The following is a 143,243-nucleotide window of genomic DNA, read 5'->3' as shown; positions in this document are numbered from 1 at the left end:
AAAATGGCATGACAATAAAATCATTTGGGAGAGTCATGAGTGAGCTAGTTGCTTTTTTAGACCGAAAGATTCTCTTTTGACATCGTTGCAAAGTTCATATTTATTTTTGTCCCCTTGGCTGATGAAATGACCTCCCTTTAGAATCTGCAAATATAAATAGAATTGTCGTTTTAATGATACTTTTCACAAGCAAGTATAATCCAGCATCTCAGGCATTAATATTGTTCCAAATCTAGATGCAAGGAGCAGTTTTACAGCTGCTGTGTTTCTGTAACATCCAGGTTCCCAGGGAGGCTGCCTGAAAATAGGAAGCATCCGATAGAAATTACTGAAGTGTTATCTCTCTGAAATGCCATAAGGTGGCAGTGAATTGGAAAATTGGTACTATTTCTGGGTAGAACAAAGCTTTAAGGCGCTCAGCAGAAGAGGCGGGGAGGCCTTTTTTGTTTGTTATGGGGTTTTCATTCGTCTGTTTACATTTCATATAACACCAAAATACTCAAATCCAATCATCTTAATCAGGCGCTGGATAGGTCTGCTCCAACATGCACCAGTAGACATGTTCCGGCACAGGGAACTCCAGCTTTTTCTTTCTTCATTGCTTCCTTTTTGGGTGATCAGCAGGAAGATTTTCTGCCTGCTTACCTTGCAGCTCTTACTGGGTTGTGCCACCAGAAGCCACAGTGAGAGGGCCACCTCCACTAGCCTGATAAAGATGCACTCATTCAAGGCTGTTTTGAACTTTGTTACACTAGTGACCCAAAACGATATTATTGGATCTACCAATCTTGTGCTTAATTCCTTAATATTGCCAAGGGAATTATCCACAGAACAATTTACTGAGATATTGTAATGGCTTGTCTCTTGTTTGATTGGCATGGGCAAACTCAATGGTTGTAGTTGAACTTTAACTTTCCTATTTTTTTCCAGTGGAAAATCGGAGATTGTAACAGTAACAAATTTACTGACTGCCCAGGCGTTAATGATTAGACAATAAATCCTGAAAAGTGTTTTTGATTTTTGTCCCAGAACAAAATCCGAAGGAATCTATGTGTAGAACGTACTAGTTGAATTTATTTTTCTGATCAGGACAGAAGTTTTTAATCCTGAGAACCTGACATTTTGCAACGATTTCCTGTCACAAAATATATCATCACCAACAATTGCTTCAGAGAACAGCTGATGTTTTGGTGATCTGGATGTGTGTGGGTGCACTGAGGCCTCGCAGGACTCCAGGTAAGTTTGCCAAAACCAATAGAGCTGAGTGGTCCGAACAGTTTAATGTAACAGGAGCTATGGAGAACTTCCGTTTCCCAATTTTGCAGCACAGTCAAACAAGCAGAGACACCGAATATAGGTTCATGGCAACATTGCAACACACGGAAAACAACAGTGACTCACTAAGCAGGCAAACACGTCCTTCTGTGAGAGTCCTCCCCCCTCATGGTCTGCACAGGTTTAAGGTTGGTCTTATCCACTGGCTCTTGAAAGAGGCATCAGGTTTCCCACTGTGCCAGAAGAACATCTTGTTCAGTTGGACAGTTTCCCTTGCTCCAGCATTTGTCTGACCTAACCTTCCTCATAAATAACCCTGGAAAACCAATGTCTGGAGCCAGAGAAGCTCTGTCAGTCTAATGAGCCTTTGACATGTCTTCCAGACATTTGTTTTCTGGAAAGCAAAAATTATGCCCGTTTTCTCAGGAGTTTGAAAAGGTTCAAATCTAGAAAATTATTTGGCTCTTCTGTGTGCATCATCTCCCTCACATTAGATTCAGTCAAGCAGCCCAAGAACGACGTCCATTTGCTTTCTATTTGTATTTTCCCATGCTGTCAGCAGGTCAGTCTGTTTCTGTAAAGGGGATACCAAGGAGCAGGTGGGTCATTCTCACAGCAGGAAATTAAAACGGCCCTGTTCCCCAGAGTTTACTGGGGCTCTCTCTATACTACAGTATTGGTGGAAGGGTCCATGAATGTCCCATGCTTACTATTTCCCTGCCTCCCCAATCAACTTCCAGACTGGCTGTTGAAGAGACTTTCAAAATAAAGAGTTAAAGCCAGCCTGATCCCTGAGGCCTTGTGTCCATTCAAGAAAATCTTCTAGGGCTAGGAAGCCTTAACTTGAGACAGGGGATTCGGACTACTCTTTAATGGGGTCTTGGTAGACATATGGGAGAGGCATGGGAGAAGACCCGGGCTTGGTTTCCAAGCCATCACAGTGACCTAGAAGTTGTATAGGGACGCAAGAAAAATGGTCAACAAAGGAGATTTTTTCTCAGCTTCCTTCTTCAGACAGCTGCGGGATGTTGCACCAGGGTGATGAGCTTTTACTGTGCCTTCTCACAAATGCAGGAAGAGGATTTGCTAGTTCCTATTGAAATAGTTTTCGGAAAGAAAGCATTGCATACGGTGCAAGAAAGGGCCATTGGGAATAGACGTCTGCATCACCAGAGAAGCAAAGAAAGCAGCGGCATGCCTGGTGGAGCCTGCCTGGGATGCTGTCCTCACTTGCAAGGGCTCCCTGCAGACCAAAATTACCGTCCTTAGCTGCAATGAAATGCTCATCCAGCTCTTGCTGTCGCAGCTGCTTTTATCCTGGCTGAAAATAACTGCATGGGTACAGGTCTCCCCAGGACAGCCGGTTCCCCTGGGGGAGAAAGGGGACGATGGTGCTTGGTGGGTTAGAGCCACTCCTGATATCCACAAGGCAAACCATGGGAAGTATAATACACTCATGTCTGCAGGGAGGAACGATTGCTCTGCGATATACAGCAACGTATAGCAAAATGGTTGAATAGCGCTATGAAACTTTGGTCATTCTACATGCACCAGCCACAGCAGTGAACTTGCACTGGTGTTGTATGTCTTACCTATGAACTGAGTGTCTTTAGTTTGCAGCCCAGACTTAAAGATGGCGATTCCCCTCAGAACCTGGGAGAAAATGCGCAGTTAATTATGAAGTGGCCCAAAATTTTCATTTTGCTGATTGAGTTTTTGCCAAGCACGCTAATTGATTTAATGAACCCCGTCCCTGGCTGCTCACTAATCACCATCGCACACCACTTCCTTCATCTTTGGCTTGCAAATGGTTACTAATTGTTGCTGCATCTTGCATTGTACATCTGGTGTTCACAGCTGTCGTTGCCCTGAGATGGAGAGACAGCTGTTTTTAAAAGGAGGGCTCTCTCCCAAATCTCTACATCTGGGAAAATGTGGCATTGAAACTGAGTTATCAAATATAAAAATTTAGCAAATACGTGGACAGGCTAGAGGGTCTGCAAACACAAAGCTTTGCACAAAGCTGTAGGCACAGGAATCAGAACAGAAAAGATTGTGTCTTTAAAACATGAGATTGTGTCTTTAAAACATGAGTCCTGGGTGTTTCCTATTAAAAATTCCTATTTGCCCTAATTCCCTGTTGACTGCTTGACATGGCAAACTCTTTTACACTCTGCAGAACAGAGCATACCTCCTAATTTGATCAGACTAACAACCCATGTTGCTTTTGCTTCAGCCTATTAGATGTAATTCAAAAGCCTTTCTACAAGACAGGGTTCAGGATCTGGCAGCAAGATCTAACTGGCTGGTGACAAGAAACCAGTAGCATGAAAGCACCAAAAAGCCCTAGAAATCAAGGGAAACAATTGCATTCCTTAAAAAAAAAAAAAAAATTCTTTTTCCAGAATCTCATTTCCTCCTGAACATTTTGTGACCGTGATTGTTACAAGCAACCTATTTTTTTTCCTCCCTGTTTATTTTGTGTATTTAACAGCACTGAGCGTACAGTCCATTGTTTTCCTAATGGTCAGCAACGTTTATCTCCTGATCTCGGCCAGCCGCTATCGCTTACATGCTGTTCTGCAAGACTTGGATGAGCACTCGTCTCAGACCCTGCAAGCCAACAGCAAGAGCAAAGCTGAACTCAACAGGCAACAATGAGTAGGCATGTAAGGACACAGAAAGGAAATGGGTGAGCTTAAACAGGGTTAGCGTGATTGGAGCAGCAGTCACTCCAAATGACCCCCAAGAAAAGAGCCTACAAGCAGAAAAAATCTGGTAGGATTAATAACGCCTTTTTCTAAAGGAGTCATTTCAGGACATCTGACTTAAGGGAAGTGCTACATTTATTTATTTTTAATTGGACTGGATTTAAGCCATATCAAGCTGATGATGCCATTCTGAGTTCAAAAGGATATTCTCTTTGCCTCATAGCATGGGAGCAAGGGGACAATGCAATTAACAGGAAAGGTGGCACTTTCAAAAGCAGTAGAAGGAAGCGTTTTTAAATTAAGCAGTTATTGTATATATTGGGTAGTTAAAGTAGGAGTTTTTTCTAGTTACTGGAAGATGAGATACTTCTCCAGGAGTTGATCCCTAGTTCTCAAGTGGAGTTGCTCTTAAACATCACCAAGAGGAGCCTCTCTTTTCTCCACACATATGGAAGGACCCTAGAAAGACTTGGCTAGTAAGTGGGCTCTGGGGTAAGAAGCCTTCCACTAGGTGACAGGAAGACAGTTATATTTCTAACCGGACTCTGAAAGTCACTGGTACAGGACATCGCAGATGGGCAAGTACCTGGATAATACTGACCCCTGAAGCAGGTAGTACTAAAACTCCTTTTTTTGGTAAGGGGTTGTTATGGTTTGAGAAACCGATAACAATTTGTTGTCGTTTAGACAATAATTCTATCACCCAATGACCCCTCCCCACCCAGGAAGGGGAATTAGGAAAAAACACAGAAACCCCGGAGTTGAAATATAAACAGATTAAATGGAATAAGATTAGATAATTAACATTAATAGCACTAAAGAGCCAATATTGATCCCGATACCAATACAGAATATGCAAAGATTATAGTCAGCCAATTCTATCAGTAGGAAACTGTGCACTCCCAGCAGTGGACAGCAAATGTCAAACGCTGCGAGCACGACAGCTTCAGAAAGAAAGGAAGGCACCAGGGCAAGAAGTTCTCAGGATGGGAGCCATCAAGGTAGCGACAAATTCACAGCAAACTTTCTAATTTATATTGAATGTGATGGTATGAAATAATCCTGTTGGCCAGCTTGGGTCAAGTGCTCAGGTCGTGCTCCTCCTCATCCCTGCACCTGGCAAGCTCAAAAACACTGAGACCTTGAAACCCACACACCATAGCTGGCTATAAAGTAATTATTTCCACAAATTCAGACACTGGAGTCTTCTAAAAGTGCAGTCTTCCCAAGCATTAGAAGAGTAATTAGTCCTGTGTCGCTCAAACCAGGACAGGGGTATGAAACGTGCTGTTTGAATTCAAATCACTCTCTAAGTGTGGAAGTATGGGAATGTTTATAAAACACTCTGAAACTTCTTGCCCTGACCACAGTCAGGAACAAGATATTGGATGAGAAAGCAGGGGCTGAGCTGTTTGATAATCGAGGATCATCTCCTCGAAACTCAAGAGTGGTTCATCCTGACAAGAAGAAAATCAAGCAAAGGTGGCAGGAGGCATGGCATCGATGAACAAGGAGTTCCTGACATAAAAAGGAAATGTACAAAAGGTGGAAGCAGGGGTAGGTGACCCAGGAGGAAGCCTTACTGAGTCCTTCAGCAATCCCAGGCCCCTGAGCAAGGGGCCCAAAAGTGCTGTGGGAGCTGGCTAATGTCAATGCGAGGCCACTCTTTGAAAGATCATGGCGATCAGGAGAGATTCCTGAGGCCTGGAAGAAAGCAAATGTCACTCCTATCCTCAAGAAGGGCAAGAAGGAGGATTTCAGAAACTACAGTATGGTCAGCCTCACCTCAATCCCTGAAAAGGCAATGGAGCAAGAAATCATGGAAAACATTTCCAGATACATGAAGAACAAGGAGGTGGCCGAGTGTAGTCACCGTGGCTTTACAAAGGACTTAAATCCGGCTTAACCAACCTGATAGCCTTCCGCCGCAAGATGACTGGCTTGGTGAATGAGAGAAAAGTAGGTGTTGTTTGCCTTGACTTCAGCAAGGCTGTTGACACTGTCTCCCATAGCATCCGCATAGACAAGTTGAGAAGGTATGGGTTAGATAGTGGACAGTGAGATGGACCAAAAAAATGGCTGAATGACCAAACCCGGAGCGTCATGATCAGGGCACAAAGTCCAGCTAGAGACCAGTCACTAGTGCTATATCCTGTTACTAGGTCTTATACTGTTTAACATCTTCATTAATGATCTGGATGATGGGGCAGAGTACACCTTTGGCAAATTCACAGATTATACAAAGCTGTGAGGAGCTCATACACCGGATGGTGTGTTGCCATCCAGAGTGACCTGGACAGGCTGGGGAATTGGACAGAGAGGAATCTCATAAAGTTCAACAAAGGGAAATGCAAAGTCCTGCGCCTGGGGAGGAATAACCCCATGTACCGTTACATGCTGGGGTCTCTACAGAGAAAGACCTGAGGGGTTCTGGTGGACATCAAGCTGACCATGAGCCAGCAGTGTGCCCTCGCAGCAAAGACAGCCAGCAACATCCCAGGTTGCATTAGGAAAAGCATTGCCAGCAGGTTAGGAGAAGTGATCTTTTCCCTCTCCTCACCAGTGGTGAGGCCACACCTGGAGTCCTGTGCCCTGTTCTGGGCTCCTCAGTAAAAGAAAGACTTGGATGTACTGGAGTGAGTCCAGCAAAGGGCCATGAAGATGATTAAGGGACTGGAGCATCTCTCATGTGAGGGAAGAAACAGAGAGCTGGGACTGTTTAGGCTATGGAAGAAAAGGCTCAGGAGGAATCTCATCAATGTGTATAAATACCAGATGGGAGGGAATGAAGAATAGGGAGATGGGTGCCCACTGACAGGACAAGAAGCAGTAGGCACTATTTAAAACACATGAAACTGTACCTGAACACAAGAAAACACTCTTTTAACTGTGAGGGTGGGCAAAGACTAGAGCAGGTTGGCCAGAGAGGCTATGGAGTCTCCATCTCTGGAAACATACACCTGGGTCCTGGGTAACCAGCTTTAGCTGACCCTTCTTGAGCAAGGGAGGTTGGACTAGATGATCTCCAAAGGTCCCTTCCATCCTCCACAGTCTGTGATCCGCTACAACAGTTCCTGGTGTCCTGTGTGCTGTCAGTTCTTACACGTTTGCTGATTTTTCCCTGAAGTAATTACAGACATTACTGGTGTAATTAATGCATATACCTCTGAGGATGAGGTGGTTATGGAGAAAGCTGAACTTAATAAAATAGTCAGAGGAATTGTCAACAAACTAAATACAGGAACTGGGAATCATCGTTCATGACTGTGAGGTTCTGTACACATGCTTTCAGCAGAACAAGCAAGGTGTGGGGAGATGGAGGCTGACAGAGCACACAGGGCAGGGTGAGATGAGAAGTGGGAGATGAGTGACTTATGACAGCCAATGCTGAGCACAGTCCATAAGAATTTCGGTTTTATTTCCCAGTTTATGGCAACCAATGTAACATGGGCTGGGCTGTTTGTGTGGTGGTGGTAAAATTAAAGCCTTAAGACTGCGTCAAAACAGGGCACTAAGCAGGGACAGTTAAGTCAGAGGCAGTATTTTCAAGCTGAGCACCCAGAAAATGGAGAAAACACAATTAATGACCGCTTGGGAGAAGTTTGATTTAAATGACCACCCAGGAACTCTGAAGCAGAGGCAGTTCTCCAGGGCAGCAGTCCACAAGCTGAACCATGAGCCTGTCCTTTCTCCAGCTGTGTTCCCAGTCTCCTCCACAGTATGGTCCTGGTATATTTTATGCACTGAGGCAGGATCCCATTAAGAACAAGTATGTGACGATGTCATTAACATCTGTCTTGCAAGAGAAGATTAGAGAAACATTTTTCAAGAATGGTCTAGGAATAATTGGTCCTGCCTTGGGGGAAAGAGATGGACTGGAGTCCCCAGATGGCTCCTTAAGGGCCCTTCCAGGCCTGCTTTCCACAAAGTCAGACACGCCAAAATTAAGCCAAATTAGATTTGCACAACTTATTTTAATTCTCGTCCTCCCTAACTTCTGAGTGCTTCATTTCAGAGCCTTTTTGGCACAGATTACAACGTGCTGGTTTTTAAGATCCTGGTTGATTTGTTTTAAAGCCAACTCAACCTAGCAACAATGCCATGAAATGCACATTCACGAGGTTCATTAACAACCTTGTAACAGATCCACCACAGGGACCTCTTCCAGGGATTGGCAGAGACAACTCAGGTGATTGTGCCCTCTCCAACCTCTGCTCTTTCCCCTACTCCCTTGCCTTATTTTTTGCCCAACAGCTGCTCTCAGACCCTGAATCCTCAGTGGTTTAATCCTCTTTATCCTCATTCGTATTCTTTGTTGATTCAGAAAACAAAACTCCCTCCTCTGCCCCAGTCACACCATCTTTCCCTCTTCCACCACCTCCTCCCCCAGCTATTCCAGCCCCAGCCACAACAGGTTCTTCAATTAGATTTACCGCTTTCTTTCCGCAACTGGCTTTCACAACCACTTCTTCTGTCATGCTGTTTCATTGCCAGCATGGTGGTCATCACCTTTATGAGAGAAACTCCACTTTTCTCTCAGCTCAGTGCACCATTTCACAGTGGTAAATGCAATGGCTTGCAGGTGGGGTGGGCTTGGCCACCACCTGTGGCCAGCCCAGGTGAAGGGTGCTCTAGCAGCTGCAAGGAGATGGAGCATACTCAGTTAGGGTGGAGTTTCCAGGGATGATTTATGGATGGCTTTTTGTCCACTATATGCTAAGAAGCCTCCACACATCTGTGCGGCTTGTGATTTTTCAAAGTCATAAAGTCTGGTCCAGTTTAGATGGGTTTGTCAAGACTGATAGAAGCTAGAGTTCCAGTCTGTATGATGTGAGGGAGACGAAGTGTCTCAGACAAAAACCTCACAGACATGCTTGAAATGGGGGAAAATGCATTTTTATTAGCCTTGTTCTTGGAAATGACCTGCTGAATCACTTACATTTTAACTTTCCAGAACACTCAGCATGAAAATTTTGGTATAATGCTTAAGCTTTAAGAAAATGATAAGCAAGTGAATCCAAGATCCAAGATATTTTTATTGGAAATGCTGTGCAGCCTTAATATGCGGGGGATATTATGCATCCCTATGCATAGGGATGTTAACTGTTAGGTAATGCAATCGTGAAGTATTTCACTTTCTTTCCCTTTTGGTTTTCTCCTTTCCATTTTCACCAATTATCAAAATCTGCTAATTGCTGCATGCCTTGGGCCTCTAACATTTTACTCTTCATTGGAGATCTTTTTGCTGCAGGACAAACTTCATTAGCTTGAACATCCCCTGAATTAATTGATTCAGTTGGTTACTGCAGAGTCATTAAAATAGTGGTATTAAACTGGGGACTTAAGTCATAGGTGGTGTTAAAAGAGCAATCTGCTTAAGCAGCTGAATTAGTCTGAGCAACATCATTCCCAGCACAGTGTCATGGACTTCTCTTACACTGATGACTTTATTTTGCAAAGATGATATTTAGGTTTATTAAATGAATTGGGCACGCCTGCTGATGTGCTGGAAAATGCCACGAGGTTTATGTTACAGGTGGAAGTCACTGTGCTCTTTCCCATGGACACAGCCATCAGTAGGACAGCTATTGCTGCCTAAATGGCATGAGCAAATCGATGTCTTATATCTGTTTTGGTCAGCCCAGCATTTCCTTTGTACTCTACAGGTAGGTTTCAAACTTGCAAAACCCAATGAGACAGTGGAAATTTCCCTGTAATGAAAGCATGTCTCTCAACACTTCCAGACATGTTGCAGCAGAACAAAGCTGTGACCTGTTCTTTCATCTGCCACCCTAAGGGTAGGAAGATTTTTAAAAGTCAGTGGCTCATTTATGACTGTGCATTAGAACAGCCTAAACTGGTCATGAAGGGAAATGATTTTATAATAATCCTGTAAAGGAGAGACAACGTCTTCATTGCTCAGCTGTTAGCTGCACAGAGCTTGGCACCAATCTTGAAACCCAATGAATAATGTTTGAAATGATATTATTCCTAGATTTCCAGCTGTACCGGAAGGTAGGTGGTCACCACAAAACCTACTTTACCTCCTGCCGCTGCTGTGAGATTGATGCTGTCTGGGTCGGTGGGAGGATAGCCCAGTTCTGCAAAATACATAGGTCCCTGCTGTGTCCAGCATAGAGGCGTCGTCTCTCCTCGTAGGACTGTGCCCCCACCGCAGCCCAGGCTCTGATCACGTAGCAGGGCACTCATTTTTCCCAGGGAAAAGCTGCAAGAGGATTTTTTTATTTATGCGTTTTACCAGACATATCCCACGTGCTTGTGGGGTTGTTTCTAATGCTGTCATTGTCTAGAAAAATCTCCACTTAGTGGTAGAAACCTCATACTTGCTTCAGCAGATGCTTGGATTGCTGATGGGGAGCAGGGCTCTTGGTTCTTTCTGATCTATGCTTGTCAAATTCCAATTATTCTGGATGGTGGGATGATCCTGAGGAAATGGGATGTTTTCCCTTTGTGTAAGGATGCAAATATATGCAGGAACATGTGCAGAAGTATTATTTGACTCACTAAAAGCAGCTGTTGCGAACAAACTATCCACATACAGCAACTACTGATTACTCAACAGCAAAAACATTGCTCTCTACTGTTGATACCCCAGTTTGTTGCCTGATCTCCTTCCCAACCTTCCCTGGCCTCTCACTCACTTTTTCCAGAGAATGTTTGGGATTCTTACTGAGGTCCAAGACTTGCTGGCTGAGGAAGCTAAACAGGGCCCATCTGGGAGCATCAGTTCTTGTTTTCCTGTTCTTTGATGGGTCAACCTGTCTTTCAGGCCTCTCTGGTGAAGCACCCAAAGCCCTTTTTTTTGCAAACATACAATGAAGAAGTCTTGATGCATCTCAGGGAGGTGGCCTTGGGTTCACTTGAATGACAGGTGCCAGCGAGAGTGAAAAGAGACTGTGTTTTTTCTCTCTGAGATGAGCACAATGGTCAGTAGAAGAGACAAGGCTCTCGACGCCCAAGTCTTCTCCTTGAGTACATTAGACCCCATGTCATACTCAGGTACTCTTTGTTGTTGTTGTGTTTGTCGGCTTTAAAGGCTAAATTCAGATGCCCTTAAGCAACTGTTGCTGAAGGCAGTGGGGGCTGAGAGCTTTCTTCCATCAGAGGGTGGAATTTAGCCCAAAGCTGTCATACTGTGGCACAGCAGGTCGTCAGTAATGCTGGGCCTCCAGGAACGGGAGACCCTGCCTCCCCTATTGTCTGCAGCGTACTGATATCCGGTATTAGGAGAACTAGGAAAAAGACCTGGCTGTCAGAGAGTTGTGAAGAATGGATTGCAGAAGCAGGAGAGCACTAAATGTGTTTTTGTTACTGGTATGAAAAAGGCTGTAAGAGCGAGAAAATGAGCTGATATTTGCAAAAGCATAATCCACCATCACATGAAAGATTCACCTGTTAGAGGAAAGGAAGTCTTTATCCAGCACCTGTATTTAAGGGACTGTTAAAAAAAAAAAAAAAAAAACAAAAAAAAAAACATAACCAAAACCCATCTGCTTTCAAACAAGGGCTTGAATTTGCTGTAATCATGTACAGAGTATCCCACTGTTCATGGATCTGCCTAGCACTGCTGTAAATTCAAGGTGCGATTGCATCAGCCAATGTTATTCCTGCAGTTCTCTTTGGTTTGAAATATCGCCCAACTCATTTGGGTTAGATACGAGATGTAATTGCCTGGAAACCAGCACACAACTCCAGAAGGGTGCCCTGCTGGTTATATTCACCTTGTCCAAAAAAATGTCCATGCCGTTCCTGTGTTGAATCATGTCATCAGGACACTGTGCAGGATGTGCCTTCATTTTCCTTTCCTCTGGGCCCCTTGTGAGGTACCAGGGGCTTCCTAATCAACCCGGATCCCTATGGCTGTCCTAAGCCATGGGAAGCTCTAAGAAGCAAAAGCTCTTCAGGGTTTCTGCACCTGCCAGGCACAGATGCACCTCTCAGCACTTGCAGGAGGTGTGTTGGGAGGAACCATGGATGGATAGGTCTTACTCTGTGAGTACATTAAAATACTGCTGGTAAACCTAGCACCCGATGGTGCTGGGAATCCCACGTTCATTGCAGACTTGCAGAGAAAATGTCAGGTTCCTGCTGACCCACAGGAAATTTGCCTGCTTCTGAGCTGCCTGTCTGATGTCCTAACTACCAATGAGTATTCTTCTCGTGCGCTTTTCAAAAGGTGAGCGTGACGCTGGTCTAGCATCTTGCCAAACTCTACAGACTACGCTGCAGCTGGAGGCAGGGAGCAGTGTGTACAGCTGTCCTCACATTGCTGCAATGGGAAGAGTATGACCTGGTAGCGATAAAACCGGGGCTCGCCCTCAATGCCTCCCTGCAGACAGAAAGAGGGGCAGGTAATGAGCTGCTAGAGGGAACTAAAAATAGACAGTCTTTTCTCCAAGTAGACCAGGGATCCTGGGAAGAAAAGACCACATTCTTCATCGACATGTAAGAGAACGAGAAGGAAGAACAGCTACTAACTAGAAGACAGCATTGGCATGAGAACAAGTAGATAAAAATAGGCTATGAAAAAATGTGGGCTGCAAATCAGAAACAAGTTTCCTTCTGTCAGAGTGAGGTTCTGGAATAACCTGCCAAGAAAATTCCCGATGACTCTTAAGACGGACTGTGATAAATTAACAAGAGGGACTTTATGACTCAGTGCCTGTCATAGCTGGGGAATATAATGATGACTAGGAGATCCCTTCTAGCCCTGCATTCCTGTTGGTATGATAACAGAGGAATCGGTGTAGGGTGCAGTAATGCTGAATCACTGAGTGCTTTATATAGCTGCCTGGCAGGATAAAGTCCCTCGCACCCATCCTGTCTGCAAGAACCTTCAGGACAAAAAAATATAAATAAATCCTTATGTAAATTATTGTACTCTGGCAGCGCAAAGCATAAAGCTACGGATGCCTGAGTTAGAAGAAAACCAGCTCAGCTACAGGCTCCTCTACACAGGGGAGAGGTGGTGGCGTGGGCAGGAAAGCAAGAGACCTCACTGTAAACACTGCGAGGTACATGCTCTGAGGTGAACACGCTCCAGCAGCTTCAATACACCATTTTAATGTGGGAAAGAAACTCAGTGCTTGGGACTGTGTGGAGGTATCCCATGCACTTGCTCCACCAGGTGCGTGCAGGGATCGTTTCCACAGGGTATAATCATATAATGTAGTGGAAAGTCCCTGCAATTAACATCAACTGCTAAAACATCCACAATTCTCCCACCACCCCAAGATCCACAACTCTTTTGATGGTATTTTTTCCTGTCTCCTAGGAGTCCCCCAAGGATGACATTACTTTCTGTGGCACAAGGCCAGCAATCAGGATGCAGCTTACACTGATGCATTTGATGCCTCACAACTGGACGTCTACAGCTCTGCTGCCCTGGCTCTAAGAGTAGACCTTGGGGTCAAGTAGAAGGCACCCGTGAAAAACTGGATATGAGGCAGGGCTGGTTTCTAGGCTCAGGAGGAGAGCGCTTCTCCACAGCCCTCGTGGCTGTTGGACTTGAGGTAGACTTTTCTGGAGCTTCTTCTGGACCTGTGGAGGTCATGTACAGATGTGCGTGCTCCCTAACCTCCTCAAAACTTGCAGCCCAGGCTACTTGGAGACCTAGGGCCTCCCACTGCTGCTCCCCACTTTGCCACAGGAATGTTCCCGCACAGATGGGGCACCACTGTACAGCCACCGCCTCCCCGGATTACATGGTCTGGTTACTCTAGGCCGAGGACACCTGTGGGTTTTCCCTCTTGCAATACTTTCTAATACCCATTATTCCTAATAACTGCCCCTGGTATCAAAGCTCAGGGTGAGAGGTTCCCTGCAGAGCCCAGCTGCTAACGCCAACAAAAGGCAGTGGGAAACTTTCATGCCAACAGTCAGCCCTCTTCTGCCAGAGAGCCTCACTTAATTCCCCTCTGCCATGGCTAACAAAGCTCTTTTTTTTTTTTTTTTTTTTTTTTTTTAAACCAGGCAGCTGAATCACAGTGGAGATCAATTTTGTTATTTCCTAGACAGTGGTGAGCTGACAGGGTAACAGAGGCAGACTGAGAAATGGCAGGCGGTTGCGGCACAGGAGCCTCAAGGCTTCCTGCCTTCCTGGCTCTTGCCAAGGCCCAGCAAGCAGGCGTACAGAGATGTCTCATACTGGCTGTGACGGGACCCTTCCTAAACAGCTGTCAGCAAGGAAAGGGCACAGAGGTGTTGGTGCATCGCTGGGGTCAGGGGGGGCAGGCAGAGGCCGCAGAGCTTTTAAACAGAAGAGCAGCATCTGCAAATGGGCTCATGGGCAGGGAAAGGCTCCACTCTGTGGAGCATCTTCTGTCACACTGTGCATAGGAGGGCTCAGGGATGCTGGCTGAGGTCTCTTCATATGGTTTGCAGACAGCACCCCGAGTCTCAGAGCTGGAGCCTGCAGAGGTGCAGTGCTAGCAGGGGAAGGATGGCTGAGAAACACAGCTCAGGAGGCGAAAAACATTCAAAGGACCTCACCAGCATTAACTGCTTTGGCTGCCCTATGTGTCATAGGAAGAGGCAGCCTCTCTGCTGGCAGATACAGCTTGGATGGGGACAGGGTGCTGGGGTAAGGTGTACAGGATGGACTGCCAAGGGCTGCTCAGCAGCTTCTGGGTAGCAGCAGTTTCTCACATACCGTGAGGACATTCGTAGGGATGGTGAGTGTAGCACCTAGCACCCACCTGGGAGCAGGCGGGGAACCTCCTTCCAGTCACTCACCTTTCATTTCTGTTCCTGTAAGGTGAAAGTTTCTGCTTTGAAATGCAAAGAGGCACAGCCTTTCCTAAGGGGAACAGATTTAGACAGCAGATACATTGGAGAAGGAATTGCTCACGTGGGATATTGATACTACGGGCCCCCTGGGTGAGAGATGGCTCTCTTTAGGCTATATCCATCATCAGTAGCAAGAAAAATAGTTATAAATCAGGGTACTCCCAGTCCTGCTGCCACAAGCTGCCTTCTCAGCTCTCCTGGTCTACTTCTCTGCCTTCACAGAATGTGCACCACTGCCTCTACAGCTGCTCAAAACCTTGGATTCAGGGCAAAGCTCTAATTAAGATGCTTTGAATGGCTTAATGGGGAGAGACAAGCTGCTCCAAAGACTGAATGAAGAGCTGTGAGGGAACCAAATGCCAAATTTAGTGCCTAAGCCATGTGCCTGAAGTTAAGCAGCATGAAGGCTCCTCTGTGTGCCTGTGTAATGACTGATGCAAAGATCCCATAATAGTAATGACAATGAAAGGCAGCCCACCATCTCACTCTGTCCTTTCTTCTCATGTGCAGGCAGCGCAAACCATCACATGGTGCTTTGACTCTTCCCCACCTGAATCAAATGTGTATTTCCTGCTAGATACAGGGGGAGGCCAGATTTGGAAGTCATCAAAGGCACCAGTAAGTTTTTATGTGTGCACATGCACATATGAACTGTGTCAGCCTTCTCTGTGTGTGTAGAAAGCAGAATCATAGAATCATTAGGTTGGAAAAGACCCTTAAGATCAGAGTCCAACCATAAACCTAGTGCTTCCAAGTCCACCACTAAACCATGTCCCCAGGTGCCACTTCTACACCTCTTTTAATACCTCCAGGGATGGTGACTCCACCACTTCCCTGGGCAGCCTGTTCCAGTGCTTGATAACCGTTTCTGTGATGAAATTTTTCCTAATACCCAATCTAAACCTCTCCTGGCACAATGTGAGGCTGTTTCCTCTTGTCCTATCACTTGTTACTTGGGAGAAGAGATTGACCCCTACCTTGTTACAACCTCCTTTCAAGTAGTTGTAGAGAGTGATAAGGTCTCCCTTCAGCCTCCTTTTCTCCAGGCTGTACAACCCCAGTTCCCTCAGCCACTCCTCATAAGACTTGTGCTCCAGACCCCTCACCAGCTCCGTTGCCCTTCTCTGCACACGCTCCAGAGCCTCAATGTCTTTCTTGTAGTGAGGGGCCCAAAACTGAACACAGTATTCAAGCTGCAACCTCACCAGTGTCTCGTACAGCGGGATGATCATTTCCCTAGTCCTCCTGGCCACACTATGTCTGATCCAAGCCAGGATGCTGTTGGCCACCTTAGTAGGTGCATCCACATGACATGCAGCTTTCAGTTGGTGGCTACTGGCCACCATACAGAAAAGCAACTGCCCCAAATTCCAGTGATGAGTTTCCAAACAAACCATAGGTTCAAAGTCCTCTGGAGGATTTTTCTGCATTCCCTAGTGGATTTTAAGTTAATTTTTATATCAGCTGCTTCCAGGTGGTTTCGTGGTTGATCATTTCCTTTGACTGTTCTGCAATATTTCATAGCCCCAGAGCAAAGTGCCACTCTAAACGTGCTTAGAGGTGGGAGAAACCATCCCCAATTTGGAAAAGTGCCTTTGCCCCATATTTAACAGGGTTCCTAAGAGCGTCCCAACCACCTCCCTGTCCCACCCGTTGTCCCAGCGTGGGGATGCCGTGGGATGCGCTGCGTGGGGCACTTGAGGTTTGCTACGCGCACCCGATGTGGCAGCAGCAGCCCCTGCTGAGAGCGCCGCAAAACTGCAGCCGGCTTTTCCCCAGCCCCGGGGTTGGGGAGGCGGTGGGGAAAGAGCCACCCGAGACCCACCGGCACGAATCCACCCACCCACCCCCCAGGACAGGGTGGCCGGAGGCCCCCCCTCCGGGGCTGCGCATCCCGGGGGTCTCCCCGCCGGCATCCCGGCTCCGCGGACACGCTGCGGCCCCTCGAATAAAAGGATGGTTATAAATAAAACACAGAGTGGTCCCGCTCCCCCAGGGTACGGCACTTTCCGGCTCTCCGTGAGCTCCCCGCGGCTTTGGCGTGGCACGGGGTGGATTCAGATGATAAAAGCTGCTTTTTTGGGGGTGACCAAGGGAGTGCTGCGGAGGGGCACGCTGCGGCATGCCTTTCTAACCCCCCTCCCCAACTCTGCTCCGACCCACCTCTGGCTTGTTCAGCATCCTTCCTAACGCCCCTCCCTGGCCCTGCTCTGACCCACCTCTGGCTTGTTCAGCATCCTTCCACACCAGCAAGGGCTGTGCTGGCAGCCTTCCCCTCTGCTGGGACCGCAGGAGACTTTCCACACTCCCACCCTGCCTGGGCTTCTCTGCCTCCAGCCCGCTGCTGCGGATTTTCCCCACAGAGGTAGGAGACCTCCAGTCAACGCATTTCACCCAGGCCACAGCTGTACGTGCTCAGACAGCTGTGGAAGAAAAACTGAAGGAAACTGGGTTTTGTTAGCAAAAGGTGACCAAACAACAACAACAAAAAGGGATTATCCTCTGGGGTGTTTCCATTTCAGAAGCAAAGAGGGACTATGGGAGCCTTGTTCCCCATATGATTATTGGTTTTGGTGATTTGGCCAAGAAATTCAGCAAGCTAGGAAAACCACAGAGATGATGGGGAAAAAAATGTTTGACACTGGTAAAAGGACACAGCAGTGAGGGATTTCACTGTCATAAAGGATAACAGAGAGGGCAGTGCTAATGCACATCATTCAAAACCAGGTTTGGGGTTCCTCTGCCACCTGCACTTTTAACAAAGCCTTTCTCCAGAGGGTTTTTTGATGCACTGGGCATCAGGTCTCAACATCCTGAACTTCTCCTGTGGAGGCAACGATGCACTGAAATGCCTTCACGATTATCCCCATAAAAGCAGGCACACTGAATTTACTGTTCTTGATATTTCTAAGATAAAAATTAAACAGACCATATTAATTTAAACAAACCTTATTCCAGACTACGTCATCCATACAAAGACATACAGAAGGGCACAAGCCCCAGAAAAAACAAGGCAAAAAGAAAGAAAAGAAAAACCTTCTCAGATCCTCTTTTATGATTGCTAGTGGGTCTTTCCCTTCAGCTCTGACCTGAGTCTCATCTGTGACCGTGCAACTGAACTACACAAAACGCAATGACACCTCCAGGGACATCACCTTTGGACTCCATTTTCTCACTCAGAGGCTACCCCAAAAAATAAACCACCCAGAAAATCTCCCCTGCACACCCCACTCCAAGGTCTTCGCTATGCCAGGGAGCAGCACACCCCAGGTGAGCAGCAACCTGCAACTGCTTCTGGTGTCCAGCTCTCTCCCATCTCCAACTGGGTTTGACGCTGGTGGGAGGCTCGGGATCAGCAGGATTGGGGGAAGAAGTCCTCTGTCTGTCTGTCTGCTGCACACAAGAAGCCACACGTGTTTCTGAGACACAGTGCTGCTCCCCACTGGTGCAAATCACCCAGCTCTCGCAGGGAAAGCCCTCTGAGATGATGAAGTTTGGGCTCTTGCAGGCCACCCAGCCCCAGTCTTCCCGCTATCTGTGGGGTGCAGGCAGCTGACCAGGGCAGATGGGACAAAACCACCGCCACCCCCCTGAATGCTGCCAACCACCTCCCAGCCAAACACGGTGTGCAGTCACCGCTGACCAGGCTGGGGCTGACACTGCGACCCGGAGCAGGGAAAGGTTTATTCCCAACCCCCCAGATGCCAGAACAAGACGCATCCCTCAGAGGGATGCGTGGCTTTAGCATCGCTGAAAACACACAGCATTTTGGGGACGGGGCGCACTTGCCTTTAGGGCAGGGGTGCTTGCAGTCACACAAAGGTGGGCTTCAGATCTTCTTTGAAATTCACCATGGGCTGGAGCCCGCTGTGGTGCTCTGTCCAGTGGCCCACACCTCCACTGGTCTCTGTGTCCGTGTCCGTGCTACTGCTGCCCAGGGAGCCCCGCGGGCTCTGGAAGCAGACCTCGCAGCAGGGCCGGTGGCAGCCGTGAAACATCTCCTCGGAGCTGCTGCTGCCGCTGCTGCTGGAGTCAGAGTCTGGGTAATAGTAGAGTGAGCGCAGGGAGGGCTCGGCAGGTCCCCTCGGGGCACCCCGCTGCCGCTGCTGCTGCTCCCGCGGGAGGCACGGTGAAGCAGCCTGTGACTCTGGCCATCCCGGCCACCCCTCTGGCTGGAGGCAGACCTCACCAGGGAGAGCTGGAGGGGACGGTGCTGGTGGGTGAAGGAGCCCTCCACCAGCCGTCTCCCCTTCCCTTCCCAGGGAGATATGTGCTGACTGCCCATGGCCCCAGCCGCCCAGCTCCTTCACCCCACGCCCGGCACGAGGGGACACATGCCCGGGGAAGCGGGTGGAGGCAGGGGACAGCGGGATCCTCCGCCGACGCCTTGCCAGGTAGGGGCTGAGGGGTGTCCGGATGCCCAGGTAGCCCTCCTGGGCCCCCCATGTTCCTCCTTGCTCGCCATGGGGGCCCTGGCTGCCACGTGGGGGTCCCCCAGGTAAGGCCGGGCTGTAGGTTTTGCCATCCAGGCTCAGCTCTTGCAAGATTTCCCGCAGCTTCTCACTGCTCACGTAGCTGACTTTGGGGGATGACTCCCAGGCCAGGCCGGCTGAGATGTCATGGTCCAGTGGCTGCTCCGGAGGCTGCCCCTGTCCCACAGGCATCCCGTGCTCCTGGGCATCTTTCGGGCCACATTCAAGGCCGTCCCCCATATCAAAAAGCAGTGCCCGAGAGCAAACAGGCTCTCCTGGCCGCACGTGCTGGTGGGTCTCATGTTTCCGGAGCTCCTGAGCATCGCTGCAAAGAGGCGGTGGTGTACCCAGCAAGTGGGGAGGCTGCCACCCATCCCGTTCCGGATCTGGGGGGCAGCTGTCCCCCGGCACATCCCCGTGCCACCCTGTGCTCCGGGTGCAGGGAGCCGCCGATGGCGCCTGGGGGTCACAGCCGTTCTCCGCGGACATCAGCCTCATCAGCTTCTCCTTGGCGCTGCTCACTTGCTCCTGCAGGCTTGCGATCACGGCATTTTTCTGCGTCAAACAGATAAGCTTGTCAAGCGTGGGGTGGGTGGAGGGTACAAAAAACCACCGCCAATTTGGAAGCAGGCGCTGCCAGAGAGCGAGCCTCCCCTCCCTGTGCAGAGAGGTGCTCTGAGGCAGCGCAGCAGCAGGGCTGCCAAGAGCCACACCACCACCACCTGTGGACCTCCTCCTCCCCTGGAGCCCCCCACATGCCAGTTAGGGATGGGGGGCACTGGGACAGGCCGGGGTGCTCCCCCCCCACGCAGTGAGGGCGAGGGAGCAGGAGGGTGGGGGCTTTCCCGAGATGGGGCATCTCCCCTCTAAATTAACCATATTTGAGTGGGCAGTGGAAACCAGGCTCTCCTGCTCTCCTCCCTCCATGTTTTTTTGAAACCCTCTGGATCATGCCTAAATTTTATCACTTTGGGGCATAGGGTGATGTGATGAAACAAAGAGGCTCTTCTCCTCCAGAGGGAAGAGGCTGGCGGGTGAGCATCAGTGTGGACCGGGGATGTAAGGAAGGGCTTCTCGCCCTGCAAAGCCTTCAGCCCACAAATGGGAAGGGGAGAAGCCGGCACGGCCGAGGGGGGCCGGCAGAGCCCCCTACCTCGGTGAGCAGCCGCTTCATGGAGTTTTTCTCCCCTATCAGCTGGTAGAGCTGCTCCTCGCTGTACCCCGAGCGGCAGCTCCTGCTCGGGCTGGTGAAATATTTTGCCATGTGGCTCACGGTTTGGCTTTCCTCTTCAAAGGCTTTCCACTGCTTGAGCTGGGGAGTAGAGGAGGGCGTTATCGGCGCGGCAGGCGCAGCCCCTGCCCAGGCGGCGGGAGGCAGGCACAGCTCCAGCACGAAGGAGACAAAGGGATGGAGAGGGGGGAGACAAAGGCAGGGTGTGACGGAGGAGCGGAGATGGGAGGCGAGAGGCGGTGGGGGCGAGGGGCTGCAGTGTCGCTTGGAGCTTCCCACCCATCTGAACCCTACCCTGCCCCTGCCTCCAGCTTGTAACGCAGAGGTCGGTGCCTGCCTGCGCTGCAACCTCCAAGCGTGCCGTAAAAGCCCCTTCCCCCCGCTCCTCGACTCTGTGACAGACAAAAGGCAGTGTCACGCGCGCCTCCTTATCCCCGAATCACCAGTGACAAGCTGAAAACCAGCCACGCTTAGTATCCGTTTCCTCGTCTCGTGGCTGTGTGGAAGCCTTGCGCAGCCCAGCTCCAGCTGCTCCTCGATCTCGGATGAGCCATAGAAGAGCAAGCCCATTAGGAAAAACAAGTTGATGAATTAAAAGATCCGAGTTAAATAAAATGTTTGAGGCCCTCAAGCTACAGCAGAAAAAATGGTACAGGCAGAGCGCAAGTACAGTTCATCAGCTCCTCCGCCCTCACTCCAAGAGACCTTGCGCTTGGCAGAGCATCGCCAGCAGGCTTGGTGCCTGTCAAGAGGAGGTTTGGATCCTGATCCCATGGGCTCGTCATCTAGCGAGGTGGGACTCTGCAGCTATACCGCATTGACTGAGATAGGAAGGGACCTCTGGAGATCACTTAGTCCAACTGCCCTGCTCAAGCAGGGTTAGCTGGAGCAGGCTGCCCAGGACCATGTCCAGCTCGGTCTTGAATACCTCCAAGCACGGAGACTCCACAACCTCTCTGGGCAACCTGCCCCAGTGCTTTACAACTTTCACAGAACTCCCCCACCCCCCTTTTTTCTGATGTTTAAACAGAATTTCCTGTGTTTCAGGTTGTGCCCATTGTCCCCCGTCCTGTCAGTGGACACCACTGAGAAGAGCCTGGTTCCCCTTTCCCTCCTCCACCCCCACAGGTATTTATGCACATTAGTGAGATCCCCCGAGCCCTTTCTTGCACAGATCTGCTCTTTCTTCAGCTTCACCTCTTCCTCCCTTTCTCACCTCATTTCCTTGAGCCCAAACATCCCTCCAAACATAACACCGAGTAAATAACTGTTTCCTCTCCCTGTAACAATGGGAGCATTTTTCCCACTAACGTTGTGGCCAGACACACCAGGCTGCTCCTCGAGGACACAGGAAGCAGAAGAGCCTTGACTTGCCACAAAAGGCTTCCTCAAAATATCCCCACGTCCTCCCCCTTGCCTGCGGCAAAGCCCAGCTTCCTCCTCCAAGAGTGCAGAGCCTCCCCTGGGGACTACCGGTAGATGTGAAGCTGCTGAGCCTGGAGAGGCCTTCTGGATTGCCAGAGCACGCCTCCATCCCTGACGCGGGCAGAAACCCTCGGCAGGAGCGGGCATGTGGGGTATGAGGAGAGGATAACTGCATGAAGGACTGATCCCACCACTCACATGGAGGTGAAGGAGAACAGCAGCCACCTTGCCTCCACGCATGCCCCGTGTGGCTGCCACCCGCAGCATGCCCTCGCAGTAGGGTTTCTGAGCAGCAGGTCTGCAACACACCTACACTCCTTGGAGACTCAGGGGACTTGCTTGGGGAAGCAGAGCCATTGGGGCTTGGAGGACGAGTTATGTAGGTAAGCCCAAACATTTGGGGAAAGAAACAGGAAAATAAGTGCTTTGGCCCATATGGCGGCTGCTGTTAAACTCTGAAAACGTGCCTGTTTCCAGCCAGGTGGTGGGACAGAGGTGGCAGCATACCTGTGGGACAAAGATGAAGCAGTTGATCGTGGTTGTACACACAAAGATGCCTCCAGAGGTAAAACCAAACAGCAAGTTGTGCCAGGCGCGGAAGAAACGGTGAACTAAGCAGACTGTGCCAGCAGCCAGGAAAACAAGGTTGACCCCAACGATGAGTGTCAAGGACTGGTTGACTGGCGGGGAGCTGACATTGTCAGTCAGACCGGCCAAGTAGGTCCCATACAGCAGGAGGATACTCTGGAAGCAGAAAAAAGAGGTTTCCAGAGTGTGGAAAATTACAGCTTGACGGTGTCAACCCCCACCTCGTACCAAGCCCGGTGAGCTCAGATACACTTAGCACAATCCTAATTAATGCTCTTTGATCTATAATGCAGACCTTCAGCGTGCGGTGGTGACACCGCAGCAAACGCCCCGGCACGCTGCTGCAGGTCAGAAACAGGGCTGGGGAGGGAGGGCAGGAGCGAAGGTGCCTGGGGGTCCTGACTGAGGGGCACGAGGAGCTGAGGGTCAGGTCGGCAGGCGATGCCACAGAGCAGGGCATGGCCAGGAGAGGCAAGATGTGAAAACCTCCCCTTGGGCACCCTGGAGCAGCAGCAAAGACAGACAAGAGATGGAGGTCCCTGTGGGGAGGCAGTGGCGGGGTGCCATCAGGGAGCAACAACATACCTCTGAAGGAGCAGGAAGGAGATTCAAAAGGACATTCAGAAGGAAAAAGCAAGGCAGAAGAAGTGGAGGTTTAGACTGGAGGGAAGAGGATGTTCTTGGTGCCTCTTTAAATAGAAATCCAGGAAGCTACCGGGTGCAATTCTTTTCCCTTCCCTTTGCTGTTTCCTGCCCGACTCTAGCATCGGTGAAAGGGGCGAAAGATGTGCTCTGTACACAGAGGCCCTCCCTCCCCCAGCAGGTTTGTTGTTTCGGAGCAGCCTTCCTCACCGTGCTGCCCCTCAAGTGTCCCACACGTGCATCTTTCCAGTGTGCTCAGGAATGAACTACCCGTCAGGCTGAATCCCTCCTTCTCCAGGGCACACCCACAGGAAACACCGAGTATTTTTTGCCCACCTCTGTGGCGCCATTTGGAAATACCATCTAATAAAATCCCTGCTCCTGCAAGGACCCAGAATACAGGGAATACAACTCCTACGTTATTCCTGTGCTATCCAGCGAGTGCAACTGTTGGCCTTTTATTAAGACATTAAATTGACTTTTGGGCATCAATAAGTGCTTTTTAACCTGTGGTGCCAATGTTGAGTAGATTCTTCTGGACCCCTCTGTGCCGTGGCTGCTTGATGACTGCGATGGCCACTGGTAGGGTTAGGGTCTGGAGGGGCACTCTCACGGGCAAGAGATGTTCACATCCATCGTCTTTGGTGAGACTCCCAACTTCAGGGCACCACAAATTCTCAAGGGGGCGTTGTAATAGTGAGACCTGCCTCGCTAGGAACTAGGCTGACACCAGACCCTGCTTTGTACGATCCCACTGGATCATAACCACGTTCACCGTGGAGCACCTCCAAATACACGGCCCAAAGACAAGCCAACTCCTAATCCCCGAGCAAGAAAAAGAACAGCACCAAAGTCCCATTTAAATTCATATAGTCTATCTGGGACACAGCCAACAGCACTGCTGTCTAGTAAACTAAGGCTTTCAGTAAGCACAGGGCTAAGTGTTTTTGTTTGTTTGTTTGTTTTAATCTCGAGCAGAGGACTTTGCTCCTAATTCCAGGCATGTCCTTGGCAAGTCATTTCTCTTCATTGCTCTGTGCCAGTAAAACCAGGATAATACACTGAGCGGCTTCACAAAAGGCTGAGCACATTAATGCTGTGGAAGATAAGAAGTGCTACGTACACGCAGAGATACAGCCTTCTCTCACATTAGTGTAAATCCAGATTAACTCCAGAGAAACCACTAAAGAAAGAACTCCGTGACCCTCAGTGGGCAGATAGGATCAGGGTCGGGTTCAACACAACACTAATGAAGAGTACCTGGGACTGGTAATGGGGATGTTTAATTCCAAAAAGCAGTTTGTAGGAGCAGCAGGCAAAATCATTACCTGTCTAAACCCAGACAAACTGCGGACAAAATCAGAGGTAGAGGCACAGCACCGAAAGCCCAGGGCACGCCTGCAATCCCTAGCACCAAAGGACTTCTGAGGACAAGCTAGACTAATGTCTTTAAAATAAAGCGTAGGAGGGAGAAGGACTTGGCCGTGTCGTGAGCTCTCTTTCTGCTCTTTCTCCTACGATTTTGGGTAGATGGTCAATGAGTATTATATTACAATGAGTCAGAAAGAAACTGCCTGTACTGCACGCAGAGATGGAGCCTTTCCCAAAGAAAGGCTGTGATCTCACAAGCTTCATCAACATCAGCCTTCTGAAATGCGTCCAGCCTCTGCCAACCCAGAGACACATGAGACCACAGATAATTACAGCGATAATTACACCTACATAGTTACATCAGTATAACTAACTCTTCTGGAATAAGAATGGCCACGTGCAAAGCTACACCAGTGAAAGTGCACCTCAGTGGTATAATTAAGTTGATACATCCTGTAAAGGCGGGCACCAAGCACTTGTCGTCAGCACCTCCTCAATTTGGAGTCAGAGGACTCGGGGGCTGAGCCACATAGTGCATCACTGCGTTGGATGGTCATCTGAGGCTTTATGGAAAAAAAAAGTGTGCTTTAGAAAACAGTAAGACACGAGTTTCAAGAAGGAAGATAGACGAGGCGTGGAGGGTTGCAGGGAGAGAACTAGAGAGAGAGTACACGCACGGTGTATGTAAAAGAGAGAGTGAGGCAGGCAAAGAGTGGCGAACAGGGCTTTTACAAGGGAATGCAAGAAAACATCAAGATGGGAAGGACTGGAGATGGGAGGGCTTTCAAGATGAACAGGAGTAGCTGGAATCTGCAACAGGTATGTAGCTTGGGAGGGCAGCGAAACTACGAATGCTGCTAAACAGTTTAGGCTGTGAGAGCGGGAGGAGGCGAGATACAACGCAAGAATCAATCAAGAGGTTACGTACCTTAAACCCTAAAATGAGAACGAGCCAAAGCTCGGAATAAAGAGATGCGCAGGACTGCACCCGGCTCACTGAGCAGGTCATGCCTTTCTCTGTCGCCTAGGAGGCAAGGGGAAGGCACAAGTGAAGTCTGCTGGCCCGGGAGCAGGCACAGACCGACGGGCAGACAGGTGTACACATTTGAGCAGGTCTCCTCTGTAAATTCCCAAAAGGAAAGGCCAATGCTGGTGCTGCCACGGGCAGAAGGTTAAAGCGAGGAAGACTTTGGCACTCTGCTGCCAACAGGGCTGGTTAAACCTCTCTCTAAAGCATCTGCAGATGCCACGCACCTCTCCTGTGTCACCCAGGTGACCTGCACAGACCTGGAAATTTTGCAGCAGACTGTCATCTCTGTAATAGACCAGACATAAACCCAACCCAGAGCACTCAGAAGGCTTTCTGGCTTGTTTTCCTTTCTTTTTTTTTTTTAAACAGCACCTCCAAACACCTGACCACCCACCAACTTTGTCCACAGAGATCAAACAGGACACGGCGCAACCCTCCACTGCCCCTCCTCATCCCTTTACCCGCAGTGAGATGCTGAGGCTTCGGAAACACTGGACTGGATCAGAGAATACCCACGTCAAGAGCAACACGGCATCCGCCAGCACCAATGCTGCCACCATTGCCAGCAACTGGAGGTCTTTGATAATCTGCAAACACACAAGAAGTAAGCGTTACTGTTGGGGGCAAACGGACACCAATAACCTCCATCCCCTTGGGTCTCTTTCTGGTTGTATCTTCCAAGTGACATGTCCATCCTAATACTTCCCCCAGAGTGGAGTCCAGCGGCACACCTACGTCCGAGTCAGCCACAGGATCTCTGTCTCCAGCTCCCAGAGTCTTGGAGACCTCATCAGACTTGGGGCCAGGTATAAACCCTACCCGATGGCGTGCCTAGCTGGTAAATGCTATGACAGAAAACAGCTCTTCCAAAACAAGAGTATCATCCCTTATGCCTGTATCACAAGCAGAGACAAAAAGGGTGAGGGAGCGGGGGGGGAAAGCTGGCAGGGTTATCATTTTGCAAATTTAACGCAGATCCTGGTTCCTCAGGAATGGGAGTCCTTGCTGGTACCCGGTTCCTCTACAAACCCTCTCATCTCTCACCTTTCCTCTGAGACCTGCTATTCACGCCATTGCAAAGTAGGCACCAAAAGCTGGAAGTGCAGCATTACATGTACACATTTCTATAGCTGGCTCCCATTTTCCTCCCAGCAGCTGTATCCCCTTCCTTCAGTGCTGGAGACGAGTTCCCTCCCTCCTTCAAGATGCATCTGAGGGCAGCCCTACATCAGATGCCCTTGAGGATACCTGGTTTGTTTTCATCCTGCAAAAACAATCAGCCCAGACCTGGACACACACACCAGTACGCAGTGTAATGAAGGCATGAGGCCAGCCAGCGTAAAGTGAGAACAAGATCCCGCTTGGTGGTGGGGCTGGGACTCCACCGGGGAACAGGCAGCCTGGCAGGGCGCCTGCTTGCCTGTAGAGTGGAAAAACTCCTGCATCATTGCACAGGAATAAACCAGGATCCCACGCCTGGCTAGGTGTGAAACTAGACCCGTGATTGTGACACCCATCCCTGTCACGTGCCAGTTTTATCTCCGATCCCGCACCAGTTTGGGACTTGCTGTTGTTCGACCCCTTGGGGATTCCCCCCACCCCCCGCCCCCAGGTGCTGTGTACTCACCACCCGCTTGTCCGGCACCCGCTGGGTGAACACCTTGTAGAGCCGCCAGCTTTTCCCCAGGACGGGGCCAAATACCAGGGAGGTCCCCACGCACAGCAGGCAGAGCCGCACCTGCCGGAGGGGGCAGAGCAATGGGGCTGAAGGGGCAGCCGTGGGGCTCGCAGGGACACCCCACGCCCTCCCACCCAGGGATGCGATAAAGACGGGTGGGGATGTGTCTACGGTCTTCTGGCTTCTTGGGGGTCATATCGGATACGAGAAAGCTGACTGCAGGACAAAATAAATTAAAAGGCGCGTATTCCTCTGCAGGCATGCCTGCTGCCTGCCTCTTCCTCCTCACCCCGAGAGGCTCCCATCGGAGGAGCAGGCAGGGAGAGCCAGGCAGCTTGCGAGCGGCAGGGGCACGGAGGGGCTCGGCACCAATAAATCACTCGCTGGCATCTCCGTTAATTACCCTCAGCCCGGCGGCTGAGCAGGACGGCAGGGTGTGCTGTCTCCCGCATCCCACATCCCCCACCCACGTCTGTGATCAGTCCCCGGTCTGGCAGGGCGACTGCGCTGGGTCAAGACATGGGGGGTTCATCACACAGGACGGCGTGCTGATGACCAAAAAACTCGCCTGCAGCCTCGCAGCACCTGTGCATGCTTATACATGCCCATGAATCATGTGTAGGCACCTGTCCCAGCAACACCTCCCCCCCAACTCACCTGAATAAGCTTTTCTACCGAGTCTGCAGACGGCAGGCTCTGCTCCTGAATCCCAAAGAGGTAAGCACTAGTGTAAGTCAAGCCGCTGCCCAGCAGGGTCACAATGTTCAAATTGGGGCTGGACATCTTCACGATCCTCCAGGAAACAAAGCAGGGAAGGCAGTGACAGTTACTGAGTCATGACCTGGCAGCACAGGGGCAAGGTTCCCTTACAGGGACAATGAGGCTATAAGGGATGCTGAGACACTTGCCCCCACCCCAGCCCCAAGCCCCTGCTGTTCACAGCTCTTAAAAAAGCTCAGCCATTGCTCCACGGTGCATACCTCATCCCCTCCCCTATATTGCTGGAGTGCTTCACTATCCTTAAAGTATTCGTTTTGCCCTACCCCGACACTCCTGTGGGACAGCAAGATCCCTTCTTCCCAAAACAGACAGGTACCAGGCTTGCCCCATTGCACCTTGAAAAGCATCCCTGAGGCAGCTTCAGCCAGTGTCTTTATGGACAAAACTGTGGTGAGCCGTGGGTTTCAGCAGCAAAGCTAACAGGGTCACCACAGCTGGGTCTCTCTGCTACCATGTCCGTGCCAGCCACGCAAAGCTGCTCTGGCGGTGCCAGCACGAGCCGTGGCCGCACGTCCCCGCAGCAGCACAGAGTCGGGGAAAACGATGCCCTGCGGTCACGCAGGTGGAACACAGCTCAGCACCCACCTCAGCCCTCCGGGCTCAAGGCCAACGTCTTCCTCCACGGTCCTCTGTTGTAATGGGGGAAAGTGGAAAACCTCACTAATGCAGCCCCGGGGTGACTTTCCCCAGCAGCAAGCTTTGGGTACAGCAGCTACAAATGCCTCCAGGAAAAGGCTCTTCCCACTCCTTCTTTTGAGGAGATACTTCCATCCTCAGCACAGCCTGGACTTCAGGAACCTTCCAGCAATGCTCGGCTTACAGCTTCCCCTCTGTAATTTCACCCCATCCCTCATAACCCTGTAACCGTATTCAGGGAGGGGAGAATCAACCCACCGATCTCTTCCGACCTATCACCCTTCTCCAGCAAGCCCATCAAGCGATAAGCTATAGCTCCTGCCGTGCCCCCCTGTGTGGCTTCGTCCCTTCGATCTGCTGCGAAGTCATGGCATTTCTCCACCCCTGAGCTCCTTCCTGGGATTCAACCTGGCCCTCTCCCTCCCTGCCTTCCTCACCACGGCTCGGCCCCTGGGGAAAGATATTCATCAGCTCGCCCTCTCAGCCGCAGGCTGAAAAAGGTCTCCTTTGCCCTCCCAGGTTCTGCAGGCACGCCGGTATTTGTGTGCTGCAGTGCAAATAAATAACGCGCATCCATTGCAGCCTGCTCTGAGAATATCTTCAGCGGCCTAAATAATTTGGTAATCAATTAAGATGGCCACCGAACTCAACACCACTCTGCTTCAGTAAAACCAGTGCTTGAGACCAGGATGCCGGTCGTGCAGCTACTGCGCGGCAGCAGGCACAGGGCTCAAGGTAAACCCTCACGAGCAGGACCCTCCTGACCGCAGAGCGGTTATAAGAAGCGTTATGTTCCTTAACACAACCAGAGCGCCGAAACAGCCGCAGCCGGGGCTGCGCACAGACACATGTCTCTGTGCAAAACAACGGCACACGGAGCACAAAGGCTTTGCCAGGTGAAGCTTGGGAGAGGGATGTATCTCTGGGGTCCAATGAAGCTGAGGAGAAGGTGGCAAGGAGGCAGGTGAGACATCCAGAACTGCCGAGGAAGGCTAAGGGCTGGCTGAGACAGTCTGAGCTACGAGGAATCGCTAAGCTTTCTGCTTGATTTATGCTGCATTCAGGGGAGCAGGATTTTTTACGTCCTTTGTGCAGACTGAACAGCACCAAGGAAAGCCTGCGCTTCACCACCAGCTTTTCTCACCAATGGAGATCATGCTTCCCACCAATACGGACAACCACGAAGATCAAAAACAGTTGGCAATATCTTCAAGCTATGAGTGGCCCAACAGCAGGAAGGGTATGTGCGCACTGTGGAGAGCATGATGGCTCTGTTCATGGAGCTGTGCTGCTCAAAGCGATGCTCTCAAGACTGCAGGGTGGAGAAGGCGACCAGCCGTCTTTCTGCTTGCTCCTGTTAATGGTTTTATTGAATACCACCTTTGGGATGAGACCATGCACTGCTGCCTGTGCTACGCCGGAGGGCATCCATGCTCTGTCTTGTTCACAGCTCCCTGACTTGTGGAGGAAGGGAGCAGTCCAAGCAGGACTGTGAGCAGCACCGGGTGTGATGGAGAAAGCTGCCTTATCCCTGGTATTGCCCTCGCTTGCCCTGTGCTGCTCCTTCAGGCTTTATCCTCCTGATCCTTAGCTGGCCATCAACTGAGTCCTGCCCTGAAGGAGCCTGACCCCGCTGCCCCAGCTCCGGGGAACTCTCACAGGCAGAAGAAGGAAGCCCTTACCTGTTTTTCCTGAAGCGAATTGTGAAGACAAGAAAGAAGAGTGCTAACAGGACTCCTCCAGTCAGGAATGACCATACAACTCCCAGGAGCGCAGCAGAGAAGGATTGGGAGCTCTTCCCACTGCGGTCAGAAGATGTCTGGGAGAGGCAAAAGGGATAATAAGAAGAAGACATTGCCGGCATGGTCACTCCCACAGGTGCTCCTGCTCAGCCAGAAAGAACTCAAACCCACATCTCCCAACCCCCTCCTCACAAGCAGACACCCTGGCACTAGACCAAGACCGCTGGTAGGGCTAAGGAGATGTGTGTAGGCAGGACACATGCTCTGCCACTTGTTGAGCCCACTGGAAGAGAGGGCAGTACAGAAGCCCTCTTCTTGTGGCCAACTAGCCAAACACATAATGAAGCCACCACAAGTGACTCATAAACCTCAGGCAGCCCTGGTCGTGGGAGAGGGGAATATGGGTGACAGTTCCCCACTGTCCTTCTCTGGAAAGAAACCTCTGGAGAAAGACCTCATGGTACCCCAGTTTGTAGCACACTTATTTGGAAAGTTTGGTAGGGCATCCCTGGCTAGCCGTTACTGCCCTTACCCCTACACGCAGCAGATATAACCAACCAGCCAGCTGACGTGACTTGGGAGCCAGCAGCAGAGCTGCCAGTTGGCGCAGAAAACACAGAAAAGGGAGTGGGACAGCGTTTTTCAGACGCGCTACGTGGCGACGCATCGAGCTGGGCTCCACCCGTCTCCCTGCTGGCTGGAAACTAGCTTGGTCCTGGGTAGACATCAGCTGAGAACTGGCTTTTGAGGGACACTCCCAAAGAGAGTATGACGGAGGCACCTCTCTCCTTGCACACAAGCAACCTTAAAGGTCCATTTGAAAAAATTCTCTGCTATCCCCCTATTCAACATAGGATGGATAAAATGATCCTGCGTGAAACAAGAAACCTATTTCCACTGCAGATCTAAAACACTCCAGCATTTTTAACAGGGTGTACACGTGTACGTTCATTCACACATACCATGTGTGCACGGTACAGACAAATCTTTTTTTTTTTTTTTTTTTTAAATTCCTTTCTGAGGTATTCCAGTTCACCTGCAAGCAATTTCTACAGGAGAAGACTATTTTCCCAACGGCTGCCGCTGCCCCAAACTCCCAATTCTTCCTTCAAGATCTGAGCTATTTCTGCTTCCAGCGTTGCTACAAATAAATCTACAGGGAGAAGTAAGGTGGTCGTTTCGAGCTGATGCCTCGTCTCCCTCTTCCCCAACCACGCTCCATCTCCTCTGAGCGAGCGAGAACAAGGCCCACCTTGGAGAATTAAAGCCAACACATAATTCTTAAAACAAAAATATGTCACCACCATGCGAGCACAGCTGATCCGCGGGCTCGGGGCAGCTCACATGCTGGTGCCACGCTGGCTGCAGGGCTGCTGGGTAAGGCAAACCCCTGGCTGGGAGAGACAGACAGACAGCCCAGAGCTCATGCTGCCACCGCTGCCACCATCCGCTGAGATACAGCTGCATGCACAGCTCAGCCCCGCTTTGCAGCGGCGTGGAGGGATCCCTGGGGAGATATGCATCTCCCTCCTGTAAACTGCTCCCCACCTCCTCTTGCCTCTCCCCATCCTCTGGCAGGTCTTTTCAGCTCTCTGGGAAATGAAGACCACACCAGATGGTAGAGATGGTCAGCCAGGTCAGTTCCCTACCCCTTACACCAGGACTCGCTGTGCAAAACCCCCATCATTTGGCACAAGTCGGGGCCATCCTCCCACCTGCCTGGAGCTCAGAGGGGCTGACAGGGCTGCTCAGGGCTGGTACGAGGCTGTAATGCCATCCTCTTTCTGCAGCCCACCTGGTCAAGCCCAAGGGTAAGGCCTGGCAAGGGGAGCAGGGTGGACTCAGCATCCCGGGGCTCCCATACTTCACTCCCAGCGGCATCCACCAGCAGTATCTTTCCACCGCTGGCTGCTGCCAACAGTGTTACTGCACTCTCATCCCAGCAACCACCCAGAGATGAGAAACACCCCTGTGGTCTCCACCTTCCCTTTCCCAACACCGGCCCCCTGCCCAACACCTGGACCGTTGTTTCCCTGGATGTTGATGTTACTTGAAGTTGATGGAGCGCTTCATTTGCCACTGAGCAGAGTAAATCCTGGCCCTAGCAGGGGGAATATTAATTGTGAGGCAGCTGCCAGAGCTAGAGGAGCCAAGCAACTTACGGTCTTCTAATTAAAGGCCGGTGGTCGTGGAGAAGGTGGTGGAGAGCCGAGTGAGCCAAGCCTCGCTGGTCCCTCCAGCAGCCTCACATGGAGCCAACTGCAACTAAGTGCATCCCAGTGTCATTTCTACTGGCTTAGAAATGGTGGTGGGGGAGGTACCATTTATTATAGAAGATGACTTTTAATTAAGTCTGCTCTATTCATATTTGAAAAGCACTTTGAAGTTCCCAGGGGATGGGAAAGGTCAAGGGCAGAAGAGGCCATCCCAGGCCACTCCTAAGCGGCTGTCATGCTGGCTGACACACAGGAGGGATGCTTGACACGACTTGGCCGTCGTGGCTGCTTCCTCATCTTCCGCCTAACTGCTGGGTGTCATCTAGGCAGGGCTTGTCTTGGAGGCCATCCCAGGAGGTGACAGCACGCATGCTCTGGCTGGACCGGGATTGCTTGGTGGCCATGCCCCTCTGCTGCCCTCTCCATCCCTCCACCCAAATCCACTCTTGCAGAGCACACCTCATGCCCCAGCATGCTCCCCCACCTCCATACGTACCACTGTGACAGTGCAGAGCTCGTGCAGCGCCCGCTGCTGCTGCTCCTGGCTGCCAAAACTGGAGCTGCCATCACAGAGCTCAGAGCAGTTGAATCCCAGCTCCATAGCACATCCTCAGCCGTCATCCAGCTGTGCCTTCGCCCCTGCCGGAAAGATGAGGGTTGGCTTCCTTCAGCAAGAAGAAGCCTTTGGCATATGCCAGATCTCCCCCCGCTGGCACCAGGGCATAGGGAAGGGGTCGGGCAGCCCAAGGCCGAACTTACCCAAAGCGATGTGGTGCACATCCAGAGACGGGATGGGGAGCGCCCACCTCCCGGTGTCCCCCAGGGTGTCCTCTGTGGCAAGGCAAGTCAGCACAGGGCGCGGGTCCCCGCGGAGCACGGTGGCATCCCAAGCTCTGCTATGCCACTCTGCAAACCAAACCAGCACGCACTGGGGTCAGGGCAGCCCCTGGCCCTTACACCCCAGTTGTTTAGCCCAAATTGGCGCCATGCCGCTCTGAGCTAGAGCGTGGTACCCCGTCACCCTGAACTCGCCGCAGCTTCCCTCCACCAACACGCTTTCCCACACCGGTGCAGTTTCAGGGCATATCTTTGCAGGAACCCCCCCATACACACTGCCCCGGCAGCCACCGCCGCTTTCCTGGCGTGGACCCTTCTTCCAGCAAAGAACCAGCAAGTGAAGACAACAACAAACAGCAACAAGTGTTGACCTAAGCCCCAGCTTGGGCACGCAGGGAAGGAATGCGCTTGAATGACACACGTACCAAAGGGTTTCGGCTGGCTCGGCCCAAGCGGCAACCTGGCTAGCTGAGGAGCAGGCTATTTATTAAGGAGATTTAAAAGCTCGTCACCTCCATGCTCCCCATCCCTCCCGACGCTCCGACTGCCAGGCATTGTCCCTGCCTGCGCCCGCTCCCCTCGCACCACCTTTGCCTCTGTTCCCTCTTTCGTTTCTCTTTTTGGTGGGGATTTTAATAGGCCCTCATTACCATTTTAGACATGAGGTCATACTTATCCTCAAGCATCCTTACCCAATTACCATTGTCACCAGTTTTAATTAGCTTCCAGCGCACGACCATAAGCAAGTCTCCCGTCGTTAGCAGCTGGGGAGGAAGCGCAATAGCTCACTCCCTATTTGCTCCTAACAACAGGTGGGAGGAAAAAAATCATCCATATCACGCTCCGTGGGGATGCTTCCCAGCTGAGCATCCCCCACGCTCACACCCTGCGCCTGGCCAGTGCTCCATCCTTCCCTGCCACTTCTCCCGAGCCCCTCTCCTCCCAAGTCCTTTCTTTGGAAAAACTCCAAAGCAAAGAAAGAGTAAATTTAAAACAAAGCAGGGTCACCAGGACCTGGTGTGAAACTTGCTGTTCTTCACGGAGGAAAATCAGGATTCAAACGCCAGAAAAGCTACAGGTGTCGTTCTCAGTTCATGTAAACTGATTTTCAGCTTTAGGATTTTTTCAGCTTACATGTCCCAGCCCGAAAACATCAGAGTCAGCAGGCCATGTGCCCAAAATTAACAGAGCCACCTCCAAAGCAACAGCCCCAACTCTCCCGCTGGCAGAAGCCCCAACGTACCGTGGGTCTGGACACTGTCCTGCCTGCACCAGGACTGCCCCCAGCACAAGATCAGCTCGCCGCGTCCTACAAACGCAGTATCACACATTACCCAGACTTACGATTTTACAGGCCTGATAGAGGTTTTTTTTTTCCAAGAGCACTGGTGCAAGCCAGCTCCACCAAACCTCCCTCTATCTATGCTGCAGCAAACAGTGGTGGTGTCTCCTCCACAGCAGGACCACTCTCGGTGGGGGGGTTTCCATACCCTTCATCGCTCAGGCCGAGAGGTCGGAGTACAGGAGATACCCAGCTGCTGCTGCAGCAAACCTCAGGTATTGCGACAACAGTAGAAGGGCAGCAGAGAGAAGGAGACAAGCTCCAGGTGAGCAGTTCAGGAATAACACTGGTAAACGAGATAGCACATGGAGGGGCTGCGTGTGTGCCTAGGGATGGGGTAGGAGAGGGGCACTGAACCTTTGGTGCTGAGAAGACCTGTAGGCAAGCTCTGCCCAGCCTCCCAAAGGGCTCGACTCCTCCCCATGCCCCCAGGCGTGTTTAGGGACAAGAGGTCTCCCTATAACTCCCTGTAATCTCCTGCTGTGTCAGATGGGGACCCCATCTGCCAGGTGGACCACTACCAAGGCTGGCAGGGCTGCTTCTTGGCCGAGCATCCCCTGTGCTCACACCCTGCACCCGGCCAGTGCTCCATCCATCCGTGCCAGCAGGCAAGGCCCTCCCGTGGCTCACACATGGAGATGTTTCCACGAGGAGCATCAGTTCAGCCCTCACCCCCCTGGGAAGCCACCCCTCGGTGGAGGACAGGAGCCCCTTAGGGTCTCCCCAGCCCCCACCCCTCTATTCCACAAACAGCTCCCATGCAACATTGATAATAAGCTGAGGCTAATTAGCACTTATTAGTATGCAACAAAGCAAGCACTAGTGTGGTTGTCATGAAAGGCAACAGGCATTTCCAGCCTGGCTCCTGCACCTTGTGAGAGCCAGCAGGAATGGTGCTCCATGGCCTGGAGAGCATCTGAGGGGAACCAGTGCTGCAGGGGGGTCACTGCCCTTCAGGGTGAGACTGGGCGATGGTTGAGGGGACAGACAGCAACATGGCTAAGGCGAGGGTCTCTTGAGGGCAGAGACCTGTGGGATTTGGGGGGGGTTGCTTTTCTTTTAAGGCCAAAATGCCCAACAATTCTGGTGGATCACTTCCAGAGCAGAATCACAGAATGGTTTGGGTTGGAAGGAACATTTGAAGAACATCTAGCCCAACGGTCCTGCTGTGGACCATCTTTCACTAGATCAGGTTGCTCCAAGGCCCCATCCAACTTGACCTTGAACGTTCCCAGGGATGAGGCATCTACTATTTCTCTGGGCAATGTGGTCCATCCAGTGCCTCACCATCCTCATTGTAAGAAACTTCTTCCTCACGTCTAACTCAAATCTACCTTATTTCAGTTTAAAACTGTTGCCTCTTGTCCTGTCACTACAGGCCTTTCGAAAAAGCCCTTCTCTGTCTTATAAGCCCCCTTTAAGTACTGAAAGACCACAATAAGGTCTCCCCAGAACCTTCTCTTCTCCAGGCTGAACACCCCAACTGTCTCAGCCTGTCTTCATAGGAGAGGTGCTCCAGCCCTCGGATCATCTTCATGGCCCTCCTCTGTACCCGCTCCAACAGGTCCACGTCATTCCTATATGGGAGCTCCAGAGCTGGACACAGTACTCCAGGTGGGGTCTCACAAGAGCGGAGTAGAGGGGCAGAATCACCTTCCTTGACCTGCTGGCCATGCTGCTTTTGATGCAGCCCAGGGTGCAGTTGGATTTCTGGGTTGTCAGTGCACATTGCCGGCTCACATCCAATTTTTTGTATCCCCCAGTATCCCCAAGACATTCTGTGCAGGGCTGCTCTCAATCCCTTCATCACCCAAGAGGAGTTAGTTCTCACTTTCTGTGTTTGTGACTCCAGAAACATTAGGGTCCCTTTTGGGTAATTATAGAAGAAAATTTAGCTCCTAGAAAGAGGAAGAAAAAGGCTGAGGGCATTGACACCTCCTTGTGCTCCTGTTAGCCTGAACATCACAGAGGGAAAAGGGAAGCCAGAGTGTGATGCCAACTGTAACTGGAATTTACTGCCATTTGATTTTCAAACAACAGACCTTGCTCTGGCAGGTGGGTTGGACTAGATGATCTCCAGAGGTCCCTTCCAACGCTGACCTTTCTGTGATTCTGTGACATGAGGGAACACCATGAGAGCAGTTTCTGACAGCCTGCACAGCCCATGGAATCAGTCACAGCCTCAGGTGAAGTAAAGCCCTTGCTCAGCCTGCCGGCTCTGCTTGCCTTGCTCTCCTCCCCTTGCCGCTCTCGGTCTCTGTGGTAGTACACCCATTACGTGGTTGGGTCATAGTGGCTAGTATTTGGCCATGGCTGAGCATCAGCGTGCACATGTACGTGATCCAACAAGCCTGAAGTTGATAAGGAAACAAGTGACTGGACCACATGAGAAATATTAGCACCATCATCTTCTAATGTAAAAAGGAAGCACTGACTGTTAAAAACAATATTCGGATAAAAGCAATTTGCAGTCATCTCAATGGTTGATCTTCAGGGCTGGAAAACCTGTTTCTTTAGATCCTTCAAGACCCAGGAGTACCTGTCTACCAATGCTGAGCAACTAGAGACTAATGCATAAATATCCCTCAAAAAAGATGCAATTGATGACATCTAAATGCACATCTGGACTCTCTCAAAGTTTCTTCTTCCCTTCAAAACCTTTCTTTGAAACAGCAGAGGGGAAAAAAAAAAAAACAAACAACTTAAAGAAGCTGAAAAACTGATGCAGCATGTATCGGCCCAGAGCAGGCAGAACGAACATTTCACCCCAACCGGTTCCTTTTGATCTAGTGTTGAAAGAGAGACTTCTTCCCAAAGAATAAAGTGATGTCACAGCTCGGTGAATCAAAAGGCGGAAAGCCGAAGACATCAAATCGCAGACAACAGAACAATTGCATTCAGAAATGTGCCAGTTTTCATGAGCCCTGCAATCCTGCCCGGTCACATCAGCCCCAACAGTGAAATGGCACACGCACACCTCTGCGAGGGAAGAGCAGAGCACATCTGGAGAGGCACATCTGTTGGGAAGAACCTCTTGGGAAGGTAGCTGTGTGGCCAGCGGCAACCTGTGGCTTTGCTGTATGCCAGAGAGACAGAGAAGAGTAACCAGGGTGGAAGGAGCGATGTGTGGAGAGCAGAAATGCTTCTGCTCCTCCCTGGGCGGGGAGCAGGAGGACCTCAGCTCACCCGTGGCAGCTCTGTGCTGCTACTACCGCTGCCGATCGGAGATGGATGTCTGCTGATGGGGACCAGCCCCAGCTAGACAGGACATCGGGCCGTACGCTTAAAAGGCAGGTCATCCAGATAACTGTTCCAGCAAGAGGAACGGATGAATGACACGAGATGGGGTTTTGCAATTCAGAAAACGCTGGCACTTCTGAGACAGGCTCCTGTTTTTTCCTTCTGCTCTTCTTGTCCAACAAGATCCCTTCTTGTTTGACCTGAGAAACCTGCAATATTGCCAACCTCAAGGCGATCAAAAAAAATCACAAGCTAGACTTACTGCAACACACCCCCCCCGTCAATGGAGCTAGTTAAAAATCATGAATTAAAACGCGCAGCGTAGCTGAAGCTTATTTTTAATTTATATTTAAAACTTCAGCATCTGAGTTTTCACACTTTCCCCTGCAAACACAAAAGGAAAAAGAAAGAAAACCAAGAAACTCTGCTCATCACGTAATCCTAAAACCCGGGTTACAAAGCCTCAGTCCCCAGGAAAACAGGGGACCTGCAAAACCATCACCCTACTTCTCAGGTACCACGCTGTGCTCTTGCTCCATCCCGCTCTTGCCCCCGGGATTTCCAGAGGCACCTCCAGGCCTCTTGGATATCTTCATCCCTGGCAGACAGACAACTAGCTCACTGCACAGCCACACGATGGGTCACGTCACAGGGCCCAAATCAGGCCATCTTCCCACCCAGGCAGTATCTTTGGCTCTGCTCCTGCTCTGTGACCCACACCCAGGGTATGGGTGAAAGCCACCAGGAGCTGCAGGACCTTTCCACATGCAGGAGATGCAGGACAAGCTGCTTCTGTCTCCCAGCGCACAGGGAGCTCATTGCGTGACTTTGAGACCTGAAATTCCATGTTGACTGAAGCTAGTTGCAATTTTGAAGCCTCCTATCCATTTCTGATAGCGTCTCCCACGACCATGAAGGCAATCGCTTCTGAACGCTGCTCTTACCGATCACCCCAGGGCTGTGTGTCTGTCCACTGTAGGTCCCTCAGCTTGGGAGGATGGCACCAGGCTGGCACGTTTAGCTCTGCGTCTAATCTTTTTAACTTTTTAAATGCAGTTTAAATACCCGCCCAGCTCTTTTTAGTTCTGTGGTTTATGTTTTGAATTGAAAGAAACCTCCATGCAAAAAAGAGTCATGACTTTTTTGAACCACCATGCGGTCCTACTAGGAGCCAGCTCACCAATCTCCCACCAGGGACCTGATAAGGTTTTTAACTCTCTAATTGCTATACAGTGACAGGCGTGTGAGAAATAGAGACAGACTAGACTGGAAATGCTCAAAGGAAGGAAAACTGTCAGGAAATACCAAGAGCTTGTTGCAGATGGGATCAACATGACCAGAGCTGATGGGGAGGTGAGCCAAATGCCTGGAGCTGCTGCTGAGCAACCCTGTGACACCCAAAGACCTGAGCCCTCCCACGCGCGCAGCAGCAGACAAGCAGCAGGTGGACGAAATGAGCATAAACCTCCAGGTTTCTGCCTCTCTGAAGTGGCTGGAAGCCCAGGCGTTGCGACCCTACCACCCATCGTCCTGAGCTCATCCCCACTTGCGCCAGGCGGATGGACATGGCTCCCCGCACACAGTGCCCAGCTGCAGCGGGAAAGAGCTGGAAACCCCATGGAAAGCTCCTTCCCACCAAATTTAAGTGGCACCGTTGGTACCCCCAGGTGGAAGCCCATCTTTCTGCGCTGAACGAGAGGGGTGGTGGGATGTCTGCTGCAAGAAAGCAGCTTCACTACTCGGGGCTAAGGTGGGCATGGCTCCCCCACCACAAATGGGAAAGGGGACATGCCCCAAGCCCAGCTCTGAGAAGATGCAGTGGTGTTCCTCAGCCCTTTCCCATGCCCAAGCCTCTGCCCCCCCAGTGGAGGCTGCGGTGCATTAACGCCCCAGCAGCCGCGCTGCATGAACAATGAGGCCAAGCAGTGGTTTTTCACCACTTTGGGTGAAATCTTGGGGTTTCGTTATTCCGTAACAACTTCATCAATCATTTCATTTATTAGTGGGAAACCACACTCATAGATGCTGCTCTGCTGCCACAGGGCAACCTCCCCGTTCGTCCCCAAGCCCCAGACCAGGAGGGTCCCCATCCAAAGCGCCAGGCACGTGGTGGATGACCCAAAAGTGGGGCGGCAGGGGCTGCCCCTCCAGAAACACACGGCCATTTCCCTGCTGGACGGCAACGTCATCACAAAGAGGTGGAAACAGCCCCAGCTGGTCACAGGACCAACCTGCGCGGACACCATGCCCTGTGCCCACAGAAACACGGCTCCTGCCCACCAGGCAGCCTGGCGCACCCGAGGAGAAGAAACATTGGAGGTGTGCAAAAATCCCCAGGCATCTGCCTCACATGTTGCCATCCCTTTGTTCTCGGTAGCCACTGTGGGGGAAGTGGCGAGCCCCCGTCTGCAAGGCTGGTCAATCCTGGATCACTGCCAGGGGTCGCTCCTGCACCCCTGTCCCAGGGAGGCCGGCACCTCGTCCCAAGACAAGGGTGCTGCAGGACACTGTTGGCCGTGTGATGCTCGCACTTGCCCAGCGGGATGCTGATTCAAGGCACCATGGCAGTGTTTCGGCGCGGCAGCAACAGGTCTCAGTGCTCAGAAACTGGGGTCGCTGCCCATCCACATTGCCTCTATCGCCTCTACGGTCCTCTCCTGCTTCCCTCTGGCCGTGGACATGACCTCCTTCAAAAACCTGCCTTTTCCCAGGCCATTCCCATCAAATACCACTGCTTACCACTTTGTGTGTGCGCCCCAATACACTGCTTTGAGGCACGGCTCAGCCCAGAGCACCGCTGAAAGCTCCAGCATCCCTCGTACCAGCAGCTCCCTCTGCCTTCGGGGTGTTTGCACCAGCCTGATGAACTCCAACGAGCTAAACAGCTTTATGGGGAGGTGTAGCCTGTATTTTTTTTTCTCTCTGTACCATCTTTAGGGAACTGCCATGATTTAGAGGTTAAAAAGCCTGATGATTTAGTATTTCGATTTACAAGTGAGATCTACCTTGTGGTTGAGGTGTGTATGACTTAATTAAAAAGCAGAGGTTCGCCCCCACTGAAGCTGATGGCTGCTGAGCTATCAGATGCAGAGGCGGAAGAGGCCACAGAGGGGATATTTTCATACAGTTACATTTCAGATGGAGCCTGTGCCCTCAAGAGCTCTCCCTTTCCAGGGCTGGCAGAAAGCTCGAGCTGCTCCTTCATGCAATCAGACACCTGCCCCTCACAGCCTTGGCAGCACCAGCAGACCCGTGTTTTCACAAGCAGGGCAACGATGGCCGGGCTGCAAAGCCGGACAGCCGCGAGCACGGGGACAGCTGCTAATCCCAACAAGACTGGCATCTTCTTTTTTTTCCTTTTTTTCTTTTAAATCAGGCAGGATTTTGGAAATCAAGTGACACATTTTCGTCCCCAAAAGAGAAGGCAGAACAGAGCGTCGCAGCTCTTTCACCTTGCCTTTGTCAACCGAGCAGCAGGGAATATTTCCCCCAAGGAGTCAGATTTAATTCAAGGCTCTGAAAGCTGGAGATGTCCATGGCTCATCTATCTCACCTCCTGGGTACTGCAGGCTGCCAAACTGCACCCAGTGGTCCCCCGCTCAGGCTGCTTGTCCCTTTGCTGGGCAAAGCAAGCGTCCCGTCAAGGGACAGGGCCACATCAAGGTTTCCACGAGGTCTGCCGGCCAGGGCTCCCTGCAGACGGTGGTGAGGCTCGCTCAGGGGTTGAGAAGGTGCAGCTCCAGAATTGGAGGCACGACTGAATCTGGGCAGAAAGTGCGACTCGTAAACTGTGCAAGTACAGGGGTCTGCAACAAGAGAGGGATACGCAATGCCCCGGCACCAGGCGTGTGAGGCGATGCGGCAGATGCATCAAGGATGCATAAGAAATGCCAGCTGCAACTCAACACTGACAGCTCCTGGTTACCAGGGATCCGGTTTCCTTGGCCTCCTCCCTGCCCCTCTCAGGCTGCAGAGCACCTGTGGGGCAGCGGAAAATCCAGGCCTGGGTGAAGTCTCCATGAGACGTGCCCGAGCCCCGGGGTGCTGCGTGATGCTCAACTCTGGCAGCTGAGGAGGGGCAAACACACTGGATCCTGGAGTGCTTCCCCGGGGGGCTCTCACCCCTGGCAAGCTGGGGCAGGACCATGGATCCAGCACCAAAGGGGCACACGGGTCCCTCTCTCCCTCTTCCCCAAGGGGGTAGGTTGCAACCTTTCTTCCCCCCGTCCCAAATTAAACTCCGCAATGCACGCGGTTTGCTCAGGCAGCAGCGGTTTCATTGGAATGAACTAACCAGCGCTGCAACTTCACATCTTTGCATCCTGCAAGGTGGCCCATTTCTATGACAAAGTGCCGGCAGGCTCCCACTCCCACAGCCGGCTCCCACTCCTACTCCCACAGCCGGCTGCCACGGTGCTGCTTAGACTGTTTGGGACTGCGTTTTCTCGAGAGCCACAAAACACCGGCACAAGTCGTACCACCATTTCGACCTCCGGGCTGTACTCCGGGCACCCCCAAACCAGCAAACGGCAAACCAGGGGCGCTCCACCCCCCAACCCCTCAAAACGAGACCCCCCTCCCCCAAAACCCGGTCTGTCCGGCACCACTTGACCCCCCCGCCGGGGAGCGGGGGTGCTCGGGGTGCTGCCAAGCTTTCCCTCCGGCAGCCCCCCTGCCAGCCCGGCTGCTGCGGGGCGGGGGGGCTGTGGGGCTGCCCCCACGCCACCCCACTCCCCGTGGGGAAAGAACCCACGGGGAGCAAAAACTAAGGGAGGTAAAGGGCACCCCCCCGTGTCTCAGCCACCCCCCTCTGTTACCGGCGCGGCACCGCACCCCGGCACCGGCTGGAGCGGGGCAGCCCCATCCACCTCTGCTGACGACCCCCCTCTCCCCAAACCCCCCTCCCCCCGAAGCCCCCCATCCACTCCCCCGCAGCTCCCGACCCACCTGCGGGGACGGCACCCGGGCCCGGGCTGCCAACCTGCGGGGCTGCCTGCAAGCGGGGCGGGCGGCTGCCTGCGCCCTCACCGGTCGGGCCGGGGCCGGGGCCGGGGCCGGGGCTGGGGCTGGGGGCGGGCTGGGGCGGGACGGGACGGGGAGCGGCCCCCCGACGCCGCCGCCGGGGGACGCGGAGCTCCCGCGCCGGCGGCCGCCCCGCAGCGCCCCGACACGGCACAGCCCGGCCCGGCCCGGCGGAGGCGGTCGGCGGGGAGGGGCCGGGGAGGCCGCGCTCCTCCCGCCCGCTCCGCGGCTCCGGGACCCGTTTCCATCAGACCCGGGACAAAACTTTTTTTTTTGGGGGGGGGGGGGGGGGAAGACCGGGGGTGTCCCGGCGGGGTTGGACCCCGCTTCACGCCGGCGCCTTCTCCCCCTAGTTGTCCTCGCAGTGTCATCCCCTTCTCCAAAACACACACCCCCCTCCCCCAGATCTGGGGACCCCACCAGCACAGCCCACCACTCCTCCGGCCCTGTCTGACCTGACTCGGACCACCGCGTCCCGTTAGCCCCACGGTCCGTCCTGCTGGCCCAGGGCAATGCCCATCGCCTGTGCCTGCACCGCTGCTGCAGGTGGGGACGTGGCCCGGCCGGTAATAAGCCGTCTCGCTTGGGCCCTGCCTGCAGCTGAGGCAGCACAAAAACCCCACGTCTGCGGCAAAACCGGCCAGAGGAGGTGAGCAAACACGAGGGCGGCCAGCCTGCGCTCTGCGACCTGCTTGCGCAGCCCCATGGCTAGTGGTAGCCAACGTGACTACTGCAATAGGTATGTCTGCGTGAGCAACACTCAGTGTCATGTGGACAGACCCACCACCCCTCTGAGCATCCCTGTGCCGCTCATTTCCTTCTCCTGCCTCCCACGGCCCCGATGCCCTCATTAACTTCTTGCTCTCTCCTTGCAAGACAACCACTCAGTTTTTACTGGATTTTCTTCCCTGGCTTCTGAAGGCCAAAAGCTCTGCTCCAGCACTGAGGTTTCTCTCCCAGCCCTCAGCAAAGTGCCCGGTGCTACTGGAAAGGGTTGTTTGCAGAGAGGCGTAAGGCCGTGCAGGTTTTCTCTCTTTATATGCTTCTGTTTACCTCATTATCTGACTCTGCCAGGCCTTGGCATGAACAGTGCTAATTTTTCGCTCCTGCCCGTTCCCAAACCTGCAGAGCCATGGACCAGACGCAGCCTGAGCCCGAACGGGAGCAGCGAGGTTTAAGCAGCCCTGTTAGGCACGCTGTGCTACACAGTGCTGTCCGAAACACACGGACCCATTAGTTAGTTCCCCATCCCAGTAAAAGCATCCAGGTTGTGGCCACTGGTTCTGGCAGCAGCTCCAGCACTCTCCCTTTTACTAGATTTGACTGACGACCCAGATGAGAAAGTGGGGAAGCTGCAATAGGACCCTTTTCCCATCCTCTTCTGAGGGAAAAAATGGAGGGATGTGCCCTTCCCCAGGGAGTCCAGCACATCACCCTCTGGAAAGCATTTTCCAGCCTGGACACTAATGGGTGACCAAGGTAGATGTGTTAGTCCTGGACCTTGAGCTGCTGGTGGGGTGGAAGGTCATGTCCGGAGCAGGTGAAGGAGCTTTCTTACTACCACGTTCAAAAAAGAATGAAAAAGCCCCTTGGAAAGCCTTGAGAGACCAAGGTCCACCCCTGGTGGCCAGCAGTCTGCAAGCTGGAAGCCCTCACATGGATTAAATCTGTATTTTGGTGCTGGAAGCAGCACCCTGATTTGCAGAGGCACAGAGGATCTGCACCTCACAGTGGCTGTGATGAAGGTCCCCCATATCTCAATATCTCTGGAAATCTGTTCCCTTTTAAAACATGCAGGCTCTTACCAATGGAGACTTACCAATCTGGTCTCTGCCTGTGTAAAAGCGGGATCATAAACTGAAACGTCTCACAGTGGAGAGGGAGGGGAGAGGAGTGGGAACCTGACTGTTCGCACAGGAACGGGAGCTAGGTGCCTTATTTCTGGTTCCTCCCAACGCTAACAGAAAGCACTCCACTGACTCACACTTAGTAATAAGCTCCTTGTAAACAGTGATAACAAGAAATCCCCGCTTTGTGCGTGCTTTAGTTTTGCTCCTGGGTTTAGCTCTCAAAAAAAAAAAAAAAAATCAAAGCTCTGGGGGGTATTGACATTTCTGTGGCAACAGATACAGATGCGTGCACATGTGTCACCTCTAGTTCCTCACCCATCAGAAGCGGGACCGCGACCTCATCCTGGCGAGCTCTGCAGCCTTCCAAGGGCTGGGGTGTCCCTCCGGTTGTCATTTGGTGTTGTCGAACAACGTGCATGTTGTTAGGGACACCAGGAAAATGCCCGGGTGTTTTGGCTGGAGGCAAGAAAGCACGTGCTGTGCTACAGGTACACACCGAGGAGGGATTTGTGCTGCCGGGCAGGCAGGATCAGGGGTCCAGAGAGGCACGTGTGAGGGCAGAAAGCCCATAGTTAAGGTGAGTTTTGTCATTCTCTCTGCAGGGATGAGGCCCCTTTCATCCCAAAGGATGCCGCTGTGCCTAGAGAGCGGTAAGTAACCCTGTGTTGGGAACACATTGCCTCATGCTGGGGTATAACTGGGGGCCAGCAGCCTCACCGCTCAGCCCAAGGCTGGGTCCTAGGGAAGGGGAAGCAAAAGGTGAACTCGGTTGAAATTGCCGGGGGAGGCAGGATGCAGTTTGCTCCATCTGTCTTCTATAGGTCAGCTTGGCTCATTCTCTGCTCTTTTTAAACACTGTGTTGAAAAGTTAGACCGCAGAGCTACCCGGAGGAGCTTCAGCGTCCATCACAGCACTGCCCAACAGGGAGGATAAACCACCCTCTCACAGCTCTTCACTGGTCCTCTGCCTCTTCATCCCCAGCACCTCGGTCATCCTTTCTCCTTTCACAGAGCTATTTACACATTACACCTGCTTCTTGGGAGCTGGGTCCACCCGAGACACAGCACTTCCTTTTGGAGGTACGGCCCGTGCCATTTGCTCCAAGGTGCTTTCAACAATTTTACATTTACTTCAAGTTTACCGTTGAAAAACACGGGCCTCGAGCTGATTTTTGCGCAATGAGACCCCCTACTTGCTAATCGTTAACAGTAACACCTCTCTTCTGGGGTCTGGCAAGTAGTGGGGTTTCGGCCCATTTAACACCTCTGCGTTGTCCACCCTCAGGAGTTCACATTCAATCAGTGTCACACAGAGGAACATCAAAACCGGCCTCTATTTTAACTGTGGCTTTTGGTCATCTGCTAAACTCTTCTAAAACAACTCACTTTTCAGTCAAATTTCACTAATTTGTACAAGTTTTCTTCAGGATGAACTGCAATTTGTATTTTCTTCAGGTTGGGGAAAATTAGTCTCTTTGAAAATCCCAATTCATATGAGACTACCTACGATTGTCCTGACTTTGCTCACGTTGATTGTAATGAGGCAACTAACTGCTGGTAGCTCAGCTACAAATTCTTCTTTATCCATCCCCGTGAAATCTGAAAGGGAGACATCATGTGCCGGCTGGATGCATCTTCTGCTGGGAAATCGTCACCCAGCACACTCAGAAACTCTCATGAGACTTGGCTGCGGCCCTGCAGGCAATCTCCCCAAATGCATCCTAGAATTAAATTCTCCATGCAAATATAGTTTTCTTTTCACACGTTGCAAATAAGCCTGTAGAGAGACATTCATCCTGGGCCTCGTTTGATGAGGTAGTCAGTTATACACACAGGTGTACACAGAGCACTCCCTCTTGGGCTTTACTAATTAGCACGTTGATCTACATACAGTCTGCTCCGAGTTACTCCTCATTCTAAAACAGGTAATGTTGCCGTTAGCACAAAGCACCACCCTTATCTCTTTTACTTGCTACCTCCTTTCTCAGCAAGGGGTAGCCAACCGTTGCAATATCTCCATTGAAGAAAGCATCTGGCCAGACTTAGGCAATACCAGTTTCATCCGATTCATTCTTAGAAGTGAAACTTTTTCGCTTTTTCCTCTTATTGGCGGTTTCTTATTCTGGAATTTAAACAACTGATTATTTTCTTTTTTTCACATACACACCCTGCTTAGTCCACGGTCCCCCGAGTTTAAACTGTTGAAGCTTTTGCCCATTTGAAGATCTTCTTCACGGGGTTCATTCAAAATACCCTGCTTTCCCAGCCCGTTTCCAGGCCGTGAGGCTGGGCACTGGGCTTTGGACAGGCAGGCCATCCCGTAGCACTGCTCCATGCCCGTGGACCAGGACTGAGTGCCCCACGCAATGTAGCCCCTCAGCAAACACCAGCCACTGCTTCAACCTCCAGGAGCTTCTGTCCTCTCCTCCAGCTCGCAGGAACAGGACCTTGGAGTTGATCATTTGGACTTTCTTCTCCTTTTCTGAGGTTCCTGAAATCTTGAATAATCTCTTGTTAGTCCTACACCATCCTGTTCGCTTTGTGACCCTTCCTAATTGGCCTGTTCTTAACTCCTCTTCATTCTCCTTAACAGAACCTGCCCATTACAATTGCTTGCCTTGTTAAGGCAACTGGGGCCATGTGTGGACCACTCTTGCAAGTTGAGTCAAAGAGCTGCACTTGGGGAGGTTCCTACTGCTTGTTCCATTCCTCCCAATACATCCTGGAAGACTGTCCATTCAGATGGTCAAATCTCTGCCAGGAAAGTTAGGTGCAGCCAAGGACAGAAGTATGGACCTCATCACATTCCCTTTCAAACCTATTTTCTATGCTTCCGTGAACTGCTTTAGGATGACTTTGGTGAGTTACCACTCCTGCCGCAGCAAATCATTAGCCCAGCTGGTGCTGCTCTATCTAGTGCAAGGGAAAAAAATGCACATTCTTTGGAACACACGGCCCTGCATCTTCCCAGAATTGAAATAATCTCTCAGCAAGATGATCTCACAATCTTTGTATGGTTGATGTGGACCCCACTGTTGCTAGGTGGACAAGCCACGATCTTAGGAGTGATCCAGGTGAGGACAGAAATAGGCAACGGTGGGGAGAACCTGAGGGATCCAAGGAAAGACTTTAAGAATATGGTGGAAGAAAAGCACTTACTAGTGGCATGAGACCCACATCCCCTTGTAAGCAAAAGCTGTGGTACTTAGAACACGTCTAGGGCAGGAACATCAACTCCAGCATGGTTTCCACTGGGCTCAGAACTGAAGCTCACTCCCACCGGTGAAAACTGGTTTGCTAGCAACACCCTACTCACCCTGCCTGTCTCTTATGCAAAGTAAGGCTAATCCAAGATTCACCTGACAGGGGGTCAGAAAGTCACAGAAGGCTTGGGCTTGAGACATGACGTCCCTCCAGCCACCATTTGGCTGGTTCCCCATGAGAAATGAGCTGGTGCTAGCTGCTGGTGGGAATGCTGCTGTACTTTAACTCTCCCTGATCCTTTCTGCACCACCCGTTAAGCAGACCCACGGGGTGTTAAAAACTCTCTGCAAAGGCTTTCTGCACCCTGCCGGTGGCAACGCTGGATGGGGATCAGCCCACCTGCAGATGGGGCAGAGGGGCTGGATCTGCTGCGAGAGCAGGGCAGCTGGATGGAGCAAATCCTCTATCCGATGTGGGAGAGAGGCTGCCAACCTTTTGTAAGTTGGTTTCCCACACGCTTTCTAATTATTATTTATTTGGGATGGCATCAAGAGGAAAACATGAGGTTATGAATTAGGTACTGTGTCATGGAAAAGGGAGCCAGGGTAGGGTTTCAGAGAAACCTATGACTCTACGCCGCAATGTGTAGCCAGTGTGTAAGGAAATTGAGGGAGGCTGTGACCAAGCTTTCTGGTGGAGGAGGCACCGAGCACCTAGCTGGCTCCAGCAAACAAGGATGTTTGTACAGATTTGGTCCCAGGACTCTGAGACGAACAATTGCCTCAACTTTGATGAGATCCTCCCCAACCAGTTAGGACCATTCCCATTTTTACGGTGATATCCTAAGGGAACGAGGCTTACTCGGTGCACACGTTTGCCTGTCCGGCATCCCCTCTTCACCAACAATTTTTAAACCACCTGGCAAATTGCAACAAATTTAACAGTGGGTTGGGATCTCCAAGCTATCCAGTTTCTCCAGTGGATTGTCAGAGGAGAGAGAAACCCAGTGACTCGTTCCCTTTCTTACTCAGGGAAGGAGAACGTGCACAGATTTTATTAGACATCAGCAAATCTTTCTCACAGGGATGGTATCAGGCAGAATCACAGCTCATGGCAAACTAGAGGGTCTGCTGGTGGGAAGATGGGGCAGCCTCGACTGAACTGCTCACAGAATGACACGTTTTCTTCACTATAATATAGAAAGCAGGGGAAAAAAAACCTGAAGAACCAAGTGGTTTTCTGCTTGTTGTTTTTCTACTTGTATTTTCCTTTGGAAACTTGGTTTTCATCGATCCCCATTTTTGGTGAATGAATGACTAACGCCCTCCAAGATTAGATGGTGCTTCAGTGAAAGACCATGTCTGGGTGCCGCACTTCAGAAAAGGCTGCAGAGGGCAGAGCTCCGGAGGGATCCAGCCGGGGTTTGCCCCAGCCCAAGCGTATGCTGACACAGGAGAGCAGGAGTTTAGCTAATTTTAGGTAAGGGACTGGTCATGCCAGACGCAGTCAATAAGCCTTGCCTGCTCTTTCCTTTCATACTGAGACTCAGTGGACGATTTTTATTAAAGGCTTAGCATGACCTGGAACCCAGGGAGAAACATTCAGCCTCTTTGATGCTAATCTGAACCACCAAACCTTTTAAGGTTCACTTAGCCCTGCCAGCACCACCCAACCCCAGCAGTGATTAGTGGTCTCCTGGGAGGTATCTCAGCCTCTTAGGATTTGACAGGGAAACAATAAAGTCTGCAGTGGAGCCGAGTTTCAGCTGTGCCCGTCTGCTAAATAACAGGTGGTAAATGATAGTTTCCTTCAATTGTAGCAGTTCGTGACTACTCATGAAGTCATATAATGATCTCACTTCAGTTATTCACCATGTTCTTTCTTCTACCTGGCACAGTGAAGATGTTTTTCTTTCTAACAATAGAGAATAAAAACAAAAACAAAACCCTTTCTATTAATGCAGCTCTAACGCACATCCAACACACAACAGAAGCATCCCTTGTTTCTGGCTCTAGCTGCCACATTTGAAGCATTTTTCCTTATAAGAGTTGGAAAGACAGGCTGCCACCTTCCTTTTAAGGTGGTCCCTAGTCACAGCAGAGACCTGGGACTTGTCTCCCTGGCTGCTAAGCACTCTACTGCCAGGCAAGGACAGCACATCCCTGTTTCCATATCTTCGCAGTCAAGGCAAACCCTTGCTCATGGCAGTCCTTAGAGACAAAGACCAAGACTTCAGTCTGAACCCGAGGCTGACAAGTACATGGAGCAGAGGGAGATGTTCACTGCTCAGGGTCTGCTCCCAAGGCTGGTGGGAGCCTGTTGAATGAGAAGTTTCCCATGTCCATCAGAACTGGCTCTCAGGTGAATGGGCCACCCGGGAGCAGAGACCAGCAGGCTGCTTCCCTACCCGTCCCCATGGGGACATCCATGGTGTGCTGGGGGCCAGTGGTGGAAGGAGGTGTTTCTAGGTTCACTAGGAGGAAGAAGGGGAGGCAAGAAGCAGCAAGGACAGAAGGAAGAAAGGCCACCAACCACTTGCACAAGCGCTGTGGAAAAGCATGTCCATGCAAGTGGGGATCTTTGGCAGTGGATGTATGTGCTGGCTGCCATGGGAGGGACTGCAATATGAGGAATGGAAAGAAAAAGGAGTATGATGGGGTCATGGAAAAATCCTTATGCAAAAGACAGGAAAAATGGGAGAAGAAAGGGGTCCTGTGTGGAGGCAAATGTAGCAGAGGTAGGTCAGTAAGGCTGAAAATCTGAATCAATCTGCTGAATGAACACAAAGACCCGGCTTTCACAAGTGCTGTTGACTTCAGTGACAAAGACAGAACAGGTTATGAGAAACAGGGTCAGGAAATGGAAGTTACCACCATCCGTGTTTTGATATCTGTAATACCAAGAATAATTTAGTAAACTTGAGTTCAGGGAAGGAACTGGGGCAGGTGGGACAGTACAAAGAGGACTAGTATCTCTGAAGGAACTGACACTTGGAGCCAGGTGCCTAGCAGCAAATATCTCAAAGAAATCTAAGTCAGGAGAAAATTAGTATGCCCCAAAAGCAGCAAATGCAGAGATGGTGAGTAGCATGGAGAGTGAAAGACAGCTGAAGGGAAGGTTGGTGTGGAGTTCCTCCATGCCTAGGATATAATATTGAATTATGGCATCCACACAAGATGTTGGACAATGAACTTACACTGTGGGGAGGACAAGCACATCCTGCAAAAAGAATAGGTTGAGCTTTAGGACTTGAGTAACAGTAGCTGAACAACATTAAACACTACCAGTTGTGAGGTGTATACTTTAAGCTAGGCCACAACTTTGCTGTAAGCCAGGAGTTTGTCAGCTGACACCAAGCTGAGCAGTGTGGTTGATGTCCCTGAGGGACAGGATGCCATCCAGAGGGACCTGGACAAGCTCAAGAAGTGGGCCTGTGTGAACTTCATGAGGTTCAACAAGGCCAACTGCTGGTACCAATACAGGCTGGGGGATGAAGGGATTGAGAGGAGCCATACTGAGAAAAACTTGGAGGTACTGGTGGATGAAAAGCTGAACATGAGCTGACAATGTGTGCTCACAGCCCAGAAAGCCAACTGTATCCCGGGCTGCATCAAAAGAAGCGTGGCCAGCAGGTCAGGGGAGGTGATTCTGCCCCTCTACTCCACCCTGGTGAGACCCCACCTGGAGTACTGTGTCCAGTTCTGGAGCCCTCGGCACAGGAAGGACATGGACGTGTTGGAGCGAGTCCAGAGGAAGGCCACAAAAACAATTGGAGGGCAGGAGCACCTCTCCTATGAAGACAGGCTGAGAGAGTTGGGGATGTTCAGCCTGGAGAGGAGAAGGCTCTGGGGAAAACCTTATTGCAGCCTTTCAGTATCTGAATGGGGCCTACTCGAAAGTTGGAGAGGCAATGTTTACAGGGCATGTAGTGATAGGACAAGGAGTAGTGGTTTTAAACTGGAAGAGGGTAGATTTAGATCAGGTATCAGAAAGAAATTTTTCACTATGAGGGTGCTGAGGCACTGGCCCAGGTTGCCCGGAGAGGTGGTAGATACCCCATCCTTAGAAACATTCAAGGTCAGGTTGGACAGGGCTCTGAGCCACCTGATCTAGTTGAAGATGTCCCTGTCCACAGCAGGAGGGTTGGACTATATGACCTTTAAAGGGCCCTTCCAACCCAAACTATTTTATGATTCTATGATTCAGCTGAAGGTAACACAGACAGTAGAGCAGGAACAGGAGGAGTGATGACTGGGACACAACAAGGCAAATGCAAGCCTGGCATGCAAGGAAACAATTGTTTCTTACTCTTTGTAAAAGCCAGAACAAATACATTTTAAAAGAAACAGAACTATTTTTTTCAAATGTGGCTTTACAGCAGCTCTCTGTGGATGCACAGAACCTGATTTAACAACTGCTTAAGTACATCTTATCCTTTATGTGGACGTATTTAGATCAGTGCCCGTATAAAAGTCATATGAGAGATTTTCCATGGTCTTTGAAGTTGAGTCAAGGATGAGTACCTCAAAAATCACACATCTCTAGTACAGAAACTTTAGCTAAGCTTTGATACACTTCGATAAATAAGATTACTGCTTTGTCGCCACTAAGAAACTCAAAGCAACGACTGCAGATTGCTTTACTCGAACTTTAGAAACTGAGATGGGAAAATATTTTACAACTCTCTACAGTTTTTGCTCGTTGTCATTTAAAAGTATTGTAATCACAGACCGCATAGGGCTACATGCACCAGCCCTGACGATGTGAACTCCTCAGTCTCTCTGAAAGTTTTGAAAGCCATTCATGTGGGCTGCTTTAAAAATAAAAGAAACACACCTTTCTTTTCTTAAAAAAAAAAAAAAAGAGAGGGAAAAAAAAGATGCCTTTGAAAAATTTTATGACTAGATGTTTACCAATGAAATTTGCATAGAGAAGACACTTATTACAGGATAAAAAATCATGAAGACATTTGTCAGCTTTTTTCACCCTGGAGAATTATGAAAAAAGTTCATGACAAAAGCAACAGGACTTTCAAGTTTGAAACGTTGCTGTAAAAGGAAAGAGGAGAGGAGAAGAGAAAGTCATTCCTGAAATGGTTGGGCTGCATGTAAAATTCAACAGTCAGGTGGAAATCTCTCAGATCTGGGATGTTCAGGCACGTTACTATAAGGAGAAAACACGGGCAACAGAGGATTTTTTTATCACTCTAACCAGGAGTGCCAACGTTGACATCTTCTCATAAAACACCAACTCGGCTTCTGCAATGGTTAGTTAAACCCAAGGGTGTACCAGGTTTCTGGGAAGGAGGCTTGGGAAAATACATTATCCAGGCACTTGGAGCAGTAGCAAAAGATGACTGGAACAATCTTTTCAAATGCCATTTCAGCCTTCCTGTTTCCAGGCTATTACTCTGGACTTCAGGAATTAATGCACTGCATGAACAAAGTTACCACGGACCCATGCCCACCTCCTCAGGTTGCCTGGACCAGGACTACAACTCTTACAGTTGTCTGGAGAGCCTTTGGAAGGATGAAGAGGTTTTCCAGTGGTGACGAACCAGCCATCATTTTCAGGTTTTGCTGGGTCATGATATTCATGAACCTTCTCATCATCCCAGATATTACTGGAGGATTAATCTGTTGGTGCATTAATATGATCAATGTGAAATAACTATTTGTGAGGCATATTTCCATATTTCTAACTTGCTACATCCCTATCCATGGAAAAAGCAACATCTGTTACCCTTACACGATGAAGTATGTTCTGCCTCTATTCATAAGCCCTGTATCACACCACCATTGCTATTTAAGTAATGTTAGACCAGAGCAGATATGCCTCACTTTGTCATGTCAAAGTATCATTAGGCTTCACCTTTGTCCCCAGAAAGCTGGGGACAACACTATGATGGTTTAAAAAAAGCATCAGGTGATACTTACCCTCACTAGAAGGCATATGCCATACATTCAGAATTCATGAATTCAGAAAAGCTACAACTTATCTGAAGAGGGACTGGAGTTCAGAAAGTCTCGTTAAAGAGGATGTTCCTTCCTTACTCACCTGTTACAGAAGCCACCTTCAGACCCTGTGACAAACAGCACAGATCACCACCTTGTGTTGTACTTTTGCTAGGAGACCACAAAGGATGTTGGAAGGTGTTCTCTGTCGGGACACCCCTGGTTCGCAAGCTCTTGCTGGGTTTGAGGAATTATCACGGGATATACGTTCCTTCAACCATAAGAAGAACCCCCCAAAACTTAGGTAACTGGTAGTGTGACAACAGCAGTGACAATTTTGCCACCCGTTTTCGATATGCTTATCAAAGGCAGTCACCTTGGAGAGGCAGACCTGTGACAGTGGGAGCAGAGCCCCTGTGACAACCCAGAGCAGAAGGATGCAGCCGCTGGGGAACCTCTCTCTTCAAGAGAAATGACCTTTTAGATGCAAAAGCTCAACTGCCTAATGGCAAAGGCACCTGCCATTTCCTAAGCCTAGGAGGAACCTCACATCAGCCCCTCTTGTTTTTGTGTGCACCGCTCACCCAGGGCTGCACCTCCCCTGGACCATGCAGGGATGTGCTCTTTGAAGACCCTTTCTAGCAGCCTGGCCAGTGCTCAGGAGAGCTTGTTTGTTGGGACAGCCACCTACGCCGTCAGCAGTCATTACAGTAACTCCCCCTCCCCTTTGCACATTGCACATGCATTTTTCCATGCTGTTGATGGAAGATAAACCCCGCTAATCCCCTACTGCGCAAACGGCGTTGCAGGGGGGCATTTATGTGCAACTGGCGCAGGTAAACAAGCACAAGCTCAGGCTCCTCCTTGCTGCTGGAACACGCTGGCCCTGGGAGACGCCCTGCCTGCCTTTGCCCTCTTTTCCTGGGGGGGAATTCACTAGCCACAATCCCCTGCTTGAAGTGGGGAATACAGGAGCAGGAATGCACCCCCATCAGGGCTTTGCCAGCCACTATTAATGCAGGCCAAATTTATAGCAGTAAACCAGAGCAGACATGCACTTGTAAACTCCACACGAATAGGGTAAGATGCCTGCAGCCCTTTATCAAGAGATGGAGAAGCAAACGAGATGTTCCTGGAAGTGCTCCACAGCAGCTTGCTTCCTCGTGGCCCACGGTCATAGAGACCTCAGAGTGCAGGGATGAAAACACCTGCTGCCGTGACAAGCCTGGTGTATGCCAGCTGGCGCCATTCGATCAAGGGAAGTTTTTTGCCTCCTGAGGCCATGCTTCTCCCCTCCACATACACACCGAACAAAGTTTGCTTTCCTAGAAGTACTACGAAGTGTTTCGAGGCAGGATGCTCGGAAGGCTGTGCTTGGGACCAGGGACGAGCCGTGGCCAGGTCCCCAGGGTTTTGGGGTGGGCTTTCCCTGCAAACCATGGCAAAGGGTCACCTCTGAACAGGTTTTCAAAGTGCAAGGCAGCCAGATGGGGTTGCAAGTTGTGAAAGACCAACGTAAAGTTTCAGACATTCCTGGACCATTTCAAAACGTGTTTCGACGAGCCCCGTCACATGGGGTTTTTTGCAGGGCCTTTTATGATTACATCTCTCAGTAGAAGACTCGGGACTGCTTTAAAGAAAGAAAGAAAAACAAACAAAAAGATGCAATTTAACTCCAGATATCTGAAGAGAGTAAGTAAGGTACCCAGCTTTGGGAAACACACTGCAGCCTTTATTTGAAGATAAAAACCACTGCTGCAAACCATCGGGGTCTGATTTAGATTAGAAAGGGTGTTTGCTTATATAAATGCAAGGGATGTTTTAAAATCTTCCAGCAAGTCTCTTTCAGCAGCGCTACGCACAACAGAAACAAAGCACCGGGTCAGCCGGTGCTTTCACCAGCACCATCCGCCTGCGGGGAGATTTTAGGAGCAGGGGGTTGGGTTCAGGGAGCCCCCTGGGCCCTCCAACCGAGAGCAGGGCAACACATGGGGAAACAAAGCACTGCCCTGAGCCGCTCAGAGGGATCCTCTGCCATGGGGGTACGAGAGTTGCGGTGACCTGTTTGCCTGATGCAAAGGATGTTCTGCAAAGGCCAGACTTCCCCCATCTCCAAAAAAATACCCGGTGCGTTCGAAGCAGAGGGAAATACAACATCCCTTACTTCTAGTGTCCAGCTCTGCATCCACACTCCTCCCATTCCCATGATCTGCCAGCTTGGTGAAAGCTTGTTCAAGGTTGTCCTGCTCACAAGCAGAATCCATTAAATCATCTACACCAACCATGTGGCTGTCATTCCTGAGAAACAACAGGGCTGCCCTCCCCAGAGTTAATAAAACAGCATTTGCAAAGCAAGGCTTTGGAAAGCAAACACATAAAGTTGCCTGGCACAAAGGACAATGTTTGCTCAATATTACACTTTTTTGTTATAAAGTCACTTTTACTATGGACCCCAGGATGCCCAGGAACCACGGAAAACCATTTTTCCCCAATGGTATTTTCCTTTCCTATCCATTTTCAAAGTCCGAAGGCTGAAATTTACTCTTTCAGAGACAACCCCCCAAACAAAACAATTCTGAGCCTTTCATACAGGTCCCTTCACCAGCAGTAGATGTTTGTGTCCTTGCCGATGTAGAGGCCAACATGCTGCCCTGCTGGGCTCCAGCTTGTGACCCCCTGCCCCCACCCAAACTATCATCCAGGTGAAGGGTTTGTTTGCTTTTCCAACTTACCAGTTCATCAGCGTCCCTCTCACAGCAGAGGCAAGGACCTTGTAATATTCCTGGTCTGTCCTGTTCCCTTACACAAGTATGATTGGTGAAATCGTTCATTTGCCAACACACCAGCAATAATCCTCGATGTGTAAACGGCAGCCAGCCTTGCGGGGCTTTGACACTCTGATCAAAGTGTAGTATTTAGGATAAACATACAACTTGCTAATCAATACTGAATTCAGGTCCTCCTTTTTTCACAGAGTCAAGAGTGAGCTACAGACAGGGCATTTGGACAACACTCCAAAGATGCGTTAATCCTTTCCCGGTCTGATAGCAAGCTTTGAGCTGCCACCAGTAAGTCCCAGGCCAGGACAAAGAGAAGGGTCCTGGGTGACCAGTCCTTGAACTGGCACCAGATGAGCTGCACCCTCACCTCACCACAGAAGACCAGTTGGAAGCAGGACTTGGGCTCTGCTATGGATTACCTTCCCCTCCATCCTAAAAGGACCTCGGCTGCTGTTAAATCGCCTTGTCAAAACTCTCCACTTTGCTGACTGGTGAGAGAGGAGACCACAGCAAACTATAGTACAAAATCACATACTCTCAGCCCTCCTCCAATAAGTCACCATAGAACAGTGGCTACTGGAAAGGGAAGGGACGCTCAGACACAGCATGCCATCTCCAGAGTGTGACTAAGGGTGCAGATGGCCCTGGCCTTCTTCAATGCAGCACTAACTTTCTTCCAATAATTTTTTTTAAATGGTTGGCAACTGCAACTCACAACCTTAGTGCAGAGGAAAAGCTGCACACATTCAGCTCTAGCTGTCTTGATCACCTAAGGCAGCCCATCTGAGTGGGAAACTTAGAGCTCTACTTTATGAAGAGCACTTCCAAAGCACCGACATAATGCTCCCATTTAGAACTGTGCAATTCTGCACGAGCCTAAAATGTCAATTTGACATGCTCAGCATCTGCTGCAGGCATCGGTGTAACTCATGTTTCGCTTACTCTTCTCATTGCATTAGTGCTAAAAGCAGAGAAGGAAGTTTGAAAGCCAAAGATTTGCTCCTCGAGATTAGAAGATGGGCAACTAACGTCACAAAGACATTGGCCATCCGGAGAGACTTCTGCACTTGGAGGAGACTATAGCACCAGAGGCAGAGAGATTGTGGACTCTATCCTTGGAGGTTTCTGAGACTCAGCTAGACAAACCCACAGCGACCTGAACTAGTGCTGGCAAGCCCTGCTTCAATGAAGAGGTTGGACAAGAGACCACCAGACATTCCTTTGAACCAGCACTTCTATGGTTTTGTTTCCAAATGTATGAAAGGCATTAAGAAGGCACAGAAAAGGGTATCGTTATATTAGTTAACAAAATGAGGCAAGAATATTCTCAGCTTGGTTATTATAGGCAAGGTCACTACATTCCTTGGTATTTTACGTTATTTGAAATGGGGCTGCTGCATAATTTGCAAGGTTTTTCATTACATATGAAGTTGAACCATCTTTGAAATAGTTCCTGCTGAAGTTAATATCAAGTAATTCTTGTTTCCCACTGTCCCATTTTCCAATACACAATATTTCTGCACTGACAACTGGTAATTGCACGGCAGGATCTGAAACATTTTGGCAATAGATCACAAAAACTCTTCAGGATGTAGGAGAAAACATGGGATTACACAAGAAATGGGAACACATTAGCCAGTTAACACGATCAGAAAATTAACATTCAAAGAGTCATTTACAGGTTTCAGGGTTAGCATATTAAGAGGGAAACAATTCAAGAAGTTTAGAACTGTTGTTTCATATTGCTGGAAAACTCCACCATGACACTGTCTTCTCTTGTTCATATATTTATCTTGCCTATGAGTTACTTCTACCTTTAAACTGTGGAGCAAATTTCTGCAACACTATACCAGAAGTAAAACAGGGTCTGGTCTGTCACACGTGGGCCCCAAAACTCAAGAGTTTCAGCAGTCCCTCTGGAAGTTGCACCTACTCGTGGTTTTATACAGCACAGGTCAAATCTCATATGTTCCCCCACCACATATAGCCCCATTTTTAATTTTACAATTCTGCAAAGGTTCTGCCTGCAGCAATACCAGAATTGAGATGCCGGCAAATAATGGACAGACAACTGTAGAAATAACATTTTTGGTTTAGTGTTTGCAATTTGTTTTACAGCTCATAATGAAATACTGTTACAGATATTCTACATTCATACATTTCTAGCAAAATACATTTTTAAAAACATAAGGCACTTTAAGACTTCCTAAAACAAATGCTCACGATAAAAATTTAACAAGAGGGCTGGACAAGAACCCTTTCTACCCTTAACGTTCAGGTCAGTAAAAGATCAATCCTCTAGTCAGGCAGGCAAATGAAATAATCAATAGAAAGGTTTCCAAGATAGAGTTACTGCTGTATTAGTGTGCATTCTGAAGTAGTCTATTTGAAGTATCTTCAGTCGGGGAGGGAGGACATGGTGTGAATAAGATGCATTAAAATACTTCTTTGAACTGTGTAACAAAGACACATTGCAGGGATTAAGTTTCATTACTTTCATTGGATTAAATTCCTTCCATTCATTATTGCCAACAAGAGTAAGGAACAAAAAGGAGCTGGTTCTCCCCCCACCCCCCCCTCCATTATAATTCAACACAAGATTTCAAAGACTTAAAATGACCAGGACAGAAGCCCATGAAAAACTGCATCTGGCCACTTCAGAGTATGTTTAAATATTCATTACTGACTTCCTCAAGTCTCACCTCTTATTAAAGAAAGAGAAACATAAAAGAATTGGCAACTGTATAAGTTGCTTCCACTCAAATTGATATTTTGCTTCTTTTTAACACCACCCCACTGTTCATATGAAGTACCTGCATTCAGAAACGCACCAGCGGCTCTGCTTGGCAGAGAGATGGCGGGGCAGAGGATGAATGCAGGCAGGGCCCCGGGCCCCGCAGGGAAGAGGGAATGAACAACTTTGCTTCGCACACTTGTGTCTCGGCTTAAGAACAGTTTCAAAAGCTGGACGTGCTGGGCTGCTGTAGCAACTAGGGGACTGATACCAAAACACTGACTGAAGACTGCACTCGGAGACGCATCTGTAGTAACTGAAATGCACTATTTACAACTGACAAAGACAGCTACAACGCTGGCAAAACCAGTCTACTTCTCAGGGCCCCCAAGAAGGGGGTGGTAGGAATGAGCCCCTACTATCCATCAGCGTCATTTTCAAGTTGTGTCTTAACTATTTTATTGCCCAGTATGTTTTCCAGTCTTTGGGGGCTAACAACTGTTGAAAAACTTGACTCCCGGAGGCTCAGTGCATTAGGCACTAGAGTACAAACCTGCATCCCTAGTCCTCTCAAATCCATCTCCGAGGGGGAAGAAAAAAACCCCAACCAATCAACCAACCATTTGTTTTTCTTACAAGTCCTTGATTGTTTTAAATTTCCACTCACTTGAATTGCACTTTAAAGCCCAGCAGCAAAAAGAAAACTTGGTAGCTATACTCGGGAATATATATCATTTTTTAAGAGACAAGACATTTTATCATGTCTAAAAATGCATAGAGATATCAACTCCATAAGCTGTCAAGCTTTTACCTGGCTACAGTGAAGAAGCTGTGAAAAAAGATTAGCCTATTAGCCCAGCTCTATTAGAATTGGCGCAGAAACAGGATGCCTGTTCAGTTAGGAAAGAAAATGCAGTTAAGGATGGAGCTAAATTAGAACCAGTCACCACTGTCTTAGCTCGCCACACAGAGATGCTCCTGTGCAAACAGGAACCATGGTGAAATCTAACTTTGTGAAGTGAAAAAACATCTTTGAGACAGCTGCTGCTAAAGGGAAGAAAGCAAGGTGGTACCTCATGGCCCTGAGCTCAAAAAACCTTGAGATCTCAACTTGTGTGGCTCACTTTCACTGGCAGAAGAGCCAAGCTCTAGATCACTCAGTTGCTCACTACTGTTATACTAGCAGCCAATTTGAAATTGTGGCTCTGCAATCAGTTTATTGTCCTTCAGCACTGGTGTGACGATATTCACTTGGGACAGGAAGAAGCATCTGAAAGAGGAGATGAAGAACAAAACACAGGCCACTCACTGATCCCAATTTAACTAACAGCATGCAGTTGGTTTCTCTCAAAATCTCTAGGTTCTTCTTCCCAAGCAAACCTCACAGAATTTGCTAAAGTGACATTCAGCTGCTTTGCACACATACCTTATTGTGTCTTAAAAATACACCTTAAAACAGTTATTTGGAAAGGCACAGAGCACATGCAATTCAGTTCCTTGTGGATCTGTGCGTGTGGGGAATCTTCAGACTAAGTTGCAATGATTAATAACGGACGGGCTGTTATTTTACAACCAGATAATTTCTTTCAAATTCCAGTTCTCTCCAAAGGAAACCAGGGGAATGAGCAGTGCTGTCAAGGAAAGGCAAGTTCAACCTGCACACCAAGACAGACTGGAAAGTACAAAGTTTCACAGACCTTGTTCTTCAGGTCTTAAAGGAAAAATTGTAGTCTAAAAAAATAAAATAAAAAAAAATAATCACTAAAGGTAGTTACAAAGAGTAGAATTATCAAAGTGCTTTAATATATAAAGTGTCAAATATAATTAAACAGGACCATTAACACAGAGCTGCCATAAGCTATTCAAATAGGTACATGCGTTTTCTGAATGCAAGAGAGGAGCACAGGTTTTTAATTGCCCCCATAGGGCCAAAGTGGGTTAAGAAAAGTTTTTTTGTTCATTTAGCTTCTTAACACAATGTATTTGCCCTGCTCATGCATTCGAAGGCACAGTTGGATTTGCTCTATCTGAAACTGCATCAAAAGGACTGTCTACCGTGAAACGTTAATAAAGGGGCAGCTCTCACTAAGCAAAACACACAACAGCCCCATAAAGTAGATTTATAGGTACCTGTCAGTTCATAATATTAATTTTTAAGCTATTTCTTGATAATTACAAAATCTGAGCTGTTTTCTGCAGTTTTCCTTTAAGCATAGTTTAAGATACCTGAATGTGTTATTTGAACAATCCAACAGACTGCCAAAGCTATTACAACATGAGCAAATGCAAACAAATAAATAAGGAAGAGGTTCCAAAACCACCTTGTGCAAGATGCTCCAAACGTGCCTTAGCCTCCCTATTGGCTCTTCCTCTCATGTGATGAATAAGAAAAAAAAAAAACCAAACATTCACCACAGCACTTTTCTCAGTACTTCCAATTCATTAAGCTGCTGCCTACTTTAAGCAGATGCCTTAGGGAAAGCGACTCTGTACCCAAGCGTAGCAGAGCTAGCGGCAGCAGGGGGACACGGTTGTTTAGAAAAAAGAAGTGTCAATCAAGACCTTTCCTGCAATTCACAGATATAAAAGCAGATTTGCTCCGGTAAGCTGAGACTCAATGACGCAGTACAGAGCACCACATCTGGTCCCTTGCACAGGCACGTACGGCCACAAGTCTGAAGTAACACCAAGTCTCAATAGAACAACTCCTCTGAAGGCACCATAAAGACAGCAACACCCAGGGTGTAATGGGAAGAGACACAGGGAGGAAAAATAACGAATACAATTAGGAGGAAACACTAAGAGCAGCTTAGTATAACAAGGGAGAAAAAAGGTGGCTCAGTTCTATGATGGCTGTAACATCTGTAACAGCACAGAAACCCTACGCCTCTAGGCAAAGGAAGAGTAAACAGAGTTTGGAAAAATCTACTCCTGAACAAAAAAACCCAACTCCCATTCTAAGTGGATGGGTATAAAATCTGTAACTGGAATCAAAGGAGACAGCAAAGAATTAACATCCTATATAAAACACTGGGGTCCATACATACTCACATGGCATCATTAGCCTGTTTCTGATTTACCACAGTGTTAAAAGATCTGGACGGTCTCCTTTGCTCTGCAGGATGACTGAAGTCCAGTGAAGTGTCATATACTAAAACCCTTCTCAATCAGCCAGTGAGAAGAAATCCCCCTCCCCAGCCCATACGAGGGAGGGGGGGTGTCTCCCAGACAGCAGATGTTTCTAACAACCCCAGGCACCCTACAGGCAGTATGCTACCAAGTTAGTTCTCCTAAGTAGCGCTGCACCAAGCAAGTCTAGGCTTGCTAAGACGTTCTGCCCCTCACATGGACTTAAGGACAGTTTCTTGTGAGCCCTTCAGGCCAGAGGCTCATGCTTTGCTGTTCCATTATTTCTTTCCAAATACGTTTTCCTTCCAGTCTTCCCCTCTTGCTCCCTGTTATCCCAGAAGGACTTTCTGCATCCTGCGCGCAGCGACGCTGGCTTCGTCCTCAGAGTCAGACTCGCTCTGGGAAGTAGAGCTCTGGGAGGCAGAGCTGCAGGGAGAGGAGCACTCTGGGGAACACAGGTAGTGCATCAGCGGGATGCGATACTTCCCGCAGAAGTCAACAAACTTGATCTGTCTGACGCAGCTGTCAAAGTAGACACCTGTAAGGGCAGAGGTGACAGTAACAACATATGAGACCCACGGTGCAAATGCCTCAAATTAGGATTTAATTTACACAGCACTGGACATAGGACAAGGGATACTGGAAGAAAAGAAGGAACTGGGACACTTATGGAAATGTGAAATTTCTTCTCTTAGTAAAAAAAAAAAAAAAAAAAAAAAGTCCTGTAAAACTGTATTTGGTAGGTGATTCAGAACAACACACTTTATGTGAAAGGACACAGGGCAGCTACTTCCAAAGAATTCGGCAATTTCTTCTAACCGTTAGGGAGAAATCTCAGGCTGGGAATTTGCAAGCTTTTTATATGTCAAATTAATTCATACACTCTATTTTCAAACTTGTAAAACCTCTTCTACCAGCTAGCAAAAATGTGTTCACAAATAGACCTTCATAGCTCTACTTTTCTTCTGCTTGAGTGAAGTCACCATGCTGAGTTTGGATGCTATTTTCCATGGCAACAGTATTACTGTAACACACAATTAGGTTCTCTTCCTGTCACAGCAAGTGATTTTAGACACTGACATTTTTCAGAAGTTTCCAGCGGTATTTTAAATCCTAGCTGGTCTGGAGTAAGCTTTTCACCTGCAGTGTTATAGCAACGCTGCAGTACTGTGCTAGTACACATGGAAAAGTGAAAAAGAACAAAACCAATTCACTGTTATCCAAGCTGTGCAAAACTCTTTTTTTTTTTTTTTTTTTTAAAAAAGGAAAATCTCTTTCCCTTTCAACACAAGTTCCAGCCCTTCTGTCTTTGTTTACAGAGCATGCTTTGATATTGTCCTGTAAGGAGATAAGATAACAGACTGCATTATAGAGGGTAGATACTGCAGGGTATATACTAATTAATGATTTTTTTTTTTCCCTTAATCTTCTAAAGGCCGAATGCTCTGATCATTTACTCTGGATAAAGATTAAGTATTAAGCCAAAACAAAAAAAGCCCAAGTACTCCAGCCCTTTATAGAAAGTCCTCTGCTTTCAGGAACCGGTAGTCCCAAGCAAGACCTAAGCAAGTTGCTCTCGGTAACTACCAAGCACTACAGCCTCCCTCCTCTTTTCCATCCAGATATGAACCTTGCTTTTCAGCAAGAGTGCTTGAAGAAGTTCTCCTGTCCATTACTTAGTCTGAGCTATTTCAGGGCAGATGGATCAGTAACTTCAGACCATAAAAGCCTAGTGGAGTGCCGGGATGAGCTGCATAGACTCTGACAGAGACACTGTCTCACATTCCCATGCAAATACAGTAAACCAGCACTACAACTCTGAACATTGTTCCTAAGTGAACAGGGTTCCTTAAAGACAAGTTTGTAGGAGACCTGGAGCTGGTGAAATACAGACAGAATTTGGATGCAACAACACATCTAACCTGACCGAGCTACTAAAGTCATGGCAAGTCAGAGGGAAAGAAAACCCATCAGGTAAAAGAAGGAAGCAGAGCAGTTAAGGAGAACTTACCCCCACATTTAGGATTGGGACAGTTGCTGGCCAAGCTCAGATACCGGACAAGATTCTCTGGGAGATCGCTGGGAGCGTAGGGAACATTACGAGTTTTAATTGTGCGTCCAGCTAGCTCCTGAAGGCTTGGGGGATTGTAGGTCAGGTCACGGACAAACCGAACCACCAGTGGGTTCCCACGCAAGCTCAGCTCTTCCAGGTGAACCAGGTTAAGGATCTCTCGAGGAAGGTAAGTCAGCAGGTTATTGTGCAGGCTAAGGGAACGCAGGGAATGCAGCCTGAGGATGGAGATGGAAACCCAGTCAAGATGTGCAAGCAAAATCCTTCCACAACTGCATTGCACAGATCTGATTACTCTCCCTTCTCCCACTAACTTCTTTTCCTTTGGCTTTTCTTCCTTTTAAAGCATAAATCCATGGTAAAAGAGCTGCTGTTACTCCAGCACACACAATGCCCTACAGAACCTGGCTCACCATCTGAGTGCCTGTTAAAGAAAGACAGCCTTATATATGCTGCTGTCCCTCTCAGTATTCCCCACTACACAGCCCAAAAAAGGGTAGCACAGGAAAAAAGTAATGTATGAACTGAGTGCTTTCAGGGGGAGATAATGTTTCCTTGTACCCAGTGCATGCATCAAGAACGATTCTATGCAATACTTTGAATAAGTCACCTGCTTTCGCTCATGCATTAAAGATGATTGCTGGTAGGCAGCCAACCCTGGAAACCCCCATGTTTTCATTGCTTGCGGCTGCATCACCTTGTGCTGTGATACTACCAGATCTCAAAAGCTAAGCAAGGTCAGGCCAGGCTAGCATCAACATGAGTGACAAGCAGTTTCTTGGCTTTTGGAGGAGGCATTCTCCTCTCAGGAAGCACAAAGCAACGCTCCAGCACAGAGTCCAGGGATGCTCTCAAACCAGTGCAAGTTATGAGACAACTGGAATCGTTAAACATTGTACATCAAGAATAATCCCACTGCACCATCAAATTCCAACTCAGAAAACTCCATGCTATCATCCGATTGCTTTTAGGGTTACAGCTACACACTGAATTCTTCACCTCCAATCTTAGGCTACCCATACAGAGTTTGTAGTGTCCTCTTTTCCACCATTATGAAACACATAAAGCAGTAGCTCATCCTCTAGAGCTGTGCTGTAGGATTTAACAAACACTAAAATATTCTGAGATCCTAGAGTAAGAAACGCCAAGGGAACACATGGGATGGTATAACACAAAGGCACACACAAAAAGGCTTTGGGTGAAAGACAAAACAGACCAAGCATTCATCACAAAGAATATAGCAGTACAGCAGTTTATCTTTTCTGAGTTGCCCGGGTACTTCTCAGGGCTCCCTATTAATTCACCTTAAAGTGTACACTTGGTGACTTTTTTATTCCATAACCCTTTGATTGAGATTTCTGTATTATATATTCATGGTCTGCCTGCAGTGCATCATGCTAAGGATCTTCTTGTTCAAGTCTGGTCACATTAACAAACTGAAGGACAAATAGGTCCTCCCAGGTGCTTTTATCCACATGTGTAGAAGAAAAAGTTCAGAGTTAATTACAGCTGGTGGCTGCTGACAGTAAATACTCACTGTGCCAGCTGAGGTGGAATGCTCTGGATCTTGTTGTCACACAGAACTAGATAGCTTAGAGAAGGCAGGTTTGCTAATTCAGGTGGAATTGAAGTAATGAAATTCCCTCCGAGGTACAGAAACTCTAAACTGAAAAAGAGAAGAGAAGAAAACACTGCATTATTTCATTAAGGTCATTTCCAGTTTCATTTAACACTAGGCCTTCTCATCTCCTGCATTTCTTAAAGAAAACTTACAGATGACTATGTATGAGAGAATTTGCCGAGGGGAAAAAAAAGCTGGGTTGCACATCAAAAATTACAACAGAGCTGCTGTTTCACAACAGATAACATGGAGATTTACCTCCAGCCTCCTGCAGTCACCACTACATCTTTAGGTAGGCACCAGACAACCATATATTCCTACACCAACCCCACACGTAGAGCTCCTGCTCCTATTTCCAAGAAAGAGCAGCCTGTGCACGCAGGGGCTGCAGCACTGACGCAGCTCCTGCTGCAGCCAGTGGGAGCTCTCCGTTTCAACAGGAGCAAAGGAAGAGAGCAGTAGCTCTCCCTGAAAATCCCGTGGGTCTCAGCCCTGTGCAAGCACTAGTTGCTCTTTATGGTATCATTTGGCTCCTCAGTGACTAACTGCAACCTTTCAGCAGAAGTCGGAGGCAGCCAGTTCCACTTTGACACTGACAACATTACAGCTGCAACGGCACAGAGTACATCTACGTCACACAAGTACATGCATGCAATTCTCAGATAGGCTGATTTCAGTGTACTGAAGTCATGGAGCCCAAAGCTACCACAAACATTAGCTGGGCTTAACTGCAGTTTGGGCCTAAATAAAAGAAAATAAAAATAATCACTGGCCATCCTGTGAAAACTCAGTGGATGGGAGACAGGAACGAAGAGAGGCACTAGATCCCTTGGGCCAGGTGGAATAGCCGGTATTTGCTGTGCATCGCCGCCCTTCTAGGAAGAAAAAATGGCAAGCACTTCTCTTCCACATAATAGCTTCAAGTCCCCGTTTCAGAGAGTCAAATAGTTTTCCTCCCCTGTTCTCAGACGTTGTCTGGAAGAGGAGCAAAGGCAGGTTCAGTTTGGGAACTTCTGGCTGGGAAGAGACGCACACCTGCTAATCATGGTCCAGCCAGTACTTTTTCCCATGCCTGAAAAAGATGGATCCCACAGTCCTGTCTGCAAGTGTTGGTTCAAGATCTCTGGTACATACTCATGTTAGCTGCCTAATTACAGTGTACACTGGCCCCCTCTGATGCACCAAGCATTCCCTGCAGGTCAGGGAAAGAGAAGTCATCCAGGTTCCATCAGCCTTTCTTTAAGAACAATTTATAGCCTCCTTGGAATAGGATACACCTTCATCTCACCCCAGCAACTGAGAAAGGCTATGGATACAACTGGCAAAGAAACCAAACCACCCGAGGGATATGGTGGTTGACCCAGAGGTCTGAACCCTGCAACTGTGCCATAGCAGGTGTGGAGCACCAGAGAAGCTCCTCCCTGAGGCTTCCCATGGGATGGAGCAGAAGAACGGCAGAAAGAGACTATTTCGTTCAGTTCTTGCAAGAAACTTGAACCCCAAAGATCCAATGACAGCATCTGCTTAGGCTACAGGGGCCACTAGCACAGCACAAAGGTCCATCTGCCCAACAGCGAAGAACAGGATGACAGACTTCTGCAACAAGCCAAGAGATGCTCACAGAGCTTAACTTCCCCCGGTTTTGCTTACCTTTTTGGAGTATGTCAGAGACAAGCTAAATAACTGAAATTTGACAAAATGGGCACAAAATTAAGCCTTAAACTGAATTTGACTATATGAAAGGAAGTGACTACACTTGCTTCAGCTAAGGGATCAAGTGGAACAGCACATTTGGAGGTTACTTTGAAAACACATAAGAAAGTACACAGGAAACAAAGCACCACCAAAAACCCCACTGCTCAGAAGTGGCCTCTCTTCTACACAGACAACCTGTAGGTGATGAGGGGGGTAGGAGGAAGGCCGCTGTGCAGAGACCATGGAGATTATATTTAATTAAATTTTGATCCCCTAACAAAGCCCTGAGTTTTAACCAAAATTCCTCCTTCAACCTCCATTGTTTCCCAAGGTGGATTTAGGCTGCTTGGCTCTCATTAAGGACTTAACTGCTGACCATACAATTCCTAGGCATATTTGAACTCCATGCCATTGCTGGAGCCCGCACTGAAAACTGTTGGGCAAGGGAATTCTAGTAATGTGGATTTCAATGATTAAACAAGGTTTGGATGTGTACAAGCTTCCACTTCCTTGGAAAAGTGAATAATTAACTCTTCATCCTCTGCGTTTGAAGACAATAATGCCCATAAAGCCACACTGTGTAAAAACACATACTACCAGGAAAGGGGAAGAAGGGTGCAAAATATATAGTAAAAAATGTTTTCGAAATTCATTTCAAGGCATGAAATGCATAAGTTTCAAGACCAGCTTTACTGCACAAGCTAAGTCCGCAGGAACGCTGCCTACAAACTACTTACAGCTTTCAAATCCATTCTTTGTAAAGTATGTGTAATGAGAACACTCAGTTATACTAGCTAGGATATAAAGCCCCAACATTAATCTACAAACCATTTCTAACTAAAAATCCATTAAATAAGGTAACTCCTTCAATGGCAACAAAGGGCTCCTTAAAAATGTTTTTCTTAATATATCTATCTTCTGAATCACCTTTTTGAGGTCAGTAGACTAACAACTCACTAGGCCTGGTCCAGTACAGCAAATCCAGAACTTCCAATATCAACTTAAGATATGAATTAGTTAGTAAATTTATTAAAAAAGCAAAGGGAGGAGGTTTTGAAACTATAAAGAAATTTATTTTAAATACAACAAAAGATATTCTTATAGCTTCCACTGAAACACTGCTCAGGAGGCAAAAGAAATCTGTAACTCCCGTCCCTGAAATTAAATCTGCTAGAAAAAAGGATCTAGACCAGACTTGGCTGAGCAAGATGGACAATTGAACAAGAGTCATTTCTGCATCAAATTAAAGCGTCAAGAATTGTTTGAGCAAAGCTAATCACGATGCAGGCAAGGATTTTCGAGAGATGCAACCCTTTTGTAGTGAGCACTGACCACACCACCCGGGGCCACAGTTAGTTCCTAGCTCAACTACTCCTGGTCTGATTTTCGTGCCGTACTAAGCCTGTACCGAGAGGCCAAGGCAATGCTGGCTCTCAAGCTGTCCCACCTGGGAGCAGGGGGAGCAGTTTGCTGCTCCGTAAGACAAGCAAGAGCACTGCTGAGCTCTGCCCTCCTCACAAAATGAAGCCTCTAATGAAGCAATCCACAACGTTTACCATAGTTTTTCACAGGAGGACCATGGCAGAGACAGGACTGAGCTTAGTGAGTGCTTCTAACTAACCTTTCACACTAAGACCTAGTTTTTCTGACAATCATTAATCTGTAAAGGCATTTGGACCAGGCAGCTAAGGTCTCATGCATTGCTGTGTACACACAGGGAGAGCTGGAATTTTTCTGTACTTTCAAAAGTCAGCCCAGGAACTTAGAAAAGCCAGAGAGCAACCAGCCTCAAACGAACATAAACTCCATTCCTTTTTCTGAAGCTAGAATAAATGATGTACTTCCAACCTGCCACACAGGCTCTGCCTGAACAAGTTTAAAGAAGGGACAAACATTAACAAAATCCATCTCAACAAGAACTGAAAAAAATCCATTTGACAGAATAACTAATGGGGGCTGACATTTTCTCTGCTGCCTTTTAGCAGTATTTACAAATACACTAATAAAAGGCCAGAGTCCCTTTCAGCCTCATATCCAGCAGGCCCCTCGCTCAGCACAGCCGGTGCTAATTGCTGCCAAGCACCAGCCGGCACGCCAAACCCATCGTGTGTCACTCCTCTCCAGCAGGGGATTTCACACCACCGGTCTGTAGGGTGGCTGTGCAAATCCTTTTACATACGGGAAGGGAGTGGGAAAATGCTCAAACAACTACGAATCGATTCAGGTGATGGCAGCACAGTTTAACATGCCAAGAGACTGCACATTCTTGCTTGAGGATCTCCTTGAGTTTTCCAGGTCATCATGTAACACAAAACAAAACGCCCCAAAACACTTGGTAAGAAGAGCCCACTCCGAGCACTAGAGGTATTTTCGATACCCTATCAATTTCCATGATACTCTCATAGTCATGTTTCAAGGGGAGAATGTCTTCTGGCATAGAAGATACTCAAATTTTCAATCCACCCTGTTTCCCCATAGATGCTTCTTTGGATAAAACTTAACAGCTGACATCAAACAGATGCATCTAAATAGGTAATCTAAAAAGAAACAATGAGCCTGAAATAGCTCCAGGTCTTTTTAAGATAAGTTTTTTTTTAAGCAAGAAATTTCCAGGGCAGTTTTGAGGCTCATGCAAGGGAGGAATTTAAAAGCAGCCCACAATATACTCCTGTTAACCCTGTTCTACGATTTGCTAATTCCTGAGAGAACTGCATAGCCTTTGCTGACAGGCAAATTTAAGATCAAACAGTCGTCTGAAAACTATTTGCAAAACGTTTGAAGAGGGGAAGAAAAAGGGAGGCAGCAAGCAGATTTCCTAATGCTGCATCTTTATCAAAGCTTCACTTGCCGTTTTTCCCACACTGTGTAACAGTCGTGCTTAAGCGTATGCTTGTCTAACATGCTTAATACTACCCACGAATAAAAGCCAATACTCTGGTTTTCATCGCGTCTAAGCCTTCACACAAAACTTGGATGAATCCAGTTAGGCGTTTGAGGCCTTTGATCCCAGCCCTTGCACAACTGGGCTTTACTAGAGGAATCCCAAGCAAGAAGAAAAGGAGCACACATGGCAGACGCCTGGGAAGAACCTGGCTCTTTTCCAAACTCTTTCCGCCTGCTCCTGGTGCTCTTCTGAGTGCAAGAGTATTAACCAGAAGAATAAAGCTAAACTCAAAATTCACATCAGGAGATTCAAGGTCTCGACTGCATTTCGCTAAGCCCTTGAGAATTTTTCCCTTTATGGAACACTCACACGACATTTCCCCAAGCGTGCACGCTGATGAGGGCAATTCATGCACCCTTAACCCAAAAGCCACAGCTGGACAGTGAAGATCAGAGCTGCACTTTACCAGTCTTGCCAAACAAATTTTATCCAAAACAGGCACAAATAGATGACCCCATTTCTAGCTCACCAGCTAGAATACACCATCGATGCTCCATAGCACATCCCCAGCTGGATCAGCAGAGGAAGGATTCACACAACCATTGCTGCGGTGGGACGTCTACACAGATCGCAGTTCAGGAGCTGCTGGGGGCTGTGAATGGAATCTTGAGAGAGAGTGACTGACCATAACATCTCACACTGAAAACACAGCAAGGGCAACGTTGGAGGGAGAACTACAGGAAAGACGACACTTATGTCTACCTATACTAAGCTCATCTTTTCTCTGGCAACAAACAGGAAAGCAATGCAAAGAGGACCACTCTCACCCATCTGGTGCATTTTCTACTCTAAATTCACAGACACGGCCAATGCTGCAATTCAGGTCTTGCACTGTACTAACACTGCTCACTGACAGTAACTGGGGGTGGTGAGCACACCGCTGGAGCTGGCACAACCACAACATGATAAAAAAAGTGCTCAGCCAGGCCCACATTTGCCTTTCTCAGAAATATAAGAGGCTGTTGCAGGTCACCATAAACACTTACGGTGGAATTTGGAAAATGCAATGATCTTTCCTCCCAATGAAAAACATGAAGAAAAGGCAATTCATCCTTGGTGTTGGCATGCTATGATCAGCCTCATCCTGCTGCCATCACCAGAGCAATCATGATCATTCACTTATGAAGCCATGTGAAAGAAGCTTCAGGACATCTATAGGTGGTTCTTCTATAATGACCTAGGAGGTAACTAATGATCAGGTGAAAGGCACTCACTTCCATGCAGGATTTTGCACTGCATGGAAAGATCTGCGTGGGCAAGTATGGGGCAGATGGCTGAAGCTGGAAGGAGCAAGACACGACAGCAGCAGGACTGACTGTGATTCTTACTGCTGTTCATTAACTCACCAAACCACCGGGAACATGCTAGGGAAAAGTTTTTGCATAAAGTGCCTGACTCCAGCTTGCTGCAAAGTTGTGGATTTATTATCTTCATGTGAGTAGCAACACATGGCACACACCTCTCATTCGAGGGCCTTTGCATTTGTAGCTGCCAGCATGTTCCTTCTCCTTTGGCAGATCAGACCATCAGCTTTTTATTCTTTCAGTTTCACCATGCTGACTCCTTACCTGCTGTATTCCCAGCCTTCGCTAAAACTGATGCACTATCCCTTCAAAAACCACAGCAGGAAACTGTATGGGGTGCAGAAGAAAGACATGAGGCTTAATTATCAAGACTTTTTTTTTTTTTTAAATCTCATCAGAGCTCAGACATTCCCTGGAAACCTAAGAAGTATTTCTAGATCTCTGCAGCTCTGCTCAACTCTATAATCAGTGACTGGAGCAAATCGGGAGCTGCCAGGGTCACAGGAAGAAGAGAACTGCTGGCCTCAGGAACTCTAGTACCAGCAGGAGGAACGTGTCCGGTCAAAGTGCTGCGTGCCTCAGAGACCACGAGACATGAGAAAAATTTCTTTTTATGGGCAGTTGCATACAGAAAAAGGCTCAAAGTCTTGGCTTGCCAGCAACAGCAAGATGGACACTTGCAGCTTGAGCTGTGAGGTTAACAGAAGCCCCAACACCTACAACAGGTCTCACCTCCTGGCCCAGAGTTCAGAAAGGAACAGATGCATCCATGTTGCCCTGCCACAACAGCTAGCTCTGCTCTGTCCTTGCTCAGGCTCGTTTTACCCACTTCAACACTATGCACGCTCACGCTGAGAACACCTCTCCTGTTGGCAGGTGGGAGGAGGGTCTGGCAGCAGTTTCTCTTCAGTACATATTTACTATCTTTTTGGCAAGGGTGTCAGGTCACTGGCTATCTGGCTTCAATGAGCAGGTCTGAGATCCCCTGTGGAGAAGTATTAAAGTATCGTTTTTTCCCAGTTCTGGAAAGCAAGTGCGCTCCTCCCTTTTCTTACTTAAGCAGTCCCAGATACAGAAGAGTCACTGATGGCATAGCGGTAAAGAGGCTGACACTCCTGCTGGAGCACAGATTCACTATCTTGAGCTAAAGTTCAATTATATTATGGTGACACGTTAACAGAAGTTCAGGGAGTTAGCAGTGATTACACGGGTGGCAGACACAAGCTGAGTCTAGTCTAGTTTTTCTACCTGACACATCACTTTGTAACGATAATCAGACAGTTCAATAGCCTTGTCCGCATTTGCCCTCTCAGAATTGTCTTGCTGGGGTTCGAGCATGACCAGCCCAAGAAAAGCTGCAGGACAGGACAAACAGGAGTCCTGCTTCAGGGCAGGCTAGAGGAACGAAGCAGAGTAACCATGCAGCAGTAGTTTGACAACAGTGCAGCATAGAGCACAGCACACAGCCCACTGGAGCACCACATGCAGTGCTACGCAGCCTGGTACCTTCCTGGGTTCAGCAGCATAACAAAAAGCAGGTCTGAGGTTTGTTTTCTTGGGGGGGAGGGGGAGAATAAAAGAGAGAGAGAAACCACAATCACAGAGGACAGCTTCTAAACAGCAGCAGGGAGCCTCTCCCTCAGTCAGAGGTGGGTGCAACAATCAGATTCCAACTACATCCTGGATGCTACCAGGCATGCTATGGAGGCAACATTGATCATCTCCCACGCACAACTGCCCTCCTCCGTTGACTCCTCTCCCATAAAGTTGGTGCCACTGTCCTCATTCCCTGAAGCAACTGCTCCTGAACAGAGAGAAAGCTGAGGTTCCTCCTCTTCCCCATGACAGCCCCAACCCAGGACACATCCCAACTCTGCCAAGAAGGGCATGGGCATTCTCTCGCACTCAAAATGCCCATAGCGTCTCTCAAACTTAGACTGACCCAGAATTGCTCCAGATCCTCAACAGGTGCATGCTTTACCGTCTGGGCAAAAGCTACATACCCAAGTGTATTATATTGCAGTGGACAAAACCATTTCCCATCAGCACTAAAGCAGTTCTGGTACCTCCAACCCAGGACTGTGGAACACAGCACCCCACATACAACATCCTGTGCCTCCACTGGATACAGCTCTGCCAAGCCATCAAGGTGAATCCAGCCATTCAGGGTCAAGGTTGCAGGAACCTGCGCAAGAGAGGCTGCCTCTGGCAAGTTCCTTGGCAAAGAGCTGGGGTGAAGAAAGTTCAGACCCAAAGTCTTAGCACAGAGCCACACAGGGGCTAGTCTGAGGCTTGAGAAACGAGCAGAACGCACCGAGGTGCCTGCATGTGAGTCAGAACACAGCCTCCAGCTTGCCCAGGACGGCAAGCTTCAGAAGCACCTATCCCAGGTCTGTGTGGGCAGTCAATACCCCGTCCTACCTAAGAGCTGTTCCCACCCCACCAATGTTCCCAACTGCTGTGATTCAGCCATAGGTTTCTATGTCATTGGCTTGCAATTGTTTGATCCTGCCCCAGAGCCAGGTGTACCACCGCACCTGAGCACAGCCTAGGGCTCTATGCTTCAGAATATCAGCTGATCTGTCAGATCTACATGAGCCAGATGGGTGGAGAGAAATACAACAAAGACCCAACCATGCCAGCAAGCACCCTGATGAGACTGGAGCTGTATCAGCAGAAAGACCCTATTGTTTAGATCAGTCACAACCAGATCTTTATTCTCCTGTGCAGTCCATCGTGCAGCCGTGAGCTGCATAAGACCAGGGGTTTTATTTTGCTCTCGCCTAGAGACCTGTATTAAAGCAAAGCCACGGAGTGCCTGCTGCATGTCAACACTCATACCAACCACACTGTCATTAGGAGAGCCTCCCCGGCACCAAGGCAGCCCCAGGACTAGGAAATCTTGAAAGAGTGGCCCATTTTGTGAGCGCAGAAGGCTCATCATCTGCTCGAAGAGCCGCTTTGAGTTTCAGTAACTCAACCTGATGAAGGGGAAGAGACACGTTAGCAGCAGCAGTGCTTAAGAGACACCTGAGGCCGGGCAGAACGTACTCCCCGAGCGGTAACGAGATACGAGGTGCGCTGCCGGCGGCGCCCCGCTTCACGGCCAGAAAATCCGGTCGGGTTTGCCTAGCAGTCGCCGGGGCTTTCCTCGTGTGTCCCCCCCCCGGGGCAAAGGCCCGGCCCCGGAGGCCCCGGGGTTGGGGGGGGCGGGTGGTGGTGGTTGTGATGGGGGGCCCGTCCCGCCCGGCGCCCTGCCCTCACCTGCGGAGCTCCTGGATGTCGGGCGGGATGCCGTGGAGGCGGTTGCCGCCAAGGCTGAGGCTCTGCAGCCCGCGGAGCCCCAGCAGGGCGGGCGGCACCTCGGCGAAGCGGTTCCCGCTGAGGTTGAGGACGCGGAGGGAGCGGCCGAGCGGGGCCTGCCCCAGCCCCTTGGGCAGCGAGCCCGGCCCGCCCAGCCGGTTGTTCTTGGCCAGGAGCGTGTGGAGGCGCGGCAGGGCCAGCAGCTCCGCGCCCAGCTCCGCCAGCCCCGTCCCGCTCACATCCAGCACCTCCAGCGCCGGGAACCACTGCGACAAGCCGGCGGGCAGCCGGCCCGACAGCCGCCGGGGCGACAGTACCAGCCGCCGCGCCTCCGCGCTGCGCCGCGCCGCCAGCTCCGCCGCCAGCTCCGCCTCCGCCAGCTCCTGCTCCTCCTCGCCCTCCGCCGCCACCGCCGGGCCTCGCCGCGGTGGCTCCGGCTCCGTCGCCGGCTCCAGCTCCGGGGCCGCGCCGCCCGCCGCCGCCATCCCGTTCGCACCCGACCGACGTCGCCGCGCGGACGCCGCCGCCCTTGCGTCACCCCGGGGGCTCCCAGGCCTCGCCCCGCCCCCGCCCCGCCCCGGAATCTGAATAGCCCCCGCCGGCCCCCTCACACCCCTCCGCACCTCCGTGGCCCCATGCTCGATCCCGGGCGCGCGCCCGAAGCCAGAACGGCGCCCGCGGGCGCAGAGGGGCGAGCGCTCTTTATGCAGGTTGCGGGGCGCCCGCCGGCTGGCGGAGGGGGAGAGAGGGAGCCCCGCCGCGGCCCCGGAACGAGCATGGGAGGGAGGTGCGGAGGCGGGGCGAGGCCGGGGGATGGTGAGGAGTCTGGCACCCCCCGCAGTCGGTGGAGGAGGTGGCCGTTGCTGCCCCCGTGGGACCGTTACTGCCCCCGTGGGACCGTTACTCACCCCAACCTGTGTCACCGTTACAGCCCCGGGTTACCGTTACAGCCCGTTCCCGGCGGGCCTGGCCAACCGGTCTGCTGGAGAGCCGCTGGAGGCCCGCGGGGGGCCCGCAAATGGCTACTGCCCCCTTCCAAGCTTTTTTACACCGGATTCCCTGGAAACGGGCGGCGCTAAGGCTCTGAGCCCCTCCAACAGACAGATTAAGAAATAACCTCCCTCCTGCCTTTTTCAGTCATCCTCAGACCCCGCAGGAAAGGCGCTGCCTTAGTCCCACTGGTGCCCCGAGGCCTCTCTGTGTTGTGGCCCGTAGCATCCCCGGCCTTGGGGACGGCCGGTGTTTTGTCCAGGGTTTGTCTGCCGCAGTGCTTGCAGACCTGGTGCTGCTGGTGGGGCACCAACATAGAGGCACCTCCCCAGAAGTACTTTGGGGTATCTCCTTGCCTGGGTGTGAGAAGACAGCTTTAATCTTGAGCTAGGGCATTGGCCGGAGTTAGAATCATAGAATGGTTTAGGTTGGAAGGGACCTTAAAGATCATCTAGTTCCAGCCTCCCCTGCCCTGGGCAGGGACACCTCCTGGTGGTCGCTGACAACAGGTTGCTGACCTCCTGACAAAAGGTCGCTCAAAGCCCCATCCAGCCCAGTCTTGTTAATCCACAACACCTAAGTCTGCCAGGCGAATAGGCCTGATGCAGGTTACAGATTGATATGGAGCTGGTTGTACCATATACAAACAGGCAACTCAAGATTCACAATTTCAATTCATCACCCTTTGGACACAGGTTAACAGCGGTGCAATCAGTAATCGCCCATTGGAAGAAGCAGCAGCAATGTGTGATGACAATGAGAAGATCCACAGCCCAAGGGAACTTTTGCCCTGACAAAGTCTGGGCTTAAGAAACAGTCTTGCTTCTTTGTGATGCATACAGGAACCAAAAACAAGGGAGCAGGAATCTACCATACCCTTAAAACATTTCATATACACAAAAGTCTCTGTCATCTTAGTGAGGAAGAAACACAAACAAACCACAGTTGGCTTGTACCAGCCAAGAATTTAAAAACAACACATGAAAAAGTAATGATGCTGAGTTCAAAGCTGTCCAGAATACTGTGGACAAAACCCATGGTCCACTTGTCCTTCCTTTAGCACTTCTATGAAGTCTGGATTATACCACTAGAACTGTTTTGAAGTGACAGCTCCTGTTTCAAGGGCAGGGAGTTGTCAGGGCTGTGCCCAGCCTTCAAGAAAGGGTGTGCCATAGCAGGTGGGAAAGAACAGGTCACCTTCCATTGGACGTGTTTCATTTGTTTTATAAGTCTCTATCTATGGATTCACAGATGCAACCGCTGATATGAACCCAGAAATAGTTGCATAAAAGCAGACACTCTACCAGTATAGTTATTTCTTTTCAATATAATTTTGCCCACTCGATAAAGGTTGTGCTGTTTCAACTGGATTATGATAGTTTGTGGGAGGTTTTATGTAAGCATGAGAGTAAGGTTATCTGGATTTTGCTCTTGCCTCCTGCAGTGCTGTAAGCCTGTGCTCTCCTAAAGTTGTGTCCTGTGAACTGCTTCAATTTTTTCAGGAACTCAGCCTTATGATCGATTAATTTACTCCCATCTTCAGAATTAAAGTTAATAAATGCCTTACAAATGCAGTTCAGAATCACGATCAACCACTTAAATAGTATATTTCTCAGTCTGAAGCTTAACTGTGCTAGAGAATTTTGAAGTGATTAACTGCATGTAGCTACACAATGCGGCAACACATTAATAGTCAGGTGTGCTTAGCTCCATAATCAGACAGGTCAGAGTTTTTGCCAGACCTCTGCCAGAGGTGGACAACAGCCTTCCTGCTCTTCCTCTCTCCCACCGCACACTCATTTCACTTCTGTAAGTATGCATGGTGCACAAGGCAAAGTATTTATAGTGCCATCTAGCTAAGTTCATGGCTGACACTTCCTTCATTCCTTCTTAAAATCCGGGGAAATTCTAGCAGTAGAAATTAAAGTAATAAAGTAGACCCACTTTACAGTTCAGCACTGAATGGGCAGAGAATGCCACAGTTGAGACTGCTTATGCAGAAGCTGGTACATGCTAAAGAGGCCATTTGGTGTGAAAAGTAACATGTAAGAGGCAATGTTAATTTTTTATTTTTTTAACAGCTTTGGAAGGAGCATACCAAGTGACACAAAGTAACCCAGCCTTTTCTTCTGGTGGACTGTCATTTGCGCAGAAGAGCTCACAGTAGTAGAAGCTGCCAAGTCCATTATGGGTATGGGGGAGATGAATGGTAAGACATTATCCTCCTGTTGTAGGACACCATTAAAGGCCATTTCATCATTCAGGTCAGCAAAGGTGACAGCAGAAGGGACCTCGGGAGGGCCACCAGACTGTTCTCCCTTCTTAGGGTAGCATCAGCTATACTTGGTCTATTCCTGATAGCTGTTACTCTAGTCTGTTCTTAAAATCCATACAGGGAAGAAGTCTGTGAAATATCAAGGAAGTGTCTTCCAGTTCTTTCCTAACCTTGACATTCAAAAGCATTCCCTAATGTCTCATCTCGATCTGTCTTGACTGCTGCAACTGAAGCTAGAGTCCCATCTGCCACAGCGAGATGGATATGTTTGTCTTGGTAGCAGTTTCCACCTGAAGACAAATATTTAGAGCTTTCCTTCTTAGCTGTGCCTAAGGTTTCTGACCTGTCCTTGTAAGTCACGTTTCCAAGGCCTTTTGTTGCTATTTTTAGTTGCCTCTGGGTTCTTTCCACCCAATCCGTTTCATGAAAAGCACTGCCCAAAGACGAAGGTACTCCACCCAGCTGAGGCTCCCCTGATACAACACAGGACAGCACGATTGGCCTGTACTTCACTGCCTGTGTCCCTCAGTATTCTTTCCATTCTAGAATGGTCTGCCCTTCTATCAGCAGCACGACCCTAATGCAAGTCCATCTTCTGATCACATCACACACGGAGAGCTGCTAGGTTTCTCTTTCCCAGCAGCACAGGCAAAGCATGTGCTGGGGAAGTGAACGGGGGATATAGGGAAAGGATTGTGGGGCAGTCTCATCATTAAGAGTGCGTGGCTGGGAAGCAGGAGTCATTGCTGCTGGCTGCATCTCTGTTGCTGGCTTGCCACATGATTGCAGCTTTCCACTTCTCTCTGCTGTACCTCAGTTTCCCCAGCTATAAAACAAAGACAGTTGTGTCTCATGTTTGTCAAATGCGTTGAGATCTGTGTATAAACACGCAAAAAGCCAGCTGATTATATTTTGGAAGAGGAAAATCAGGAATGTGGCTTGTGAGAAACAAAACAAAACACATGGTATTTTTTAAATTTTGTTTCATTTATTTGGCAATAATATCCAAACCCCCCTGCTTCAAAAAATTACAAAATCAAGTAAAATAAGTGCACTAAGGAAACCTACAGAATACTGATAAATTTCACACACGTACAGGAGGGAATACAGAGGGAGAAGTGGGACTTTTTTGTTTGTTGCTTAAATTTGGTTTTTGGAAAAAAAAAAAAAAAAAAAAAGCCTTCCCTGCCCCTTGCAGTCTGTACAGCAATTGTCCCAGAGGGCAACGGCTGGAATTCAGCACTTCCTTCCCCAGCAGCCAAGACACCCTGCAGAAGTGAGCGACCAACCAGCCTGCTGTGGGGTGCAGTTTGGGCATTGCTCACCGAATGGTTGCCCTTCCCCTTGGTGTGGGGAGGCAAGATGTTTCGGACCCCTTTGGGTACCGTAACCCTTAGAACCGGCATCGCTCTCCACAGTTGTGTTTCCCTTTGAGGGCAGGATGAAAAAGGCTCCACAGGCGGCAGCCCTTTCTGTGGAAGCATGTTCACTGCACTCCTACCCCACCGCCACAGGCTACCCTAGGACATGTTGTATGGCTTGTCAGAGTTCAGCTTGCCTTGCCTGAGATAGCAGCCCATCCCTCTGCCTTCAGTGCAAGCACCAGCTCTGTAAACCTCAACTGCCAGCAGCCACCTCTCCAGCTGTCCCCAGAAGCCATCCTCATAGACCGCACATCTACAGGAGACAAGAAGGGGAGTAGAGAACGCATCTCATAATGCAACCTACAGAAGCCCTTCAGCTGTGGATTGGCCTCCCCTTCCTGCACATGCTCTGCTTCTCCCAGTTGGAGATCTTCCTGACTGGACATTAAGATGTTATCCCCAACTAGGGAAAGCCTTTAAGGCAAGCTGTTTATTTTCTCTAAGGCACTTTAATGATCCAAGCTGGAAGGAAGTGAGCTGGGAGGCACAAACTACCTTTCAGAGCAGGGTCGGAATAAAGCAAGACATTTACTAACGATGTTCCTGTGACTCCAGATCCAGCACTTGAAGCTGTTCCACTCATACTGTTGGGGAGGAGCGAGGCTATATCATTGGTGCTTCTATTCTAATGGGTGCTCCTCTTCCACCAACCACTTCCTCCAGTGCCACCAGAACACAAATAATGACTCCGTACGAGTGTAGCTTTGTCCTCATTCCCATCACCTTCACAGGTGACAGCTTCTCAAATCCAGACTCTCATGGGAAAAGAACCAGCCTGTATTTATTATGCCAGTACCTCTGAGCATGGCAGAGCAGATTATGATTCTCACTGGAAATGTGGCACTGTGCCAAAGTCAATGGAAGTCCCCTGGGTTCACACCAGGAAAACAGCTCAAAGACCAGACAACCTTTAACAAATCTGGCTCATGGGCGAGGTCCACAGGAGGGACCAAGCTTTTTTCTTTTCCTATACTTGCTAGGTACCAGCTCATTCTTCCTCTCCAAGGAAAGCACTGTGCAAAAAGGGGACGGTTGGGACAAAAGCCCTGCTGATCTTCACTCAAGCAGAACATGCTTTTGCAGATGCAAGTGGAGTTTCATTTGAGTAAGCATTAGGGACTGCAAGACACCTGGAAACAACTGATGAAGTTGCTCACAAACAGGAAGATGGCAATCACAAGCAGTCATCTCAACTCACGGCCTATGCAACTGCTTGGGATGTACAGCAGGGGCATGAAGGGAACGTGGAAACAGGACGCTCAGGTGCGTTGAATATATGAAGCATGTCTGACAACTGCAGGAGAAAATCAGCTGGGCTTCAGGCTACAGAGATGATTGTCAATAAAAGAGCATTTCATGTATACCAAGGACCAATGCTCCGAGAAACAGGTCAGACGAAAACGACCCATGAAGGGATGCAAAGGTGGTCAAAGATGGTCTGATCAAAGACACTGTGAAACGTGTCAGTAATGAGGCTTCCAGCCCTGACTCCAAACTCAGACCTGGAATCAAAGAATAATGCTGCTGCCTCACCCCAGAGGGAGATGGAAAGCCCAAGATGACGGCTAACAGCCCAGACTCCAACTGAACAGTTTTCTGTGGAGTTAAGCCTTTCAAAAATACCCTACTAATGGGATTGCCTGGCCCCTCTGTCTCTAGACTACTCGGCACTTACCTCTGGGCAATTTACAGAGGCATTAGAGACTTTTAGCACATGGTCAATGCTAGGTAAGGGAGTAAGAGCTAGAGAGAGCTGCAGTATCAATCCGTGCCTGGTGAAACTAATTACATCCAGCCCTGTGTCTTCTTCCTATGCGGGACATTGCTATCCCCAGTTGAGAAATACCCTGTAGTGCAGGACTCACAAGTTGCTTGTGGGTTTGCGGTGGCTGAGTGCAGTGCGATACAAACTGTGCATGGGCATTACAGCACTGTCAAAACCAAAAACCCACAGGCTGGGTTTTCTTGAAAGATCTAGAGCTACGAAACATACAAAAGCTGAATTACTACCATAGGAAATAAAGTAATAAAAAAACCCAAACAAAAGGGGGAGTCAGCATGTGAATGTGATAAGAAAAAAATATCATAGCACCTCTAAGGAGGGGGCAGGGAGAGTAAGAGTGAGATGAGGTCAAAAGGAACCATGTTGTGTTGGAGCCCACAATGTACTGGAGGAGCTGCTGGGGACAGTCCGGTGGAAAGCAAGGAGGAATGTGCTGGACTCATGCCAGCAGCATGGCACCATGATTTCCAGGTGTCACACCAGGCTGACCAGCTTTGAGGAGCTCGAACCGAAGGGGAGGGTAAGCAGGGCAAGGTCCTTGGCTAATGATGCCCTGCAGCACATGTGCTCAGCCACAAAACTGCCGGGCCTGTATTTCTGCAGCCAAGGCCGGCGCTGACAATTGTATCGATTGAAGACCCCCTTTTCTATCCAGCACTGACCTCCGTTCTTTCCCCAGATCCAGGGGAACAAGAAATCCCTGTTAACTCTTGGAGGGAGCAGCTGTCTGCTCTGGGAAAGCGTCCCAGAGGCTGCTGTAAGTCCCTCCCAGCCTTCCAAGGCCCCAGCAATGAAGCTCCCTGAACAGGTGGGCTCTGCTCCCCTTTCCTGGCCCCATTCTCTGTGTATTACAAAACAAATAACCCATCGCTATACAATGTAAATATCTGTGACTGGGCAACTGTAGCAGACACTTGTGCATACTGAGATCAGCACTGGAGGACAGGGTGGCCCGTGGTGCCCATCCTCCTGGGCTCCTCCGGTGTGGAGGCCCCTTACATCTCCTTGGTGCTCATTCTCTTGGTCTTCTCAGCCGTCTCCTAGAGAAAGAGAGCACAAAAATGAAGCTCTGTACTAACACAGAAGCTCACAGTGCCCCAAAGCCTGTCCATCCACAAGCAGTGCCAACACTGGCTTATACCTCAAAGCCCCCCAACTGTGTTTGTCCCCACAGGCAACATGGATCCCCCTTCACTGTGCACCCCCTTCTACCAGAAGTTTCCAAGTGACAGAAGCAGAGGGAACTCCTCTAGCCAGGAGAGACTTAGTGCAAGCAGACTTTCCCAGCCTCACGCTAACCTGATGCTTCTGCAGTTCCTGAACGTATCTAGCCAGCTCCTCCTCAGTCAAGTCTTGATCAGGTCGCTGTCTCTGAGCAGGCACCTTCTCATTCTTCCCTGCAAACGGAAACGGAGTTCAGTGTTATCACAAATGGAGGATGCAAATTTCAGAGGCTGAACCACGCGGAACAAAAAAAGGCAGGTTGGCCATGGCATAACTCATGCTTAGGAAAGCTTTGCTGGAGGAAGGTATGGATTGGCTTCTTAGAAAGAGAATGGGCCTTGTGGCTGCCTGGGACTTCAGAACCTGGGCATCCAGTCTGTCCCCATCTCTCCCTCCCATGTGATAAAAAATAAAACCACAAGGAAGAGGCTGCATATTATTTAAAAGAAGCACTTACAATTAGTTTAAACATCTTGGCCTCTTGTAGGGAATAAACGGAAGCTCAGTGCTATCCAAGTATAATAACTGATGCCTAATGAAGAGGTAACTTCATTCAGTGGAGATGCAACTAGCTAATGTATCTGATCTGATTATTTGGTTTCATTATCCCTCTAACAATAGCCTCTAACCCCTCTGCTGCTCTGACATGGGCAGAAAGTCAAGGAATTGTCCCATTGCATGCTTCTGCCATGGATGCAGGGAACAAAATAGGCAGCAAGACCGGACGTTGCATAGCAACTTTGAAATTTGCTTCTGGGGAGGCAGCAAAAAGTCTCTCATTTGGTTGCTTAACCTCTGACACATACCCACAGCTCCTCTGGCAGCTCTATTAGTATTACAGTTGTCTTTTCTGAGTTGAGTTCCTGCTGCCACAGCCAAGTCTGAGCTCAGGTGATCCTGAAGCCTCTGCTGCAGAAGGCCAGATAACTGTGAAAGAAACCCTGTACATAATTGTTGCTCTTCCCCTCTCTCCTACTCTGCCCAAGCTACTGGCTATAGACCTGAACTAACTTACTGCTGACAGCTCCTGCACAGCACTGAAAACAAAGCTCAAGCAAAGGCCTGGTTTCTAGGGAAGAAGGCCAGAAAAATGCAGCGCAGTGCCGGGAGGGTGGACATGGCTCCTTGAAAAGGACCTGTACATTTCCCAAGGCAGGGGAAAGCTGGCATTCCACTGGCCTCAAGACCATCTGTGAGAAGGCAAAATGGAGAGCTGTTGTTCACAACCCCACTACAACTTCTCACAATTGTAACACGACTGTGAAAGTTTGAAAAGGGCCTTCCAGAGGAAGAACAGACAGACCGACAACCCTGCCTTACTATGAACACCACCTTGCTTCATCTCCATCACCATTGTTTTCTTCTGCTTCTACAATTTTTATGGCAAGAAGCTAAAGTGCTTTCTTGGCATTACTGGATGAAGTCTCCTATCTCCCCTCTGGGGCAAGACAGAACCCTAGCTCCTGTTGTACAGATACGGTGAATACAGATACAGTGAGGATACCGATACACATACAGGAAAGATGACTTGCTCACACCTACACGTAAGGTTGCAGACAGTGACCTATTTGGTCTGCACGTGCCCCAAACCAGCTGGATGCAGAGTAGCTCTGGTCTGGAAGGTTTGGTGCTGAATTTTTATGAAACCAAATCCAAACTACAAACCCCAGCAGCATTGCCCCCAACCTCTAGAACAGAACCAGCTTGGGTTTGGTCAACATGGACCATGGGAGGGTGACGCAGAAGCTACCCATAGAGAAGCTGAGGAAAAGCTGGAGAGAGAAGAAATCTGGACAGCTGGTGCCCTCAGAAAGATAGGAAGCAAAATCCTCTTTTGTACAAAACCAAATACAGTAATTGTCTGGAGAGTATACAGACCCTCGCACGTCATTGCAGTGCACACCCAGTTCCCACAGGCACAGACGCAGCGGTTGCACTCCACCTGGGTCTCTGCTCCATCCTCATAGGTTTCGTCTTCCAGGGCACACTCTAGAGAGGTACAGAACATGGGCAGTGGTTGTGAGAGAGCAAGCAGGCTAAAGACAACATACTTTGGAGATGCCTTGAGAGAGAAGAGGTACAAGGTTTTGGAGGAGGCCTTCCTTCCACTAACCACCAAAATTTTCGTAATGCCTAAAATATTCATGCTGAATTTGGTGCATGAAATCAGCCAAAAAATAACTTGGGAAAGTCAAACACTTCATTTTGCTTCCTCAAAATAACACATTTCAATTTCTCAATTCCAAATGAAATCTCACTATTGGATTTGTCTGAATTTCCTAATCTGTTATACATAGAAGAGAACTCCCAAAGTGAAAGTTTTGGTTACTCTGAAACAATTCCTGTTCCATGTGGGGATAAGCTGGGGAAATGATATGTGCATTTGCCGTTTCCCTCAGAAAGGAAGGGGAAAAAAAGATTTCTCATTTCAGCTCACATTTCTTCTCACAGCTTGATTATATGTTTAAGTTGAGGCGCCTAAAGCATTCAAGGGTCCATATGGTGTTAAGTGAAAAACAGCTGATCATGTTTTCAAGGGGAGGTGCAGCACCCCTAGCTTCCCACTAAAATAGGCAACAGAGAGTTCAACTTAATATTCCCTAAGAAGCATAGCCTCTGTCTGCTCCTCTGTGACACCACAGTGGGATGTAAATCCTGTACCTTTGGACTGGTATCCCCTGAGGAGACAATTAGATGAATGGCTAGGCATGCCTGGTCAGCAGAACACTAAGCTGCTTCCACGTGAACTGTAGCATAATCAGGATTTGGAAGGATAGTGAACTTTGAGATGTTCATCAGGGAGAGTCTCTGTGTGAAAGGCAGACCATAGCAGGACTTTGGTCTGGTCTGACCTTCCCAAGTTATCCAGACATGAACTCCTCACATGATTTATCTCCGCACTGTTAAATACATGCCTTGACCCTCCAAGCATACCATATCCATTTAACCTATGCCCTTGCTTCTAAAATCCAAACCTTTTTCATCACAAGAGCTGTGGGAGCTCTGAGGCAGAAAAAGGAGTACTTTTGACAATGCAGGGACAAGGGGGTGCTGAGTCGTCTTGGAGGTAGCTGTATATCAACATTATCTCTGGGAATGGAGTTACAGCATCAGATGTCTGGCCCAAAAGCTTGTTTCTTCTTTCCTCCCTTCCCAGGACCCCTCTGGTTCCCCAACACAAGTGAGGAGCTCCTACTTTTCTCTGGTGGGTTGAAGGATGGGCTAAGGCACTTGAGAAATTCATTGAAGCTGAGCTTCCAGTCAGCATTTTCATCTGACAGCTCGATGAGGGCATCTACGCAGAGTCCCCTGAAAGGAAACACAGAGGCATGTTCTGCACAGGGCTGTACTAGGCTGGTCCCTGCTCTACTGGCTTCAGAGTACAGATGAGTAAAACCAGTAACAGCTAGGAAGGCTCTGAGACACCTGGCAGAAGTGGCTTCTGTAAGGAAACCTCACTGAATACAGACAAAAGAAAAATAGTCACAAAATAATCCCTGTCTGGCAAAGGGCCGGGAAGTGGGGGGATATTCAGAACAGCAGGAATAGGACCCTGTTGACATCTACATGCTGTCACACGAGTCAAGATGCAAGCACAGCCTAACAACAAGCAGCCTGTTCTCCTCATTGTCTCACACACAGTGGCAAACACACAGAAAAAGGGAAACCTCTCAAACTACATTTTCATGTGATGCTCGCACTAGCTCTAACTGCAGGCTGCCCATGAGCTGTGTTTTCCTACCATCTTCCTTGCACTGGCTCTAGCTATCAGGCGAAAGGTGCGTAAGGTCCACTGCAAAGCTAATTTGTTAGGAAATCAAAAAGAAGACAAATTTTCTGTCACCCAACCCACTTTCTGGCTGCACACCTAGTAGATTTAAGGCAAAAGAGGGTTGGAATAAATGCCTAACATGAAGGGTAGGGGTGGCACTGTTCCATTTGGTGGTATTCACCTAATTAAGTGAGAAGCCACTTCATACAGTTATCTTTGTTAGTGCAAGCCCTAACTGATATTTTCTGTGAGTGGATTTTCATGCCCTCTTCTACCACATCTGGCCCTCCTGTTCACTGCCCACCTGAGCAGCTTGTTGGTCTCCTGGTCCATGTAGGTCGTGATGTTGACAGCAGTCTCATTCTGCTCTACAAACTTCAGGAATTCAGTGGAGTCCAAGCGAGCATCACCATTGTCAAAGCTCTGTAGAAAAAGATGGGAAGATGTGAGAGGGTCTGATTTATCACTTCAGGGTACCCCTTCCTTCTCCCTCTTCCATATGTATTTAGCATTTTTGAAGCTTTAGTGAAAGAGGTTGCATCATCCCTGTTTTGCACAAATAACAGAAGCTCAGAGAAAAGCAACAACATATCTAGCATCAGAACTGGGAGACAGGATCCTACCCTTGTTCTCACTGATAAGCTACACTGCCTCTCATTCACCTCCTGCTGCTTGATTTATGGCTCTAACGCCATTTCTTCTCTTTGTTCCAGCCAGCTCTTAGCCTTCTTATATACCTCCTGCCTCAAAGCAAACCAGTCGCATTCAAGGAGGTGTCAGCTTTCCAATATGTGTAAGTCCAAAGCTGTGCCTGGACAGTGACAGTGACAAAAGGGAAAATCACAGGAAGCAATTTTCTGCTGATCCCAAAGAAGGAACAATTTAATGCAACAGTACAATGCCTCACCACCAACTTCTTAAGGTCCTGACAGGACTTCTGGCACTGAAAAGCAGAATTTGTAGCCCTGAAATCCTGGCTGTACTCCCAAAGAAGTAATTGCATTTTGCTTTCCTGTTTGGAGATGTCATATTACAGTGCTGGGAACTCAGCAGGAACTGCTGGGCACCCTCAGAGACAGCTGCATTGTAGTAAGGGGAAAATGAATTCTGCACACAGACTGCTGCCGGCTAATTTTTGCTGTGTGACTTGGGGCAGGTCACTGTGTCTCCTCATGCAGTGCTTCCAGGAATGCTGGAAGAGACACTACCTTTTGTTACCTCTATGTGGTTCAGGAGAAACCTGTAGGGCTAGGAAAATGACTCTGCATGCTTTAGCCTGCGCATAACTGCTCCACTAACAGGTTTCAACTTTTACTAGACTTTGAAGTCTCTCGACCCGCTATTTCTTGTGAAAGTGGCCGCAGTTCCCTTAATGACCCAGACTCAGTTAAGCTAGTTTTCCTGCCGTTCAGTGCTATGGTCTGCATTTATGTGTTCCCCCACAGACCCTCCAAAACAGAGCAGTTTCCCACTACAGGCTTCACTCACTCCTCTTGAAATAAGGTCATGGGCTGCTTGATGAACAACCCACACCCCAGTGATCCACACAAGTCAGGCTTCCAGGAGGTACGAAGCTTATCACCAAGTCTACAAACCTCCCCATCAAGAAGAAAAGGGAAATGCTTCATCTCATCTTTTCCTCCAGAGTTTCTTACCTGCAGGGCAGGAATCAGGCCATTCAAAGGGTGGGCATGTGGAGCCCTGGGGCTGGGCACTGCAGAATTCCTCCACCTACAGCAGACCCTCATTGGTGAAACAAATTTGTGTGTGCCTGAACCCATTTAGTTTGCTTTGCTTGGATTTGTCCCAAGTTGCTCCAAGCTCTGAATCCTGATTTAAAAGTCTTTCAAAGCTTTAAGAGTTGTTGATATGGTGGATTACCACCTGACAGAGAAGGTAATTCCCCCTTTGGACTGAGGAAAGGTACGGCTGTCTCAGGGAAACTTTCACTCACTTGTGCCTAGGATCAGTGCTGCAGAAAAAGAGCAATAATAAAGAGACCATGAGGCTGTCTGCCTCTGAGCTGCAGCCACAAGATCTCACCAGCACTCCGACAGGCATGGGGCTGGCGGGGCTGACCGGGCTGTGCTGTGGCAGTGGAGCAAGCCGGTGGCTGCCTCATGCATTTCAGCAAAGTCCATGACCTGGGGAAACTCTCTGTGAAGGTGGCTGGGGACAGCATGTTTGCAGGGGGAGGGACTGAGCAGCTCTGCTCTGCAGGACGCTGCAGCTTTCACGTGGTGGCAGGTGCCGGCAGGGGTGCCCGAGGCAGTGGGACACAAGTGGTTTTCTCAGAAGGAGCAGCATTAATGGCTACAAAGGCGAAGATGCTCCCTGGAGCCCGAGGACGAGCTCCTCTGTCTCACCAGGGGGTGCCATTGCCATGGCAAATTTGCTTGCAGCGCTAACTTCTGTCAGGCACCATTAATCTCTCGCTGTCAACAGCTTATGATTTAAACACTCTCCCCCTTTCCCCACCTGCTCCTCCAGCTCCATCCTGAATGCTTTGAAGTCTTTATCAGGAGCCGGGCCTGAGGGGGAGGGACACAACAGTGCATGTGGCAGGAGCATGGGAGAAGCTGTGATCTGCTGGTTACAAATGGGGTGCGGGACAGACTGAAAGGGAGGAGGGATGAGGAATGGGATTATTGCAGGGTCCAAGACTCACGGGTGGTTCCTCTCTCTCTGCAGAGCACTAGGGAACTGTCAGCTCTCGGCCACAACTGGGCCATACTCCTTGCAAGCAAATATTCCCCTCAAAGCCCCCAAGCATCCTCTATTGCCGTCTCAACATGGCCTTGGGACTGTCTGGAACAAAGGAACAGCATCCCCTGCCCTGGCTTCCTGCTCCTTTTACCTGCATTTCCAGCACTTTCACCCAGCTTTTCTCCTCTTTTGTCCCCTGAAATAAGTTCTTCTCCCCTTCCCCGCCCCCCCCCCCCCCCCCCCCAACTTGGCCTGCCCTCCTCCTTTTCCTGAGGGCAGATCAGATCCCCAGAGATGCTCCAGGTCTGGGCTGTCATGTAGTGGTGTCAGTGGCTCTGCCATCAGCTGCTGCAGGCAGCCCCTAACACATCATGCTGTAGGACATAGGAGACCTCTCTGGCCCCCAGCTCGACAGGCCCATCACACACTGGAGCCTCTTGGGTGGGGTCATGGCAGCTGCTTTGCAGTGACAGGGCAAGAAATGTTCTCTGGGCTCTGAGGCACGTGCTGCTCTACTTGCCTTGAAATACTTGTCCAGGACTTCGCTGTAGTTGCTGCCCTTGGAAAACCAGCCATCTGGGATAATCTCAGCTTCCAGCCACTGGATGACGCGGCGACGAAGCTCATCTCTGTCTGACTGGTAGCAGACGACTGTCACGGGAGTAGGTATAGCAGGAGAAAAAGCAAGGATGAGAGAAATGAAGTTGGCAGGGAGACCACAGAGAGACGACTGGAAATAAAAACCAGCTAGCCAGCCCTGGTGGCAGTTTGCAGGCCCCTTTGTCCTTGGATATGCACCACCGCCAGATCAAAGCAGAGGTGCCATGTGCTGCACGGCGGATGGGCTGTGGGTGACACCATGTGGCAAGGCAAGAAAACGACACTCCTCCCAAACCCCTTCTTTCTCATCCCTGAAGCTTGTGAAAGAGCATCTGGGGGCTGACTCGTCTTGGTGTGAAGTCTGAGGGACAAAGGCGACTGACAGTGTCCCCAGCCTTCCGGATGCCATGCAGAAGAAGCATTCAGCTATCAGTCCTCAAATACTAAAACCTCCATCCTCTGCAACTGAGCAAGCCTTTCTACCATGCTCTCCCCAGGACCTAATTGGGGCCTAATATCTCAGGAGATTTCATTTCTTCAAAGCCCTGATTTGTCCACCCTGTTTGGAAATGAGAGGAGGTCAAGTTGGGCTTGTCTGCAGTGCTCTCCAGAGTCACAGGTTTCTCTAGGTGGATATCACCTTGTGTGCTAATACTGAACTATGTGTTTCAAAGCAAAACTGCAAGCATAGATCTTCTGGCTTCTGTGAGTTGTCACACCTGCCAAGAGGCCAATGGAGCCAGAAGGGGAATCAGCGTGCATTTGTGTCGCTTACACACACTAGGGATCACCTTCTGAATCCAGTGACTACAATCACAACCGGATGGACAGTTTCTGCATGTTTAATTTTGAACTTCCTTGAAACTGCTTTGAGGTGGTGGCCGTGTCCACAACACAGTCCTTTCCCTTAAGTTTGTACTTGGGTTTCCTCTCACCTGTCCTAGGAAACTGAAGTTGACAATTATACAGCTCCAGCACTTAGAGGCCATGGATGGGAAAAAGGTCTCCTGATGAAGCACAGGCCGTGGCCTCAAAGTCCACAGTCTAAGTACAAAAGCGAATGCACAAGTGTAGAAACCAGACACACAGGGAATCAGAGACTTGCTGGCTGATGGGAGAGGTGGTTGAGCTACACCTCCTGATTCCCCAGACAGTGCCCCATTCATTACGTAGTGCTATGCCTGCGCCCATCAGTTAATCACTCCTGAAGCAAAGTCTTGCAGAGTCTCTTTTCAAAAGAGTGCTCTTGGAGTTGGGGACAACAGCTCCACAGTAATTGTGTCTTAGATTCTCAATGAACTACGCGAAAGAGTGTCTCTTCTCTCAGTCTGAGTGATGAACACAGCTTGTGTCCCTAGGAGCAAACTGGGTTTCATTGTACCTTGTACACGCTTAGAGTCCCTGAGACATCCCAGCATCCCCAGACAGGAGATGTATGAGTTTTGAAAGGTTACTCAGGAGTAAAGAGCTGGGCAATCACATTTCAGGTGATTTACCAACTCAGACTGCAACAGCCAGTGCAGAGCTATCACTTTTACACAGAGCTATTCAACTCTCCCAGCAGACCTTCCTCCCCACCTCGCTTCCCAAATACATACAGAGGCCCCAGCCATGCAAGGAGATGGCTTCTCACCTGGACTTGCAGCTGGATTCTCAGACTTCTTCTCTGTTAATGGAAAGACAGAAGAGGATATTTCTGACACAACATGAAGCAATACAAATCTCTTCCCACCCTGGGTGCCACTTGGGCAAGAGAAGAGGAAGCTGGGAGCCTTTGGAAACATGAGGGCCACATGTACAATTAAGGGACTGGAACATGTGTCACCCAAGGGGAGGCTGAGCACTGTTTAACCTGAAGAAGAGAAGGCTCAGGGGTGGTATCATCAATGTTTATGATCTGATGGGAGGGAATGAAGAAGATTGAGCCAGACTCTTCTCCGTAGTGTCCACTGACAGGGAAAGAGGCAATGGGCACATATTTAAACAGAAGAAATTACATATGAACATAAGGAAACACTTTTTTACTGTGAGGCTGATTGAACACTGGAACAGGTTAGCAAAAGAGGTTGTAGAGTCTCCATCCTTGGAGATACTCAGAACCCTGGACTGGATACAGTTCTAGGTGACCCTGCTTGAGCAAGGGGGTTGGACTAGATGATCTCAGGAGAGGAGGTCCTTTCCTACCTCAATGATCTTGTGGTTCTGAGTTACTTCTTAGCAACAGGCTACATGTAGTTCTGGCAGAGGTTTCACTCAAGCAGCAAAGGAGGTCAGGCAGTTTGTGCCTGTGCTATTTTTCCCTTGTCACCTGTTCACTCTTGGAACAGCTCTTTTCACAGAGGTTCCTCTCATTCAGGAGAGATGGGCATGTGCAAGGCTGTGACCCAAGGTGTGGGGCTGAGTTAAATGGCCCCACCATTGAGATGAAATCCTTGCTCCTAAAGTTCTTGAGGTTCCTCATGAACTGGGATGGTAGTATGGGCTTTGGGTGTTTATCCTGAGAGTCTGACCTTTCCTCAGCAGGTAGGCTGAGAGACCTGGCTGGCTCAATCCACGAGCTCAGAGAGAGGCAGGCAGGAGCAAGAAGTTGCCCTGCTCTAAGTGCTCCCCTTCTGCCAATCCAGGGAGACAATAGTTCAAAGATCCCACCACAGCCAAGGTGTCAGGGCCCCGAGTACACTAATGAGGGCCTTAATTGGCCCGGTCAGCCTCACCTAGGGCCTCCATCCATACTCTCTACCCATCAGCTCATTTCAGCTGATGCCTCAGCCCCTAGTCCTTACCTGGGATTATGTTGTAGGTATGCCTGTCTCCAGCTCTTTTGCAACCATTCCTGTACTTGCCATAGATCCTGTCGATCTAGGCCCTGACCTGGTGACTGTCTTCCCACCTGTATATCAGGCTGCTATAGACTGCATCACTATGGACTTGTCTGGCAATTGCAGGCCTGTGCTTGATCCTGGTTACCATCACTGGACCTGATCCTGACTTGGTATCACAGCTCAGCTTCAGGCCTTCTTCATCACCACAAACTTGCCTCATGATCTGGACGCTTGATTGAACCTGGCTGCTGTTCGTTCCCAGGTTTGCCCTGTTAGCCCGCTCAGCAACTGCGGGACAGGGTCCTGGCTGGCGAGACCTCTGCCTTGCCTTGTTATCATGCTTGGCTCCCAGCTCTCCTTCCCTTAGAGGGTAGCCGGCCTTCACCGCTCCCTGACAGAGTTACCTTTACAGTGGCCATCGTAATCCACCTGAATCTTGGAGCCAGTAAGGCAGGCATCACGGTGCAGCTCACAGTGGTTCAGGTACGTCTTGCCGTTGCTACCACACACAGGCCTCTTATGAGGTTTGCATTGCTGTGAGAAAGCCAGAGAAGACAGCATTTTACCTGCCTCTTTGGGACAGCTAGAGGGAAGCAGACGGGTCCCAGCATCAGCCTGGCTCAACAGAAGCTCTTGGAACAGACCCCTTGGCCCAAAAGGTGTTTGGAGCAGGCTGAACCCACCCATCACCACCCCAGAAAAACCTGTACAGAGAAGTCTGTGGGTACGCATTCAAAGGCTTCCCACGACAGCAGCTTTCCTGAAAGCAGAGCCCAGCAGAGAAATCAGTGCCCAGAACAAATACTGAGTGTAATCCTGCAACTGCTGCTCTGTATGCCATGGACGTGCCTGCCTGGAGGTGTTTGTATGAATCTCTTCTGTGCACCTCTGCTTGCTCAGCTCCATTACATCTCTTTGTAGACTCTGCTCCACCTTTCTGCAACTGAATGTAGAACAAGCCATCACCCACAAGCAAACAGCAGAGCCTACAGCAGAGGGAGAGTACACCAATGCTACTGTTCAGGCTGCAGGCTTCTTTCTCGTGTCCCTTTCAGTCTGGCCAAGCCTACCCAGAGTGACAGACTCTCTTCCTGCTAACGGGGCATTTCAACTCTCCAGTGCCCAGGCTGGCGCGTGACAGCTACAGGCTCTGACAGGAGTGGAAACAAAGAGCCACATGCCCATTCCCAGGAGCCAGGCAGGAATGGATTGAAAGCACAGGACAGAGAGGAGTAGGGAGACACTGTGTCTCTACAGCTGGGAAAGGCTCTTCTAATCATCTCCGGCTCCCTGCTGGATGGAGCTATTCATCCTCACAGCACTCTACCACAATTATTTCCATTTTACAAAAGCTGATTTTTAGTAGGTGCTTGTAACCTCCTCAAACAAGATGCCAGTGAGGGCAGGCTGTCTTGGAGCTTTCAGACCACTCCCTATAGTGCCCTCCAAAGCCAGCTGCCTATCAATACCCTACTGGGCTTTCCCAACAAAAGACCTCCAGCCACGTCTCCTGTGCATGTAAAGACCCTAGGCAGCTGTGAGTAGCACAGCTGCAAGCCCCAGACAATATCTGCCCTACAGGGCTCTTCCCCCACACCACACTGGGAAAGGCCCTGCTGTTTGAAGAGCCACTGTGAATTTGCAGCTGCTCCAAAACAGCTGTAGCCTCATCCTATCATGGGGTCCTTCCAGCAACCAAAACTCAGTCAGGATGGGGGGGAGCTTGTGTGATGCCCATCCCAGATGCAGAAGCTGTGCCACCCTCCTACCTCAATGCAGAGGCAAGTTGGATCTCCCTTCTCTGTCACTGCACACTCCCGCCCAGCTCCGCAGAAAACATTGGCACAGATCTTGGATTTGCTCCTTGGCTCTTCCTGCAAGATACAAAGTAAAAGACACAAAATACACCAAGTTACCAGGAAGAACAGCAACACAGGTTTAAAAAAACCAACACATTTAACTTCTAGACTGGACCAAAGAGCACCAAGGCAGTAAGGGACAGATCATAGAACAAGAGAGGCATGACTGCAATAGTTGGACAGCTCAGGCAATAACCAGGAGCAGACACAAGAGCTAGGGCTACAGCCCCAGCAGTAGAGAGGCCTTCCTTGAGGTCATTCCTGGAAAATCACCTAGGAGAACTAGAGCAAACATGAGCAAGAGAAAATCTAACACGAATGGCAAGAATAATTCACTCATGTCAAGGACCGACATCTTCAAAATTTTTTTTTCATGGAGGGTAGGGAGCAGAAATGTCTTTGCTTGAGACACTTAAGAAGGTGAACATAATCCTGGAGAAATGTGGGACACCAAACAGGCAGAAGAAATCACCATCAGACACCAGATAATGCCCCTGTCACAAAAAAACTTCACAAAACTACACGACCCATTATCTTGCCTTCACTGGTCAAGATTAAACACTTCAAAGGAAGAGACACTGTCATAGATAATTATACAGTAACCTTCTCACAGAGGAAATTTCTTCCTGGTCCCTGACAGCCAGCAGTTGACTTATGCCCTGCAGCACAATTTATACGCTTTACAATTTTCTCCTAGCCAAAGTCATCACAAGTATTCTTGTTGTTCATGTAACCGTTGAATCCTCTTTTTTTTGAGTCCCACTGCATTCCCAATCTGGTGACACATAGCAGGGAAGATTTCCACAGGTTAATCATGTTTTCAATAAAACCACAATTTACTTTTATCAGTTTAATGTCTTTTTTTCCTTAGACTTTTAAAAGAGAAGACTGTTCCAGGGGTTCAGACTTCGGAGACCCTGGTTTAATTCCCTGCTTTGTTGTTAATTTCCTTTGTGACTCTCATTCCATCTAATATTTTCCACCTGGAAGTTAATTATCTGGTTCAGGCTAGCCAACTGGCTTCCTCAACAGTTTTGTATCAGAGACAGAAGATCGAGGAATGTAAAATAGTCAGTGGGATAGGTCAGTCACATCAGCTGTGACTCTTCTCTAATACATCAAGGTTTTTTTATCTTCTCATCTGAATATTCTTAACCTCTGCTCATTTGTGGTATCTTTCTACCTCCATCCTATACTTTTGAAAGTAGGTGATCAAAAGGGAGCAGAATTTGCCTGAGGAGCAAGCATTATTGATACATTTAATAACAAACGCTGAGCACATTTTTTCTCCTATTACTTCTTTTTCCTAATTTGCATTTTTTGTTTTGCTTTTAAACCACAATTTCACAGTGAGTTGTTGTCTTTACTGAACAGCCCACAGTGACAGCCAGCTCATTTTCTCAATGACTTTGCCTTGGTCTTCAGTGTGTTTTGTCTGCTGGGCTACTGCACAGTCATCAAGCCCAAGAAGGTCTTTTCAAAGGATTCCCTCCAGGTTTGCATAGCAACAAACACCTTTCCTACTCTCTGCAAATGTTCCTATCTCGCTGCTTATTCTGTAAAATAAAAATATAGTATTCAGACACACCAGTCTTAGCCCTGAAATGTACACCGTATCCCAGGCCTGCTCACCCCATGAAGACAGTCTACCCCTTGGTCCTCCTGTCACATATATGGTTTCTGAGCTAGGAAAGACACACTGCCTCTTCTGCTTCATCCACCTCTTCTTAGCTGTCTTTTGGTAGAGGCCTGGGGTAAATGATCTAGGAACTTCTGGGGTGGGATGGAGCAACATGAGTGCTTCACTGCACAAAGCAACCTCACACAACTTAGGGCAGGAAAGGAAGAATAACTCACTTTGCAAAAACCACAAAGAAAATCCAAATTCTCCCAGGTTGTAGTCTGACCAGGGCACTCCCACACCTAAAATGCACTAAGACACCTAAGGCATCTAAGAGCTGATCTATTTAAAGGGTTTCAAACAACATTCACCGAGTCAAAGACCAGAAAAAGAAGAGGTAGACACGGCTTTGAACTGCCACCTACCAAGGTCTGTAATCCAGGTGCCTGGCAATAGATGGCAGTACTCTGCCTCTCCTTACCCATGGCCAGGCACCACTGCCAGCAGCGAGCTCCTGCCTGCGCCCACAGATGCCAAACCTGGCTCTTGCCTCCCGGGCTGCGATGGCACTGCTACAACCGCAGCTGGCCTCAGCAGGCGTCCACAGGGACCAAGCTCGGGTTGCAAGACTCCTCTCCCCTCGCCAGTTTACTGGAAACCAGGCCCGCGACGTGGCTGTCCTGGCCACAGCTCCCTTCCTTGTAGCGCCTGAGCCCAGGAGCCATCCCGCAGCTCTCCCACCGGGATCTGGGGTGGGGATTCTGGCAGGGTGACACTGCCAGAACAGCCTCTGAGGACAACCTGCCTCCTGCCAGGCTAGAGAGCCATGTTATTCTGATTGTTCTTATTAATCAAAGCAAGACAGTTTGGGAGTTGCTTCTTTGTTGTTGTTTTAAGCAGTCTGAGGCTGGCAGTGGGTCAGAGCTGGTTGCCACATCCTGGCACGGCTGTCTCCATCCCAGTGGTTTGCCAGTGAAAAAAAGGAATCAAGCTGCTCTGCCTGCCCTCTCACTCTGGCACAGGGTTCCTCAGACCCAGCTTGCTCATCCTCCCTCCCAGCAGCAGCAGCCATGGCAGGAACTACCAGGCTGGGTGCTTGCTCCATCTTCAGTGAAAGCAGCTCTCAGCTTCCACTCTAGTTCCCTCAGCCCCCTCTGTCCCCCATCCTTGCACTGCTCACCCCACAAGCCATACTTTCTCCATCTACAACCTATAAACCACAGCCCCTTCTACTTGTATGCCCCCCTCCCAAAATCTCCGAGACCCTCACCTTCTTCCTTCACCAGACATCTCCTCTCCTACCCTACATCTACCCCACCCCACACCTGCAACCTGACCCAGCGCTGGCAGCTGCCACTGAAGATCCTGCCTTCACCTCTTGCAATAGCCAGGAAACACTTTCCTCCACCAGCCTGCCCACAGATGAAGTTAGCAGTTGCCACCGCTACCGCTTTGTATGGCCACACAGCTCCAAGGTGGTTCATGGCACACTGCAGGGTGGGAACTCTCTCTAGTGGCTCCTGGCCGCCTTCCTGGCAAATGCCTGAGTCTCCTGTGAGTAACTGGGACTGTAGCAGAGACAGTGGTGGACGAATGGGTGAGAAAGGTGGGGGTCTGCAAACGGGGCTTTATAATCTTCACTCCTGATTCTCTGGCGACCTCCCAGATGCCACCAGCCAAACTAGTTTCTCGTGACATATTCTGATCTTACCTTGGACCTTGTCATGTTTGCTCTTTCTAAAGCTCCATCTGCTGGAGTCATGTGAGTAAGCAGGGATGGCAGCTGCCACTTCAGTATTAAACAGCTTGTCCTCGCACCTATCACGTAAAAGCTTGAAAATATGAACTGCAAAGGTTTAAATGCAAGGCCACACACAAAAAAGGCTCCACAGTGTTTCAATGTCATTGCCCTTAAATTAATTTCAGGATCTGGGGGCTGGAATCACGGTTTTTACACTGCTTCCTCCCTGTGAGCTGCCATCACCTTTTCTGTGACCGTGGGCTTGGGAAGTGTCACTCGTCCCTGCGCATAGCGCGCTCGGGCAGGCAGAAGGGAAAGGGCAGAGAGTCATTATTAATTGCTGCATGTGACAAGTTTCTCTCTTCTGTCTTGGGTGAGATGCCCGAGCTCCCTCTGTTTGGGTAATGCTTTTAATTACTCCTCTGTTGCCCAGAGAGCAAGTGGGAAGGTGTAAAAGCAATGAGCACAAAGCCAGAGCAGGATCGCCTGGACTCCGGAGCATCCACCAGGGCACAGGGGCACTCCTGGCTCTTCACCCCACAGTCTCCACAGGGGTACAACCTCTCCAGTCACCTTCTTGGGCAAAGACCACGGAAAAAAGCTGTTCGCCATGGCTCACGGGCCAGAAACTCAGGGCAGCATCAGCATCATGTACACATAGCCCAGACTGTCTGCTGAACAGGGACAGGAACGCATGCTGATTTCGGGGGGCTGGGAAGCGTAACCCCATGGACAAAGGGTCCTTGCATGTGAACAGGCAAGCACCAAGCAGAAGACCCAAACTGACAATGCAGCGAGCCTGTTGCTCAGGCTGTTGCTCCCCGGGGAGCAAGGAGGAAAAAGAGACATTTCCAAGGCACCCGAAGGCGAGAAAGCCGGCGGCAATGCCAGCGGTGAGGGATCACCATGGCAACCAGCAATGCGGGGCCTCAAGGTGGAGAGCTAAAATTAGGCAGCAGTAGGAAGGGCTGCTTATCATCTCTAGCAGCAACCGGTGCTGAGGAGTCGGACCCCCAACACGGTGTAAGTGCAGATGTCAGGAGCATTTCCGAGCCCCTGCCTGCGCCTGGATGTCTGGGAGCCAGCGTGGCTTGACATGCTGACACATGGTGCCACGTGCGGGTCTGCACGGGGTCCCATGGTCCTGCCAGCTACCGTGCCAGCTCCGTGCTGGTGGGACTGCACGAAAACAGTGTGGTGTCTGCAGCAAGATATATGAGTGACTGCACGCACGAAGGAAAAGAGGCATGGTGGCTCCTTGGCTTTGCAAGGGAACTGCTCACTGCAGTTCTCCCTCATCCGCTCCCCCCCTCCCCCCCGGCCCCTGCTAAGCCACAACTGCCTGGTGTCACCTGGTGGAAATGGGGACTTTCCCAGCCGGCCTGTGAAAGCTGAAACCATTAACAGTTCAGTGACAAAACACACCTGTAAGGAAGAACAAGCTTCCACCTGCAGAGAAGAACTGTGCAAGCAGCTGCACGTCCACGGTGCCCCACCGCCCAAAGGGAGCAGCAGGGATCTCTGCCATTACGCATGCTCTGGAAAACCAGCAGGGAGACCGCCCTGCTACGAGGTGGGGAGTTAACGTGCTTGAAAACAACCCCTCAGATCGCTTTTTGCTTTCTGCAAGTTCTTCCATACGAAATCTCCTCTTGGAGACCTCAAAAGTCTTTTTCTCAGCAGCCCACGCTGCACTGGAGAAATACTACCTGCCATCCTGCTCCTACTGGCACAAGTAAAAAGCTTTTCTGCTATCAGCAGCGACAGTAGGCCTTTTTCCTCTTTTGGCATCAGTTTATGGAAATCCATAACATGACGGGACCCCTCACATAATACTCTCTGCTGTTTGCTGTAAAATCAAGGCTTTGCATTTTTTCCCTGCCTGATGTGCAAGGAAATCAAAGTGCTCTAGAGCGGTAGCACTGAAAGCTCCTCCGGGAGGCAATCCCATGTATTATACAAACTTGAGTACTACACAGATAAAGCAAAACTAAAGGGCACCAAAATGATGTCTGGAGTTGCAAGACTTGATGTCCTGGTTTGAAGCCCAAACCACGACACTTGCACAGATTCTCATGCCTCAGGACAGGCAGCAGCAAAAGCTGGGAGGAAGTTTTCATATATAACCAGTACAGGGAGAAACGAGCTTTGCAGCTACGTATTTCAGCCAGTCGTCCCTACGTCTTCCCATCCACATCCCTTTTGCCTGTTCCCTGCCATGACTGACACAGGAGTAAGGACATAAGGGGTCTCCGAATGTGTCGAGGTGCCACATGTAAACAGCACTGCCTGCACAATTTCTAAACCAACTCAACACCCAGCCACAAAACCTAGCGCTTCATTCAGCTGTTGTCTTGGCAATGTTTTCTTCTCAACGCAGAAAGATTTGGAGACACAAGGAATTAGGTCAACGACACAGAAAGCTGAGATGAGAAGCCATGTCTCCTTACTCCCAAACCTCTCTCCTCTCCTGATGTGGGTCTGGGAGGGAGAAGTGCTACATTGTGCTGCATTATCCAAAAAGAGAGGGCTGGGCAGCAGAGCAGCTCAGGGGGGTCAGGAAAACTTAGCAACTCCTGTACAGCAATGGCAGGAGAAAGCATTTGGCTTGTGCACTTCATCCCATTACCCAAGTGCACCTCTGGGCAAAACAGCTCTTTTGGCAGCGTGCCCTCCTGCAGAGGTCCGGGGAGTGCGGATCCCATGTTCGCTGGAGGGCACGCACAGGCAGGCAGCCTGTCACCTCTGGCCATTTGTGCCACCGGCTTTGGCAGCGCGTTCCTCCTGTTGTTCCGGTTTGTGACCAACAAGCAAAGCGCCTGTCCCTCCATGCAAACCTGACCTAATTCCTGCGGCAGCTCCCTGGATCTTCTAACACTCTGGTGTGACGGGGCGGAAATTTGGCAGCAGTGTAAACTGAGCAGACTAGCGTGAAACAAGCAGGCATCCCCGATGTTGGGTTTGCCATAAATAGGTGAGGCGAACACTGCAATTTCTCTTCCTTAGGGGCTATTGCCTCAGGACATCTGCAGACTCTGGAAGAAACCCCACACAAATTACCTTTAAGTCCAACTTGGAAGGTTTGATTTTCAATTGTCAAAGATAAAATGGAGATAAGCCCAGCGTGTATGGATTAAACCATGTCTGATTTCTGGTTCCGCTCTGATAAAACCTGCCTCCCAGGACACCATCACTATTAGGATGGCACAGAGGGCTGTGGAGTGATCCATATCCTCTATGCTGGAAGGAAACCTGCCATCAGAGGTTGCTGAACCCACTGGTGCAGGTCACATCAAGACCCAGCTGCACCCTTCCTCAGGTCTGGTGTTATCCAGTCCCAAAGTGGCACCCTCTGGAGCCAAACTCCCCGCTCCTCAGGAGGTTCCCCTCCCCTTGCCTCTGGGAGGCACATGGCACACGTCCTGCAGCTCAGACCAGCAAAGGTCTTGATGGGCTGTTCAGAAAGCTCGAAAACAGGCTGTTCCCAAGCTAGTTAGTTAGGAAGAGAAAAGATGTTTGTGAGGCAAAGTCTGGACCAGTGCTCAATTCCCCAGGGTGCTGCGACCAGACACATTTGACAATATTTCCAGTCCTAACAATATCCTATTTGAAGGGTGTCAGCATGAGGTCTGCGCTGGATGCAAAGGGGTCCAGCGCCATTAAAACTTCAGGATTCCTCCTCCCCCAAATCCTAAAGCTGTCCTGCAAGCAGCATAACTAATGAAGTCCAGTTTCCAGCAGCTCTCTCTGCACGGCCTGTCTGTCAGCTAGTTACAGGGCAGTGTATGGACTCCTTCCTCGGAAGGGGGTCTTTGCAGGCCCCTCTCATTAAGCCGGTCACCTAGAGTCACAAAACCAGCTGGATCCCATTATCTCAGAGGCCTCCACCGCTTTATCAGCTGCGGCGGAAACAGGCTGATAGATTCAAGACTCGCTGGAGGCGAGAGACAGACAGGCAGGCACAGACAGCCTGCTGACATAGCTTTGCTTCCTTAGGGAACCAGGCTCTAATTCCTTTGCAGAGCCCCATGAAACACCCCTCTGGCTCAGCAGACTCAGCACCATTGCTGCTCGCCGCCCTGGGGGCAGATCCTTACCCAGAACCCCTTCAGTATCCCCCACACTGACCCTCGTGCTCCCTCCCCAACGTTTTTCTTGCGTTGGAGGACAGACCCCATCTCTCTTCTGCTTTTATCCATCCCTTTGAGCTTCCACCGCTGCAGTATTTCAGCCAGCTGCAATCCAGGGCTGCAAACAGCCATCCGGACACAGTGCTGGGAGTTGCTGCACTCCCTGTGGGACACCTGCCATGGAGAAGCACGTGCCCCAACCCAGTCGCCAGTTACCACCCTGCTTCCCAAATCTCTTCCTGTATCTCTCCCTATTCTCAGCTGACATCCAGGACTGGCTCACTAAATAGATCCCACAACAAAATGTAACCCCTTAAAGGCTTTTGAATGCTTAATAGATTAATATTTAATGGCAGCTGACTTTAGCTAATGTGAAACAAGCCAGAACATACCTCCTCTCTGCCCATGTTGGGAATCGGGGTGTGTTCTCAGAAAACTTGGATTCAGTGACAAACAGGCAAGAGAAGAAAGGACCTGCAACTCCCAGAGCTCAGACGAGGTTCCCTCTGCAAATGCTGTACCTCACCCATTTGTGTGCGACCCTTCTTGCCTTGCTGGCTGCCCAGTTTGTGATCCATGAACTGTCCATGTCCATCGTATCAGAGCATTGAGCGGGAGAGCAGTGAGGCTCTGACTGACCTCAGTGATGAGAGGGGCCCACCAGGTCAGTGACCTCTGCATGAGGCTGTGGAAAAACATTTCCCATGGCAGCCTGCTTGCGGGTATTGGTCCGTGGCTCTGTCAGGGAGGTGAAGATGTCTGATTCTACTACTGCTACAAACAAGATTGCCTGGGTAGTGCTGCCTTGCAGAGATTGGTGGGGTGGATACAGAGAGCTCTACCTCCCTGCTGACTCCAGTGGGTATATGGCCTGGCCTCCTGACGGGGACTGCAGCCCTAGCACATCACCTATGGCTTTCTCATGTCCCACAGCAAGCAGGCAGGAGCCGGCATCTGCAAGGAAAGGGAAGCAAGAATTGGGAGGAAGAAGGCTTTTCTCCCCACAACCTAATCAAGAGGAGAAAGGCATCTGCCAAACAGCTGATTTCTCTTACAGCACGATGCTGCTAACATTTACAGAGCCAGGCACACCTCTCTCGGGGACTCCACTGCGCGAGGGCTCTGTTTTCCCTTTTAAACTGGAAGGAATGTCTGTGCTTTGGCCCCCACAACCTCATATTTTCCACCACAAGGCAATGACCGGTGAGGCCCCATAAGGGGAACAATGACATGAGAGTCTGGGGAAGAGGAAATCTCTACCACAAACAAGTCTGGAAAATGGCTGCTAGAAGGAAGGGACTTGCGTCTGGCAAGCGCCCTCCCTGCTGCAGCCTTGCTCTGCCGCTCACCCTAAAACCCCCCTTGCACTCACAGCCTCAAAAATGTAATGGCCCAAAACTGCACTGTCTCTTAGCCCTCTTCCCTCCACCCAACCCTGCAGGGCTTCTGGAAACCGGATTCCCCCCTGCCGCATCATGTGTTGAAACTACCAGCTCCTCTGCAGCCACCAGGAACTTTTCTTGCTCGCGCTGGCTCCTGGCAAGGCACGGCAGCAGGAGATCAGAGACCGATTTGCGCATGCCAAGCCAGCTGGAGAGGCTTCAGCTGTGAGCAGGGCAGAGTCAGTCCCACGGGAGGAGAGGAGGTGCTGCTGCACCGCAGTTCTCGGGGGAGGGGGGGAGGAATCCAGTTAATCACTTCGTATTTGGATAAGAAAATAACCCTCCTGCACAGGGAAGGATTTCAGTGCACGTGAAAGGTCCTAAATGAAGTTAGTCCCACAGGATCTGTGGGATGAGATTGGTATCATCCTCCTCATGTGACAGATGATTGAAAAAGAAAGGCCCAAGGGAGGGGATTTGCTCAAGAACTACCAGAAGGCAGCAGGCTCAGCTCCCTTTGCTCCCTGGTCTGGGGCCAGAATCACTTCATCGTCTGACACACAAGTCATACTCCCTGTTGGGGTACGACCGCCCTTCCCAGACCCCAAGTGTCCTGGGCTAGGCTCCGTTTAGCCATGGTTGGGCTTCTGGGATTCGCAATTCTCCATCCTGTTTTGTTTAAAACACAAAAATAAAAACATGACCAGCATTGATTCCTGAATTTCAACAGGATGGGCCGTTCTGTACATGGGTAGCACATCAGACAAGTCACAGCACCTCAGGAACACTCAGAGGAAGCCCTTGCTGACAGGAGGGTGTGAAGGAGGAGGATGAGGAGGAGTTCCTCCTTGGGGCAGGCAGGCAGAGGTGGAGCACTGTCCTGGCCTCCAGACCCAAGCAGAGCTGTGGAGCACAGACTTCTAGCCACTAAACACAGACTCCATCACCCCACTCCCTCTCCAAGCACCATGGAGCACAGCACCAGGGCCCTGAGATCATCTTCCCCATTTTGGGGTGTACTCGCTCAGTCGTCCCCTGCCTCGCTACCTAATCTGATGCTGTTGGTGCCTTATACAACCTCAAACGTTCCCTTTCAACCCCTAAATCCATGGTGACCCACAGCTGTTTCTGTGTCATGGCAGTCCGTCTTTTTCCATCCTTCATCCTGCTAATTTCCCACACTCAGAAGCCCTGCAGATTCTACTGGTCCTGCCAGTAAGTTTTGTTGCCTCATTTTCCAGCCAGCTGGGATGATTTGTTTCTGAATGGGGTCCAAATTTGGCGCATTTCTCAGCCATCACCTAGCTCCAACGGAGGGAAGGAAAGAGCAAGCTGAGCAGTTGGGAGGCAAGTTAGGATTTACAACCCTATGGCATCTCCTCAGCACTTCCAGTAACTGGATACACAAGAGGATTGCCGAGTGCAGGAAATGCTGAGGTTTACCAGCAGCTGCTGGCTTCTTGTGCAAGAGATTTCAGTAGTTTTCTTCCCATCACTACTGCAATGGATTTGATGATCCCTCTTCCCAGCTCTGTGCCACGGTCCTTCTTTACCTGCTTTCTACCACAGCACATTGCAAAAAAGCAACAGAAATCACTTTGTGATTGGAGGGAAGCACTGAGTCAGCCTCATTGTGGGAGGGAAAGTGAGAACAGAATCGGACATAAGCCAGTTTTGCACTTCCCATCTTCTAGTCTTGGTCAAGAACTTGTTCACCTCCTTGTTAATGCAGAGCAACTTCAGGGCTGCTCTACTCAATGGCTCTGCTGGAGACTGCTCTGCAAGAGTGAACCCCCAGAGGATAGTGCTCTCTGCCACAGTCATTTCTCTCCTTTGAGGCTTCTTTAACGCATGAAGAGTCCTGAGATCCCCTTTACACAATGGGAACAGTGAGGAAGGGTAAGAATAAACCCCATTATTAGGCATTATTTTGTCTAGACAACTTTTCTTGGCCCATGGTCTTGACAGAAAGACTGTCTTCCTGAAACCATACAGTCAGTAATAGTTATCAGACTAATGGGAAAATCTGAAAACACAAGCTAGGTAAAACAAACCTGCAAGAGGGGAGAAATTTGGGCAGGCTGGGGAACTAACCTGGAGTCTGCTTCTCAGTGGTACACCTGCCAAAAAGGCACAGCTCTATCAAAGGTTAAACTGTGTCTCTGTAGCCAGAGGGAGCTGAAGGCAAATCTGCCAAAACTTTGCCATGTTACAACCTTCAAAATACAAACTAGGATTTCAGGAGGTGGGCAGATGCAAAGAAAGCTCTCTAGGTTATTGTAATCTCAGCTTTTACTACTGAAGACCTGACAACTGGCAGAAGGGCGTGTGTGCCTACTCATTTGTATTAGAAAGAGGAGAGCAAAAACACTGCTGTAAAAATTAAGTGAAAATCCTTGCTGCGAGAGGGAGGGCTGCACAAGCACTCAAACTACAGGGAGTGATGTGTATGTGTTTTTCCCTGCTCTCAGAAACATCACATCAGCAACAGGCAAATCCCATTAAACTGCAAAGGCAGTCATCCTGCAGCCCCACACTGGGACCACAGCGTAGCAGTGTTGGGCCATCTGGGACCCAGTGCAAGGTGAACTGTGACCCCTGAGTTACAACCAGCTACTTCTTTTATCTGTTATCCCACAGAAAGCCTCCAGCCCAGGCACCAGCACCTGAAACTGTCCCTGTGCAGAGCTAACACCATTTCACACCTATCCTGAAAAGGCTTCCCTCTGTGATAGGGAAAGGGCTGCAAGTCTCTCTGATTTGAGCTTAATGGCTGACCTCTTTACTGAGACAGCCAAGAGGAAGCTCTGATAAGGCGAGAAGGCCATGAGAAAATTGGTAGCATCGCTATAAAATCCAGTCACTATGGTAACTGCCTCAGCTGGGATGAAAGAAGAAAACTTTCCAAGTCTGAGGACTTCCAGCCTTCCCACAGACATCCCAAGGATGGGTATCACCCCAGGCTATCAGCACCACAGCCATGCGCAGCCCCTTTGCCCCTGCACTGCTCCCTGCAGCTCATGCTGAGCGCACTCTTGCTCAAGATGCTTGGCCAAACACTGAGGCTTTTTCTTAGGCAAGCAGCTTGTACTTGCACCAGTGTGTCCTCGTGGGTCCCCCATCTCATTCCTGATTTAACCCAGCATAAACAAAAGGGGGACAGGAGATAAACTACTCTGCATGTGCTATCAAGTGAGGAAGATGGATGGTATTTCCCCAACACCCCCCTGACCTGCTATCTATTGTTCTTACGATATACCCGTTACAACTACATTCCCCCTCACAGCGGCAGAGCAGTATATAAAATGAAAGGTAAACATAACTGAGCAGGGAATAACCTCTGCTGTGCCCGCTAGAAGTGGCATGCCTATACCCACACGTGTAGTCTCAGGGAAGCAGACTTGATTGCCCCCACTTCACCTAGAGCAGAGCTTTCTGCATCACCCCATGGCCTCCATGCCAGGCTGACAACACAGACTTGCCAGCATCTGCAGCCCGAAGGCAATTCTGTGATTAAGAAACAAGATAAGTGATTACTGATTGCCTATAATTTCTAAATAAGGCTGGGTAACATTTTTCAGGCAGAGAGCTAATTCACTGGAAAATACAATTTGAGGTTGACCAAAACTATTTGGAAATTTGTGCCTAGTTCGGGGAACAGCTTTGATTCCAAAATTGTTTCTAAGATGAAGAGAACTATTTTCCCTTTTTTATTTTGAAATATATTTCATGAAGTGTTGTATGCAAACTTAAAGGTCAAAGAGAGCAAAATAAAAACATGTTTTGGTAAGCTTAGCAACTTTTTGTTTGGTCAGTTCTTTTTTTTCTGTTGAGAATAAAAAATGAATTTCAGCTGACCTGAAATGGAATTTTTTTGTTTAACTCTCTGACTCAGCTAGGGAATTGAAAAAAAATAATTATTCCCATAGCTTTTTTCCTAAAACATCATTATTTTGTGTCTAAAGCAACCTATTCTTCTCATTCTTTCATCTCCTTCCATCTGGCTCTTTGTGACAATGTCTGGAAATAACGAAGAACTGTTGCAGACATCTCTCTCTCCCTCTCTCTGCAATCATGGAATTTTTTCCTGTCTAGTTGGGAAGACTGTTGATGCTGACTCCCATGGCTTGACTTTAAAAAACAAACAAACAAACAGAAAAATAAAGCCACAGCTCCATTTGGTGGTTATGATAACCCAGATAGATGTTGCTTCAGGGAAAGCATCCTCTCCTCTGAGTCACTCCAGCAAAGCAAACAGCACTGATTTAATGAGGCGTCTCCCGGTCCGAATTGTACCTGGGCTACAAAAACCCTTCTCCATCCCTGCTCTGCTCCAGTCCCCTCTCAAGCACTCAGTCCTGTCCCATTGCTTCCTGTCCTTCAGACCCTGAGAAGCCTGTGCCTGCCTCCCTGCTGAGATGTGCAGTTGTCAGCAGAGGACAATATCGTTCCCCCTGCTGGCATCAGCCAAACCCAGCTGGCGAGCTAATGGGTGTCAGGAGGTTTGCAAGTTCAAATAGGAAGCTGACCTCCACACTACAGAGTGGTACAGAGATACTCAGGCTCACCTGGAGAAGCAGAGAGTGCCCAGGACTCACGCAGAGACAACATGGCACTGCCTGCGGCTGGAGAACAGGTTGCCTGAGTCTTTTCCCCAGCCCTCTCGTTCCCCGATGGGTGATTTCAAGAGATTTGCTGTTGTTGCCTAAACATGCACCCAGAGGTGACCCAACTTGCAGAGAGGTAAAGGACCTGATTGCATCACTGCAGTCATCTTAAACAGGGCTTTTGAACTTCAATAGCCTATCTGGACCCAGATCAGTAAGGGCGGGCAACCAGAGCCACCCAGATGCAATGATGATGACCCAAGTGCTTGCCTCTCTTTCCTCAATGCTCTGGAGACAGCGACAAGGCATTAGGGACTGGCTGTGAACTTCAATAGTGCCCTGCGCTAGAGCGAGAGGGTTCCGAGCCCTGCTAGTGACCTTGAGGCTCTCCACGCCTTCCGCAGCCCGTGTTCCTAGAAGAGGGATCACTGCTTGAATGACCTCCAAAAGCACAAACTATTCTCTAATACTTCTTGAGCTCTTCCCAGGATGTTTTGCTTTCTGCCCTGTGGCCTGGCTGGGCTGCGTTTTAGAGATGAAAGGCCATGAGCGCGCACAGACGCCGACATCCTTACGCATTCCTGGCTCACAAGCTTTCCTCGAAGCAGCTGCGGGCACACCGCCGGGGAGGAGGAGCTGCCTCCCAGCCTGGACAGAGGGCTGCTGCTCTGCCGGCTGGCAAAACTGCGCCCGCCAGGTATGCTGCGAGGTCCTGCTGCAAACCCCTCTGCTTTGGGGCCAGCAGTGACCCCCCTGGGGCTCCCAACCAGCCCAGCAGAAAACAAGGCAGCTCCTCTGCTTCCCCTAAGGGCCACGATGGCCTTAAGGAAACATGGTACAAAATGTAGAGGGCATGATGCTATCAGCACACAAACCCACTTAGTAACAACATGGGTCTCTCACCTCTTTTGTCCCCACGGCTCCCAGAGCACATCACATCACAGACGGAGCACATGAAGCACCACTGCCTACCGCTGGGCAATGCGTGCTATAGGGAGGAAACCCAAGGAGCACTTGAGGTCCTGGGCAGAAACTTCAGGATTTGTGCAACACTGGAGATGCCAGCAGGAGCTTGGGGGCTGCAATGTAGTCATCTGTGTGCAACCCATCTGCCCTGACCAGCTTCAGCAGAAGCCAAACCAGATTCCCAAGCCCAAACACTGCATGGAAGCTCACTCGTGGTCTCAGCTCAGCCCCACCACAGTATTAAAGGGACAGTCTGCCAGTGGTCTGGCAGGATTTCAGCCCAACATACTGTCCCCACCAGTAGTTCCCACCTAAATACTGGCACTGGTACAGGAGCTCAGCCTTAACCCTCACAACGAGCAAGAGAAGGGGGGTCCCTGCATCCCTCCAACCCCCACTTTCCCGCTGGCAGGGTGAAGCTGGCACAGATCAGGAAAGCTGAAGGCGGCTGTCAAGGATCACACCAGCCTGCGGCACAGGCTGCTGGCAGAGATAAGCTCAGAGCCTGGCTGGTGGTTGCAGCCCTCACTCCCTCATACACCAAGACAACAAATTATAAACACTTCCCCATTAGAAAAAAAAATAAATAATCCACCAGAGAGTGTGGAAGAGAAACCACTGTACCAGCTGGATCCAAAGGGAAAAATCTCGGCCTTGTTGAAATGAGAGGTGAAACTCCCACTGTCTTGGGGGGATCTTGATGCCCTCATTGTTTCATGCCAGCAAACCAAAGTCACACCAACAGACTCAGAGCAGGGACCTCTTAGAAAACCATGGGACTCCCTTAGCTGGACAGTATGCCTGTTTCTCTGTGCAAGGGAGCCCCTGTTGCTGGGGCTAGCCTGCTCCTATTGTGCATGCTCTGAAAACCAATGTCCTTGCGGTTTGTATGTACCCCAGGGTTTGAGGCAAGTATTCCCTATTTCCTTCCACTGTCATAACTCAGAGGTGGGCTGAATTAATGGCATGCACTTTCTCTGTAAGTATACAAACTGCACCACTGCCATATGCACACAAGACAGATTACAGCCAGTAAAGGAAGATGGAGTAAAGAAGAGACTCTTTTTGGGTGTCCTCTTTAGATGGGTTCTTTCCCACATGCCTCCCTGAGGCAATTATAATTCTTGTTTCACACCACACAGGCCACCAGACAGCCCCCTTCCACACCACCTCACAGAAATCACAGTGCAAGAAAAGGTGGCTTTGTGCCACCCACCTGATCACCCACTCAACTCATAGCTGCTGTAGGAGCAGTGGCTGGCACAGCTCTGTCCCTGCATCCCAGGGCTGCAGAGCCTCAGGTCCCCCTGGCACCATCCTTCCCACCCACAGCCTTAGCCTGGATGAAGGAGTCATCCAGGAGTCATCCTTGGCCAGGATGAAGGAGTGAAGGAGCAGCAAAAGCAGCAAAAGCAGCAGCCCAGAGGGGAAATTTGTTGTGTTCCCTTCACACCACCACTGTGGTGTGGCACTTTCAGCAAAGATGCTCCTGGTAATAAACTCAGTCCTCTAGGCTGTGTCTCTGCTACACAACCTTTCCTGCTGTCCACTGGCTGTTTAATTTCACTCTTGAGTGCCAGACCTTCTGTTCGTTAGCGCTGAACTTCCTCCAGCGGGCAGCAGCTCTCATTGCTCTGTGTTGTCAAACTGAAGACTGCTTTTCCTTCCCCTTGATTGATTTTTACTCCTGTAACTTTGTACTGGCGAAGCCTTCAGTTTTCTCAAGGACGTTTGGTCAGTCATGGTCTCTGAATCCTTCTTAATGATTTGGGGTTTGGCTGTTTAACTGCATCTCCCCTGTTTTTTAGCAATGATCACTTGGACATCATGCCCATATTCTCTCAAAAGCGTCAGGAATAAAAGCTTTAATTTTGTTTGTTGTTCAGGAGTCTCCCTGGAGACTAAAAAAAGATGTTCACAAGACCCAAGTGGCAGGACTCGCTGGTGAAACACAAGCCACAGAGACAGATCTCATTGTGTCCTGCCTCCTCACCGAGCTCCAGCTCCCCAATCCTTGCCTGTCCAGATGACTTTCCTTGCTCGCCTTTCCAACATGCTGGCCCTACTGCCCTCCAGCAACACTCTCCATCACAAATGCCTGCCTTTGAGTGATGTTACAAAGCTCCCAATGGGATCACGCAAATGTAGGAAGCACACAGGGCTGGGAAGCACCTCCTGAGTCACCAAGTCCATCTCCACGCTACCAGTGCCCCCTCTGAGTACAACTCTACTTGTGATACTGGTGAAAAGATGTTATTTTTTGCCTGTCTCACACCCATTGAAAGCCTGATCTCAAAACCCTCTTGCAGTTATGAGCCTTCCTCTAATGTCAAGACTGACTGTACTCATGGACAATCCATACCTATTTATTCATATTGGCATATGAATAAATTTTATGCTTTAACTTAAATTAAAGCATATGAATTCTATACTTTAACTTAAACAGCACATTTCACTCCCTGGAATTTCATTCCCTCATCCTGCCCAGCATAAGGAGGGAAAATAAATAGCAATAACAGATGTCTGTCTTAATAAACAATGCTCTTTCATAAAAGTAATGTCTGCTTTGATTGTTATCAACAACACTTTTAAGGAAGCATGGGACCCAAAAATCTTCCATTGCAGTGGAAATTTGGGGGACAGGCCAAATAGGGGTGAAAATGTGCAGTTTAACACCATTTTATGGCCAGAAGACGGAAAAGAAATGAGATGCATCTGTGGGTCCTGAGGGAACTGGCAGATGAAGTTGCTAAGCCACTAGCTATCATATTTGAGAAGATGTGGCAGTCCAGTGAAGATCCCACTGACTGGAAAAGGGGAAACAAAACCTCCCCCTTGAGGACTGAAAGGGGAGTCAACTCCCCATCAAGTCCCAGTTATTGCCCACTGAGGAATCTCAGTGCATTGTGAGTATTTGCTTTAAACTTGAAGAGGGAAATTTTATCTATAGGCTAGCCTCTCTTTCATCCACCTCTCTGCTTATATGTTTATGATAGGTATACATTAGCTTAAGGGATGTGGATGTTTTTCCATTTGTCCGTGCATGCATAGGAGTTAGAAAGGGTACCCACCAGCTCATTAGTCATGTGATATTAAGAGATCTTTGATCAGGTTTAACAGGCTGAGAGAGTTGGGGTTGCTCAGTCTGGAGAAGAGAAAGCTCTGCGGAGACCTTATTGCAGCCTTCCAGTATCCAGAGGGGGCCTACAAAAAAGCTGGAGAGGGACTTTTTGCAAGGGCATGTAGTGAGAGGACAAGGGGGAATGGCTTCAAACTGGAAGAGGGTAGATTTAGATTAGGTGTCAGGAAGAAATTCTTCACTATAAGAGTGGTGAGATGCTGGAACAGGTTGCCCAGAGAAGTTGTGGATGCCCCATCCCTGGAAGTGTTCAAGGCCAGGATGGATGGGGCTTTGAGCAACCTGGTCTAGTGGGAGGTGTCCTTGCCCATGGCAGGAGGGTTGGAACTAGAATATCTTTAAGATCCCTTTCAGCCCAAACAATTCTATGATTCTATGATTCAGAACTGAATTTAGTATTTTTGCTACAGTGCAAGCTTATGATCAGGACAATAAGTCACGACTGCCAAATTCCTGTTCCTTCCAGGGAAAAAGAATCCTCTGTACAACAAGACATGACATGCAAGATTAGGGATGGAGAAAGAAAATAGAAGGGATTTGCTCTTGATTGCATTAGCCAAAGAACAAACAGAACGACAGCTCCTAACCCGAGGCAGCTTTAGTTGTGTTTCAGTGAGGGAGCAGCCCCTTCCAGAACCAAGTCCCCTACTGTTTTGGAGCTGATATCCATTATTATCCGTGCTGCTATCTCAATGGGCAGCTGAAAGAAAAAAAGGCAGCATTTTCCCAACATTGTAAATCCTCTCTAATAAACCATGACTATGTGTCCTGCAATTAAAACCACCATACTACAGGCAACAATTCCCACAGAGGCCTGGGATCTTTTCACGTATCTAAGTGCCCGTGCCCCCGCAGATGGAGTGTGTGGAGGGCTCTGGAACAATTCGTTGGAGAGAGGGAGGAGGAGGAGGAGGGTAGGGAGCCTGCCACAGACTGGCTCACATCTGTGTCTCCCACTTTCCTCCCCTAGCTTTAACTCCCACAGAAAAGAACATTTATTTTTGTGCAGCCTTTCGCAAAATCTCTTCAGTGGGACCACACGTTCATCCTCCTCCTTGTTCCTTGGACAGCCCTTGTGACCCTGCTTCCAAGAAGGCTGGTTAAATGCAGATGGGTTCAGACACCCATGCCAGCCCTTTGCCTCCTGCAGTCCGGGAAGGCATCCCATGCTTCTCCCCAGCACAGGAACCTGACCCTGAGGACCTGGAAGCTTCCAGCAAATCCTCTGCCTCTGCTGGCATCTCCAACAGAAGGCAGCAGACCACACAGACTTGGTTGTCCTCTCCCCAGTGAATAATGATACCTTCAAGACAAACTTGAGGCTCGTTTTGGGAATACAGCAGGGATGCAGAGGATGGGGTAGAAAGGGGGGGAGGCTGCATTGTTGTCTCTCTGCTCTTGGCTGCTCTTTGGGTAAATAATGGGCTTCTGTCTCCAGGGCCGCTAATCAGCTCTAAATGCCCTCAAAGAAAGCAAACAACAGCACAATAGGAAAGCCCAGAAATAAATCCATTTCATTATAAATTCATTTTGTTTTCATTCAATTTTTCTTGCTAGTAAAAAATTTAGGTTATGCTAAGCACTTTCTTTTCCCAGCAATCTCTGCTGGCTGTTGGCTAATGCAACAGAAAGTTAAGCTTTTGATAGTGTAATAGCTTTGTTATGAAAAAAATACAATTATATTCTTTCCCAAGACAAATTCTATGGTATTAAAACATCCAAGCAATGCAGCATTGTCCTTGAAGCTGTTGGTGAAGGAATTTTACATGGAGATATAGGAGGACAAGAAGAGCTTTCCCAGAAGATGTATTTACTGCATAGATCTCCACTGCTCAGAAATACAGAAGAGATTTTGTAGCAGGGACACAACCCATACACCAAATAACTGAGTTACACAAGCTTTTTTCCTCTATGCTACTTGCAGTTGTGTTATCCATAACTAGAAATCATAACTGTTATCCATAACTAAATCATAACATGAAGACTCCTCTATGGCATTCATCAAACTATGTCAATTCATCAGTGTCAGTTCATGTACATAAAGGTGTTTCTAACACACTCACGAGCAGTAACTAAGAATACTAATCTGGGAGTATGGAGAGAGAGTTTAGAGTACTAAATGGAGTGAATTCATAACAAATATCATAGATATTTCAGTCATCCTTCATGTCTAGGCTAATCCCAGCAAAGCTGCTTGAAGTTCAACTGGTGACAGGAATACAACCAGGCAGCGGGAGAAACCATGAATGGCTAACTGAGAGAAACCCTCTCCTGAACACCACACACAAAGGGAAAAATCAAGGGCACTGGGCGGTTTTGTGATGGGCACAGAGTGCTGAGGGTCAGAGCCTGCACTTACCCTGGGAAATCAAATGGGGCCAGGCACTCGTAGGAAAAATCCCAGACATCTCAGCTTGAATGCCTGGGCTGTCGAAGCAGGAGCAGGGTCCCCAGCTCGCCTGCAAGTTCTCAGATACGGTTTAGCGATTAGCACAGACCACTGGTAACCAAGAGGTAATTCACATGTGGCCACCCTAATTAGATGTGGGACATTCACAGTCAGCAGACAGCCCTATGAGTGCTTAATTTATTAATGCAGACATTGCCAAAGCCATGGCAGAATCTCAGCCACAACCTGCTTGGAGTCAAGCACCACAACTGGCAATCTAGTAATGGCCAAGACAAAGGCATCATCTTCCATGCATCTGGTATTTGCAAGACATCCTTGAGGCTGGAAAAGACCAAGTCACACTGAGCTGTGTATTTGAAACAGCAGCACCGGTCCACCTCCAACTTTGCTTGGATTTTTATTTCATGGCCTGACTTCCTCTGAAAGTCCCCAGAGGAGTGGAGAGCAGTTGAACCAGCTGATTCACAGAAGTCACGGTGTCGCCCCATGTTATGGGTGGAATGAGTAGCAACCCGATGCTTAAAAGCACTTTCCCTTACAAAACCAGCTTTTCTTTTGCTGAGAACTTTGCCAGCACTAAACTGCTCAGGTTGAAATTTTCCACGCCAGGTGTTTGCCTCAGGCTGACTTTTCCTTAAAGTGTCAACAGGAAAAGGTCAGTGGTTTCTGAGAACAAGATTAAGTAAGTTGTTTTGTCCGTGTTCGAGGAATTGTTAAAGTCATTTTGCTCAGAGCACAGAACAGTCTTCGGTGCCTCTGCAAGAGACTGAGTTTGGTGGGAGAGTCACCCTGGTGCCTCTTGCTTGTGGGGAGCTATCCACATCTCCCAAAGTCTGTAGCAAGTGTGTGTGCATATATGTTTGTGGAAATCACCAGTTTGCATGCAGCCAGTGACCCTTCTAGCATCTGATGACTCAACTTCTGAAACTTCAGTTGCTGCTAAGAACAATCCTTCGCAGTACGGCTTACAGATCCCAATCACATTGGCGAAACACCAGCTGAACACAACGACCTAACAAGCTCTCTGTCAGGATTGCAGGATTTCACAGGCAGCTGCTGCTTGGGGTACAGCACAGAGCAATGAAACGCAAAGCATAGGGATTACATCTCCTTCTAAATGCTCCCTTGCAGGTCATCAGTCATTACAGCCAGCAGGGCTGATGCCAGAAGAAAACAGTAATTTAGGACAAATAGAACAAGGGTGGAGAACTGAATCAGCAGATGGTTTGAATAGAAGAGGAATTGTTAAAGTCATTTTGCTCAGAGCACAGAACAGTCTTCGGTGCCTCTGCAAGAGACTGAGTTTGGTGGGAGAGTCACCCAGTCGCTCAGGACATGACCGAAACTACAGAAAAGAGGGCAGGGCTGGTAGGACATGACCACCCTCTGGAGCTAGAACACAATGTGGGACACGGATTCTGTGGCAGAAGGTCCCAGTGTGTGTTTTACATTCCTTCATCAAGCCAGCCACGTGGTGGGATCCAGCTCAGACCCTGAATGAGCACCAGCACCAGCCTGAATGTGTAGGTACTACAAACCCTTCAGCTGTGAAGGTGGCTGAGCTACTGCTGCTCCACTGATGAAACCACAATCCCTCTCTCAGACACTCGGTAAGCAAGAACTGTGGCCCCAAGAGCCAAGCACATGGGCAGCTCACACCTCATCTCTGACCTTCCACTGGTTTGGTTTTGGTTTTATTGTTTTTTTTTCTTTATTTTGTCTTGAAAGAGAAGCATAGCCCTGTGCTCTTAGCAGTATGGACTCAATGGTTGCTGCCACATCTCTAGAAAGAGCATGAAGACCACCTGAGGTGATGGTTTAATTTGCTTGCTTTTGTCTGCAGTAAGCGAGACATAGTAACAGCCTACCTTACAAAGGTTTGATGGCAGCTTAAGTAATTAAGCAGCAAATGCTTTAATGGGCTGAGATAGATGATGCAGCAGACAGCAAAATATAATTACAAATGCTCTGCGCCACAGAGGCAAACAACGTTGAGGAATGCCAAATCAAGTGCAGAGCTCAGCACTGCTGGTCCCAGGTTTCTTCTTTCCCAATAGCACTCCCTACGGTACTCACTCCTAGAGGGGCTGGGGTCCTTCTGGGCAGCCGGGTCTTGCCAGTGCAAGGCACTCCCTCCACGTGCCATTTGCCCTCATCACACAAGCAGCAGCCACCCAAGCAGCCCGTATCTTCCAACAGAAATGAGTTTCACATGACAGCTGGAGCTGCAGCTCAGCAGATTTACACCCTGGATCTCGGGAACATGGGATGGGGGGCAAAAAAAAAGGTGGTAGAGCAAGATAAATGACAAGGCAGTGGCTCATACAGAAGTAAACAGTACCTTCACAGCAGCCATTCCTCCCCAAGCAGTGAAGGTGATTGTGCCAGACCTTGGGAAATGTCCCAGAAACCTGAAAGTTTATAGTGGCAGCAGAAGCCAAGATCTCTGCACAGACAACAGCTCTCCAATTACCAGAGCCAGCTCAGTTGGCTTGAGGACAGGTTATTTCCATGAGGTATTTTTGCTTGCTCATTTAAAGATTATACTTTTTGTGTGTATCTGTTTTCCCATATAACAGCAAGAAGCCAGACATCAGGAATTTTTGTTAGGCCTTGCTAATCAGACAGTGTGTCTGTGATGCAACTTGAAAACACAACCCTATCAATGCTTTCAACCACTGGGGTTCTCATGTACTGCTCCTCCTGGAATCGGAGGTGACCCTGCTGATCATCTGAGGTTGGCTTCTTAGCCTCCCAGTAGCTACAGAAGACTGGTGTTCTCCTATTTACCTTTTGTATCCACCCCTGCAAGTCTCCCTCTAACCTCCTTCCTTGAAGAAAAAAAAAATATCTTCAGAACTACTTTGGCTTTTCTCCCAGGGCAGAGTCCCCCCGTCCCCGTCCCCGTCCCCCCTCCAAACAGCCTGACGTTCACGTTCACAGATGCTCAAAACGCTTAGTGACAGGGAAGGGAAACAAAAGCCTTCAGCCTCGCTGGAAACCCAGCCTGCAGCACCAGCCTAACACTGCCCGAAAATACCTTCTCTGATCTGGGGCACTCAGGTCTGCAAAGAGAGGGCTGCGGCCACACTCTCCCTTTTCTAGCAATGACATAGAAATGGCTGAGCTAATGTTTCTCTACAAATGTCCTTCTTTGTGTAACTGTATAGACGCCAGAGAGACATCTGTGGCAGGCTGAAACTTGGTGGATTACATGCTTTATGTCAAAATAAAATCAAAGACAGGGGGAGTACACTGAGTTTGGACCTATTTTAAGTTAAACAAGCATAAAATACTTGGCTCGTTTCCCTCACTTAATGCAGTATAAACAATTTTGGTATTCAACAGCAAAAATTTCCCATTTAATGAATGTGGCAAGTAACTGGAAAGAAGGTCACACTATTTTTGCAGTTTCAATTAAGCACAGGACAGCCCCAACTTCTGCTGCACTGTTAGCAAAATCTGTGTGTGGAGTTAAGTGGCTCTTTTGCAGCCGGGGCTGCACTGGGGAGGTGAGAGGAGACACTCCTGTGGGTCAGTAGGTTCCCCTGCAGCACCCAGTGAAGACAAGCGGATTTTCGCCGTTACTTTCCAAGGGGAAAAAATTAACTCTGATAGACATAAAACTGAAGCAGACTAAGGGTTTCAGAAGGCAGCCTCTGGCAAATCCAGCCACAGCAGTTTAAGACATTAGCTTGCACAGCTGTCTGCCAGCCTTGGCTGTCCACCTTGTCAGCCAGCCAAAATTTATTGCTCCTCTAATAAAGTCAGCAGAAAAAAATACATGCTTGTGCCTCAGCCACTACAGTTCGCAGCCCAGTGTATTAGGCTGAACTGCTGACAATCATTGGTTTTCAGTAAGATCGCAGACTGGCGGCTGTATATCCAAGAAGGGATATACAGACAGAGCAGACAAGAACAGAACAAAATGTCCCCCTAGCTGTGAATGGCTTAGAAGAGACTTGAAAGAAAATGGGCAAATAAAAGGGCTAAACAACTTATGAAAGATGTTTATTCTACAGAAATTGCTGCAGTGCCTCTTTTCTGCACCCTTTGCTGTTGGCAAGACTGGTGTGGCTATCTACTGCTCACTCAAGGGGTAAAGGAATTGCAGGGGAAGATGATAAAGGTCTGCAGGAGTTATCACCACTGCTCGTGCCCCTACTAGCCCAGATCCCACTGTAAGAGTAGGAGCATCATCCATTGCCTCCAGCTAGAACCAGGTATTATGAAGCTGAGAGCTCTCCTGACCCTAAGGCCTGCACTTCTGACACTGCCCTCCCCTCTCGAGGGCTCAGCCCCAGGAATGGCATCGCCTGAATGTATAAGCAGCCTATTTTTACAATTCCTAATGTAAACAGACCTTCTTCTCCTATGCAGAGGAGAGATTTCAGTGGTAAAATGGTGTGTGTCAAAAGAAATTAAGATAGGAAACACAGAAGGGACAATAGGTTTTCTTTTCCAACAAAGATTTAAGAAAACTCAGGAAATTCATACACCCAAAGCATTTACTAAAATGTGTTCCGATAGCTGGCTTTGACTCAAGCATACCAGGAAATCAGCGGTAGCCTTTTGAATACAGAGAACAAATTGCTTAAGTACATATCATTGTGTATGTGTAGACATTATTCTCACGTAGTGGATGTCACACTTGCCTTGCTGAACAAAGCCATACTACATGCCACCTCTACAAAGGCAGTAAGAAATAAACATAACATGATCCATTTCACCTCACCTGATTTTAGAAATAGCATGTGATATTATAACAATGTACTGAGCCACAATAAACAGATGTAGAGTGCTGCAGGCCACCTTGAGGTTTTGCAATTATCTAGTATCATGCAAGGAAAGGGTCAGTAACATAACACCACACTTCAGTTTTTGAGTAAAATCTCTTTGTTTTTCAAAGAAAACAAACCTTACTTTTCAGCTCCCCAATAATTTAGGTTAGCTCAGTTGAAATGAATTAAAAACAAACAAACCAACCAACCCAGAAACCCCACTACCCAAAGAAGCCCCCAAAGCTCCTTGGTGCACGTCTAACGGCTCTCCTAGGATAAAACTTGCAAAGCTTGCCCCACTCTTTCCCTGCCAAATGCCCAGACCCTGTGAGGTTGTAGAGATTTCAAGCCAGACACACACGTAAGATACCAGCTCTAGAAAGTTATCTCACTGAGCTGAAGGAATGGTATGCGAGTGCTCCTTCAGCCTATGGCAAAAGCAAGATAAGGTAAATAATCTTAGCCTGCAATGAAAGATTTACTGGAATCACAACATCTAACCTCTTTATCTCAGCCTATGCAAATCCAGCTGCTGGCTGTACGCCCCTCCTTGCATAGTAAGTGCTCTAGCACTTACAAGATCAGAGTCATTTCACTTTGCTCACTCAGAAGAAAACAGCCCTGACCAAAGAGACACTATGTTACAGTGAACATAACTGTCTACCAGATCTGTGCTGATTTGTAAGAGCTTTTCACTCATAGTGACTTGACACCAATTCTCACTCACTGTATGAACTACAAATCCCTTACCCATGAAAATATTACTTGCTCTAGATTTTGGTACCCTTGACGCAGTGAAATCTGTACATAAACACAGCCTCGTCCCAGCAATGGTCATTTACACAAGAAGCCTTTAATGTTGCAGTCAGCAACATCAAGTCCAGGGTGCAGATGAAAATGAAGTATCTACAAGGGCCACTGATTGTGGCTGCTTGCTTCTCCCCTCTAGGAATGAATGCTCACTCTACAGCAAAGGTATCAAAACTGGTTGTGAAGCAATTCCTGATGTGTTGCAGCTTACTGCTTCATCCGCCATAGTAAAGCTGACCCAAATTCAGTTGTCAATGCACGCTGTGCCATAAGCAATTGAGGACACGCTTTGTGACGTGTCTAGTCATCCCACCGTGATGGCAATTTCAGCCAAAGGGTAGAGCACATGTCCATGGTCACAAAGCACTTCAGCTGCCCAAGTTTAATCCTCCAAGTCCTTTGTTACAGCAAAACACAATTGGCTTTTATGAGCCTTATATCCTCCAAAACACCAGGATGTCAGCACAGGCCCGCCATAGGGACCCTGTTCCTTCAGTCACATTAATGTCCCATTAAATATTGTCGTTTCTTCCCCCTCTCATGTGTCATCAAACACACTAAACAACAGTTCATGAGACACATGCTTTACTTCTGCATACTTCATGCATGGACCTCACTGTGTTTCTTCAACTTACCCGAGTTTTGTATCTTCATCTGAGCCAAGACATTGTAATCTCCCCCCTTCCCTTTTCCCTGTCAGAAACCATGCAACTGCAGACAGATCAGACTACACCAATACTGGGAGAGCAGCCAGCAGTACACAGCGTGCCTGGCTTTTAACAGCTAAATCCTATCAAAAATGATGATGCAAATACAGGTACTCCTCCCCAAGACATCCTAATGCTTTCAACAGCCTCTTAGGAACACATAATGCTGGGACAGAGGCTGAAAGGAACAGGTTTGGGACTCCTGGTACTTACTGTGTGAACACCTGCTGGCTAAATGAACAGTCCTAGGTCTGAAAGTAGAGATAGCTGTACGCATGTTCTTCAGCTGCTGTATCAGATAGCTGCTTCCTGAGGGCAGGCAGGAACTGCACCAAATTATCACCTAAACTCAGTCATGAGGTGGAAAGCTCTCCTTTAGCGATCTCATGCACTGACGTAGGACCAGGACTGGGCCCAGACCCGTATCGCCATTTAAGAGATGAGCTCCCTTGTTCTCCATAAACCTTAGATATATTATGTCTTCAATGCCCTGGGTTTCAGTGTCTTTTCCTGTACCACATAGGAAGTCTGTGGGAAGCAAAACTGGGCTTTAGCGATCTCATGCACTGACGTAGGACCAGGACTCCTACCAAAGCATCCACCTTGAAGTGCTTGGGCCCAGACCCACATCACCATTTAAGAGACGAGCTCTCTTGTTCTCCATAAACCTTAGATATATTATGTCTTCAATGCCCTGGGTTTCAGTGTCTTTTCCTGTACCACATAGGAAGTCTGTGGGAAGCAAAACTGGGCCTTGCAAGTCCTGCCAGGTAAGCACATCCCCACCCCTGTGCCAAAAACTGCAGTCGTTCCATGGCACCACCCTGCCCACACACTGCATCAGTATGAGCAAGAACGCAAAGCCCCCCCTCACACAGAATTAAGCTGATAGATGCAGAAGCATCCATCCTTCAGTTGTGGTACCCCGTGTCCTTGAGCACATCACCTACTGCTCTCTGGAGTCCATCTCTGCAATAAATGAGTGCTTGACGACTCCCCTGTCCCAGCAGGGGAAGCACCCTGTGGGCGGACAGCCCCTCAGGGAGGTGGAAATTGTCCCCCTGCCACTGTATGCTGCTGGAGGCCATGAAGGAGAGGCATTGCTAAGGGCTCTGGCAGCCTCTCGCTCTGCTGACCACAGGGAAGCGTGGCAGGGACAGGCAAGCCATCCCTGGGCTGTCCATGTCCAGCAGAAGCTGCGGCACAGCTCCATGCCACGCCAGCCGCACTCCTCACCTCCCCCGATGGACCCCAGAACCCACCGGCCAGGACCTGTCCTCGGAGCTGCCGAAACCTTCCCAAACCCATCATCCTCCCCCCCAGCAGGGTGGGCACTGGAGGAGAAGCCAGCCTGGCCATGCTCCTCCATTCTGGTGACCCACGGTGACTGCTGCAGGTTTTGTATGAGAAGAGTGATGGGAACAAACCACAGCTTCCCTGAGAAAGCATTAACACTCTCCTGCATCCAAAAAACAATGAGCAGCCAGCAAAGGGGCTTCTCTCACAGGGGCTGTGGTCAGTGGCAGGGGACGGGATGGGGAAGAGAGGGGGACACCTCCTTTGCCCTCCCCACACTCTGCTTTCCCACATTTTCTCTCATGCCTGTGCAAAGATAAAAAATGAAAAGCTATGTTCCCCCTCCTCCCCATCAACTGGAGTTTTTTGAGGGCAGAGTTCGGTCTTCAGCTGCATAGGGGCAGAGGAGGAAGAAGAGGGAACACAAAGAGAAAGCAGCATTGGAGGCGCCCACCTTTCTCCAGGGCAGCTCACGGGCACAGTGGCTCACAGCCACTGCGAAACCCCTCCTTTAGATGCACGTTGTAAGGAAGTTTGGCTACAAGTTTAAAAATCACAGCCCCGAGGAACACAGGGCTTTGTTGCATCTTGCCAGACTTCTATCAAAAAAATGGGTTTCAAGCTCACGGCAGAACAGAGGGTGAAAACATCGCCTCTGGAGATGGAACCATGTCCTTTCACCTCTTATCACTGACCAATAAAAAAAAAAAAAGGACTTCCAACTAGCTTGCCCACAGAAAAAGCACATGAGCTTGCTTTATTTTAAATGCCTCTACTATGCAGTTAAGGCTGCCTTGCAGGAAGATGGGTTAAAGCCATGAAAGTACAAACCTTCAGCCTAGCCCACTCGGTCTTCCCGAGGTGTGAACTGGAAGGGACTTCAGAACAAGAAATGCAGAGAGCCTTCTACTTTCTCTGAGAGGAGGAACTCCCCCCAGACATCCATATTTAAAGACAAAGTTGGAAATAGAAACAAAAAATGGGTATTTTAATAACCGCTGAGTCTTTATTATGCATTTTTAGTACAGATGCCTCCTAAGGTCGATGTCAAGATCCAGCCCAGTCTGTGACAAACCCTGTACAAAGACATCTCAGAAGAGAGTCCATGTCCCTGGCCCAGCAAGCAAGCAAGATGTGCTCTTGGAAATTTCTGTATCATTATTTGGTTAGAAATGGATCGTTTGAGAAGGGTGGAGCGAACAGCCAGAAACCCAGCTCCTCTGCACCTCTCTAACTGTATCCAATGTGGGGGTCAGACTCACGGGTAATGGCTTGAGTTGTCTAGAGGAGGGGCAGCCTGCATGCTATTTGTGCACCTCTCCATCCCAGGACAGATGCCTGTGTGCAAAACAAACCATGTCACACCTAGAAATAGACTCAGCCTCTGATACCAGAGCGAGCTCTCTCTCCTGTCAAAGCCTAGTTCATCCACCAGTCTCTGCTGTGAGAAAAGTAATAGAAATCAGAGCAACAGCAGTATGTGTCGGCACCCGCATGGGACTTCACAGTGCACCGAGCCACGCTCACTGATGCCAGCAGTGCAGCCTTTAGCAGCTCTTGGGCCCCAGTTCAGCCAACCATCACTGTTTAGTTTAGATACTTTAAGCGTAGGCATGCAAGAGACCACGCATTTCCTTGCTACTGCAGTAGCAGTATGTTAGCCGCTCTCCCCGCCCTGGGAGACTCTGCACTCAAACTGGCCCACGAGCCCATCAGCCAACTGGGCTGGTGCACAAGGTCCTGCAACGGCAGGGACACCGTGCTCAGGACACTGGTTGGGGACAGGGACACTGGCCAAAGTGCTGCAATTTGTCCCCTTGACTACTACAGGGCATGAGCTGCGCTGAGCACTCCCCTGGCCCCCAGCCCAGTCAAATCTCACCTGTGGGGTCAAAAGGGTTGAAAAGCCTCCAAATATTGAGCTTTAACTGAAGAGTGTATTATAAGAAACTCACACCCACGGCTTTAGCTGGTAATGACAGCAGCGCATTTGTGTACTGGAGGAAGACTCCTATTATGAAAAAAACCTCACCAGCTATGCATCCTGATGGTGTGTGTGTTAATGGATATGAACTCCCTAATACTAAATTAGGTCTTATACTGGTTTTGTCTTTCTTCTTTTTACAACTTATATTTCCCAAGGCTGTATGGATTCCCAGTAACAGCACATGGATATGCCCTGTCATCACGTGGTGAAGGAGCACTAGCAGACTGGGAAAGGGGATGCAACGCATGGAGACCAAGTGCTGAGCAATGGATTAGCAGACATACCTTACCAGGGGAGGGCTTGAGGAGCTCAGACTGTTTACAGTTTGCCAAAGACAAGACTGGGAGTGGTCCTTGTCGCAGACCACAGTTAGAATGGTGAGGAACAGACACGCAGTACTAAAGGCCTTTTCTGTGTAGCGGATTAAACACAAGATTCAGCATCTGGAGATCAAAACTAGACAAATGCAAGCCAGAAATGAGGTGTAACAGCATGTGGGTAATTAACCACTGCAGCAACATACCAAACGCAGTGGTATTTTCTGTTTGTGGTAATTACTTAATCAAGACTACATGGTTTTTAAGACAGGCTTTAGAGTCCAGAGCAAATGGAATTAATAAAAAAAGATGGACATATGGGCTGTATTATGCAAGAGGGCAGACTTAAAGCACAATAGCTCCTTCTGGCCTCACCATCTACTAACCTATGGGGAAAATCACCCCTTTTAGTGTCAGCGGAGTTGGTAGACAGCTATATTTTTAGTGACAAGACATGCTGATGTTTACATGAAATAGTAATAATAACACATTGTGTTTCACCCACACCTCTAATCTGAAATTCTCCAAGCTCTTTAGCATCACTATGTCAGTATGCCTGACAACTCACTGGCTGATAAATTGGCATTATCATCCCTCATTCATCCAGCTTCAACTTTTTCAGAGTAGCTAATCACCCGCTTACCATTTACATGGGAAATGGTACACTCAGGCTACCTGTCATCTTGCACTTGTACTTTTAAGCCTCTTGGTGAGAAAACACACGTGCAGGTGCCTTGCGGAAGGTCTCAGGGTGGGAAGTGGCTTAGCTCAAAGAACTGCCCAGCAGCTGCCTACTCCAGATGCTCATCCCCAGTACATACCTTACAGCACTTAAAAACTCTGTATAACCTCCCTAGAAAAATTCTGGTAACAATGTACTTTTTAAGACCAGAATTCAGCAGTAAGAATGTTAGGGAGGAGAAGAAAAGAGGAGATCAAGACAACACTTCCTAGTTGTTTTAACAAACATCTTCATATACCGCAGACAGACAAAAAAAAGAGTCCATTAGTTACCATGACAACCCATGGTAATCACTAACTCATCTTCTCTCCATTGTCAACCTTTGGCAGACCTGTCAGGGAAAGCAAGCAACTATGCCCCGTGTAAGATTCTCTACTTAACTAGAACATATAGCTCACAGGGAAATCTACATTGCCATAATGCCAAGTGCTCCCCTTATAGCACATATCGAGTTTGTCTCCTCTGAGATACAAACAGCTGGAGAGATGCTTGCTGCTCCCCTCCGAGAGCAAACACACTCCAGAAATGCCATTTCCACTGTGAGACACCCCATCTCTCCCACCTTGTGCCCTTCCTCTCTCCCTCTGGCTCCATAAAAACATTCAACCATCTCTTCCGTCCCATCTGTGGGCCATTGGCTCACATCTTAAACATGGCCCATACAAGCTCTTTTTTCTGGTCCACATTTTATCTCAGTTTTCCTTACTATTGTTATTGTTGTTGATAAGGACAATGACCCCCTGCAATGCCTGCTGCACCTTCTACATGAGAGCTTTTAAACTTTTCTTAACAGGAATGCATTCAGCTTCATAAACCCTTCTGAGAGGCACAGCACCATCATTATCCTTATTTTACAGATGTAAACACTGCAGCTTAGAGGAATTAGGTGCCTTTCCCAAAGCCTACATGCAAATCATGGCACGATGCTAAGAGTGAGAACAAATAGGTCTGGAGAGGAGAGTCTATTTGCATTTTCTTGATGCCTACAGGCTCTGAAGTTGTTTGAATCACATATGCTTGGAGTACTCTTTAGTCCCTCTACCCTGCCAAAATCCCACAGCAAATAAATATAAACCTGAAAAAAAAAAACAAAACCCCAACAGTTGTCTCTGTTTAACGCTGGTTTACTGTTGACCTTGCATCTGCAGCCAGGACGGCCTAACTCACCCCAGTGTCTGGATGTGTGCTGCTGCACTGCAGAAGAGTTTGGCAGTGATTTGTGACGAGGTATTAATGCCCAGCTGTTCTCACGTCTCTTTTGGTTTTCACGTGCACAAAGTTAGGAGCAGCCCAGGCACTGCGCTGACACCATGCGGTTTCAGGCTATTCATATAACACAGTGAGATTCAACACTCACCCAGTAGGATCTGAAATCGCCAAATAATCCACATAGATTGCAAATTTTCCTGCGTTCTCCTCCACTCCTCCATCCCAACTCTGGGTTGCGGCAGTTATTGGCAAGTTACTCTGTAACAGGGCTGAGTAAAGTGGCTCTGTATGTGCTTGTGTATGTACACACAAGGTGTAACAAACCATGTTTTGTGCCCCGTAATTAACCATATTTTGGTTCAGTTTCTTCCACTACACCCTCCTAGAGGACTTCATGCAGCTCTGAGTGCCAAAGAGGGGCAGACAAACCATAAAGTGCAAAGCTGAGGAACAACAAGCTGTCCTATAAGCTGCTTCCCACAGATTCCTGTCTTGAGGCTGATTGCATTTGGCAGCTACGAAGGTACAAACTACGATCAAAGGGGAATACTCATGCTTCTCTGGTCTGTAGTAAAAGCTGATCTCACGCTGGAGCTTTTCCCTCAAGTAGGGCAGTAACTACTGTACCACAGTCTCTAGTTTTACAAAACTTAGAAGAACACAGAGTCATGTAGGAAATCAATACACTTCACTAAACATGGCTGAAACTGGCTGTTAGGTTTAAAAGTTATTTGAGGAGGTTCAAAGGTACCAACAGAGAATAAGATAACATAAAACTCTGTTTCTTTAGGCAGCCAAGGAAGTATGTTCTGCTTTGACAGGAGGAAATGAGCTAGAAGGAGATTAAAAGAGGTGGGCTAAGCACGGAGCTGAGGGGCCCCATAAACTGGCTATGTGTACAAGGTGGAGATAACTGCACAGGGGAGGCACTGATTATCACTGAACACAGGGGCGTAATTAGGATGGTTGGGACAGAATAAAAAGATTAATGGTCTACTTGCTCATAGAAGAGGACCATGAAGATAAACTTACTGACTTTGAGATACTCCAGAGCATGGTATCATTTTTCACAGAATAGAAAGGCGGCATCACTTATTGGGGATGTGTAAAACTGGATTTGACAAGACACTAATGGCTACAGTTTGTACAAGCAGCTACTAATCCCAGGGCATGCAGCGATACCTTGTAGAAGAAACAGTCTGTTTTTCTAGAGGGATACTTTGAATGATCTTCAAAAGTATTACTGTGTTTGTCACCAGCCCCTCTGAAAAGCTTGGCAAAACACATGGGAATCATCTTGTAAGCATAGCATGTCTCCCTGCGTATACTTCTCAGGTGCACAAAGGCCTGAGGATATGCCTCTCACCCCCCTGGAAGTGCTCCTTTCAGCTAGGCAGGGCTGGTTACACTGCCCCATCCCCAACTCGGCAGCCGATGTGACCAAGGAAGCACTGCGAGCAGCCACTGATGTGTGTCACTGGCCACTCTGCGGCTCCAACCTTGCAGCAGGTCAAAGATGGGAATGCTCCTTGCCAGAGAGGGCGCAGGCCACCTGCCCAGCCCTGGTCTTGGGAAGGGCAATGTGCCACTTGCTGAGCAAAGCTCAGTGCATGAGGAAGCCCAGGCACGGAGGCTTGCTCTTTAACTGCAAACTGGGCATAAATCAGGCAGTTAAAATAAAAACAAAAAAAGTGCACCCTCCTTGCCCTACTCCTCCTTACCCTTACACATCATACTGTACCAACAGGTCCAGGCCCCACTCCTGGGGACGTGAGAAATGGAGGTCAAAGAGAAACGAAGCCTCTCTTGCAACCTGACTTCTCCGTTGTCCATCCACAGGGCAAGTGGAGAAGGGGAGTGCCGGCTGAAGAAGATTAGGCTGATACTACTCATGTGGCATTCATCGTCTTGGGGCTGGAATACCCCAGAGCTTGCATCATGCGGAGCAAACACACTGTCCTCAGACAGGAATACCGCAGTTTCTCTGCCAAGTTGAAGGCGATGCCTTCAACATGAATGCTTGGTCCCCTGCCACCTTAATCTTCCAGAGCCCTGGGTTTGAATGTGTGAGCTGCAGACCAGAGCTGGGTCACAACCTTTTCAGTTATCCCTGAGGAATTTTACTCACCCAGACAACTAAACGATCCAGACATAGCAAAAATTCCCTGAGGAAATCACTTCCTCCTACATATAGGAAACGAGACAACAATTCCAATCCCTCATACTTAACCTTCCTCAAACATAAACACGAAAAAGTGGCCAAAACGCAGGAGGGAAAGAAAGTCCCAGAGCAGCAAGGAGTACATATTCAAAGAGTTACGTCATGCAGAAGGAAAGCTCTTGGCTTCAGGCTACAATTACCAGCACTTAAATGGCAGGGGCCACTCTAGCATAGAGCCGGGGTTGGGGGGCCAGGCACCATCCTCCAGATCAGTTCATCGTCAGGAAAACGGCAACAGACTCCATCATCAAAACCAACCCCGGTCAGTGCAGCACTGGAGGCCAACCTGGCACCTCACCAGCACCTCCTGAATGCTCCCTCCTCCGTCTGTCCCAGCCAATGGACAGAAACTCCCTGTTCTGCCTCTCTAACGCTCAAGCCCTGAAATGCCTCACCCTGGCAGTGTGGTGACAAGGAAAGAGCAGGCAAAGACAGTGTTTTTGATGGCCAGAAGGCGCACCCAGCCCATGGGCTCCTGCATCAAGACAAGGCTCACCAGTACATCTCCCAGTCAGAGGCAGGTACCTTTGCCAGCCGACCCCTGCCACCCCACTCTTGCTTCCCTCTTAGCCAAGATTTTAACACCCTCTTCTCCCCTCCCCTGACATGGAAGGCTTAAGAAGACTGTTTCAGGTTTGAGTCTTAGTCTTGCCACAGCTACCTCTGCAGCAAGTCCCTCCGCTACCTCCCTAGGTCTCCTCACAGATAAAGAAACAAATAAATTGTTTCTGGCTATAATCTTTGAAGCTATCACTATTTCTTGAAAACTTTCAGTGTGGGGAAAAGCTGATTGATCATGGAAAGCTCCACCAGCATCTGTATTCCCAAAGCCTCTTGATCCTGTATCAGGACTGGACTAGTATCAGGGATGGGATCAGGAGGAACGTGTACTGGCTAGGGACAACCAGCAGTGGGTGACAAATAGCTGTCCAACCAATCCTTCCGCTCTTTTAAGCCTAGCGCTATCCTGGTTTGGAGCATAAGGTGTGCAAATCCTCTCCTCCTACCACTGAAACCCAGTTGCTCCGACTTGGTGTTTTTTTCCATTTCTCTCTATTCTCGCCTCAAGCTGGTTTGTTGCTTTTGCATTGCAAGGCCCTCTACAGAGATATGATAAAGAGAAAAAAAAAAAACACAAAAAAACAACCAAATTCACATGCTTACAGCTTTAGTACTGTGTAACAGAGCTGCAGAATGAAACGAGGGAAAGATAAAGGAGAATGAACAAGAAAAGCTGGTTATTATGGGGTCCATTACATAGTGTTACAGTATTTAAATAAAGTGCCATCTCTGGGACAGCATTTGACAGGTTACAGCCAAGGGTGATACTGTACAGCCGTCCACCCTGCAATGCCCATACAAAGATGAATGAGATGGGTTCTAAGAAGTCTTTCCTCTCAAGCTCCTCATTTTCCTGGTGTATTGGGCATTTTCCTCAGAAGCACAGCAGATCCCTCCCCAGTGAGACAAAAAACAGATTCCAGTCTTCAAGCAGTGTTTAGTTTCTTCTGCCAAAGTATTTGCTTAGCTGTCAAACAGTGGAAATGTGGGATCCACCTACAGCTGAGCTAATGAGATATAAAATCCCTCCCTGATCATCCACCCAAACCCCCTTGTTCTTTCCAAATGTGTTGGTCCAAGAGCAGCCTCCAAATTGTTTCAAGGTTATGGACCCCTTCATGTGCTCTAAACAAGGTGCAGATGTCTCAATAAATTCCACATATGCAGACTGGATCGTGAGCTTGCTTTTCATAGAATCATGGAATGGGTTGGGTTGGAAGGGACCTTTAGACACCTTCCACTGGATCAGATTGCTCAAAGCCTAACCCAACCTGGCCCTGAACACTTTTCTTCATCATCTCTCACAGGCAGCCTACATCTAATCCACTGCCCCAAGCACCCACAGGCCCAATGTCAAAATTGAGAGGTACAGTGTAATAACAGTGTAATAAGTGAGAGAGGGAGCTAAGGCACAGAGCACGTAGTAAGATTTCACAGGAACTTATATGAACTTCATTTCTGGGTAGCTGGTTTGCACAGCAGAGAAAGGACATAGTCACTCATTACTGCTGGCTGGCGTTTTCAGCCCAGATCAGAACTGGAGCACACTTGAGAGCAACTAGTATGAATGTGCCATGCAGTCTCTGCTTGTGCTGCAGTTATCTGTGCTTCAATATAGCACTGAAGCCTCCAGGCCTGCTTATCTGTCATTTGTTTATTTACTGCTGCAATGCCTAGGAATTGCAATCAGAGCCCCATAGCACAAGAAGAAATAAGCCCCTGCTCGCTCTAACCAGCTCACATCTAACTCAGTACACCAGCTGTGGCAAAATCTACAACCCCTGGGAAAGTCGAGAGGTATATATCCTCACGTCTGCTGCCCAGACGCAGCTCTAGAAGTACACTTCACAGTAACAGCAGTCTGCTCTTCTCTTTCACTAAACTCAGAGACAATGCTGCGAGGGATAAATCTCTCCGAAGAAATGCTGGTTATTCACATATTAGCTTAAATATCGTAGTACAGCAGAAGCTGACCTCCCTGCGAAGATACATGCAACCCAGCTAAATAAGGCATTTCTGGGAACCAATCTCATCTAGCTCAAAGGATATGTGGCAAAAAACACAGCCTGGTTAATAGGAGTCTCATGAGCCCAGAAAGACACATCTGGCTGAGATTTGTGACAAACTCTCTTCTGTACAAAGAGAAACATTCCCCAGCTCATGTAACACCACACAAGAAAGATCAAAGGTGCCCCAGTACCTCCTGATGGGTAAGCAGCTGTACCAATAACAGCAGTTGGAAAATGCAACAGGAGACTTTCAGCCAGCCCTTTCCTCCTGTCCTGGGAGTGGAGTTGCCTCCCAGGCAGCCTCCAGCAGCAGCCCCCTGTTAATTACCGGCAAGGAATTTGCACTCTGGCAGATAAAGTCATTCACTCAGCTATGGCGAGCTCGGACCTGACAGCAGCTCCATCTGAAAAGCAGCATCAGAGTGCCACACACACCTATGTGCTACCTGACATCACTTCTGCTTCAGAGCTTGCACCATGCACGTTGCTGCTCAGAGGTTACGGTCCCTTCAAAACAGCCGGGGAGGTTGTTTAAACACTTGTAGATGGGGCATTTGGCCAGCAGCTTCAGCACAACACGAGGTACCTCAGACAGGACCACTTGGTTTGTCTCCCAGACACTTGATTCCTGGAACCATCCGCAGCACAGCAGCTGCCCAGCGGCACAGTGCAGACCTTAAAACCCAGGCTTTGCACAGACGAGCCTTTGCTGTGGGCCCGGGTAGAATCACTTTTTCCCTGCCTCCCCATTTAAAATACACTTATTGCCTTGAGGCACAACTCCAGCAATGCCTGGTCTGGCACTCTAGGGCAGGATTTCAAGCAGGAAGATGCCTATCAGTCCAGAACCAGCTCAAGGAGAAAAATGGATGCAATTTTTCCTTCCACTGAAGACTGAAGATGTGTCTGCTAGACTAGACCTGGGAAGCCAGTTTTATTACTTTAGTGGGTTACACGTGACTGCTGGGTTTTACTGAAGAAAGTCAGCGCATATTAAAAACAGCCTGAGTTACCCACGTGAATGGCACCACAGTGCCATTCTTTCCACTGCCATGGACAAAATATCAGTGAGAGGAGAACTGAACTATCTACAAAGACTCTATCACTAAAAATTTCAAAGGCAAATGGACCCTTCTTAAAATGATGGCTTCAGGGCCAAATACAGCTATGCAATTACAGCAGGATCTCAACTTTTATTTATTCAGTTTAATTTATTAAGACAGCAGCTTTAAGGCTTCACCACTGCAAAAACGTGGGAAAAGCTTAACCAAAGCAAGCTGACAATGCTGGTCAGACTGTGCGCACAGCCCAATGGGAGGAAGTACACCAGGCTTTATGAAGACCATCTGAACTCCCAGCTCTATCTGCCCCGGGGCACATGAGCACTCTGCTGGCAAAAGGGGCAGAGGACTTGGAAGGGGTCGAGTGTTGCCCTCCCTAGTGCAAAAGAAATCAAGTCAGATTGAAAGGAAGCACTCAGTTTAGTTAAGCAAATAGAACTTAGCCAAAACCTTTGTCTTTTCTCCCCTCCCCCCCAATCCCTTTTCAGCTTTTCACATGGAAAAATTATACTCAGGGAAAAGGAGGTGGGGTAAAAAAAAAAAAATAAATCCCAGGGTTCCAACAGATGTAGACACTGTGAACACAGTGCTATTAAAAAAGGTTATAAATCTGCCTCCAGATGCTTGTCATCGCTGTGTTGCTTGGGGGTTATAGCCCCCTCAGATCTGTCAGTAGATCTCCTATCTAGCTCTCCTCCTCTAGCCTTTTTCAGCCAAAATGAGACAAGTCATCTTAAACCGTTCACATAACTCTTTCCAAAGGCTGGCTCATCTGGCCAGAAATGGGTTAAGGATAGTTCAAGAGAACAGCTACACATCCCAGGGATTAATCTGAATGGCCAGCAAACTGGCAAGGAGCAGAAGGCAGGTCAGGGCAGTGACCTCTTCTCTTGGCAAGGCTGGGTTCAGGAAAGGACTTCTATCCACAGCCCGCACCAATATACTCACGCGGGTGTAAGCCTCTTTGCTAACATCTAAAATTCATGGAGAAAAATAACTTTCTTGATTCCGAATCAGGTTCAAAGCCAAAATGAAAAAAGAAAAACCCTCACTCTTATTTTGAAATAAGTATCCTGGTGGGACACATAACGATGCTGGTATAATTACAGCAGTACCACCAGTGGAAGTGTTCCTGCACACTACTCTTCAGACCTCACGGACACAGTCAAACAGCAACTGGACTGCTCTCCAGTGTTAACTAGGCAACTTACGCCAGCAGGCTATGAAAACCTGATTAACTTTTAATACATTCATCAGACATTTCGAGCCTCTCCCTTTTCCTCTATCATGATGGATGCTTCCCAAAAATCACTCCATCTGCTTCGGAAAGCCCCAGCTGAGAACACAAGCAACTTCACCTCTGTAGCATCCCTGTCCGTACTAGCGAACGGCTGCCTCATTGAGGCTCTGACCCAGGAAGAAAGAGATAAAAAGGGCTGTGTGAAGCTGGTGGCTGGCTTCCATCCGAGGAGTACAGTTCACCGTCTATTGCTCTTGTGACTATTACTGAACCGGGCCAAAAAAAGCTCCCAAGTTTTGGCACGTCTCAGATTTTCCAGTCTGCACAAAGTCATGCCAGGAACATTTACTGAAGCAATTTCTTTCTTTCTTTCTTTCAAGACTCTAATTATGCACCTAACAATGTTGTAGAAATTAGTGTTGTACAAAAACCCCAGTACATTTCAGATATAGTTTTGCCGACAAAAGGATTAGAAGCTTAAGGCTTGGTGTTAATATTCCGAACATACTGAAAGGCACGAAGTGCAAACTGCAGCAGAAACAGGAGAAATAGAGAAGTTATCACTTCCAAAACCTGGATGAGGGAAAACCACACAGGAAAATGCCATACTAATCTTACTAAATGCCAGTGATGCAGGAGAGTGGTAAGAAGAAACATTTAGAAGGTTGTAACCATCAAAGCTGCCTCTGAATTGCAAGCAGCTCACCTTCAAGTACAGCTCACTCCCTAGAAACCAAGGTGGTCTAGATATCCCCAAGGGTGGGATACTACCTGCGAGTGAACTGACGTTCACAACTTGGCAGCTAACAGCAACAAGGAATCAAACTGAACCCCAAACTGAACCCCAAAACAAAAGCTGTCTGAGGTATCAATTTTCCCTGAAACCAGGCCCAAACCTCAAGTCATCACTCTCCAGTTTTGCTGAACTTAAGACTGGAATTGAACCAAAGTGTTCACTGGTTTGACACCTGGACCACTACCCCTGAAAACACTCAAAGAATTCATTTATCCACTAGAGCATGAACTGGCCTTTAAAACCAAGCTTTGAACATGATGGCTGTACATTTTTCTTACATTCAGTTTGCAGATGGGGACACTGAGGAACGGAGACATGACAGTACTTACACTTGGGAAGTCATCCAGGTACTCCAAATTGGAGTACACTAGGCAAAAAAACAGGATTTAGCACTTTGACAGCGTCAACATAATGTTAGTGCCACTAGTGAAATCAGAAATCAAGGGCCAAACACATCTTGGCTATGTTCCTCCTCGTTACTGACTCCTGGAGGCTTTACGCAGACCACTGCCATCACTATTTAGCTGTTATTGTCATACATCGTATTGATGTAGTGCTGTGCACTTCCTTCCAACAGAGGTTTCGCCGTACATTGACCAGAACTGGTTAAGGTTTATTTAGGGTTCCTAAGAAAATGAACAAAACCATTCTGGCTTTTTCAGGACAGTGTTGGAGAGGATGCGTGGAAATGCTGACTACATAAGTATGTCATGCCTTGGGAAGAAAGTGTATTACAATATTATCATGTACAGGCAGATGTGAAGCGCTACCTCATGCTACAGCCCAGTCCCGCTCCCCTCGGTTTTCACGATAGCCACCACTAAAGCTATAGTTTGACAGCGTTCGGCGCACGACTGCCCTATCTCACCTCCGCTCCTCATGTGCCCCAGCGCTTGCATTGTTCGTCCCTTCAAGCCAGAAGTCGCGCGGGAGTTGGCCGAAAAGCTTTGCTTAGGGGGGGGACAGAGCAACAGCGACAGCCTTCACCCTAACCACCCCCCTCTTTGCCATAACCCCGGGCAGTGTGGTCCAGGCAGAAAAAGAGGGGAACCATTTGTAGGAAATCAGACGTGTTTAGGCATTTGTTTGTTTGTTTGTGTGTGTGTGTAGAGCCAAACTGCGATGCTCCAGGGTGGGGCTCGCCATCTGGGAGAAATATGTAGGGAGAAAAAATGCAGGCGGGGAGGACGAGCCGCTTCCCCCCCCCCCTCCCCCCCCCCCCCCCGAAGTGGGACGGCTTCCCTCCGAAAGCGGGCTCGGCCCCCCTCCTCTCCGTCTCCCCCCACCCACCCCCCCCTCAGCCCAGCTTGAGTTCATTTTCCTCAAATCACTTCCACATTTCCCCTGCCGTAATTATCAAATATTTTGTTCCTGACCTCACTTTTACGGAGGCCGTACCGCAAACCGGGAATTCGGGCACCGCTTATTTCTGTCAACAGAGCTGAGAAGGGGGTGGTGGTGGTGAAGGGGGGGGGGGGGGGTGTATGTTGCGAGTGGGGGGGCTTTTAATTGTTTTCAATGTCATTGCAGTAAGGGAAGGGGGGAAAAAAGAGAGAAAGAAAGAAAGAAAGAAAGAAAAGAAAGAAAGAGCGGGAGGGAGGGAAAGGAGAAAGGGAAGGGGAAGGGGAGGGGGATGGCCCGGCCCGGGCGGGGACGCGGCTCCTTCTCCCTCACGGAGGGGTCCGGCGGCCCCGCAACTTCCCTCCCGCCCCGATTGCTACTTTCCTCCGTCCTGGCAGCTCTCCCTCCACGGTCCAGGGTGTCACCCGGACCATGGAGGGGGACGTGGTGGAAAACACCAGAGAAAGCCCCCCCCCCCTCCCCCGCCCCCGGCTCCCCGCCCCGCCGCCTACCTCGGCTCGCAGGCGGGCGACGGCCATCAGGGCGCAGAACAGCGGGAGAGTTTTCCAGATCTGCAAGAGAGGGAGCGGGGAAGAAGGGAAGGAAGGAAGGAAGGAAGGAAGGAAAGGGGACGGAGTGAGCGCGGCCCGAGCCGGTGCCGCCGCCACCACCACCAAACTTCCCGCCGGCCGGGCGGGCCCCCCGCTCACCATGCTGCGGGCGGCGGGCGGCGGCGGCGGCAGCGGGGACAGGAGGAGTTGCGGAGGCGCCTTCCCCGGCTCCGGCTCGCTCGGGAAGGGAAGGGGAGGGTTCCCCCTCACCCCGACCCGCCAACCCCCGGCTCCACCCCCGGCCCGACCCCCGCCGCCTTACCCCCCGCCCCGGGGGCCGCCTCCTCCCCGGCCCCGCCGTGAGGAGGGGGGGGGGCGGGACGGCCCCCTCACGGTGTACCCTGGGCCGCCGCCGGGCCCCCTCGGCTGCTTAAGGCTGAGGGGCGTCCTGGGGACCGGCTCGCCCCCCCCGGCCCAGCGAGTGTCCGAGGAGGGGTTGCCGCCCCGCACCGCCGGGCCTCACGACCTGGGCCGGGCAGAAGATGGGTGCGGGGAGACACCACCCCCCACCCCCCCCTCCCCCAGCCCTGCACTGGGAGAAGTTGGGGGGAAATGTCAGGAAAAGCGGGGGGCGGCCGTGCCAGGGCGCAGCTGCCCACCAGCCCAGCCCAGAGCATCCCTCCGAGGAGGATCATGGCTGCCCCCTCACATTTGTCGCAAAAGAGGGGGAAACTGAGGCACGAGGTGGGTTTTAAACTAAAAGAGGGTAGATTCAGGCTAGATAGAAGGAAGAAACTGTTTAGGATGAGAGTGGTGAACCACTGGAACCTGTTGCCCAGAGAGAGGTGGTCGATGCCCCATCCCTGGAAACATTGAAGGTCAGGTTGGACAGGGCTCTGAGCAACCTGGTCTAGTTGAAGATGTCTCTGTTCGTTGCAGGGAGGTTGGACTAGATGACCTTTAAAGGTCCCTTCCAACCTAAACTACTCTATGATTCTCCGCAGGCAGGGTGCTGTAGAAACTCAGGGCCCCAGTGCTCCATCCCTGAGGCCAACGCTGAAGTCCCGGTCACGGCTACAGCTGCCATTCATGTCAGGATGCAGAGAGGTTTAAAACTAAGGGTTTAAGCCCGTATGTGTTAGGATCCAAAGAGCATTGGCTGAGCGCAGCAGGCATCCAGGGTGTTGTGCCAGGCACTGGGGGCTGAAATCCCACCTGAAATGCTTGGTGGTGCTCATTTGATCCTCTTGTTTAATCTCTTCGTCTCTGAATTTCAGAAGCCTCGGTAGCTAGAGGGCCAGATTTGACAATGCGAAGAGACCGACTGTCCCGGACACATTTAGAAATCTCTGCTGTTATAGCAAGCAATGCTCTGACACCAGTTGTCAAGGGCTTTTCCTGAAGTTTTGAGGTTGGTTGTAATCAAAAAAGACACCGCTGACTTTGAAATCCCACCTTGCTCTGTAACCAAGCATTCCCATAAGCCATCTATCTTCTTGCTCTGCTTTCTTCTGTGCCCTCAACACAAGTGGGTGCCATGGGAGGTTCTGGCTGTGTCCCCTCATCATTCACCAAGTCCAAAGATTATTTTAGCATCCTGCTGGAAGGAGTGAACTCTGGAAAAGGGTTCTCCTGCATCAGCCCACATCTGGACTGTTCACAGCAGCTGTGCCATCTAGCTGTGCTTCCTCAGGCTCTGCTTTCTCACTGTCTTGTTTTTAGGACTACTGTTACTAATTTTGCATTTATAAAGCATCCTCCCCAGCCAGTTCTGCTTCTGTCTGAGTGGTACTAGCCTACAAATCTATCTTGAAGAGATGTCTAATTATTTCACTGCTGATGCTGAGCAACATGGTTTTCATTGTCTTTTTTTTTTTTAGAACTCACCTTTCAAAATGTACCTCTTTGTTTTGCAGGCATTGATTGCCTTGCCTCATGACACAGTGCAGGCAGAGTTACGGCTGAACTCAGCTGGCCTCTAGTTTGCAGAAACATCATAGGATCAGGCTTACGCTGAGTCACCCTGATGGGAGTGCCATGATAAGAAAAAAAAAGAGTGGCAAATGATAAATAAGTTTTAAAAGATTCATCAATTTCTGTCCTCTTGACACCCGGCTCTGCACAAGTGGTGCTACATGAGGAGGCGCTCTATTTCCAGAGGGTAAAAGTGACTCCTGCCACTCTTGGGAACAGAGCACTAGCAGGGATCTCCCAGCTCCCGCGCTCCCTCCCTGGTATCATGGGCAGCCACCTCATGTAAGTGTGATTAGCCACAGTGCTGGATTATATAGGTTGCCATGAGCATGTTTTTGTTTCTGTGTAGTCAAAGGACTGGATATGAAACACAAGGTAAAGGATTAATCCTCCATACTCCACTGGCATTCAGGTACACAAAAGCGTATTTCTTCAAGTTAGTTTTTTATCATGTGGAAATGGGTAGAGGTGAAAACCAAAGAGCATCTCTAACGCTAGCATCAGAGTGTTACCACAGGAGAACAGGTGCCCGCAGTGGGAGACAGGCGTTTGTACAGCTAGCCCCTTAAATCAGATAGAACTTGTGTGTGCAGATGAGGCCTGAGTATCTCTGGTAGGCTGTGGGGGAACAGTCTTTAGCCCTTTGCTGGAAAGATGAGGGATGGTGATAGAGACAGAGGTGTTTGTGGGAGCATGGAGGTCTGTCATGTCAGGAAACTTACCGAGACAGGGAAAAGGTGTGTTCTCTCTTCTGTCACACGCAGCACAAAACAATCTCAGCACAGACACCAGAGCCTTAATGCTGTGTATACACTTTATAACCAAATACACAGTATCTGACAAACTGTTCCCTTTCATTCCAAACTCTCAGCATTTAAAACTGTAATATGCAAAGGAGCAATGTGTACTACCTAAGTGCATAAGAAATAAATCTGCCAGGAATCTTTGCTCTTTCATGATGGACCTGTAACAAGGAGCTTGAATCACAAGCACTAGAATAAGGGGAAAGCAAATGCATTTACAGTTGTGGTTTCAAGCTGTGGCCATAATGGATATGGTAATTCATCATTGCTGGCTATGCAACCAAAGCAGTATCATAAAAACGCTTTCAGCTAAAAGCTTCATTATGAGGGTGAACGATGCTTGCCTGAAGTTTTGAAGGCTGCAATGCTCTGGCGGGCCAAAGAAATTGGGAATCATTGCTCTACAGGGAAGATGTTATTCTATTACATACATCAATATTTCATTTCTGCTGATGCTTACTTTCCAGTCACTGCTACTTCTAAAACAAACATTTTGTTATACATATGGGATTACAAATTTTGAGATACACACACACATATGCCCAAGTGGCCACGCAACTGAAATTTAGTAACAAGTTGTTGCCTGAGAAGCAGAGCAAACGAAGCCTGCCTGGACTCATGCAAGTGTACATCTCATGGGTGGATACATTCTCCTGTGTTTAATAAAGTGCAGGCTCCAACTGAAGCTTTCTCCATTCTTGGGGCACTGTCAACATCACTCCCCTGGACTCTCTGGTGTCTCATGAGAGCTACTCTCATGCCACAGCCTCTCCCTTATTACCGCATGTGCATACGTATACACCCAAAGTGATTGTATAAGCCTCATTTCCTACAGAAACTAGGCTAAACATGTGCCAATAAATTACTTCTTAAGCCCTCACCCAGCCCTTGTGGCTATACCATGATATCACCCTCTCCACATTACCTCACTCCCATCCACCACCCACATCCTTCATGTCTCCTCCTTTCCCCCCTGCTGTATGAAACATCAACCCTAAGGGATGGGGTTGTGCTTGCAGCGTTGTGCTCAAGGCAGTGACCACCCTGCCTGCCCTGCATTTTTAGGTGACAATTCAAGAAACCAAGTTGTTTGGCAAGTGGCCTTCATGATGGAGCAGTAACCTATCCTGCTGAAGAATAAGAAATTTGCAGCAGCATTATTTGGTGGAATTAGAAAGCAGGGTTGTATTTTTGAATAGAAGGTATGTAAGGTTGTAGCTGAAAAGGCTCAGCTCATGGGGGACCAGAGGCATCTGTGTCGTCTTCAGCTATGTGAGCAGTGCCTCCTCACACATGGGACTGCAGGTCTGCACCAAAGCCTGAGGAAGGGCCAAGGGACACCTGGGCTTTCCCAACAGAAACAGGTCAGGACTGCGAGACGCGAGGGGGAAGCCTAGAGCGGGGTTACACATGCAAAGGTGCAGGCGTCAGACCCGAATGAAGGCTGGGATGACTGTGAGGTTGGTGTGAGTCCCCAGGGCTGTCACACGTGGATCGTGTAGACACCTCGCCGCTTTGGGTGAGAACTCAGGCCTGCAGCAACGTTCTCCGGGTGTCCCCCTGATGTGGCATCTGACTTCACACCACCCGCAGAGCATGCTGTGTCCTGACTCCAATGAGAAGCTTTACCAGGACCTTGCTCTCAGACTGTGAGTGGGGAGGAGTGGGCTGGTAGGAGGGAACCCCCAAACATACACTGGTAGGTGGATGGTGTGTAAGTAAGGAAGCAGCTTCTTATCCTGAATTTTGGGAAGATTTTTCCCTATTCTTCTAGCTTTGCTTTTTGCTTCATTTCCTTGCTCTTGTAACTTTCTTGCTCGCTGTGGTTTCCCCATTCCTTGCTCCTTCTCCAACCGCAGCATTTGTATGAACCATGATTGCTTAAAGCTCTATTTCAGACCTGATGTAGTAAAGTGCTGTACCATCCCCCTTATGCCCCCCCTTGCAGATGTCTTTATTTTGCAGGTTTTACTGGGGACATTGCTAACCAAACGGCACACAAGTCTGTCACTAGCAGTCTATGTGGTTTGTGTAAAATACATTCTCTAATGGTTTATGCATTCGATGATGGGCTTTTGGATATTCCATTAGCTAGAGCAGTAAAATGCCTAAACACCTTTGACAACCTGGCCCTTAAACTTTACCCTTGGTATCCATTATTCAAGGTGAGGTTTTCTAGCCTAAGACAAGCTCCCAAGGCATCACTGCCTCACAGACTCCATCCAGCCTGAGCACCCAAGTGCATTAACCCAGGTAAGCCATGCCCACCAGCAGTGGGCACAGAACCGCACCCATGTCCAGCCTGTGTAACCATATCCACTTTGCATTTGCCATGGCCTGACTTGATGTTCACAGTGCCTCATAGACTTGAACTACACTCAGATCCAAGTCTTGGTGCAAGAAAGGAAAATTTGCCTCAAAACCTCAGTGTGGAAATAGTCTCTCTGTCCTGAATAGCATAACATGCTTCTGTCTCAGCATGTTCCTCATGACAGTTCACTTCAGCTGCCACCAGGCCACGATCCCCAGCAAGATCATGGAGCAGATCCTAGGGTACATGGAAAATAAGGAGGTGATCAGTGGCAGCCAACATGGCTTCACTAAGGGCAAATCATGCCTGACAAATTTGGTGGCCTTCTACAATGGTGTTACAGCTCTGGTGGTTAAGGGGATAGCAACAGGCATCACCTCCCTGGACTTGCGCAAAGCATTTGACACTGTCCCACATGATACCCTGATCTCTAAATTGGACAGAAATGGATTTAATGGATGGACCACCCGGTGGATAAGGAATTGGCTGGATGGCTGCACTCAAAGAGTTGCAGTCAATGGCTCAATGTCCAAGTAGTGAGCAGTGACGAGTGGTGTTCCTCAGGAGTCAGTACTGGGACCAGTACTATTTAATGTCTTTGTTGGCAACATGGACAGTGGGATTGAGTGCACCCTCAGCAAGTTTGCCAATGACATCAAGCTGTGTGTGTGGTGCAGTCGACACACTGGAGGGAAGGGATGCCATCCAGAGGGACCTTGACAGGCTGGAGAGGTAGGCCTGTGAAAACCTCATGAAGTTCAACGAGGTCAAGTGCAAGGTCCTGCACGTGGGTCAGGGCAATCTCATGTAGAAATACAGGTTGGGTGGAGAATGGATCAAGAGCAGCCCTGAGGAGAAGGACTCAGGGGTGTTGGTGGATGAGAAGCTGGACATGAGCCAGCAATGTGCACTTGCAGCCCAGAAGGCCAACTGTATCCCGGGCTACATCAAAAGAAGCACAGCCAGCAGGTCGAGGGAGGTGATTCTGCCCCTCTACTCTGCTCTTGTGAGACCCCACCTGGAGTACTGCATCCAGCTCTGGAGCCTCCAACATAAGAAAGACACGGACCTGTTGGAGGAGGTCCAGAGGAGGGCCATGAAGATGACCAGAGGGTTGGAGCACCTCTCCTGTGAAGTCAGGCTGAGAGAGTTGGGGTGTTCAGCCTGGAGAAGAGAAGGCTACGGGAAGACCTTATAGCAGCTTTCCAGTATCTGAAGGGCACCTACAAGAAAGCTGGAGAGGAACTTTTTACAAGGGCATGTAGTGATAGGACGAGGGGTAATGGCTTTAAACTGGAAGAGGTTAGATTTAGATCAGATATTAAGAAGAAATTTTTCACTATGAGGGTGGTGAGGCACTGGAACAGGTTGCCCAGAGAAGTTGTGGATGCCCCATCCCTGGAAGTGTTCAAGGCCAGGTTGGATCGTCTTTGCCTATG

At 49.1% G+C, this 143,243-nt stretch overlaps 3 protein-coding genes across 4 annotated transcripts; all 3 read right to left on the bottom strand.

The window, feature by feature from the left end:
• Window positions 1–18,607: 18,607 nt before the first annotated feature.
• Window positions 18,608–33,207, bottom strand: GPR156 (G protein-coupled receptor 156; the record flags this gene model as incomplete). Its single annotated transcript, XM_082488719.1, has 9 exons — window positions 18,608–19,822; window positions 20,421–20,579; window positions 22,431–22,667; window positions 25,453–25,548; window positions 26,016–26,141; window positions 27,182–27,292; window positions 27,890–28,025; window positions 30,331–30,467; window positions 33,103–33,207. The coding sequence occupies 9 exons, from the start codon at window positions 33,205–33,207 to the stop codon at window positions 18,608–18,610; spliced, it is 2,322 nt and encodes a 773-aa protein (XP_082344845.1).
• A 29,737-nt stretch (window positions 33,208–62,944) lies between these two features.
• Window positions 62,945–76,121, bottom strand: LRRC58 (leucine rich repeat containing 58; the record flags this gene model as incomplete). 2 transcript variants are annotated; one of them, XM_082488729.1, is made up of 4 exons in its annotated part: window positions 62,945–63,236; window positions 64,710–64,987; window positions 66,307–66,435; window positions 75,598–76,121. In XM_082488729.1, 4 exons carry the CDS (start codon window positions 76,119–76,121, stop codon window positions 63,028–63,030), a joined length of 1,140 nt encoding a protein of 379 aa, XP_082344855.1. In that variant the 3' UTR covers window positions 62,945–63,027. The 2 variants fall into 2 exon arrangements, 1 of the variants encoding a protein (XP_082344855.1); XR_014269575.1 differs by lacking the exons at window positions 62,945–63,236; window positions 64,710–64,987; window positions 75,598–76,121 and adding an exon at window positions 71,499–71,622 and having other exon boundaries at window positions 66,406–66,435.
• Window positions 76,122–79,875: 3,754 nt separating this feature from the next.
• Window positions 79,876–136,947, bottom strand: FSTL1 (follistatin like 1). The gene is made up of 11 exons (XM_082488753.1): window positions 136,876–136,947; window positions 136,678–136,737; window positions 95,002–95,106; window positions 93,637–93,766; window positions 92,044–92,076; window positions 90,331–90,461; window positions 87,409–87,527; window positions 86,529–86,641; window positions 85,211–85,321; window positions 83,408–83,505; window positions 79,876–83,148 (listed from the first exon to the last, which is right to left on the bottom strand). The coding sequence occupies exons 1-11, from the start codon at window positions 136,876–136,878 to the stop codon at window positions 83,104–83,106; spliced, it is 948 nt and encodes a 315-aa protein (XP_082344879.1). The 5' UTR covers window positions 136,879–136,947; the 3' UTR covers window positions 79,876–83,103.
• Window positions 136,948–143,243: the final 6,296 nt, after the last annotated feature.

The sequence above is a fragment of the Vanellus vanellus genome (genome assembly GCF_965231255.1).
Source record: "Vanellus vanellus genome assembly, chromosome: 1".
Classification (NCBI taxonomy): Eukaryota; Metazoa; Chordata; class Aves; order Charadriiformes; family Charadriidae; genus Vanellus; species Vanellus vanellus.
Note: the sequence above shows the minus strand (reverse complement) of the source record. Positions and strands in the feature narration are given on the sequence as shown.

Coding starts and splice junctions, on each gene's coding strand:
- FSTL1 (XM_082488753.1), bottom strand. Junction 85,322..86,528: donor CTTCAACCCACCAGAGAAAA/GTAGGAGCTCCT, acceptor GTACCTCTCTAG/AGTGTGCCCTGGAAGACGAA. Junction 83,149..83,407: donor AGGAACTGCAGAAGCATCAG/GTTAGCGTGAGG, acceptor CTCTTTCTCTAG/GAGACGGCTGAGAAGACCAA.